The 112,319-nt window shown below is 46.8% G+C and overlaps 4 protein-coding genes and 1 non-coding gene across 9 annotated transcripts; 3 read left to right on the top strand and 2 right to left on the bottom strand.

Moving 5' to 3' along the window:
- The first annotated feature begins 794 nt into the window (after positions 1-794).
- MAPK1IP1L (mitogen-activated protein kinase 1 interacting protein 1 like) lies at positions 795-17,153 on the top strand. Of its 2 annotated transcripts, none has more exons than XM_053391181.1 (4): positions 795-921; positions 11,466-11,493; positions 13,369-14,076; positions 15,598-17,153. In XM_053391181.1, the coding sequence occupies exons 2-4, from the start codon at positions 11,470-11,472 to the stop codon at positions 15,607-15,609; spliced, it is 744 nt and encodes a 247-aa protein (XP_053247156.1). In that variant the 5' UTR covers positions 795-921; positions 11,466-11,469; the 3' UTR covers positions 15,610-17,153. The 2 variants fall into 2 exon arrangements, with proteins under 2 accessions (XP_053247156.1, XP_053247238.1); XM_053391263.1 differs by lacking the exon at positions 795-921 and adding an exon at positions 4,288-4,458.
- Positions 17,154-32,755: 15,602 nt separating this feature from the next.
- On the top strand, positions 32,756-54,946 carry LGALS3 (galectin 3). 2 transcript variants are annotated; one of them, XM_053390942.1, is made up of 6 exons: positions 32,756-32,871; positions 47,306-47,327; positions 48,281-48,703; positions 50,782-50,870; positions 52,954-53,122; positions 54,654-54,946. In XM_053390942.1, the coding sequence occupies exons 2-6, from the start codon at positions 47,310-47,312 to the stop codon at positions 54,807-54,809; spliced, it is 855 nt and encodes a 284-aa protein (XP_053246917.1). In that variant the 5' UTR covers positions 32,756-32,871; positions 47,306-47,309; the 3' UTR covers positions 54,810-54,946. The 2 variants fall into 2 exon arrangements, with proteins under 2 accessions (XP_053246917.1, XP_053246931.1); XM_053390956.1 differs by lacking the exon at positions 32,756-32,871 and adding an exon at positions 44,421-44,444.
- Positions 54,947-56,524: 1,578 nt separating this feature from the next.
- DLGAP5 (DLG associated protein 5) lies at positions 56,525-84,531 on the bottom strand. Of its 3 annotated transcripts, none has more exons than XM_053389927.1 (19): positions 84,425-84,531; positions 80,896-81,138; positions 80,106-80,326; positions 78,389-78,469; positions 71,680-71,767; positions 71,165-71,269; positions 68,627-68,700; positions 67,945-68,231; positions 67,091-67,227; positions 66,130-66,259; positions 64,597-64,682; positions 64,247-64,407; positions 63,782-63,877; positions 61,880-62,099; positions 60,951-61,152; positions 59,781-59,841; positions 59,423-59,672; positions 58,410-58,459; positions 56,525-56,752 (listed from the first exon to the last, which is right to left on the bottom strand). In XM_053389927.1, the coding sequence occupies exons 2-19, from the start codon at positions 81,125-81,127 to the stop codon at positions 56,651-56,653; spliced, it is 2,583 nt and encodes an 860-aa protein (XP_053245902.1). In that variant the 5' UTR covers positions 81,128-81,138; positions 84,425-84,531; the 3' UTR covers positions 56,525-56,650. The 3 variants fall into 3 exon arrangements, with proteins under 3 accessions (XP_053245902.1, XP_053245985.1, XP_053246080.1); XM_053390010.1 differs by having other exon boundaries at positions 84,421-84,471; XM_053390105.1 differs by lacking the exon at positions 78,389-78,469.
- On the bottom strand, positions 71,396-71,530 carry LOC128403075 (small Cajal body-specific RNA 14). The gene has a single exon (XR_008327859.1). It is a non-coding gene; the product is annotated as a small Cajal body-specific RNA 14 (non-coding RNA).
- Positions 84,532-86,669: 2,138 nt separating the features above from the next.
- IMP3 (IMP U3 small nucleolar ribonucleoprotein 3) lies at positions 86,670-100,279 on the top strand. The gene is made up of 2 exons (XM_053391395.1): positions 86,670-86,796; positions 99,514-100,279. Exon 2 carries the CDS (start codon positions 99,522-99,524, stop codon positions 100,083-100,085), a length of 564 nt encoding a protein of 187 aa, XP_053247370.1. The 5' UTR covers positions 86,670-86,796; positions 99,514-99,521; the 3' UTR covers positions 100,086-100,279.
- The last annotated feature ends 12,040 nt before the right edge of the window (positions 100,280-112,319 follow it).

Raw genomic sequence — 112,319 nt, forward strand, 5'->3', positions numbered from 1 at the left:
CAACCATCTTGTCCTCTGTCGTCCCCTTCTCCTTGTGCCCTCCATCTTTCCCAACATCAGGGTCTTTTCCAGGGAGTCTTCTCTTCTCATGAGGTGGCCAAAGTCTTGGAGCCTCAGCTTCAGGATCTGTCCTTCCAGTGAGCACTCAGGGCTGATTTCCTTCAGAATGGAGAGGTTTGATCTTCTTGCAGTCCATGGGACTCTCAAGAGTCTCCTCCAGCACCAGAATTCAAAAGCATCAATTCTTTGGCGATCAGCCTTATTTACGGTCCAGCTCTCACTTCCATACATCACTAATTTTATAATAGTGTTGTGTGTGTCTATATAATATGTGTGTGTATATCATTCTATGATATAGACACACATATTATATAGACACACACCACACTATTATATTTTAGATAGAGAGCTAGATAGACTCTCACACACATATATACAGCTTAAAAATTACCACTCAAGGTACTGAGTTAGAAACCTCCCCGGCCCACCCGAGATACGTGCAGTTCCCTCCTCCGGCCAGCAGGGGGCACCACAGAGACTCCGCCTCTTCCGGCGGCGCCGGCGCATGGGTGAGGGCGGGGCTGTTTTCCCCTGACGTCACGTGTCCCCGGCGAGGGGCGGGGGACAGACTGGGAGCGACTTCTTCGACGGAGGGGGCGGGGCCCAACTCCGCGCCTGCTCGGTGGCGAAGGCAGCGGGGCAGCGTCACGTGATCATGCCCCTCCCCCTTTCCCTCACTTGCGACGCGAGGGCGAGGCTCGTTTCCGCTTCCGGCTGGCTAAGGAGGGCATAGCGGTGGCCCGGAGAGAGCGAGGCTCATTTCCGCTTCCGGCTGCTTCAGGAAGGGCATTGAGGGAAGAGGCGGAGGAGAAGCGGCGGCGGCGGCGTTTGTGGCGGGGCTTCCTCGACGCGCGCGCCCAGGTAGGCCCCGCCATGGGGGGGGGGGAAGGGGCCCGGCTGCCCCGGCTGAGGCGAGGGGGGGCGGTGGGGTGGGGAGGGGAGGGGCGCGCCTCGTGAAGTGGAAGGGGCGGCCCTCGTGGGAAGGGAGAGCGGCCCCCGGCAGCTCCAGCCTCCCTTCGCCCCTCGGGCTCCCCGGTCCCTTTGTTTATTTGCTTCATGAAAACTGCACCCCGCCTGGTCATAGGACCGAAAGCAACCTCAAAGCGGTTCCCCAAAAAATTTAAGACCAGAACGGCGAAATATTATTATTATTATTATTATTACATCATTATCATCAGTGTTTATTACGGCAAACAGCCAGTATACTAAATCCAGAATTCGTGACAATAAAAACGATCAGCATGGGATTTAACAATCAATATGCTATTTCAGTGGAATAAATAATAATAATAATATCATCATCAATGTTTCTTACGCCAAACAGCCATCATACTAAATCCAGAATTTCAGCATAGTTCTTTACACAGACAGTAAAAACGATCAGCATGGGATTTAACAATCAATATGCTATTTAAGTGGAATAATAAATAATAATATCATCATCATCATCATCATCATCAATATTTCTTACGGCAAACAGCCAGCATACTAAAACCAGAGTTTCTGCATAGTTCTTCGTATAGACAATAAAAACGATCTGCATGGGATTTAACAATATACTAATTAAGTGGAATAAAAATAGAAACATAGCAAAACTGCACATAGAAAAGCATAATAAAACATCAGACATTAATAACTTAACAACTTCCCAATACAGAAATTGTGAAAGACCCACAGCCCCACTTTGACACAGAAAGTTAAAATGCGAAAGCAGGTTAAAGTCGCCTCAGCTTTCCGAGCACATGGGCAGGCTTGCCTAAACAGGAATGTTTTCGGTAGGAAGATTCCCTCTGAATTCCTGTTGGCAGGGAGTTCCACAGGACTGGGTCCATGGTACTGAAGGGTCTGCTTTTTGATGCTGTCAGATGAGCCTCAACGACTTGGGGGGTCAACAACACTCCTGATCTCACCTTTAGAGCTGGAGTACCGGGATTTCAGGTTTACCCATGGTCAGATTTGCTCCCCAGTCAGTTGTCTCTCTCGTTTATTATTAGTGTTACTGCTACAGCTACATACCGTCCTGGAAAAGGTTTTGAGAAGGGCAACCAAAATAATCAAGGGGACGTATATATGTAGTTCCTTTTATTTAGTCTTGTTGAAGCCATTACAAAAGACAGATCAAGGGGGTGGAGCAATGCAAACCCCCCCCCCCATTGGAAAGGTTGCTGCATTTGGTGCTTTTTTCAGTTTAGAAGAAAGGTTGGATAATGTGTGTGTGATAGGAGCATACAAGATTATGCATGGTGTGGAAAAAGCAGATAGTGTGAAGTTTTCATTTTCATGATATCAAAACTCTTTAGGACACCTGAGGAAGTGTCAGGATAAAGTAGAAGTGCTCATTCCTGCAAGAGGCAGTAATGGCTTCCAACTTCAATGGCTTTAAAAGAGAGACAATTTATTGGAAGAGAGGCCCCTTGTCAATGGCTCCTAGCCATAATGGCTATATTCTCACCCCAGTGTTAGAGGTAGTATGCCACTGAATAACATTTGCCTGGAATTGCAAGAGGGGGAGAGGTGTTGTTCCCTAAGCACCTGTTTAGCCTCTGTGAGAACAACTAGATGGACAGCTGGCTTGATCCAGCAAGATACAGTGGTACCTCGGGTTAAGAACTTTGCTTCAGGATGAGAACAGAAATCGTGCGGTGGCAGTGGGAGGCCCCATTAGCTAAAGTGGTACTTCAGGTTAAGAACAGTTTCAGGTTAAGAACGGCCCTCCAGAACCAATTAAGTTCTTAACACAAGGTACCACTGTATCTGGTTGGCGACTTTGAGAACAGGCCTCCTCCAGCAGGGTGGTCTTTTGTTCTTAAGGCTCTTGTTCTTAAAGACAGTAGGTATGGCAAGCCTCGATTCCAACACAGGTGCTGGGGAAGTAGAGTTGATAGGGGAAGAATATGTCGTTATTTTAACCACATGCAGTGAGGGGTGGCGGCTGGGAGAGTCCTGAGCTGAGGACCAGGTAGTCCCCATGTCTCCATTGTACATATGCCTCAGGTACATCACCTTAACCTGTAGTAAGGGGGGGGGGAGTTGGGGAAAGCCATGATACTTCTTTACCTTGCAGCCTTATGTAAGGATTAAGGAGGAAATACCTTTGAGCAATCTAAGCTCTGCATCAGTGGTTTATTCACTGTGTTGGTGCTGACCTTTAAAGCCCTAAACGGCCTCGGTCCAGTATACCTGAAGGAGCGTCTCCACCCCCATCATTCTGCCCGGACGCTGAGGTCCAGCGCCGAGGGCCTTCTGGCAGTTCCCTCATTGCGAGAAGCAAAGCTACAGGGAACCAGGCAGAGGGCCTTCTCGGTAGTGGCGCCCGCCCTGTGGAACGCCCTTCCAGCAGATGTCAAAGCGATAAACAACTACCTGACATTCAGAAGACATCTTAAGGCAGCCCTGTTCAGGGAAGTTTTTAACGTGTGATATTTTACTGTATTTTTGGTTTTTATGGAAGCCGCCCAGAGTGGCTGGGGAGGCCCAGCCAGATGGGCGGGGTATAAATAATAAATTATTATTATTATTATTATTATTATTATTATTATTATTATTATTATTATTAATCCATGAGTGCAGGCTGAAGTAAGCCATGGAAACCTAAGTGACCCGGCTGGGTGCTTATTGGAGTAAGGAAGAAGCCCTGCATATCCTTGGTGATAAATCCTTGATGACCTAAATATAGGTCAATGATCGCACCCCTGGAGAGGAAGTAAAGGTGCGTGGAAATTACCTGAGGCATCCCAAGCTACAGCTGACTAGTGTGTGGGAATCCCTGAATATCACCATTGACAGAAACCACAGCCCTGTCCCTGTGCTTGGAATGCCTGGCAAAGTTGCGATGAGGATGCTTGCCCTTTGTTATGAGAGCAGATTGAAGAACATTTATTTCTGGCCTGACTGTGCTGGCTGCCAATTAGTTTCTGGGCCCAATTAAAAGTGCTGTTTAGGGCCTATAAATCCTTAAACAGCTCAGGACCGCAATACAGTAAGCCCACAACTTAATGCAGATATAACTTGTGCACATTCAGCTTCACAAATTTGGCACAAAACAGAAGCAAATTAAAAGGGGACAAGCATTTGTGGAAAAAAGACTGGCAATCCCCCCCCCCCCCCCCCGCTATTGAACCCAGTATGTTTTGACTATAGACGATTTTGGCTTTAGGCACAATCCCCGAAAGATGACCCCCACATAAGTTCCGGGTTTACTGTACCTCAAGGACCACCTTTCCCCATATGAACTGATCCAGACCCTGTGATCATCATCACCTGAGGCCCTTCTTCGTGTGCCCTTTCCACAAGAGGTCTGGAGGGCGGCAACACAATAAACGGGCCTTTTCTATGGTGGCTCCCCACTTGTGGAATTCTCTCTCTGGTGAGGCTTGCCTCGCACCTTCATTACTTTAGGTACCAAATACTAACATTCCTCTTTTCCCAGGCCTTTGGCCTTTTAAACTGCTTAGTTTGTTATTATTTTATGCATTTTTGTGTTATTATACTGTAAACCATCCTGTGATCCTCGGATGAAAGGCAATATATAAATTTAATTAATTATTATTTAATTTAATTAATTATTATTAGTAGTAGTAGTTTCCATCTAGGAAAAAACCAAAGCCACTCTCATGCATCAAGACTAAAAACACTGATACAAAGTGTTGCTGGCAATTGTAAATGAGATGCTGTAGCTGTGGGGCTTGGAATTTAGCCATGTTTACTAGAAAGTAAATGCTAGTGAGTTCTGCTGCCAGAGGAGTGTGCCTAGAATTACAGCTGTGATACCATCACAGGTCTCCATGTCACTCTTCTCTCTAATACCTAAAGAATAGCTGTATTTTATGTATGAACAAATGCTTTCTCTGCTGGCACACCCTTTAGTGTTTGTGTGTATAAAGATCAGGTATGCCCTCTTGCTTTGCTGTTTGTTAACACACAAGCTTCATAAACTTCATGGAGACCCACGATCAATATTTGCAGCCCTGTGGCAATCTAGAAAGCAAGCTGTCGCCGTGCGTGTTAACGTGCACTGTATGGATTGTGAATGCCTACTGCAGCATTCAGTAGACGTCTAAAGTACCTCTCTGTTTCTGTAATGCTTTTCGTACCACAGCATTCTGCACCTCTAGGACCAAATTGGATGGAAAACGCTCCCCCCCTTCCACATCTAATCGTGTGGGGGCCTCAGGTGTCTTCTATCACTTACTGAAGGGTTTTTTTCGGGCGTAGGGCATTCTGGCACTTCCAGAAATGGCTTATTCAAAAACAGTTTGCAATTAAATGATGGTTTTTCCCTCCCTCCCGTTCTCTAGGGCTCAGTATGTTTAAGCAATAATGCAGTATGTTGGTGCATTTCCTTATTTTTTATTTGGGTTTGTGACATTTTAATAATAATTTGTCATTTATACCCCGCCCATCTGGCTGGGTTTCCCCATCATCATGGTTTCTTACGTAAATAACTGACCACAGTTTTCCATTCTGCTAGGATGATTCCTTCCACCTAAGATTTTTTTGTAGGGCAAGGTTTAATGAGGCACTTAAAAGCTGAAACTGCACCACCTCTGGAGATACTAGTTGATCACAAGTGCTGTTTTGCTTCTAGTGAAGTGGTGCCAAGTGGTTGCCAACAATGAAACAATTTAAGCTAAGCCATGAGGGAATTGAGACAATTTAGCTCTGTGTTGCCTGCTGAGATTTCAGCAGCTAGACAATTTGCAGACAAGAAGAATAACACCGGATCCCAGATACACTATCGTTCGTTCATAGGTAGGTATGATTAGCTGTTGTGAAGGGGTTGGCTAGTTGGTCCTTTGAATGCATCAGAATCACATGTTTCTCTCCCTCGGAAGCTTTTGCTTCTGTGTCTAACAAACCATGGTTTAGCATTTTGTTCTAACCCGAGCAAACTGTGGGTTGTCTTGCTGAAACAGACAAACTTCAATCCTTGCTTTATGAACCTTACTTGTTTCAGTAAACCATAGTTAAAATGAACTTCAAGGTTGGACATACCACTAAACTGTGGCCAATTGAAAACTGAGGCAAAGGCTTTTGATCCCCTTATGGTCAGGGTAGGGCAGGGGAGGAAGGTCGTGTGAGAGCCTGAGACTTGTCCAGGTTCAATCCCATAATGATAAACCATAGTTCATTATTATGTCTGAACATAGCCTCCATCAGAATTCAGATTAATCTTGACACTCTATGGGCTGAAGGATATGAGACAGTGATTCACCCAGCTCTGACCAAAGGATCACATCAGCAAAGAAGATTCTTGGAATAGCATTAAACCAGAGCAGGTCAAAACTTGGTTGGGGTTGCTTCCTGGTCTGATCAACAAGGGAGCTTAGCTTGCTGCCGTCCCCCTGTTCTCTCAGATTTCATTTGCCCCTGCCTTATTTGAGCACTTCCTCCAGCCCACTAACACGTCCCTACCAGAAAAGTGTCCAAAAGTCCTGGGGAAGTTGTGCAGCCAGGCTGAATTAGTTTCAGTCGCTTGCGTGCGCTTGTTTTATAATCCAGTTTCACTGTTGCAGAATTCCTGGCTTCCCTTGGTGGGTGCGGCTGTGTAGCTAGTACCAAGGACCTTTGCATCTCTGTCATTCTGGTCATAGCTGTGCCAATCCAAGGCTTAGTCAGCAGCCGGCTTAAAGGTCTTGCCTCTCTCCTCCATTCCCCTTCCTCATTCATGGCATGGGTGTGGCAGCACAGAGGTCATCAAAGCCAGCAATTAGTGCTGAGAAGCTGTTCTATTTTTAGGCTTTGCCCGAGTGTTGATCAGGGTGGGGAGGGAGGAATAACTCTTGGGTACCACTCCTCTGCTAGAGTAATTCAGTATGTCTGTTACTTCCCTGCTCCTCTTCTTGGAAACTAAGGGTTGCTGTAGTCCGACTAGACCCATTGGGATTAATGGACCTACCATATTTTTCGCTCTATAGGACGCACTTTTTCCCCTCCAAAAATGAAGGGAAAATGTGTGTGCGTCCTATGGAGCGAATGCAGGCTTTCGCTGAAGCCTGGAGAGCGAGAAGGGCCGGTGCGCACCGACCCCTCTCGCTCTCCAGGCTTTAGGAAGCTATCCACAAGTGTGCAGGCTTTGGGCAGCTATCCGCAAGCTTGCGGATAGCAGCCTGCAGGCCAAAGCTGTTCTAGCTTCGGGGTGGCTGCGCAAAGCCTCCGCACGGCAGCGGGGTGAAGGCACCCCACCACCCTGTGGAGGCTTGAAAGGCTGTCCCCGAAGCCAAAACAGCGAGACGGGGTGCTGCGCAGCCCTCCGTCTCACTGTTCTAGCTTTGGGATGGCTGCACAAAGCCTCCGCAGGGCAGCAGGGTGCCTCCACCCCGCTGCCCTGTGGAGGCTACAAAGGATGTCCCCGAAGCCTCAAGCCTTTGGAGTGCAGCTGCGCTCCAAAGGCTGCAGGGATCTTTGCGGTTGGCGGTGGGGGAAAACAGCTCTTCCCCCCACCGCCAGCCCCACAAGCTCGGGGGGCAGCGGCAAGGCCTGCTCTTGAACGCACCTTGTTTTTGAGGGGGAGAACAAGAAAAATTTTTTTTTCCCTGTTCTCCCCCTCCTATGGGACTCTATGGTCTGGTGCGTCCTATAGAACGAAAAATACGGTAGGTTTGCCTTGTCCACTGGCTCCAGTGGCTCTGCTTTGAGTAGGACCAACATTGGGTAAAATTCCAGAAGAAAGAAATGTTATACGCACACATGCAAGTGTGAATAAGAATGGAGCCTTCTGCCAAGAGATCTGTCCCAGCCAATATTTGTATCTTGCACAAGTGCCTCTACTGCAGTTAAGATATTAAGAGCATCAGGGACATGGGTGGCGCTGTGGTCTTAACCACTGAGCCTCCTGGGCTTGCTGATCAGAAGGTCGGCGGTTCGAATCCCTGCAACAGAGTGAGCTCTCGCTGCTCTGTCCCAGCTCCTGCCAACCTAGCAGTTTGAAAGCACGGCAGCGCAAGTAGATAAATAGGTACCACTGTGGAGGGAAGGTAAACAGCCTTTCCGTGCGCTCTGGTTTCCGTCGCGGTGTTCCATTGTGCCAGAAGAGGTTTAGTCCTGTTGGCCACATGACCCGGAAAGCTGTCTACAGACAAATGCCGGCTCCCTCGGCCTGAAAACGAGATGAGCGCCACAACCCCATAGTTGCCTTTGACTGGACGTAACTGTTAGAATTTCAGCTCCGGTCGTCCGAGCTGATATGGCTCATCTTCCTTTGAGCCCAGCAGAGCATTAAAACTACAAAGTCCACAACGGAAGGATGAGGCAGGTATGGGCTACATTGCTATACTTTATTACTAAGCTATACAGAGAGCAAAGAAAAACACATCTCCTCTCTATGAGAGCAGAGAGCAGCTGAACAAAAGAAACGAAAGAACAAAGGAAACAGGAAACCAGTAACGTCACATCCGGTCTCCCTTTCCCGTGAGAATCCAACGGTATCTGGACTCTCTGGAATGTAAACAGTCCTGTGACTGCAAGCAGCTGCTCAGTGAGAGAAACAGAAACTAACAGTAACTGTCCAGGGGTCCTTTACCTTTTTACCTATTAAGAGCATAATAATAATAATAATAATAATAATAATAATAATAATAATTTATTATTTGTACCCCGCCCATCTGGCTGGGTTTCCCCAGCCACTCTGGGCGGCTTCCAACAAAGATGAAAGATACACTAAAATTTCACATATTAAAACCTTCCCTGAACAGGGCTGCCTTCAGATGTCTTCTGCATGTCAGGTAGATGTTTATCACTTTGACATCTGATGGGAGGGCGTTCCACATGGCGGGCGCCACTACCGAGAATAGGCAAACTCTGGCCCTCCAGATGTTTGGAACTATACTCCTCATCCCTGACCACTGGTCCTGTTAGTTAGGGATGATGAGAATTGTAGTCCCAAACATCTGGAGGGCCAGAGTTTGCCTATGCCTGATCAAGAAGATTCCTGCTGCGTCAGACCAAGGGCATCCTGTTCTCACAGCAGCCAGCTGCATGCCCATGGGAAGCCCATAAGCAGGACCTGGGCACAACCACAGTCCCCCCCTACCTACATTTCCCCTGCAAGTGGTATTCCCAGGTAGACTGCCTCTGATATTATGGGTACCTGATATTGATCCTGAGACGTCTTGTGCATCAGGGGATTCAGTGGGGCTCCTCTGTGTTGCCCCATTGGGTGTGGTGTGGTGGTTTTGCCACTCCTCTCTGGATCCCTCATTACCCCAGTTATGTTAGGATGACCAGAATGGGTGGATCACATGGAAAATAGGAGTACAGTGGTGCCTCGCAAGACGAAAAGAATCCGTTCCGCGAGTCTCTTCGTCTTGCGGTTTTCCCCTTAGCGGATTAGCGCTATTAGCGGATCAGCTGATAAGCGGCTTAGCGGATCAGCTGATAAGCGGCTTAGCAGATCAGCTGTTAAGCGGCTTAGCGGATCAGCTGATAAGCGGCTTAGCGGATCAGCTGTTAAGCGGCTTAGCGGATCAGCTGATTAGCGGCTTGGGGGAAAGGGGGGGGAGGAAAAAAAACCTGCAGGAACTCGCAAGACATTTTCGTCTTGCGAAGCAAGCCCATAGGAAATTCGTTTTGCGAAGCACCTCCAAAACGGAAAACCCTTTCGTCTAGCGGGTTTTCCGTCTTGCGAGGCGTTCGTCTTGCGGGGCACCACTGTATGCTAAATTTGGGGGGAGCATCTGCTCCTGCTTTTAACTATAATTAAGGGTTCCTTAAGAACAACTACCTCCCATATGTACCCTCCTGGATCTTCTGTTCAACACAATATGTAAGGCATTGTTTTCAGGTTTGGCAATTGGGCCCAAGGCCTTAGCCTCTTCCGTTGTTCCTCTTTGGCTTGCCTTCCCCAGGGAGAGCCAAATGACCCCACTGCTATATGCCGGCTGGTGCCAGATGAAGACCCAGATCTCTAGGGAGGCTTTTGAGGGAAGCTGAGTGGATGGAGGATTGTTGTTTGTTCTTGTTTTCTTTTCTGATCTGCTGAACTTTCTGGATGCCTGTTGTGATTACTGATTCTACTGTTGAAACTTAACTGTTTAGCTCATGGTTTGATTGTGCTTGTTGTACATTTTCAACACTTTCCTCGGGAGAAGAAATATGGGATAGACTTTTCTCAAGTTATTGTGCAGCATTTAAAGGGGTGAATGGCAGTGGCAGATGCTCAGGAAGGGGGGTGGCAAAGGTTCTGAGGGTGGGAATAGTTCGTTGCAAATTGCAGGCGTGCAATTATGTGTTGCTCAATGTTAAATGGAACGCTGGCCCAATTGCTGATGTGCCGTCAGCAGATTTACTGACACCGTTGTGTCACTTGCCTTTAAAAGCAGAACTTCTTGCTAAACACGGATAGCACCGGCTACCTTGACCTGGAGAGTTTGTTCTTCTGGCGTGTTTATGTGTGTGTATTGTGATGGTTCCATTATTTTTCTTTTTCTTGCTCTTCCTGACTGGGGACTCAGTCCTTGTTCAGGGGTCTTAGTCAGAATCTTTTATCCTAGTAAAAAGGGATGGTGTCTCCTGACTCAAATGATCAGCAAGCGCTCACTTCAGCTCATCGCTTGCACTAACATGGGTCCCTTTTCATTCACAGTGATACAGGGACCTTTTTATCCAACAGAAATAGGCAGCAGCTGCTTTTATCTAGTGCAGTGATGGCTAAACTTGGCCCGCCAGCTGTTTTGGGACTACAATTCCCATCATCCCTGACCACTGGTCCTGTTAGCGAGGGATGATGGGAGTTGTAGTCCCAAAACAGCTGGAGGGCCAAGTCTGGCCATCACTGCATCTAGCAGGTCCAACCAATAAGATGATTTGTGGTTTTACAAGATGCTACCAGTGTTGGGTGGGGTTGTTTTGATTTATACAAACATTGTTGTATGTGACTTCTTTCTTTCCCTTTTATGATATTGTGTATTTGTGTTTTTAAATGTACATCTGGTAACAAGTGACTAATAAGTCCCATTAATAATAATACTGACGCTGATGGCACTGATACGGTGGCTGCGGGCAGTGACTCTCAAATACAGAGGTACCTTGGATCTCCAACTGCTTAGTTGCGGAACGTTTCGGCTGCTGAGCGATAGAAAACCGGAAGTGAGTGTTCTGGTTTTCGAATGATTTTCAGAAGCCAAACGTCCGGCAGCTCCTGAAGACAATTGGAAGTCGCGCCTTGGTTTTTGAACGGTTCCGGGAGTCGAACAGACTCCTGGAACTCATTCTTTTTGGCAACCAAGGTGCGAATGTAGTGGTTTGTAGGAACCCAGTTGATGGTGAAGGTGGATGAGCATGCAAAGGCTTAATGATGTGCAGTTCAAGAACTCTCATTTGTGCACCAGAATGTGCTTCATCTAAATTACATGCCTACTGTAGTCTGAAATTCTGTATTAAACCAATCTCATTTATTTCTTTTACAGGAAAATGTCAGCTGCTGACGACTTCTCGGTAAGTCTTCCAACTTGGCTACTTTCTAAGTTGCAACCAGAGTGGAGTTGATTTAAATCACTAGTCAGTAAGACTTGATTTAAATCATTTTTTTACAGAAATCCTCATTCTTGCTGGTATAATCTTAATATTTACAACCATACGAAGGTTTCATTTTTTGGAATAATAAATTTTCAGAGTAGTTTTAACAGTTTTATCAAAAATTACTGATTTGGTTATACTATTAGAAATACATAGACAGATAATTATGAAATTATTGTGAGGTTTAATAAGTTAACTATATTTGGACAACTTTTCTGCTGTATATTTAAATAACAATTTACTTAACTGAAACATTAACAGTATAGCATATGCATCCATGTTTGTTAACTGATGTGGTTAAACGGTTTTTTTTTATATAAAAAAACTTAAACTGAGTTTTGGGCACACATGAAAAACTTAAAACAAATCCTTATTTCCTGATGAATAGCCTTTGGACCATAATGTAACTTAAATAGAAAACTATCTTTAGAAAGATTCCCCCCCCCCAAAAAAAACAACATTTTATTTTAAAAATCCAATTTAAATTTTTAAAAATCATATTTATTATTATTATTATTATTAAAATCAATGATTTTTATCCACCCTGGTTGCAACCAATGTGTGATTGCATCGAGACCAATTCCGATGTTTGAACAGATGATGGTGTGTATTCCAATGCAAACCCAAGAGCTGAATTTTTTATGGGGAAAGAAGCGCATTAAGTTGCTATAGCTTTTTGCGCTGACCCTTGAATGTTACGGTTGAACTGCTTCACTTTGTTAATGCAGTTAACCTCCCCCATCCCACATAATGTTAGTGGTTAATCTCTGCCCACTGGGACTATAAGCTGCGTTGTCGGGCGGGAGAGTTTGAGATTGTCCATCTGACAAGCGTGTGGTTGGAGCCCTGATAAGAGGAGGCAGAAGGTTTAAGAGAAAGCTTTTCCGAAGAAGGGAAGGCAGGGCCTAAACCATGGAAACATCTTGATAAATTGCAAGGCAGAGGCGACGTCAGCGTGGAACAAACGTGGAATGGAGGGAGGGAGAGAACAGGCAGGCAACCATGGACTGGAAATGGCCTGAACAATTGTGACCCACCAGTAAGCTATGTGGGTTTGCAGAAAAATTCCCAGTGCCCCAAATCAACAGAGACCGGATTAAGTAAAATTGTCTTACTATAACAACACTTTTTAAGGTTTAATGAAAAACCCCATCCTCCCACTATATATAAGGGACTGGTGAGTTCTGTTTCAGTGTATCTGAAGAAGTGTGCATGCACACGAAAGCTTATACCAAGAACAAACTTAGGTGCTACTGGACAATTTTTATATTTCAACACTTTTAAAAAGTGGTTTGTTAAAATCTCCAAGCTGTATAAATAGTTCCCCCCCCCTTAATATCGAACAGTGTTTGAGCTGATGTGCTTACCTGGGGGAAATTTGAGAAAGGCACACTTAACCCGGCAAGTTCACATGTTAACTTGGAAGTGGTTTTACTTGGGATACTTCAGAGTTGACCATTGATCGCCTTAACCTTCTTTAAAGATCAGTAAAGCGGAGGTGCTGAAATCTTGGTGGGTCCCAGCGAGAAGCTGGCTGCCCCAGAGTCGGGTCAGGACTCACCGGCAGAGAATTTGCTGTGAAAAGGCACAGTGAGTTCCCCCATGTCTTGAATCTGGTGTCCTTCAATGGTGGGATGAGCAAGGAAGGTATCAAAACAGTCTAGAGAGAGATAAGAGCTTGTTCGTATGTGGCTGATGCCAGAGATGGTGGTGGTGGTGGTGATGATAAAATGGAGGCTCCTCTGGTGGAGTAGCAACAGTGGTGGAGTCTCACCCCGTGTTTCGTTTTCCCAGCTGGCGGATGCTCTCCCGGACACGTCTCCTGCCAAGAACGCCTCCTTGGGCAACACGAAACCTGCTCAGCAACCTGGCCAGCCCCCCCAAGCCTGGCCCGCTTCCAACCCCTGGAACAACCCGCCGAGCGCTCCCCCCGCGGCAATGTCGGGGCTGCCTCCCAGCACGTCCACCTCCAACGTTCCTTTTGGACCCCCTCCCACGGGAATGTACCCTTCCCTCCCCCCCGGAGCCCCTGCCCCCTTCCCACCTCCTGGGTCGGCTTGCCCCCCTCCCGGCACCCCTTACCCGCCCCCGGGCCCTGCCCCACCCGGCCAGTACCCTCCTCCAAACATGTCCTTCCCAGAACTCCCCAGGCCCTACGGGGGCCCAGCAGATCCGGCCGCGCCCCCTGCCGCCGCCGTCGGGCCGTGGGGGTCCATGTCTGCCGGAGGAGGGTGGGGGCCCGCCGTGGGGGGCCAGTACCCTGCGCCTAGTGTGCCGTACCCACCCCCAGGGCCGTATTCCACTCCCACCCAGGCACCGGGGGCCGCTCCTACAGTGCCGTGGGGCGCCGTCCCCCCTGGACCATGGGGGCCTTCGCCACCAGCCCCATTTCCCCCGCCTACAGGGTCCTATCCGGCTCCAGGACTGTACCCAACGCCACCGAATCCTTACCAAGTGCCACCTGCGCCCGCTGGAGCTCCGTCCATGCCGGGGGGCCTTCATGTGAGTACGACAACTGCTTCTTCTCCAAACAGTCCCTTCGTTTGCAGTTCGGCTTCAGAAATGTCCTCCCCCAATTGCTGTGCTACATCAGAGCCCACAAACCTCTTCTGAGGCAGCTGTTGAATTGCAGCTTTTAATTTGATAAGCTTTATTTTTCCTTATTCTATTTATTTGGGGTTTTTATTTATTTATTAGATTGATATACCATCCCTTCATCAAAAGATCTCGGGGGCGGTTCACAAGATAAAAATACAAGATAAAAGCGCAAATTGTTAGAACAGAAACATCAAAAGAGTAACCCTCCCTCCCTGATCTTCTAAGAGAAGCTTTTCCATGGCAGCTTGTCTTAGGAATCCCTGTGTATCACAAAGAATCTTGGGGTGTTTTCTGGAGTGCCCTATGACGCGTAGTGTCTTGTTCTGCCCTGCATCATCTTCTTGCGGTGGCCAACCGGATGCCTGTGCGAATCCTGCCAGCTGTCAGGAGCTCGTCCTACACTCGAGTAGGACCCTGGCAGAGACACATGCCCAACTGGCATGTTCTCTCCCTCCTGGTTGATCGTTCGGGAGCTTCAAAATCTTTCTTCTCCCTGAACATCACGGCAACCAATGCCAACAGACATCGGCACACTTAGGGATCCGCAGAGTCTTCGCAGCTTGCGTAACAGACCTCAGCAACTCAGCATTTTGGCTAATCTACTTTATTTACATATAAACACACACGGAGCACTGCAACATGGCTCCCTCTATCTCTAGCATCAGAAAGCAAAGAGAAAGGACAAAGGACAATAGTCCCACTTCACGGCACACAGTAGCACAAACATCCTGTCTCTGTCACTTCCCACTCTGTGGAGTCAAAACATACACCGTCATGTGAAAGACAACAATCCCATGACTGCAATCGTGGAGCAGCCCCCTCCCCACATGTGATTCCAATGCATCTGGCATCCTAGCAGCTCTCACAGGGGAGGGAGAACACCCCCATTGTAGTCAGCAATGGGCAGCAACCTGCTGTTGGGGGTGGGAAATAGCCATGGATGCATTACTAGGTGCAGATCATAGCCTCTTCTGCCCATTTCAGTGAGTCACATTTAGGGCCCTTATGCTTCAGGGAAAAAACCTATTGGTGAGTGACAGTGGTCTAAAAAACAGGGAATCTCTAGGCATGGTTCCTGCTGGTCAGAGGTTGCATTTCCGTACGCAATGCTAATCCTATCCCCTTAGCATGTTCTGTAGTCACTGCAAGAACAGCCCTGGTAGCATCATTTTTTAAAAAAGAAAAGAATCTGCTGCCTGTCTAACACTGTCCTTTCCCCCATGCAGATAATAAACTGGCCTCAGTCGCACACAATAGGCTCGGATATAGATTTAGATCTGTTGAGAGAAATGCGCGTTTAATGGCTTTGCACATTTGTCAACCCCTCAACCCTTCGCCTGGCTCCTGGAGCAAACCCTCTGTAGTTTGATCTTGGAACTGCAGAATTTGACTGACCTCTCTCTCCTTCTCTAATCTTTTCCCCAGCCTTACCGTTGAACTTGTGCCGGGCTGATGAAGTGCAGACTCCTCGCCTACAACTGCTATTTACAAGAGAAGTTAAACATTTGTTTTCTGTAACCTTTTGGAGTCTCAAAAGAGCTCGCTCACCTTCTGCCTGCTCATCTGAGGCACGGAGGAGGACTCTGCGTAAGCTGGACTCTGTTCAAATGCTGAAGTAACCTTTTTGTTTGTCAGTGAATTAGGATAAAACGTGCCCCAGCTGCCCGATCCTTGCTTGGGAGGTGAGGACCCCGCCTTGGAATATGCGGCTGTTTGCCCAGAGAGTTAGGACTGCTCCAGAATAGTCCAGGAATTTGATGGAAGGCCTGGACCCATTGCTGGACTTGTGTCTGTGTGTTCAGGTTATTCAAGTCAATTCAATAAACTCGGTGTATTCTGGAGAAATTCTTGGACAGATAGGCTAGACACATTACGAGTCACTCATCAAACTGAAAAGAAGCAAACCATGTTAATCTGGAGGCAGTTCTCAACATCACATTCAATTTATCTTAGCCATGTTCTGGGAGATAGTTGGCAGAGATTTAGATCTGACACTTGATGTCTAGCCTCCAGGCAGCTGTGAACATCGTCGCACCGCCCAATTTAGGTGTTCGGGCAGTTCGGACAGATCATTCTAAGGGGCTAGTCTGCCAGCCGAATTAGACTTCACTGTTTTCATTAAGAGAATGGATTTTCCCTCTGAGATGGTCCATATATTAAATCTAAGACTAGAACTACCATTGGGTTGACTGATGAGCCGTGATAACTTTTTGGTTGTTTTTGTCCTTCAAATGGAATTAAAATGTTTATTGTAGTGAGGAGGCAGGAATCCGACCAGAATAATCCTCTTCTTGCTTAGTGGCTCCAGAACCCATGGTCCTTGCATAACCGCTGCCCTCACTTGGGAACCGATGGTGTCTATTATCAGAACTCCACAAAGCGCAGTTACACCTTCACCTGAGTGCTGTCATCTTGTTCCCAAATCAGATGGCAGAGTCTAATATTGGATTAAATAGGAAGGTCGTTCTGCAGCGGGGGGTGTCTCCTGAAGTCTGTTCTCAGGCCGTCTTGGTTCAGCAAAGTAAATTGTGTATAGCCAACACCGGGCAGTGGTTGCAGCAGCAGTTTTAACTTGCCTGTGTGTGTACTTTCCCCTTCCATTCTGGCTTCTCAGAGTTCGTCCCTAGGCTCGAGTAAACCTCTCCTTCAAACAGCCCCTGTAGGGATGGCACCATGCGCTCATCTGGTTGCTGTTGCCGTCAGCAGTGTTGCAGGACAGGGCAGCCTTGCCAGTAAATCCACAGTTTAGTTGCCTGCAAAACCAGCTGTGTTGTCTGTTTGACAAACCTCCGCCTGCTCATCCAAAGGCAGTTCTTAACTCTTCATCGGCAAGTGACCATTTAGAAGCCATCTGCGGGAAATGGCTCCGCAGGAGGGCACCCTGTGGCTCATCGGTGTCTAACCCCTGAGAATTGCAAGGCTGGGTAGAGTAGAGATGAGGATGGAGATGTTCTTCTCTAGCGGCTGCCAAAGAAAAAATACTGGTTAATCATGGCAGGACTAGGTTTCCCTTTGGGTTCCTTCCGACTCTACGATTCTGTGCTGTGGAGTGGACATGGAACAGGGAGTTTAAACAAACAAAATAAAAAAACTGCATGTGTGGAATGGAGGGGCCTTTCCAGTCTGTGCTTGTGTAAGTTTGTGGCAAGCGTTTATTTCCCCTTGGCTGCATGTCCTCCTTCCATGTTGCACTTCTCTGATGGAGATATTGCACCCTCCCAGAAATTCAGAGCCTAGTATTTTCTTGGTTGTGGGGAGGGTAGAATGCATTCCCCCCCCCCCCCGGCTAGCACATTCATTGTTGTTGTGATTTGCTTGGTGGTATGTGACTTTGCAACACCCGCAATTATCCGATATTGTTCAGTGTGGTGATTGAGGTTAGTGATGGGTGACAATTCCCCAGCTCCACCAGTTTTGTCAAGAACTCCAAGCCTAATAAACCCTGAAGTAAAAGTCCTGCTAACCTTTCAATATAAAGAAAAGCAACCTTTGGTTTTATGTTCTAATATGGCTCTTTGAAGGCTGTGTGCTGTTCTGCTTCTGTGCTAGAAATCCCTGTCCCGCATGCACATTCAGCAAAGTTATTTGTTCTCATGTTTGGATGGGATGCCTTATTGGCGCTGAACAGGGACTTGCCAAAGTATGCAAAAGCTAAAATGAAGCGTGGGCATGCATTGACCTGTGGAAAGGCCCCAGAATCACCGTTTAGCACTTGGGAGTCGTTTACCGTAATTGCCATTCCATCAGGTTTTGGACAGGGCGGGAGTGGTTTGTTCCAGGTCCAAAGCGTGCGAGCTTCTGAGGTGTCCAGGAGAGAAATGCGAATGTACCTACCATAGACCAGCCTAAGACGACCCATGTGTATGTCTTCTGTGTGCTTTAAAAAAAATAAAAATGAACTCTTGGAAATAACGAACAGTAAAGGAGTTTTTCACAAGGCTGGAGCAGACCAGTGGTCGTGCCGAACCTCAAACTCATAGGACAGACTTTTCCAAAGATGCGTTCAGTGCCTCCACCCTGAGGCCATCCTTCTGTAGAGACTGCAGGATTTGTAGTGCCCCTGGAGAGGAAGAGGAGAGAGACCGTAGACCTGGCTAAGAGCGCATCACATCCTCTGTGAATTCAGCCATAACCCGCTTGGCTGAAGTAGGTGCTAAGATCCCACCTGAAACTGTAAGGACCTTCAAGTCTCGTCTAGCCTCCCTTCTGTGCCTATTGATCGTGCACATGCAAAAGTGTTGGGGAGGCGGTGGAGACACAAAGTGTGTGTCCCGTCCCTGCTTGCTGGCTAGCAGCCAGTGCAAACAAGCAGTGGTATCTCTCAGCCAGGACGAGGGGGCGGGTTTTGGCTACACACTGTTTTCACCTTGTGTGTTGGCTTTGGAACCTTTGCGGCTCTGCAGCACCATGCAGGTGTGCTCCGAAGTAGGCCCCACTGAACTTGATGGGAGTTACTCCCAGGTAAGTGGGTATAGGATTGCAGACACTGGACTAAGCAGCTTGGACAGAAAGGCTGGCTGGCCGCTGCTTCATCTCTTCCAAATTAAGAGGATGAAATCTGAATTCAGGGCTTTGCAGATTTATTAAACCTCTGCCCAGATGCCATGCCGAGAGAGAGCCTGGATTCTGTGCAGAAGTTTGTGCAGGGCACCACCCATAACCTTTCACTACTTTGGCATAATTCTGGGGTGCTAGGAAGTGGCAAGAGCAGAGGGCCAGGCAGGTTGCGGAAACCCCAGTCAGCGACAAACACACCCTTGGGAGATCTGCCACAGTTTCTGAAAGCTGAGATCCTGTGCCCAGATTTCCACATTCTCTTCCTTTTCTACTTCCCTCAGAAACGCTGCCTGAACACAGAAGTGACTAGATAGGAGTCAGTTGACATGCATTGCTCTGCTTCAGCCTTCCCACAGCCAGGCGCCTGTCGGATGTTTTGAACTGCCAGCTCCTGTCACCTGGGTGGGCCTGGATGTGAGTTGGCAGGCCTAAACATCTGGAAGGCTGTGGAGAAGGATGCTCTGGTGACACCATTTGGATAAAAGGGATCATGCATTGCTGGTTGGCATCTGTCTGTCTCGGGAGACAATGGAAAAGTGCACCTTCAGAGACCTATACAGGAGAGAGATGTTTTGTTGCAGCTGGGGCAGATGAGGGTGTCCGGTTGTGCAACTGCAGATGCACCATGGCGTATCTTCTCTCTGTGCTCTCTCCCAGTGTGCATATGTGGAAAATATATATATCAATCAAAGTTTCTCTTCTGGGTATATATGGAAAGCGTCACAGCAGTATATGCAAGGGAGATGGAAGTCCTGTGAATTAAAATGCATTTTGCATCTTTGTGCTTGGCTCCTCCAGGAAACTTTTTCCCAAAATAACAAATAAAAATCCAAAATGGACCAGACTTGGTTAGGGACAAAGCATCCTTCCTGGGGATTCACGAACTCTGCTTACTATCCCTTGATGTTACTTGGACCGCTCCCACCCCACCCCCCCGGTCATGAGGCTACTCTTTCTCATAAATATTGGGGGGGGGGGACACCCTATCCCGCCATCCCAGGCAATTGTTCAATGCTGTGTAGTAAAACTTTTTAATCATTCTGTCCCAAGTGTGAGCAGTTTTTAGCCCAATTGATGCTTGTTATGCAATGGAATTTGTATCAATCTGTACTTTGTGAGTTGGGGTTTTGTTTTGTTTTTTGAGGGGGGAAAACTGCTGAGAAATTAGGGGTTGGGTTTTTGTTTTTTGTTTTTTTGGCTTGTGCTTCTGGGGTGGATATTTAACTGCATTTGTTTACAATATGGAATTATTAAGCAATCACACTTCTGAAGCATAGACCATATCACCTGCTGCTGTATTATTATTATTTTTCTTTCTAGATGATAAATTTGTTGTATGATGGTAGTGAAGAGGCTTTAAATACAGGATTTGATATTTTTTGAAAATGCTGTCATTTTTTGTATACAATTGGACATTAAACGTATTTTCAAGATGACGGTGTTCAGAGTGCTTAGAAAGGCTTTTGTCTTAGGTGATGAAAGCTTCCTCCCACCTCACTGTATGACAATCCAGTACCCTATCTTAAGAACATAAGAGCCTGCAGGATCATGCCAATGGCCCATTCAGTCCAGAATTCTGCTCTCACAGCCGCCAGCAACTGGTACAGTCGTACCTTGGAAGTCAAATACCTTGCAAGACGAACGTTTTGGCTCCCGAACGCCGCAAACCCAGGAGTGTTCCAGTTTGCGAACTTTCTTTGGAACCCAAACATCCGTCGCGGCTTCCGATTGGCTGCAGGAGCTTACCGCAGCCAATCAGGAGCCGTGCCTTGGTTCCTGAATGTTTTGGAAGTCAAACAGACTTCCGGAACGGATTCTGTTAGACTTCCGAGGTGCGACTGTTTTCAGAAGTATTGCTGCCTCCAAGAGTTTTAAAGCAGTGCGTTATCTCTGGTCACTTCTGTGAACACACCACCTGACTGTCTGACTCTGTTGCATCCCATAAGCAAGGGAGGATTGGACTCTGATTAATAAAATACACACGAGACTTGACCAGCAAGACTCTGGGAGGAGGTACCAATAATAATCCTGTCCACCCCTTGGCCCAGGTCGTTTTATTCACAAAAGAACTTTTTACACAGTGTCCGTAAGAACCAATCAGATTTCCTCTGAACATTTCAAAAAAACCCACGTGGGGACAAAGTTAAAGTTAAAACTAATTTGAGCATGCATACATTCTGAGAGTAAATAAAACAAGACTGGAGGAATGCATTCAGCAAAACCCCGGGGGTCATAAACAGGAGAGGAAGGATGGCAGTATCCTTGTGAACACTCTTCCTGGCCCCTAAGATCTATCTAAAGATTAACAAATTGCATCAAAGCTACCTTCTGTCTTTATGACCCAGGATGCCTGGGGAAGCAACCAGTCTGTGTTTGAGAATGCTTATACGTGCCTGTCAGGCGTAGAGAAAGCAAATGGCAGAGATGCAGGGGCTTGTGGGAATTCGATTAGAAATGATTGTCAATGAATCAAACCCAGTCAACGCAATGCTTTCATCGCGGACACAATGGCTTGCTTCAGATTTCATAATTCCTCATAGCAATCCCACCTGACCCCAATGCTCTGGATATCTGCACCCCCAGATGCAGTCTCCAGGCACTGTAGTCGTCTGCAAGGGATTCCCACATGGCGGAGTTGAAGTCGCCCACCTTCATGTCATGCTTCCAGACATTTTTGTGACGCAAAGTTGGTCTGACAGCGGGCCTTGTGCCGGAATCCTGCTCCCCACAGAGCATGTCCTTGGGGGGGTTCTACCATTTTCCATTCTGCGGTCATAGCCAAGCCCACATAGATGCTCCAATTCCACCCGACGCTGAGCATGTGGAAGGCATCACTCTTCGGGTTGAACTTGCCCACGGTTCACTTCCATAAAGCAGCATGCTCAACAGTGAAGGGTATAGAATCATAGAGTTGGAAGAGACCACAAGGGCCATCGAGTCCAACCCCCTGCCAAGCAGGAAACACCATCAGAGCACTCCTGACATATGGTTGTCAAGCCTCTGCTTAAAGACCTCCAAAGAAGGAGACTCCACCACACTCCTTGGCAGCAAATTCCACTGTCAAACAGCTCTTACTGTCAGGAAGTTCTTCCTAATGTTTAGGTGGAATCTTCTTTCTTGTAGTTTGGATCCATTGCTCCGTGTCCGCTTCTCTGGAGCAGCAGAAAACAACCTTTCTCCCTCCTCTATATGACATCCTTTTATATATTTGAACATAGCTATCATATCACGCCTTCACCTCCTCTTCTCCAGGCTAAACATGCCCCGCTCCCTTAGCCGTTCCTCATAACGGCTTCATCTTGGTACAGTGGTACCTCGGGTTAAGTCCTTAATCCGTTCCGGAGGTCCGTTCTTAACCTGAAACTGTTCTTAACCTGAAGCACCACTTTAGCTAATGGGGCCTCCTGCTGCCGCTGCACGATTTCTGTTCTCATCCTGAAGCAAAGTTCTTAACCTAAGCACTATTTCTGGGTTAGTGGAGTCTGTAACCTGAAGCATATGTAACCTGAGGTACACGTATTGGGCATTAGCAGTTGCTAAAATTTAGCTCTTATGGTGCAGTGATCTAGTTGGTGCACTGATCTAGTTCGGTCTACGCAGATTTGGGTTGCCTCGGAAAGCTGCCCCTCTCCCCACAAACACCGGCCTCGTGTCGCATCACACACCAGAGCAAGAGAGAGTATTTGGGCCCAGAAGGCAGGGGGGCCTGTCACAGAAGAAGCAGAACTCCAGAGTAGAGCAACTGCTTTGCATATAGAAGGCCTCTGATTTAATCCCTGGCATCTCTGTGTAGCGCTGGGACTTCCCCCTGCAGGAAAACCTGGGCTGTCACTGCAGACAGAACTGAAATCAAATCTATGCTTCCAGGTGTCATAAGAAAGCTGCACAGATAGCGTAGGATAGTGCGCACCCCGGAAATGATCTCTTTCAGCTTCTGCCTTCTGGAAGAAGGTACAGGGTTATAAAGACTAGGACTAGCCGCCTGAGAAACAGTTTCTATCCAAATGCGATTTTGGTTTTAAACACAGTGTAAGGTAGTCTCTGTGGGAGTATATTGTATTTAATTTGGGGTATCAGAGTTTTTAGGGGGCTAACCAGGCTGGGATAGCTGGGATAGCAAGCTTGTTGGTTTTTCAATGTCATGTAGATTTTTTCAATTTCGTTCTGTATGGGACAATGACAATAAAGATTATCATATTGAAATAGATGGACCAAAAGCCTGAATCTCTGCAATTCACCTTCCTCACTCCCTTTTTAAATTAGCAGTTCCTTAAGAACCCCAAGGACCAGTCCACTGTTTCTCAAACTTGGGTCTCCAGCTGTTTTTGAACTACAGCTTGTCATGAAACTCTACTTAATATTGATCCAGAGCAGAACTCCCAACGTATAGTTAGCAGAGTAAAAACACGTTGCATGATTCCCGTAAGATAGACCAATTGTATTTCATCCAGCAGAGTTTGCTACTGCTGTTGTTGTTGTTTAGTCGTTTAGTCGTGTCCGCCTCTTTGTGACCCCCTGGACCAGAGCACGCCAGGCCCTCCTGTCTTCCACTGCCTCCCGCAGTTTGGTCAAACTCATGCTGGTGGCTTCAAGAACACTGTCCAACCATCTCATCCTCTGTCGTCCCCTTCTCCTTGTGCCCTCCATCTTTCCCAACATCAGGGTCTTTTCCAGGGAGTCTTCTCTTCTCATGAGGTGGCCAAAGTCTTGGAGCCTCAGCTTTAGGATCTGTCCTTCCAGTGAGCACTCAGGGCTGATTTCCTTAAGAATGGATCGGTTTGATCTTCTTGCAGTCCATGGGACTCTCCAGAGTCTCCTCCAGCACCGTAATTCAAAAGCATCAATTCTTTGGCGATCAGCCTTCTTTGTGGTCCAGCTCTCACTTCCATACATCACTACTGGGAAAACCATAGCTTTTACTATACAGACCTTTGTTGGCAAGGTGATGTCTCTGCTTTTTAGGATGCTGTCTAGATTTGTCATTGCTACTGTTACTGAAGGTAAATGAGCATAATGGTCACAAATGCAATGCATTCAGGATTGGCCCTGTCCATAAGAAATCCAGTTGCAGCAGGCTTAAACTTACAATAACTTATAATGAGACTAAAACCTCAACACTGAAGCATACTATATACAGAACACCACAACAAAAGGAAAGAAAGACAGAAAAATGAAGCCCAGACTCCATCTGGCCTTATAGTCAGCATGACCTTGACAGAAAGAGATAAGAGAACCAGTTTAAGCCAGCTGTACTCGGGTTCCCTGAAGGAATAACCCAAACATCACGAACCTTCTGCTTGTTTCTTTCGCAAAGAGAAGCTTCCAGTAGCCTCTTGAATTAATTAGAATAGGAAAGATCTCTGCACATCAGAGCAATACTTTGTGTACCAAGAAACGCAGGCTGACACAACTCCCAGCATCCCTAGCTAGCAGGACCAGTGGTCAGGGATGATGGGAATTGTAGTCCAAAAACAGCTGGAGGCCCAAGTTGGGAAAACACTTGACTGAACGATGCCTTATGAGGAACGGCTAAGGGAGCTGGGCATGTTTAGCCTGGAGAAGAGGAGGCTAAGGGGTGATATGATAGCCATGTTCAAATATATAAAAGGATGTCACATAGAGGAGGGAGAAAGGTTGTTTTCTGCTGCTCCAGAGAAGCGGACACGGAGCAATGGATCCAAACTACAAGAAAGAAGATTCCACCTAAACATTAGGAAGAACTTCCTGACAGTGAGAGCTGTTTGACAGTGGAATTTGCTGCCAAGGAGTGTGGTGGAGTCTCCTTCTTTGGAGGTCTTTAAGCAGAGGCTTGACAACCATATGTCAGGAGTGCTCTGATGGTGTTTCCTGCTTGGCAGGGGGTTGGACTCGATGGCCCTTGTGGTCTCCTCCAACTCTATGATTCTATGATTCTGTCTTGGATGTACAGTGGTACCTTGGTTCTCAAACTGAATCCGTTCCGGAAGTCCGTTCCAAAACCAAAGCATTCCAAAACCAAGGCATGCCTTCCCATAGAAAGTAATGCGAAACGGATTAACCCGTTCCAGATTTTAAAAAGCAATCCCTAAAACAGCAATTTAACGTGAATTTTACTATCTAACAAGGCCACTGATCCATAAAATGAAAACAATAAACAATGTACTGCAGTCACACAATCAATCAGTAGCTGAACCGGGTTCCACACAGTTGCAACAACAACAAAAGCTGCAAAAACAAAAATGCAAAATGAATAGCAAAAACAGACAAACCTCAGCGTAACACTCAAAACAAAAGTGTGGCACTCAAAACGGAGCGTGTTCAGCTTCTGAAAAAAGTTCGCAAACTGGAACACTTACTTCCAGGTTTGCAGTGTTTGGGTTCCAAGTTGTTTGAGTACCAAGGCATTTGAGAACCAAGGTACCACTGTAGCAGTTTAAACTGCCATGTCCTTCTGCAACCAGGAGAGGGCGCAAGGACCACTGCCTTAAGAACAGACCTGCAACCCTGGAGCCTGGCATTTTGGGAAACACTTCATTTTCTTGCAAGATGGTTACTCCTATCCTTAGGCTGGATTTGCACATGCAGCAGGAGGATAGGTAGAAGAGCCTTTACATCTATCCCAGCCAACCCCCCTGCAGTGCAGGAATCTCAGCCAAAGCATCCATGACAGATGGCCATCCAACCTCTGCTTAAAAACCCCCAAGGAAGGAGAGACCAGAACCTTCTGACAGAGTCCATTTCTGTGCCTCCACCTTCCCTGCTTGGACCTAAAGTGGAACATTGCACTCTGCTGCTGCATTTGGCTACAGTCTTATCGATAATAATAATTCATTATTTGTACCCCGTCCATCTGGCTGGGTTTCCCCAGCCACTCTGGGTGGCTTCCAACAAAATATTAAAATACAATAGTCTGTTAAACATTAAAAGCTTCCCTCAACAGGGCTTTAGATGTCTTCTAAAAGTCTACTTGCACCTGACATGCTTTTGAACTGCTAGGTGGGCAGGAGCTGGGACCGAACAATGGGAGCTCACCCCGTCGCGGGGATTCGAACTGCCGACCTTCTGGTCAGCAAGCCCTAGGCTCAGTGGTTTAGACCACAGCGCCACCCGCGTCCTGCTCGGAAACGTACTGGGAGCCAATGTAGATCTTTCAAGACCAGTGTTATGTGGTCCCAGCGGCCGCTCCCAGTCGCCAGTCTAGCTGCTGCATTCTGGAATAGTTGTAGCTTCCGGGTCACCTTCGAAGGTAGCCCCACGTAGAGCGCATTGCAGTAGTCCAAGTGGGAGATAACCAGAGCATGCACCACTCTGGAGAGACAGTCCGTGGGCAGGGAGGGTCTCATCCTGCGTACCAGAGGGAGCTGGTAGACAGCTGCCCTGGACACAGAATTGACCTGCGCCTCCATGGATAGCTGTGAGTCCAAAATGACTCCCAGGCTGCGCACCTGGTCCTTCCGAGGCACAGTTACCCCATTCAGGACCAGGGAATCCCCCACACCTGCCCGCCCCCTGTCCCCCCAAAACAGATAAGAGCTGTGTTCGGGATCTGGGTGTTTTTATTCCTCATGTGTTTCTGGGGACATTGTAGGTATGATCAGTTCCTGCTTACAGGGGCAAGAGAAGCAACATTGGCTCAAAGCACAACCAAGAATATTATACTGCAAGCAGAGCTGCTTATTTCGCGCTGTTGGAAGAACCTTCCCAACGAGAGGCCCACGGATTCACAAATGCGCTTTAAACCACTTCCAGAGCTGTTTTGTGGGGTGCAGCCAAGGAACTCTGGTGAGGGATTCCTGCGGCCTGCCTTCTAAAAACTCATTTCTGGGATCTCAGAAACATGTCTCTTGTTAACATGAATCCACGATTTGCATGCAACAAGGGGGTGTGTGTCTTGGGTGAAAAACAGATCTCTGGTTCCTTGAGGGCTATTGGGACGCAGAAATAGTAAGAGCCAACACTTCTAGAATCTAGAATGTAGAATGAATTTCCTGTATTGGTGGGGCTAGATGAGCACTGAGGTCCCCTCAGATTCTTTGAAAGCGGGGGAGGGTGGGTTCAAGAGAAGGCCTCTGTCTTCCTCTTTTGAATTTTAAGAGATTTCGGAAATAGTTAATGGAAAAAAATTCCACTGAAGTCTGCCAAATGCCTCCAGGTGATACCAGAATTACTCCATCTCAGCTCGTGGGATCGCGATCTGGGTGTCCCATTCCTCAGAGGGGAGTGAAACTGTGGCCTGAATACATATTTCACACCCTTTCTTGAAATGCTTTTGTGCATAACTGCGGCTGGGTGGCGGGTGCCTCATGACTCATTGCTTGGCATTCAAAACTGTTTTGAATGCTTGCAGAGCTAAGCTTAATAAAACAACCATCATAATAAAACGGTGATGTTTCTCCCCCCCTTTAGCAGTCCTCCTGGTATTCTGGAGTCCAAAGCGATGCAGAAAACCACTGGACCTCATTGCAGCAAAGGCACGCAAGGCATAGAAAGGGATAGTTGAGTCTGTATGTCATGAGGCTCTTCATCTGAGGGTTGTGGGTTCGAGTGCCACCTCAGGCAAAAGATTCCTGCATTGCAGGGGGTTGGACTGGATGACCCTCGGGGTCCCTTCCAGCTCTACGATTCCATTCAATCAGCCTTCCTCAACCTCGGCCCTCCAGATCTTTTGAGACTACATTTCCCACCATCCCTGGCCACTGGTCCTGCTAGCTAGGGATCATGGGAGTTGTAGGCCAAAAATATCTGGAGGGCCAAGGTTGAGGAAGTCTGCATTAAATGCTCTTCTAGCTAGGCTTGGGGTTACATGGGGGAGTGAGAAACTCAGCGAGGTGTAGCCATGTCCTACATCTGAAATGTGGAGGTTTTCAGATGAATGGGTAAATCGTCTAATGAGTTGCACATGGTTCTTCTTCTGGGTGTGGCCAAGCACATGAGCTGGCTCCTTAGCCTTGGAACACTTTGAGCCAAAATTAAGTGTTTTCTGTGTCCAGGGCAGCTGTCTACCAGCTCCATCCGGTACGCAGGCTGAGACCCTACCTGCCCGCAGACTGTCTCGCCAGAGTGGTGCATGCTCTGGTTATCTCCCACTTGGACTACTGCAATGCGCTCTACGTGGGGCTGCCTTTGAAGGTGACCCGGAAACTACAACTAATCCAGAATGCAGCAGCTAGACTGGTGACTGGGAGCAACCGCCAAGACCATATAACACCGGTCCTAAAAGACCTACATTGGCTCGCAGGACGTTTCCGAGCACAATCCAAAGTGTTGGTGCTGATCTTCAAAGCCCTAAACGGCCTTGGTCCAGTATACCTGAAGGAGCGTCTCCACCCCCATCGTTCAGCCCAGACACTGAGATCCAGCGCCGAGGGCCTTCTGGCGGTTCCCTCATTGCAAGAAGTGAGGTTACAGGGAACCAGGCATAGGGTCTTCTTGGTAGTGGCGCCCTCCCTGTGGAATGCCCTCCCTTCAGATGTCAAGGAAATAAACAACTACCTGACTTTTACAAGACATCTGAAGGCAGCCCTGTTTAGGGAAATTTTTAATGTTTTAAGTTTTATTCTGTTGAGAGCTGCCCTGAGCGGCTGGGGAAACCCAACCGGATGGGCGGGGTATGAATAATAAATTATTATTATAAATTATTACAGTGGACCCTCTGCATACGAATATAATTCCTTCCAAGGGTCCGTACGTACCCTGAAAAACTGCAAGTAGAAGCGCCGCTTTTGCGCATGTGCATGGCGTGATAGAGTGCTTCTGCGCATGCGCGGGTGGCGAAACCTTGAAGAATACACTTCTGGGTTTGCTGCAAAAGTTACCCGAAGGTAACGTAACCCGAGGGCCCACTGTATTATTATTTAATTCTGTTGAAAAGATTTACACTCAACTCTTACCCATTGTGCCTGCCTGCCTGCCTGCTTCGATTGGTGGGGTTGGCAATACTACTGCTCCCCCATAATACCCATTCCACATTTGTAAGAACTGGACCATTTAGTGTGGGAGAACCTACACTTCGGAACTCCCTGCCTCTTGATACCAAGCACTGTATTCTTTTTGGAGCCTGCTAAAACTATTCTTATGGAAGTGAGAGCTGGACCATCAAGAAGGCTGATTGCCGAAGAATGGGTGCTTTTGAATTATGGTGCTGGAGGAGACTCTTGAGAGTCCCATGGACTGCAAGAAGATCAAACGCATCCATTCTTAAGGATATCAGCCCTGAGTGCTCACTGGAAGGACAGATCCTGAAGCTGAGGCTCCAAGACTTGGGCCACCTCATGAGAAGAAAAGACTGCCTGGAAAAGACCCTGATGTTGGGAAAGATTGAGGGCACAAGGAGAAGGGGACGACAGAGGACGAGATGGTGGGACAGTGTTCTCGAAGCTACCAGCATGAGTTTGACCAAACTGCGGGAGGCAGTGGAAGACCTGAGTGCCTGGCGTGCTCTGGTCCAGGGGGTCACGAAGAGGCGGACACGACTAAATGACTAAACAACAACAACAACAACAACAAAAACTATTCTTGTTTAGACAGGCCTAGCCAGATGCTTAGAAAGTTTGTGTGAAATCCAACCTGTTTTGAAACTTTTTGTAAGTTTTAAGCTATCATTGCAAATGTTTCTTCATTTTATTTTTATCTTTTTGCAAACCACTTTGAGGTGGTTGGTTTCTTTTGCAATCAAGTGGTGCAGAAACATTAACAGAAATGAATAAAACGAAACAAATGGAAAGCAATGGGCAGATGCTTGAACCTTAAACCGTAACACCATCTCAGTTTTTGGACGTTAAATGGGACCCACATTTCCCCTGCAAACTCATAAACTTCATGATATTCTGCCTGCCCGTGAGGGACTGTGCCAGCTCGCATTTACCGTATCTCTGGGTGAATTTCAACCCCTGCCCTCTGCTCCTCCTGAACATTAGCAGAACCTCACGAAAATGCAAATCCTTGTGACCCCTTAGGGAGACGTCCACGTTGCACATGCAGATCAAGGGTGGAAAACAAGTTCTGATGAATCATCCATGTGTTTGTTTCCATAGCAATAAGATCAGCTGTTCTAATGCGCTTAACCAGTGCTTCTTTTCTTTAAAAAAAATGTTTAGGTGTACTCTCATTTTCCTTTTTTAAAAAAATACATTTTTTATTAATTTTAACATACAAATTATAAAACATACCCCACATATTATAACAAATACATTCTTTTTGGACTTCCATCAGCACCTCCGGTGATCTTCCGTCTTAATCACTTTTTATGCATTACTTAATTTTATATTGTCTTTACCTCTTTTAACCTATCATCTCCCCTTCTCCAATTTTACAATATTTCTAACAATACTCCTCACAGAACTTCTTGCAAACCTACAAACGTCGTTTGTTCATCACAAATACTTTTCATATAGATCATAAATTTACTCCAGTCTTCGGTAAATCTCTGGTCCCGTCGGTTTTGGATCCTTCCTGTTAGTTTATCTAATTCTGCATAGTCCATCAACTTCATTCTCCATTCTTCAATCATCGGCAATTCTTCTTGCTTCCATTTCTGGGCTAATAATATTCTAGCTGCTGTTACTGCATATAAAATAAGTTTACATTCTTTTCTATTTATATCACTTCCCACCATTCCCAGTAGAAATTCTTCTGGTTTCTTTGTAAATGTATATTTCAACATTTTTTTCAACTCATTATATATCATCTCCCAGAAACATTTCACCTTTTTGCATTCCCACCACATATGATAAAATGTTCCTTCTTTTTCTTTACATTTGCAACATTTGTTGCTAGTTTTATACTAAGCATTCTGTCTAAGCATTCTGCAAAATAAAATACAATAAAATACATTTATCCAGTGCTTCCCCCCCCTAAAGAAAATGTTTAGGGGTACTCTCATTTTCCTACTCATGTTGAAATACTGCCCCTCAATCAGGCCAAACTTAGATTCACGAAATGTTTAGGGGTATGCGCACCCCAGAAAAAAAGCACTGCTCTTAACTCCTACGAGGCAATGCTCTTCTCTTGCCTTCTGCTAACCTGGCACCACCCAGAGGTTTTAGGACTACGGTTCCCATCCGCTGGGGCTGTTGGGAGTTGTAGTGCAGAAACCTCTGGAGGCGCCCGGTTAGCAAAGGCTGCTTTAGTCTAATCTGAGCCAAGCCTCTGGCATATGACTGCCTGGTCAGAGCCCTTGTGACCTTCACATTGCAATTTCACCTTTGTCCTCTTGAGCTGCTCTCACCCCCTGCAATGCAGGAATATGCAGCTGTCCCGTACGGGGATCGAACCTGCAACTGTGGCATTTTCAGCACCAGGCTCTAACCAGCTGACCCCAACCCCAGCAGAGATTCAAAACTGCAAAACATGCAGAGAAGTAAAAAGTGAAACTATAGGCAGAGGGCCTTCCCGGTGGTGGCGCCTGCCCTGTGGAACGCCCTCCCACCAGATGTCGAAGAGTGACTATCTGACTTTGGAAGACATCTGAAGGCAGCCTGCTGTATAGGGAAGCTTTTAATGATTGATGTTTTATTATTTTTTAAATATTTTGTTGGGAGCAGCCCAGAGTGGCTGGGGCAACTCCGTCAGTTGGGCAGCATATAAATAAAATTATTATCATTATTATTATTATCTGCCAGGCCGTTATTATTACAATAGGTGGGTGAGGGGCCAAAATGTCACCTTATTAAGGCATCCGCGCCCTTGAAATAATCGTGGTCCCTTTTTAATGTTACGAAAGCATCCTACTGCTGGTCCATTTTCAGAACAAAAATACTAATACAATACTATTTTTAAATCAGTGCTAGTTGTTGTTGTTTAGTCATTTAGTCGTGTCCGACTCTTCGTGACCCCCTGGACCAGAGCACGCCAGGCACTCCTGTCTTCCACTGCCTCCCGCAGTTTGGTCAAACTCATGCTGGTACCTTCGAGAACACTATCCAACCATCTCGTCCTCTGTCGTCCCCTTCTCCTTGTGCCCTCCATCTTTCCCAACATCAGGGTCTTTTCCAGGGAGTCTTCTCTTCTCACGAGGTGGCCAAAGTCTTGGAGCCTCAGCTTCAGGATCTGTCCTTCCAGTGAGCACTCAGGGCTGATTTCCTTCAGAATGGAGAGGTTGGATCTTCTTGCAGTCCATGGGACTCTCAAGAGTGCTAGTAAGGTAAAGGTAAAGGTACCCCTGCCCGTTCGGGCCAGTCTTGCCAGACTCTAGGGTTGTGCGCTCATCTCACTCTATAGGCCGGGAGCCAGCGCTGTCCGCAGACACTTCCGGGTCACGTGGCCAGCGTGACGAAGCTACCCTGGCGAGGCAGAGCCGCACACGGAAACGCCGTTTACCTTCCCGCTAGTAAGCAGTCCCTATTTATCTACTTGCACCCGGGGGTGCTTTCGAACTGCTAGGTTGGCAGGCGCTGGGACTGAGCAACGGGAGCGCACCCCGCCGCGGGGATTCGAACAGCCGACCATGCGATCGGCAAGTCCTAGGAGCTGAGGTTTTACCCACAGCACCACCCGCGTCCCAAGAGTGCTAGTACTTAGTACTAAAATTCTAAGTGTTAAAGTATCTATTCTTAATACTAAAATGCTAATAAAGCAGTGTTTTTTTTAGTGCTAGTACTTAGTACTAAAATACTTAGTACTAAAGTGTTAATAGTACTAAAAGACTAATAAAAATGACACCGACCATCCGTCCATAATATACCTGGACACATTCTCTGACTATGTGCTACTCGAACAAGTGCCTTTTTTTCTCTTGTCTTAAATCTCCCTGAATGTCTACAAGCTCAAGCCTTAGGACAGAAGGAGGGGAAAAACTTTTCCCTGTACACTTTCTCCCTGCCAGGCAGATACTTGCAACCTTCCCCCCGGTCTCCTCTCTCTCGCCTTTTCTCGCCTTTTCTCCTCGTAGGGGAGTCGCGGGCATCCTGGACGGGGCGAGATGGCGAGGGGAACCCCGGCTGGGTGGGTGGGGAGCAGCCTTAGGGTGGGTGGCCCCCATGGGGGCCAGGCTGCAGAAAAAGGCGGTGCAAGGTCGTGGGCGATGGGGAGGGGCATTTCGGGGCGGGACACCCGACGGGGCGGTCCCGGGACGGGGATATGAGACGCCTGGCCGGCCCCGCCCGAGCCCGTCTCGGCTGCTGCTTTCCCCCTTCTCAGTCCGAGGCTCCGACGGGATCCTGCCAGGTAAGAAGGGCGTCGAGGATCGGGCCCAGGAGATTTTGGGGGCGCTGGGGGGGGTTGGCTGACCTTCCACCCCCCACAACGAGAATGGTGTCACTTTTGGGGGTTCATTTCTCCAGCCCCCCACCCAGCTGTCGGTGTTGAGAGACGGTTCCAAAAAGGGGAACCGTCTGGCTTTTGTTTTTGGCGGATAGGGGTCTCTGGCCCAGGAGGGTGGGATTTGCCAGCTCCAAACCCCCGCCGTCTGCGATGACCTCCTGGCGGCGGAGATTTGAGGGGTCCTCCTGCTGCCCTCGGTTTGGGCATCTGCGCCCTCGAGGGGCGTGGAGGAGTTGGCTAAAGAGACCCCCGCCAAGAGCGCATCTGGCTCACAGCTGACTTCTCCGAAGCTTGCAGAAGCAGACCAGGGTCAGCCCAGCCCAAACCGAAAAGGGGCCTTAGACAAAAAGAGCCTTTGACGTCTCCTCTCCCGCCCCCCCCCCAGCCCCTGTCAACGCCTGAATATGTGGGTTTGTCAAACTGAATCCGTAGCCTATTTCACAGCATGGAGCTCTGCCACCCTGCAAGGGTGATTCATCCCCGTCCGATATTAAATCCACACGCATGGATCTTGCAAGTTACATAAGAAGAGGGTGCAGGATCAGGCCCATAGCCCATCCATGCTCTAACCCAACTCCCAAGAGACTGTGATCTACTCACAGAGTTATAAACTGGCAGTGATCTACCCCCTTTTGGGGGGTTTGGGTCAAAGTTGTTGAGTTTTTTCAGGGAGGAGGTAAAATGTTGAGCTTTTTTTTAGGGGAGCCACAGTTGTTCAGCTTCTTTGGCTCCCCCCAGCTAGTGATCTACCAGTGATCTACCGCAGATGTCCAGTGATCTGCCGGTAAATCACAATCTACCTGTTGGACATGCCTGCTCTAACCAGCTGAGCTATCCATGGATTAGACAAAAGAGCAGGGGGACAAAACGTTGGTTCTGCTCTGCCTGCGCATTTGGAGACAGCCATGCTTTGGAGGTGCTTCGGATTGGACCTGCGACCTTATGCATGCCCAGCTTGTGCTCTAGCCACTGGGACTGCAGCGCCAGCCCCCAAAGCTGTGGGGTGCAGCAGCAGCAGGTTGCCCTTTCACATCCCGCTACAGCTGGCCGGGTCGGACTCTGTGCCTCGTGCAGAGGCAGGGCAGGGCTGGGTGTTAGGCACAGCAAGGAGAGTGGAAGCCCAGAATGCAGAATTGTAAAGTAAAATGGTCGTTTTGTGCTCAAATCTAGGCGGAATGGGGTTGGTGTGTGGTAGAAAAAAAGTACAGATTTCGGAGTGGTGCAGAAATATTGAACTGTGACTCTGGGTTTGGCTTTTGCCACATGTTGGCAAGCAGCCAAGCAGCGAAACGGCTTCTGCAGTTGTGCAGAATAGTTTAATCCTGCATGCAACAGCCTCTTCTGTCTCTTCCAGAAGTTGCTGTTTAGGTAAGGTAAAAGTAAAGGACTCCTGGATGGTTAAGTCCAGTCAAAGGCAACTATGGGGTTGCAGCACTCATCTTGCTTTCAGGCCGAGGGAGGCAGCGTTTGTCCGCAGACAGCTTTCCGGTTCATGTGGCCAGCAGGACTAAACAGCTTCTGGCGCAATAGAACATGGTTACAGAAACCTAGTTGCTGTTTGGCTTCAGTTAGGTCACATCTGCACCGATCTCCTTCCACAGAGCTATAGGTAGCAAACGTTTGCTTTTTCTACATCCAATAGAAATCCATAGCATCGATACTGAGTGCTGGGTGCGGTGACTGTGCTGTAATTGCTAATCGCAGTTCATATCCTGTGTTTATGTCCAAGATCCAAAACGGCTTACAATCCGGATTCCTGTTTAGTAACACTTGTAGAGAGTCTTCCGTCTGTATGGGCGGAGGCAGTGATGCTTCTGCAAGCCAGTTGTGTGAGACCACAGGAGGGCAGGGTTTTCAGGTCCCCCTCCCATTGAACCCTTGGCTTGGCCACTGTGGGAACTGGATGCTAGACTTGGTAGCCCACTGGCCTGATCCAGGAGGCTCCTCTTAGGACGCAACCATCATAGAACAAAGGGACATGGGTGGTGCTGTGGGTTAAACCACAGAGCCTAGGACTTGCTTATCAGAAGGTTGGCGGTTCGAATCCCCGTGACAGGGTGAGCTCCCACTGCTCAGTCCCTGCTCCTGCCAACCTAGCAGTTCAAAGCACATCAAAAGTGCAAGTAGACAAATAGGTACCGCTCCAGCAGGAAGGTAAACGGCGTTTCCGTGCGCTGCTCTGGTTGGCCAGAAGCGGCTTAGTCATGCTGGCCACATGACCCGGAAGCCGTACGCCGGCTCCCTCGGCCTGTAAAGCGAGATGAGCGCCGCAACCCCAGAGTCGGCCACGACTGGACCTAATGGTCAGGGGTCCCTTTACCTTTACCTATCATAGAACAAAACAACACCACCACAAACTGGCTTATAAGTATAAAACCAAATTTACTAGAATACCGCTAATAGCTAGAATAGAGATAGACTTGTAACCATTTAAGCAACAAACATACTAAGGTGTCATGTGCAAAACAAAGGCTGGAGATACTGTAAACATGGAGTGGATAAATGTACAACTGCATCTTAACAAGTTAAAGGTAAAGGTACCCCTGCCCGTACGGGCCAGTCTTGACAGACTCTAGGGTTGTGCGCCCATCTCACTCTAGAGGCCGGGGGCCAGCGCTGTCCGGAGACACTTCTGGGTCACGTGGCCAGCGTGACAAGCTGCATCTGGCAAGCCAGCGCAGCACACGGAAACGCCGTTTACCTTCCCGCCAGTAAGCAGTCCCTATTTATCTACTTGCACCTGGGGGTGCTTTCGAACTGCTAGGTTGGCAGGCGCTGGGACCGAACGACGGGAGCGCACCCCGCCGCAGGGATTCAAACCGCCAACCATGCGATCAGCAAGTCCTAGGCGCTGAGGTTTTACCCACAGCGCCACCCGCGTCCCATCTTAACAAGTTACACGTGCAATAAACGTTATACAGACTGGATAAATGAACCGTTCAACAAGTAGCGCAAGTCCAATCGCAGAACGGCAACCCCGTGCCGCCAAAACGGCAAGGGTAGCGCACTGGAGAATCTGAAAAAGTTTTTCAAAGCTGTTTTTCAAAGATTGAACTAGATGAGATGTTCTTCAATGGGTCTTGAGTTGGAAACACAAAGCCGGGTACATGGATCAATCATGGGAAGGCAAATCAAAGCCACCCCCCTGGTGAGAATAACGCAAGTGGGCAAAAGGAGACCTGTTCTCCGGATATATTACAGGTTTCGCTACACACTTCATCAGTCTGAAAAGCCAGTCATACAAAACGGTTTGCTCAGGATAAAGAAAGTATTCCAACTATCATAGAAACAAAGGGAGGAACTGCTTTTGGCCATTTCAAACCCACGCTGGGTGACCCATTCTTCAGCTCAGCCTACCTTTCAGGGTTGTAATGATAAAGTGGCGTTTGCTACATCCAAGCATTGATGCTGACCACACCCAAATATGCCACCCTCAGCAAAATGGAAAGAAATGGTGCAATGTGCCTAGGACCCTCGTACCTATGGGACCGCCTCTCCTGGTCTGCCCCGCAGAGGACCCTAAGGTCCATGAATAAGAATAGCTTAAAGGTCCCGGGCCCTAAGGAAGCCAGACTATCCTCCCCCAGGGCCAGGGCCTTTTCAGTGATGGCTCCAACCTGGTGGAATGCTCTGTCCCACAAGACTAGGGCCCTGCAGGACTTGATCTCCTTCCGCAGGGCCTGTAACACAGAGCTATTCCGCCTGGCCTTCAATTTGAATTAGCCTGATCCTCTATTCCCTTTTCCCTTTCCTCTTCTCTGAAGAAACCCTTTCTGGGACCCACATTTAAATTCTTCTCTGGTCTCCTCTCTGGCCCCAGTAGGACCAACTTGGCCAGTTAGCCCTGCTGATCACTTGATGTCTACTGACTGGGTTTCCCCCCCAAAAAAATGACCCCTGAATTTTTGAATTTTATTGATATTGATGCTGCATTTTATGTTGAATTTTATGCTGTTTTTAAGTTGCATTTTAATCAATGTTTTATATTTGCTGTTAGCCGCCCTGAGCCTGGTTTTTAAACTGGGAAGGGCGGGGTATAAAGAAAGAAAAAAATATTATTATTATTATTATTATTATTATTATTATTATTATGCATTTTTATGTTGCTAACTGCCCTGAGGTCTTCAGATGAAGGGCGTTAGACAAATAAAATAAATAAAATAAAGGTTGGTAATAATGATATAGTAGTGTTCATGCCTGACGTCAGCTTGTGAGTGCATTTTATTTTGCAAATTAATGCAATGCTTTTTTCCTGGAGGGACACGGGGGTGTGCATACCCCTAAACACTTTGTGAATCTTAAGTTTGGCCTCACTGAGGGGCAGTATTTCAATATGAGTAGGAAAATGAGAGTATCCCTAAACATTTTCTTTAGGGGGAAAAAGCACTGGATAAATGTATTTTATTGTATTTTCTTTTGCAGAATGCTTAGACAGCTAAATGTGAAGATATCTAAGTAGCGTATCAGAGCAGAGGGTTAAAAAAAAAGTTAACGGAAACTTTTGTGCGATTTGATTCTGGAGAGACTTCCTGGTTTACAGCTGCTCTGCCCCCCCGCCCCACCCCCTGTGACTCTCAGCTTTTTGTGCGGTGGCTTTTTCATTTTCCACAATGTCAACATCCCTCCTTTTGAAATGACAGCCGTGTGAGAATAGAAGGCCCCTTTTCTGTTCTCCCTTGCTTGGAAATGGGCGAGGCTCTGTAATCCCCTGGGCATTATTTCTGCATTGTAGGTCTGAGCCCCTCCCAGCGCTGACGCTCAGCACAGCCTGTAGCCCTTGACCGTCCAGGGTGCTCCTAGCTGGGGAGGAGCCCATACCTATGGGGCAGGGTGGCTGCTTTGGGTGCAGAAGGTCCCAGGTTCAGTCCCCAATGGCCTCTCCAGTTCTTTCTTTCTTCTTTGGCGATCACTCTTAGCTGAGTAAGATTTGTCTTCCATAAACACTGTTTTAGCAATAAGTCCGTAAGTGACTGTGGAGGCCAATTCTGGATCCACATGTCCTTCCACAGTGGAGACGTAGGTTTCCAGGCAGGAGTTGATCCCGGTGTGGATTTGCCAAGTGTGCCTTCCTCTTAGCGTGTTTCTCCCTTGCGTCCTGAATTCGAGTGTCTTCAAAGCCCATGACACCTTTGGTCAAGGCTGTTCTCCAACTGGAGCACTCGCAGGCCAGTGTTTCCCAATTGTCAGTGTCTATACTACATTTTTTTAGATTTGCCTTGAGAGTCTTTAAACCTCTTTTGTTGACCACCAACATTACACTTCCCATTTTTAAGTTTGGAATAGAGTACAGTGGTACCTCGGGTTACAGACGCTTCAGGTTCCAGACACTTCAGGTTACAGACTCCACTAACCCAGAAATAGTACCTCAGGTTAAGAACTTTGCTTCAGGATGAGAACAGAAATCGTGTGGCGGCAGTGGGAAGCCCCATTAACTAAAGTGCTGCTTCAGGTTAAGAACAGTTTCAGGGTAAGAACGGACCTCCGGAACGGATTAAGTTCTTAACCCGAGGTACCACTGTAGTTGCTTTGGCAGACTATAATCAGGCATCCGCACAACACGACCAGTCCAATGAAGTTGAAGAATCATCGCTTCGACACGGGTGATCTTTGCTTCTACACAGTAGTGGGTGACAGACGAGACCCTTGAGAGCTGCTGTAAGTCAGAGTAAGCAACACTGGGAGAGATGGGCCACTGAACGTGACTCAACAGAATATGGCTTCATCCATTCAGATCTGGTCTGAACTGACACACTCCTAATGTAGCAACTGCTTCTCTGGGTTAGAACAAAGATCTGTCTCGACACATCTTGTTCACAAGCACCTTGCCAAAGGGAGGGTATTTGCAATATAAAAGCAGAAAAATACATAACATAATAACAAATGAAAACAGTTGCACACACACCCCAGTTTAATAGGCCTGTGAGGAAAGGAATGTTTTTGCCTGGCGCCTAAAGATATGTAACAAAGGCACCAGGTGAGCCACCCTGGGGAGATCTATCCACAAATGGGGAGCCACTGCAGAAAAGGCCCCGCTCTCATGTTGCCACCCTCTGGACCTCTCATGGAGGACGGCACACAAAGAAGGGCCTCAGATGATGATCTCTCTGGGGTCACTTCAGAGATGCAGTTCTTGAGGTTTTGCGGTCCTGAGCCATTTATAGGTTGGGCCAGATTCTGCGTAATATGAGCATATGTCCCAGTAAGTAACCTGGCCACTTAATTCTGTACCAGCTGAAGTTTCTGAACCATCTTCAGAGGCAGCCCCACGTATGATGTGTGGCAGTAATATATCCTAGAGGTTACCAGAGCATAGAGGAAAGAAGTTAGGCTGGCCCGGTCCAGATGGGGGTACAGCTGGGCCACCAGCCGAAGCTGATGGATGGCACTCAGCGCTACCAAGGCTGCATGAGCAGTGCCAGATTTACGCATAAGCAAAACAAGCTATAGCTTAGGGCCCCACCCTCTTGGGGGCCCCAGAAAAATCTGAAGGGAAAAGATGTACATTTCCAAAATGTAAGATAAAAAACAAATAAAATAAAACCTACGTACAGCAACAGTGTTTTGTGTTGTGTAGGCTCCTGTGATGTAAGGCAGGGGTAGGCAAACTAAGGCCCCGGGGGCCGGATCTGGCCCAATCACCTTCTAAATCTGGCCTGCGGACGGTCTGGGAATCAGCGTGTTTTTACATGAGCGGAATGTGTCCTTTTATTTAAAAGGCATCTCTGGGTTATTTGTGGGGCCTGCCTGGTGTTTTTACATGAGTAGAATGTGTGCTTTTATTTAAAATGCCTCTCTGGGTTATTTGTGGGGCATAGGAATTCGTTAATTTTTTTTTCTTCCCAAAATATAGTCCGGCCCCCCACAAGGTCTGAGGGACAGTGGACTGGCCCCCTGCTGAAAACGTCTGCTGACCCCTGATGTAAGGTAATGGGCCCCGCCTGCTAGCCTGCTCCCTAAGGACAAAGGACAGCTGGACATATAAAGGGCCCCATTACCTTCAGTAGTTTAGGGTCTTGTCAAACTTAAATCTGGCCCAGTGCATGAGCCTCAAGCGAAATGGAGGCTGCGTTTTATTTATTTAATTCTAGCATTCCTCTCCCAGTTTTCTAGCATGGGGCAGATTTTCAAAGCGGTGAATGACATAAGGAAAGCATTAAGAACAGGCAGCAATAACAGTGAGACAGTCATGCAGAAACAAAACCATGCAACCCTTTTGATCTCGGCTGCCTGCAATTGTGTTGAAGGCAAGGGAGTTAATTGCCTGTTTGGTGCTTCAGAGGCCCAAAGAGAATGGGATTCTGTTGTCTAAATAGTTGGTGTTCCAAGAGGGCTGCCATTATCAGAGTTTTGGAGCCTCCTGATTTGTGTTTTGTAAAGGCATTCTTTGCTTCCGGGAGAGTAGCCTGGGCTTGCTTTCACCAGCATCGACTTGGTTCTTGAAAGGGCATTGTAATGGCAGGGAGAGACGGTGAGGATGGAAGAAGGAGCATATTCAGAAAGATGCAGTGTCCTTTCCATTGTTGACATTGCACATAGTCCTACAATAAGGTGCTTTAACGCATGGGGACGCGGGTGGCGCTGTGGGTTAAATCACAGAGCCTAGGGCTTGCCGATCAGAAGCTCGGCGGTTCGAATCCCCGCAATAGGGTGAGCTCCCGTTGCTCGGTCCCTGCTCCTGCCAACCTAGCAGTTCAAAAGCATGTCAAAGTGCAAGTAGATAAGTAGGGACCGCTCCAGGGGGAAGGTAAACGGTGTTTCCGTGCGCTGCTCTGGTTCGCCAGAAGCGGCTTAGTCATGCTGGCCACATGACCCGGAAGCTGTCTGTGGACAAACGCCGGCTCCCTCGGCCTATAGGGCAAGATGAGCGCGCAACCCCAGAGTCGGTCACAACTGGACCTAATGGTCAGGGGTCCCTTTACCTTTACCTTAGGCAAACTAAGGCCCGGGGGCCAGATCCGGCCCAATCGCCTTCTAAATCCGGCCTGTGGATGGTCCGGGAATCAGCGTGTTTTTACATGAGTAGAATGTGTCCTTATATTTAAAAATGCATCTCTGGGTTATTTGTGAGGCCTGCCTGGTGTTTTTACATGAGCAGAATGTGTGCTTTTATTTAAAATGTATCTCTGAGTTATTTGTGGGGCATAGGAATTCGTTCATTCCCCCCCAAAAAAATATAGTCTGGCCCCCCACAAGGTCTGAGGGACAGTGGACTGGCCCCCACTGGAAAAGTTTGCTGACCCCTGCTTTAAGGCATCCCTGATAGGGATATGCCTGACATCTGTCTGCAAATAATTCTGTTGTATTCCTGGGCAGAATTGCTCAGCTCTACAAATCTATGATTCTATGAACTTGTGCTTTAAATAGACTTGTATTAAGTTTTCTTGATCACCTCTGGTGAGTCACAGTTGTCTCCAGGTGACCAAGTGGGAAAGTTTGTTGGTATTATTATTATTACTACTACTACTACTGTTGTTGTTGTTGTTGTTGTTGTTTAGTCGTTTAGTCGTGTCCGACTCTTCGTGACCCCCTGGACCAGAGCACGCCAGGCACCTCTGTCCTCCACTGCCTCCTGCAGTTTGGTCAAACTCATGCTGGTAACCTCGAAAACACTATCCAACCATCTCGTCCTCTGTCATTCCCTTCTCCTTGTGTCCTCCATCTTTCCCAACATCAGGGTCTTTTCCAGGGAGTCTTCTCTTCTCATGAGGTGGCCAAAGTACTGGAGCCTCAGCTTCAAGAGCTGTCCTTCCAGTGAGCACTCAGGGCTGATTTCCTTCAGAATGGAGAGGTTTGATCTTCTTGCAGTCCATGGGACTCTCAAGAGTCTCCTCCAGCACCATAATTCAAAAACTACTACAGACCATCAATATGCTAGAAAATGCTCACGCAGGTATGAGTAGACAAGGGGCAAGTACCTTTCTCTCTGAGCTAATCTTGCAAATAAGTACACAACTTTGTGAACTTGGAGGAAGAATAAAAGCATGCTCAGAGTTAAATTCCTTGTGGTTAGGGCCAGGATGATACATGCTAGATTTTCAGTAAGCGTACTTTAGCTAAACTTGCATTTGTTGCTAAACTTTGCAACAAAGCTCAGGGAGAAAACAAAAGCAAAGTCACCCAGTCCCGTTGGGCTGGTTTAGAGCTGGCTATCAAACAACCTCTACCTATCCTAATTTTATTGCCTAATTGGGCTGGAATGTTTGGCATGAAGGCTCTCTGTTTCGCTGTAGCAGTTAAACAGGGTGGTTGCTCAGCCTCGCAGCCTTCAGGTCTGATTCCTTTTCTCAGTGACGCTTGCCTAAAACTCTGATCATCTTAAATTTCATTGCTGCAAAACCTAGATTCTGTAGCTCGAATAAATTGCACAGGAATTTCTTCCTCAGTTGATGGCTGGTTTGCAGGCAAATCTGAGTCTTGAAGTCTGTTTCGTATTGTAGATGAAGGTCTTGATAAACTTCCTCTTTGCGTACCAAATACCGTAACTGGCATGTTTACTTCCAATGCGCCTGTAGTGTAAGTCCACCTTCAGGTATCAGGTAGAGGTGAGTCACTAAAGATAAGCAGGAATCCACATGCCTGGGATTTAGTTTCTGCCTCTTGAAGGCCCCATTCTGTCTGATCCTCACTATCCCATCCAGGATGAAAGAAACTATACACACAAGATAGACTTGGGCCTGCCTGCCTGATGGGAAAATCAGACTGATTTAAGAGCTGCAGAAATTAAGTAATATGCAAATAGGGTAGAGAATAGGGATGTCAGGAGCATCCCAGATCATAAGATTTCAGGGCTCAAAGCTGAGAACTAAGGTAATGTCATTGGGGAGGGGGCAGACACTGATGATGTCACAGAGATGATGTCGTGGGAATGCCACTAAGCACGACACATCAAGCATTAACCTGAAAGACCTACATTGGCTCCCAGGTTGTTTCCGAGCACAATTCAAAGTGTTGCTGACCTTTAAAGCCCTAAACAGCTTCAGCTCAGTAGACCTGAAGGAGCGTCTCCACCCCCATCGTTCTGCCCAGATACTGAGGTCCAGCGCCGAGGGCCTTCTGGCAGTTCCCTCATTGCGAGAAGCCAAGTTACAGGGAACCAGGCAGAGGGCCTTTTTGGTGGTGGCGCCCGCCCTGTGGAACGCCCCCCCTTCAGATGTCAAGGAAATAAACAACTACCAGACTTTTAGAAGACATCTGAAGGCAGCCCTGTTCAGGGAAGCTTTTAATGTTTAACAGGCTATTGTATTTTAATATTTTGTTGGAAGCTGCCCAGAGTGGCTGGGGAAACCCAACCAGATGGATGGAGTATAAATGTTGTTGTTGTTGTTGTTGTTAACTGCAATCACTATGACCTTTTGCAGAGATGGAGTCACTGAGTTACGGTTTTTCAGAGATCCCCTTGAAAAGGGGTTGACTATTAAACTGCTTTAGGAATCGTATCTCTGCAAAGAGAATAGGGGTCTCCTGAAAACGTTCAGCACCCCTTAACAAATGGCAGCTCACAGAATTATTTGGCGTTCGCCATGTCTCTTTAAAGTGGCCGTGGCTCTTGGGGCTTCAGGTTTCCCAGCCCTACGAAGATGCCATTGGGGGGATTGAACCCAGAACCTTTTGCATGTCTGGACAGGATCTCCCTTAGCCGAAGAAGCTGAGCTTGTGCAGACAGCTTGCCAGCTCCTAATAGGACAGAAACTGGGTAAAAACAAAAAATTTTTTCCCTTCCAGTAGCACCTTAAAGACCAACTAAGTTAGTTCTTGGTATGAGCTTTCGTGTGCATGCACACTTCTTCAGATACACTTGAAACAGAAGTTGCCAGATCCTTCTATATAGTGAGAAGGTGGGGAGGGGTATTACTCAGAAGGGTGGTGGGAATGGGTGATTGGCAGACCAAAAAATTACTACAAAGGAATTTCAGAAATAGACTGGAAAGAGAAGCTGCTGAATTGCAACTCATTACCAAACTTAAAACCATGGAGAGACCTGGTCTGAACAAAGACATTGGATTCTTATCTCATTATACATGACAAAGCCATTTTTCACCTTCTCACCCCTTGCTTTTTCCTGTAAGACCTATTGCAGTCGTTAAGAGTCGTCAACAGGCTCATCACAGCTATCTGCCAATCACCCATTCCCACCACCCTTCTGAGTAATACCCCTCCCCACCTTCTCACTATATAGAGGGATCTGGCAACTTCTGTTTCAAGTGTATCTGAAGAAGTGTGCATGCACACGAAAGCTCATACCAAGAACTAACTTAGTTGGTCTTTAAGGTGCTACTGGAAGGAATTTTTTGTTTTGTTTTGACTATGGCAGACCAACACGGCTACCTTTCTGTAACAGAAACTGGGTAGTGCAATATCTTGGAATTGGATGGAGTGGGGAGTGACCTGAATTCTGACCCTCCTTCATCTTGCTAGGTGACCTTGAACTGACTCTTATCCCCACAACGACCCTGCGAGCTGTGCCAGGCAAGCCCCAGGTACATGCCTCTGCTGAGGCCAATGATAATTCTCATCTATTACCTATATCCCACCCATCTGACTAGGTTGCCGCAGCCATTCTTTTCTTTTTCTTTTTAAACAAAATGTTTATTACAAAAGGAAAGGTCCTCAGGCCACATATATGAACATAACCAGGTGTCTGGGGATTGGAAAATTCATCAGCCAGCTCTATGAATAGCAAGAAGCCTTGCACTTTCCTTCATCGGGGTACTGAATACTCGTGGCGCAAAAATGATTCGAACAGCAGGCAGCTGCTAAGAAGATGCTATTGACTAAAGCCATCAGCGGACCAAAACAGTCTCTTGGTGATTACCCTAAAGAAAAGCTCTTTGCCGGACTAGGCTCTCAAGCACCTACAGCCTGCTGACAGCCTGTTATTTGCCAGCGATTAGGGGGTTCCTCAAGGGACACGGGTGGCGCTGTGGGTTAAACCACAGAGTCTAGGGCTTGCCGATCAGAAGGTCGGCGGTTTGAATCCCCGCGACGGGGTGAGCACCTGTTGCTCGGTCCCTGCTCCTGCCAACCTAGCAGTTCGAAAGCACATCAAAGTGCAAGTAGATAAATAGGTGCCACTCCGGCGGGAAGGTAAATGGCGTTTCCGTGCCAGAAGTGGCTTAGTCATGCTGGCCACATGACCCAGAAGCTGTACGCCGGCTCCCTCGGCCAGTAAAGCGAGATGAGCGCCACAATCCCAGAGTCAGTCATGACTGGACCTAATGGTCAGGGGTCCCTTTACCTTTAAGGTAGTCTCTGTGGGAGTATATTGTATTTAAAAATGTGGTATCAAAGTTTTTAGGGGGCTAAACAGGTTGGGATAGCTGGGATAGCAGGCATGTTGGTTTTGGAATGTCTGATGTAGATTTTTTCAATTTTGTTGTTCTGTATGGGACACCGACAATAAAGATTATCGTATCATAATTGATATTCAGAAGCATTGCTGCCTCCAGCTGTGAAGGCAGAGCCATTGTGGCTAGTAGATATGAGAGTCATCTTCAAATATCTCAAGGGCTGTCACATGGAAGAGGGAACCAGCTTGTTTTCTCCAGCTCTGGAGGGCAGGACTCGAACCCATGGCTTCAAGGAGATTCTGAGTAAACATCAGGAAGAACTTTCTGACAGGAAGAGCTGTTGGACAGTGGAATGGTCTCCCTCAAGAGGTTGTTGACTCTCCTTGAAGGTTTTTTCAGCAGAGGTTGGATAGACATCTGTCAGGGATACTTTAGCCGAGATTCCTGCATTGCAGGGAGTTGGACTAGATGACCCTTGGGATCCCTTCCAACTCTACCATGCTATGATTCCATGGTGAAAAGGTAAAAGACCCATGGGTGGTTAAGTCCAGTTAAAGGCGACTATGGGGTTACGGAGCTCATCTCGCTTTCAGGCCAAGGGAGCTGGTGTTTGTCCGCAGACAGCTTTCTGGATCATGTGGCCAGCAGGACAAAACTGCTTCTGGCTCAATGGAACCCTGTGATGGAAACCAGAGCGCACGGAAACACCGTTTACCTTTCCGCCACAGTGGTACCTATTTATCTACTTGCACTGGTGTGCTTTCGAACTGCTAGGTTGGCAGGAGCTGGGACAGAGCAACGGGAGCTCACCCCGTCGTGGGGATTCTGTGATAGCCCTCTCCTCCATGAATCTATCCTTATCGTTAATGGCACAGAAGGATAAACTGTAGAAAGAGCGTACTTTTAAACAAATCAATCATGGGTGGGGTGAAGTGATGAGTCACCGTTTCGTAGCGTGAGCTGTTGCCACAAACCTCGCAGGACTGTGGCTTCAGCAGGGCAGTGCTTGTCGTGCCAATGCGCCGTTGGTGCATTGTAAGTAAACTGTGTGGGGCAAATACACTTTCTTAACATGAATGGGGAGCATTTGATTTGAGTCATGGGCGTGTCGAGGCCTGAGTGAGTCATATTTGCACAGAGCTTTTGCCCGAAGCCACAGACAACGGCTGTGTGTTTTCCCAAAGTGGATGCTATGGCAATTTCCCTGAATATCTCTTTGAAAGGGCGTGTTCATGCGTGTTTTGTAGGCTTTCTATGAAGTTTGTGGGTCTCTCTCTTTTCTTACTTGGCCAGTTTTCAGGGGAGTGTACCCTCTCCGAAAGACAGCTCTGTTTGTGTTAAGAAGTGTGTGTGGGGGGGAACCTGAAATATGTTCCTGGGCGGTCTTCGCTGCTTGTTCCAAGATGAGTCAACATCATGTGTATACTCAGAACACAGACGGAAATGAATTGGTAGCAGATCTGGATGGCTCACTGCTAGGAAGCAGAGAGAAATTCCATTCGGTTTGCATTTAAAGGCAAACCTACCTAATTCTCACTTTTCGAAACAACACAAGCTCTGAAAAACTAGAGAACCGAAAAACACCCGTCCTTTGAAACTGGCACAATTCTGGATTTTGCAATGACCTTCTGCAGCCAAGTAATGTGCAGGTGCTGCAGTAAAGTATTTATGAAGATGCACACAGTGAAAAGAAAACGCGAACATGCTTTATATTAGGCAAAATGGCAAGTAAACATTTAAAGAAGTTTGCACTCCAATGCTGGTGAATTTACATGAGCGCTTGAAAGCAACATCTGGATTCTGAGCTGTTTCTTTGCCCAAAAATAAGTAAATCCCAGCCTTTATCAAGCTGGTGCTTCTCCAGATGTTTGGGGCTACAACTTCCATCAGCCACAGCCAGCAAACATCTGGGAGGGGCACCAGGTTGGCTAAACTTGCTCTATCCATTGTACCACAAAGCCTCCCTTGGCTCTGCCAAGATTTGCATTTGGCCAGTGGAATCTATGGATGCACCTTGCACTCACCTGTTCTCTTTTTCTGTTTTGTTTCAGGAAGATGTCTGACGGCTTTTCAGTAAGTATCTGCTCTCCTGATGCAGTAGTGCTTTTGATGCCAGTTTTAAAAAGGATTACTGTGTTGTTGCTGTGACCTGAGACCTCACGTGGTCGTGGCCTGAGAAAGCAGGGCGCTTTCTGTATCATCAAGAAAGCACCAGGCACGGTTTCAGCTGAGACATTTAATTGCACGTTTAGTCAAAACCCAGTTAAAACTATATATCGGGGTTTTTTTCCATCTATAAGATGCCCCCATGTATAAGATGGCCCCTATTTGGGAAGCAACAACCAATCGCCAGTCCACACTCGGCACTATCCGTGTATAAGATGCCCATTGATTTTTGACATTACAGTGGTACCTCTAGTTACGGACTCGATCCATTCCGGGGTGTCATTCGCACCCCAAAAAGTCTGCAACTAGAGCGCTGCTTCTGTGCATGCACGCAGCATGACAGAGCGCTTCTGCGCTAGTAGCATCCGTGCAGCTATCGTTGCAAAATTAAAAGTCTGCTCCTTTGGAATATCTGCACCTATCTTTCCTAATAAAAAAGCCTCTGGGTTTTATTTTTACAAAAGTTAATTTGAATTTCCCCCCCATCTCATTATACAGTGGGCGCTCGGGTTGCGAACGTGATCCATGCAGGATGCACGTTCGCAACCTGCCACGTCTGCGCATGCGCGGGTTGTGATTCGGCGCTTTTGCACATGCACAAAGTGCGATTTAGCACTTCTGTGCAGGCGCGACCCCCGAAACCTGGACGTAACCCATTCTGGTACTTCTGGGTTTCGGCGGGTCTGTAACCCATAAAAACGCAACCTGAAGCATCTGTAACCCGAGTATGACTGTTTATCATTTCCCAGAAAGATTTTATTACCTTACAAGGCCACCGTATATGATTTTTCTTTACATTTCCAGCAAATATTTGGACCTCTTATACATTTTTGCTAACTGTTGCTTTGTTCTCTCCACAGCTGTCTGATGCCCTATCCGGGGGGGCCAACAACCCGAATGCCAACCCAAATGCCCAGCCAAACCCGTGGGGAAATCAGCCCGGCACTTTCCCAGGATATCCCGGAGCGTTCCCCGGCCCATATCCTGGAGCACCCGGCGCATACCCAGGAGCCCCTGGCGCATATCCAGGGGCCCCTGGCGCATATCCAGGGGCACCCGGCGCATACCCTGGGGCCCCACAAGCAGGTGGCGGCTACCCTGGAGGCCCACCCCAGCCAGGCGGATTTCCCAGCGCACCTGGAATGGTTCCACCAGGTGCCTCCGGCATGTATCCTGGCCCCGGACAGCCCCCAAGTGGCGGAGGAGCACAGCCGACCGCACCGCAGGGTGGACCCGGATTCCCACCGTCCGTTCCGTCCGGAGGAGCACCTTCCGGCCCATTGGTGAGAAACTTGCTTGTTTGTGTGTGCCTCTAGGCTAGGAAATCTCTCTCTCTGATCTGTCTTATTTTAGAAAATGTATACACTGCATTGATGGTAAGCAATAACATCAAAAGCGGCTTGCAAGATTTAGGGTTCTGTGTCTTTTTAAAAAAGGAAACGAATACCCTTTGTTCACAGAACGAAAAGTTACTCCTGGATGAAGCTGTGAATAGGATCAGTTTGCAATATTCCCCATAGATAGGTTTTTCTGCTGGACACCAATTGCCCACTCAAAACTCCATTCCAGAGAATGATGTATTATTTTACTGTTGTTAGCCGCTCTGAGCCCGGCTTCGGCTCGGGAGGGCGGGATATAAATCATCATCATCATCATTACATGAGTTCCGCAGCTTAAGGCAAAGATCTGAGGGTTGGCAGAATTAAATTAAACTAGCCAGAGTCATTTCGTTATTATTAATTTGTACCCCACTTTTATATACTGATTTGTATACCGCTTCTATGCCCAAATGTTTTCTATTCCTCTCTGGTACCACAGAACAGAGAAACATCTGACCAAAATTGCTGTGGAAATAATATTTTTTGATGATTGCACCAAGGTTTTTTTCCTCTCTAACTTATTAAAGGTAAAGGTAAAGGTACCCCTGCCCGTAGGGGCCAGTCTTGCCAGACTCTGGGGTTGTGCGCCCATCTCACTCAAGAGGCCGGGGGCCAGCGCTGTCCGAAGACACTTCCGGGTCACGTGGCCAGCGTGACATCGCTGCTCTGGCGAGCCAGAGCCGCACACGGAAACGCCGTTTACCTTCCCGCTAGAAAGCGGTCCCTATTTATCTACTTGCATCCGGGGGTGCTTTCGAACTGCTAGGTTGGCAGGCGCTGGGACCGAGCAACGGGAGCGCACCCCGCCGTGGGGATTCAAACCGCCGACCTTTCGATCGGCAAGCCCTAGGCGCTGAGGCTTTTACCCACAGCGCCACCCGTGTCCCTCTCTAACTTATTAACTTATTAACTTCTCTAACTTATTAGTTGTGGCTTTAAACAGTTATTCTATTTTACCTATATTTTGGTGATTTGTTTATATTTTATATATCATGAGCTGCTTTGAGGTTGTCTCCCAGGTCCTAGACCAGTGGTTCTGAAGCTTTTTTCTTCTTTGGGCCACACTTTCAGAAGAAAAATTTGCTCACACCACACCAAATTTCCTCTTGATAAGGAATACATTGGGAGGGGACTATTCCTAAAGGTAAAGGGGGTGGCGGTGTGGGTTAAACCACAAAGCCTAGGACTTGCTGATCAGAAGGTCGGCGGTTCGAATCCCCGCGACGGGGTGAGCTCCCGTTGCTCATTCCCGGCTCCTGCCAACCTAGCAGTTCGAAAGCACGTCAAAGTGCAAGTAGATAAATAGGTACCGCTCTGGCTGGAAGGTAAACGGCGTTTCCGTGCGCTGCTCTGGTTCACCAGAAGCGGCTTAGTCATGCTGGCCACATGACCCAGAAGCTGTACGCCGGCTCCCTCGGCCAATAAAGTGAGATGAGCACCGCAACCCCAGAGGCGGACCTAATGGTCAGTAGCAGCGCTTAATTTATAACATAGAACACAACTATGATCATGAGATGTCCAGAAAGTACAAAACAATGCAACTACATAAGAACATGTAATATTCCCAAAATAATTATAAATGAGCCCCTTACATATGTACCTTAAGTATGTATACAAACTCAGCGAGAGGTGTGTGCTTGCTTTTGCTGGGTAATCTCACTTATATTAGGTCTAATTTGAGGCAAACAAACCAACACAAAGAAGCCTTTCTCTTTTCTGATCTTGAAAATCCCTGATCTCAACAATATGCTGTGCAGAACTATAGCCAATGGGTTGCTGATGCTCTTGCTCTGAGTTTGGAAAGATAACTAGCCGCTATTCTGCAAATAAATAAATAAATATTTTGATACCATACACTGAAATGTTCACATGTTCCTGTGATTGTCCTTGAATCTTCCTGCCACTTGCCATCCTTTCTTGCCACACCCTTTGAGACTCACTGCCCTCGACCAAAACTCTGAACGTTATACCATCTTTTGCAGAAAGTTCCTTGTGACATCCCACTGCCGGCAGGACTCCAGCCTCGCACTTTGTTGACCATTGTCGGGACGGTGAATCAAAGGGCAAGCTGGTAAAGATGGAATATAATAATAATAATAATAATAATAATAATAATAATAATAATAATAATTATTTATACCCGCCCATCTGGCTGAGTTTCCCCAGCCACTCTGGGCGGCTGGAAAAGGGATTGGGGGGGGGTGCGGGGGTGTTCCAGTTTTCTGTAGGAGGGGATTGCATGTTTGGGGCCGAATTGTCTCCCTCTTACCCATGGGTAGGCAAACTAAGGCCTGGGGGCCAGATCCGGCCCAATCGCCTTCTAAATCTGGTCCATGGACGGTCCGGGAATCAGCATGTTTTTACAAGAGTAGAATGTGTCCTTTTATTTAAAATATATCTCTGGATTATTTGTGGGGCCTGCCTGGTGTTTTTACATGAGTAGAATGTGTCCTTTTATTTAAAATATATCTCTGGGTTCTTTCTGCCTGGTGTTTTTACAGGAGTAGAATGTGTGCTTTTATTTAAAATGCATCTCTGGGTTATTTGTGGGGCATAGGAATTCATTCATTTCCTCCCCCCAAAAATATAGTCTGGCCTCCCACAAAGTCTGTGGACAGTGGACCAGCCCCCTGCTGAAAAAGTTTGCTGACCCCTGCTCTTCCCTGTCCCTTCTCCCTAGGCTCACAATTCAGAACTAGGAACCCACAGATAAGGGTGGAGATGTGCTATTTTGAGTCAGCCAGGGGGAAGCGCATGAATGAGCTGGCTAACCATGCTCTAGACCGGGCTGCTATCCCACATATCCTCCAGGCAAATCGTCATCTCTGAGCGGCTTTTCACAAAGCTTACGCAGTCGTTAGGATCAGTGGTTCCCAAATCGTTTTGGGCCCACAGCTGCTTGTTTCCATAAACCCATCCCTGGTGCCTCCCTAGCCGAGCCTATAAAGAGCATTATCCAGAATAGCGGTTTGCACAACCCACTAAGATAAGTAAAGGTAAAGGCAAAGGGACCCCTGACCATTAGGTCCAGTTGTGGCCGACTCTGGAGTTGCGGTGCTCATCTCGCTTTACTGGCTGAGGGAGCCGGAGTACAGCTTCCGGGTCATGTGGCCAGCATGACTAAGCCGCTTCTGGCAAACCAGAGCAGAGCACGGAAATGCTGTTTACCTTCCCACCGGAGTGGTACCTATTTATCTACTTGCACTTTGACGTGCTTTCAAACTGCTAGGTTGGCAGGAGCAGGGACCAAGCAGCAGGAGCACACTCCGTCGTGGAGATTCAAACCGCCGACCTTCTGATCGGCAAGTCCTAGGCACTGTGGTTTAACCCACAGCGCCACCCACGTCCCTAAGGAAGATAATAATACAGTAAAATTCGGAACAGCAACAATTAATGGTGTATTTATTCAAAATCCAGTTAAAAAGTTAATTAAGTCAACACAATTGACGAAATTGATCCCTGTGATACCAACTTTTCAGATAGTCATTTACACCTCTAGTGCCCCCTGCTCCTCCTTCTCTTTGCTCCCCCCCCATGTAATCTGACCCCCCAGGGGGCAGGACCACCCACTTAGTTAGATGTCACCCTGTCTTTATTGAGCTTTCTTTATTGTCTTAATTTGCCGTCTTCACTGAGCTTAATTTGCTTAGGGTGCATATAATTTCCCCCATCCTTCATCTCACACTTTTAAATGCATTTCCTCATCACATTCCTTACTGCAAAACTGTTTATTATTATTATTTGAAAAGCCATCCAGGAACTCTGTGACAGTCAAATTCTCAGCTGAAAAAGAGCTACAAATTGCACACCCATCAGCCAAATTTGCTCTGGCAGCTAAGAAGTTCTGTTCCAGCTCTGTTAATGCTTTCTAATTTTAAATTTTTATGCTGTACATTTTTTATGCTGAAAACGTTTATAGGTTAGGTTGTGCAATTTCAGAGGAAAGCCTTGCTCTTGTCCTCTGCTGTACATTGTAAGGACCTTTGGCTGTATGCAATAAATGGATTGTTCTTTAAGGGGATTTGTTGGAGTCTGGGAGAACACTGTGACTCTGATAACAGCGGTCTTAATTCCTGGCTCCCACTGTGTGATTTATGATCAAATGTTGAGACATTCCTCAGGAGACGGTTACAGTTTGTGTCTCCCTGTTGCAGCATTAAAGTGGATTTGAAGAAGGGCAATGACATCGCCCTCCACTTCAACCCCCGCTTCAATGAAGATGGCAGGAAAGTTATTGTTTGCAACACCATGCTGCATAACACCTGGGGGAAGGAAGACCGGACGGCCCCCAGGTTCCCTTTCGAGGCTGGCAAACCTTTCAAGGTAAAGGGGGGCACAGGGAAATGGGGTTCTCTCTCGCAGAAGTGAGATGAATGAGTTAAACGTTTGTGCTGTACAGTGGACGCTCAGGTTGCAAACGTGATCCATGCGGGATGCACGTTCACAACCTGCAGCGTCGCATGTGCACATGTGCAGGTTGCGCTTCAGCACTTATGCGCATGCACAAAGCGCGATTTAGCGCTTCTGTGCATGCACAACCGCCGAAACCTGGAAGTAACACATTCCAGTACTTCTGTGTTTCGGCGGGTTTACGTAACCCGAAAAAACACAACCTGAAGCATCTGTAACCTGAGGTATGACTGTATAATGAAAGCACTGGCTGAAATTGATGTTTTAATGATGGGCAGCTTATTTTACCATGAAAATTAATTGCCGCATTTCCACAAAGAGCTGTGCCTAAAGCAGTGAACGACAACTTCCATCAGCCCTACAGCGCACAGCCACGGGAGTTGCAGGTCCCCACACCTGATCTAAATCCACAAAAATTACATCTGCTTCTGTACCACTCTGTTTCATTACACTGTAAGCCTGCCACCGTATTTCTGCATCGCCTCTAGTAAACACCCACCATTCAGTTAGCAACATATGCATTTCAGCAGCAGTCTTGCTTAGTGGTTATAGCAGTAAGAACAGAAGATGACCGTAACCTGGATTGGACGAAAGGTTCCAGCCTCCTGACCAGATGTTGTTGGCAAGACCACAAGCATCCAGTATTTAACATTTACACTTTTTTTTTTAAAAAAAGTGTTCATAGAATGCAGGTGTGTGGCCTCTATCAACTCTAGTCTTGCTTTCCATTTATTTGCTGACATAACAATCATCAAATATTAAGGGTAAGGGGTTTGCAAACTCCTGCCGTGTGAGCTGTGTCATCTTCAAAACTACAGCTCGGACTTCAAATTAGGGGTAGTGAGCTGTACATTTAGTAAAACCACCATTTACCCCATCCTGTACCAGAACCAGGATTCCACATGACTTGACTGTACAAAATTGTATCAGCAGCTAACCGTGTGATGACTCTTCCGCACAGGAAAACAGCTTTTTTATATATATAAAAAAGGCATTTATAGACTGCTTAATCAGCATTTCTAAGAGGGGTACATAAAACAAACCATACAAAGGATAGAACAATTAAAAATCACCATAAAATTAATTACCAGCATATAACACCTGCTGGAAGAAGAAAGTCTTTGCTGTGTGCAGCAAGGAGGTTGCCTACCTAATCCCAAGTGGGAGGGAGTTCCACAGGCATAGACCTGCAGCAGTGGTTTACTGACTTGACTGAAGGGTAGAGGCACTGAAATTAATGCAAGTTAAGTTAGTCATGGCCGTTAATTTCAATGAGTTTACTCTTAGTAAACGTTAGTTGAATATAGCCCTAAGCCTTGATTGCCAGAGTGCTAGGAAGCCACACTGTGTTCAAAGAATTTGGAACTTAAGTTAATCTCTGCTCACAGCCTCTGCCAATCTGCTTTCCTGGTTCTTAATGTTTTGAACACCTCTCCTTTTCCAGATTCAGATTCTGTGTGAAGCGGATCACCTGAAGATAGCAGTCAACGATGCTCATTTGATGCAGTATAACCACCGCATCAAGGAGCTAAACCAGATCAACAAGCTGTGCATCAGTGGCGACATCACCCTCACCAGTGTCACACCGACAACCATCTAACCTAAGGCTGCAGCAACCCAATACGCCAACTCTGCGTGCATTAAAACAGCAGCTTTTGTTTTTCTAAAAAGATGTCCGGCTGGCTTCGCTTTGTAGGGCAAAGTTTAATAAAAATATATATACGCAGGACCAGTCAAGGAGAGGCTGAGTGTCATATGTAAGTCCTCACAAGCAGGTTTCTAGTCCTTATGGGCACCAGAGGGTTAGAAAGGGTGTTGGCAATGGACGGAGGGTGGAGTGGGGATGCAGCTGAGCAGGACTGCTAGGAGTGAAGGTTTCTGATTTTTATTAAAGGTAAAGGTAAAGGTACCCCTGCCCGTACGGGCCAGTCTTGACAGACTCTGGGGTTGTGCGCCCATCTCACTTAAGAGGCCAGGGGCCAGCGCTGTCCGCAGACAATTCCGGGTCACGTGGCCAGCGTGACAAAGCTGCATCTGGCGAGCCAGCGCAGCATACGGAAACGCCGTTTACCTTCCCGCCAGTAAGCGGTCCCTATTTATCTACTTGCGCCTGGGGGTGCTTTCGAACTGCTAGGTTGGCAGGCGCTGGGACCGAGCAACGGGAGCGCACCCCGCCGCGGGGATTCGAACCGCCGACCTTTCGATCGGCAAGCCCTAGGCGCTGAGGCTTTTACCCACAGCGCCTTTTTAAAAGCTAAACGTCCGTCAGATATTCAAGCAAAGGGGGAAGGGGGTGGGAGAAACATTTCAAAACTTATCAGTATAGGAGTACTGGCATCTTCAGAAATCCTAAGGTCCAACATTGATGAATAACCGTACCAATTCAATTTGGACTTGTGGGTGACCATACCCAAACAGTTGGGAACCAGGGGCCTTGAAGTGGTGCTCACCAAACTTAACATTATCATGCTTATTCAATTTGTGTTCAGCCTTTCATCTGTAGAATCCCAGGGCAGTTCATAACATATCGTATTTTTTGCTCTACAAGACTCACTTTTTCCCTCCTAAAAAGTAAGGGGAAATGTGTGTGCGTCTTATGGAGCGAATGCAGGCTGCGCAGCTATCCCACAAGCCACAACAGCAAGAGGGATTGCTGCTTTCACTGCGCAGCAATCCCTCTTGCTGTTCTGGCTTCTGAGATTCAGAATATTTTTTTTCTTGTTTTCCTCCTCCAAAAACTAGGTGCGTCTTGTGGTCTGGTGCGTCTTATAGAGCGAAAAATACGGTGATCGCCTCGCCCCAACAGCGTTCAGTCTTTTCGTGGACCCCAGGTGTATGTGTACCAAACTTTGGGAAACTGGCCCGGAGGATGGGCAGGGTTCGTTTTACAACCTCTTGTGGTTCTGTAAGAGGAAGTTATCTTCCTCCCTAGAAGTGGAGGTGAAAGGCAGAGGAAGGCATAATCCTGTGAACAGAATGAATCTGGCAAATTACAGCATAAACTAGGTTAAAAAACAACCCACAGAGCTTTCTTATTGACATGAATGGTGCAGGTCGCAGCACTCACATTTTCCTGGCCCAGATTAGCCAGAGGCATTTTCTGTTATTCTTTTCCCACCGCTGCATACAGCACAGAATACACCCCGCCCAGCTTGTTACAATACAGGACAGGTCTGAGCTGAAACAGAAATTGATCCAGAACTGTTTTGGGGGAAATCTTAGTTGATTTTGGGAGGGAAGAGGGATTATGGATGAGGAAAGATGTTAAAGAACCCACACAGATGATACTGAAAGGCAACTCAGAAGACACAGACCAAACTTTAATAAACATTTAATAGGAGTACTTAAAAACAGAAAAAACCACAGTAAATTTCCTTTTACCCACTCCCCCCACCCACCCCGGTTTGTAAATAAAAATCAATCTTATTCTGCCCCTTCTGATTAAGTAAGTGGAGAGAAAACAATGAGGTCGTTGCTTGGGTTGGCCACAAATTTCTCCGCCTGGTTCCTCGGAGTGACGAAAAGGCTTTCATCCAGGCTGGGCTGTGGGGAACAAATAAGGAAGGTTATATAATATAGACAGGAAAGCAGTAAATAAATCATGTCCATGGAAATCAGGTGCATGTTGTACACTGCTGAAAAATTCAAACTTTTGGAAGGAGGCTAGAAATCTGCTCTCCTGCTTTAGGAAGAAACTTTATGGCAGCAAAAGCAGGTTGACAGCATAATGGACTCTCTCAGAAAGTGATGGGCTCTCCATCATTCAAAGTTTTTAAGCAGAGGCTGGATGGTCACCTGATTCTTTAACTGTGATTCCTGCACTGCAAGGGGTTAACTCCTTTCGGTCCCTTTCCAACTCTACAATTCTATGACCTGCACTTCCCCTCTTATTTCAAGAGAGAATATACATTCATCTGCCTCCTCTCAATAATAGCCAAGTGATAAAAGACTGACAAGTGCTTTCACAAACAGCATCCAAGCTCTTTTCATTGCTGCGTGCCTTACACCCACTTCACACTTGCATGCATGCATGCAATGAACGGCTTCCTTAGCAGAAGTGACTCAGAGGCTTCTGGCTTAACAGCAACTGCCTCCAGGGCTTTCAAAAAAGTGACCTAACCGGTTGGCGCAGCAAACAGCCTAAAAGGGAGATCAAGGATCCTCCCACCAAATTTAGAGATACCATCTGACAGATAGATAGTTATCATAAACGGTGGCGTTACAGTTGCTTGTCATAAGCAGAAGTAGTCCCCTTGTGGATTAGAAGAACGTAATACGCTGAATTGCCTCATTGCCCAGCCTTAAGAGAAGTTAGTTACCCTAACTTTCCCCCTAGGTTTTTGATCTGCCAAAGTAATGAAGGTGACAAATAAGGCTGAGCAATATATCATTGTATTGTCCAAAACTGGTTTGAAGTCCAGATTGTGATATCGGTCTCATAACTTTTGACCTGGCAATATATTGTGAATGGTGTGTGCATGCACGCGCTATGCAAAAATCACAATGCGGGGAAAACTGTGAAACTGCATTTCCTTAACATTCCCCATCCCACCCCTCATCCCCTATTGTTGAATTTAGATTGTAGGCTGCTTTGGGGCAGGGACCTGGCCATTTGTCTTCATGAAGCTGTCAAGTGCTTTTCAAATAAAGAGTCAAGAAGCTGGATAGAATGCCATCCAGAGAAATTTTCACTCTGAGAAAAGGATCCGGTGAGGAGATGTGTTCATGCTCAGTTGCTCTGACAAGCCCACGGCTGCACTTTCCTAATAATCTATGTCCATTTGTTACTGATTTCTAAGGAGTTGGGGGTTTTTTTTGGGGGGGGGGGTGAAAGAGAAAGGGCTTCTTGACATAAGCCTGACTTCATTGCACCAGACAGCTGGAGTCCTTTGCAACTCGATGCAGCCTCCTTATGGCACATCATAATCTGCATTATGCATAATCTCCAAGTATGAGACTAGAGTTTTTTTAACTCTAAAATAATGTTTTAAAATGGGGGTCGTCTTATATGGGGGTCATCTTCCCCCATTTTCATAAATTTAAGTCCCCCAAAATAAGGGGTGTTATACACAGAAAAATATGGTATATATATTTAACAGGAAACCATGGCATCAGATTTGTCGCAGTAATTGGAGAAATGTTAGTTGCTAGTCTTTAGAAGTCCACCCAACCCAATTAGCTCCTTTTCAAACAAACATACCTGGAGTTCAAGCACTGCAGCATCGCTGGAGAAGTCACCGAGAAGAGAACCTGGAAAATAAGGATATATTTCCAGTGGGCTTTTTAACGTAGCTTAGGTCTGGTTCAATAATATGTAGGGAGAGGGTTTCTAGTGGGCTGTGTCAACAAGGTTTGAGGATACACATCTTATTACCAAGTACCTATGGTTCATGAATGACAACAAGGACTCACCGCTGTCCCATCTCAAAACCAGCACAGGCAGTGACTGTTGGGGACATGTCTGATGTGTGCGCAACTGCAGATGTGCACACAGTGCTGAACCCAGAGGTGATGCGAAAACGTCACCAAAGGGGGCAGAACACAGTGTTTGGAGGCTTTTTCAACGGGTGTTCTGATTCTATGCAATTTCATGCAAGCGCATAATGACTCAGAATGCAACCCCTGCACAAATGGGGAGTTGCCTCTAACAAATAGGAAATATCTTCATTTCAAGATATAGTAGTCAAACACAAGGAACTGACAGCAGGGTGAGAATATAGGAGCAACGAGACACCCACCCCCAATGCTTCACATGTGAACTTGGAAGTCTGCCACACTGTTCACAATGAGACTTCCTTTTCCTGAAAAACAAGCCTGAGGTGGCAGACTAAAGGTTCTGGGCCAGATTTGACAAACCCTGTTAGCCCTTGCAAGGTCTAGAGCGACTGGGGTTCCCCCTCGTCTCCCACGGGCCCCCATATTGGCTCAGTGGGGTTAGGAGAGCCTCCAAACAGCATTTGTTACAGCCCTGTGCTGAATTCCTCCTTCCATCTACAGCTTAAAGCAGCTGATCACGCAGGCTGTAACCTCCATAGAAGATTATGCCACAATGCATTTGTTAGTCTTTAAAGTGCACCAAAAACACAATGTGGTGAGTGAGATACAAGCAGCTCCTTGAATTCACATTCCGAACTGTTCATGTAATCACAGAATAATACATGGACCTCAGCCAGATGTTCTTCCCGCTGCCTAAAAAGCCCCATGGAAATCTACCTGTTTGACATTCTGGAGTGGGCAGTTCTTCAGCCTGGGAGCAGGTTCCTTCAGGCTGGGAATCCTCCTTGGGACTCCATGAAAGAACATCCTGTTCGCCCAGATCTGCAATCATCTGTTTCACCTCTTCTGTAGCTTCTGGAACTTCTATTTTATCAATGGAACCTTCCAGGCCCTGAGAATCGGTAGAAATCAAGTCATCTATATCACACAAGGGTGATCGGCAGTCACAAGTGGCTGTTTGTACATCCTAAGAGTTCCGGAAGGAAGAGAGAGAGATTTCAAGGAGCGAAATGAGATGGGGGCCGTTCTGAACTTTCAGGACAGGCACACATTCAACACAGACGATACAACTTACAGCAGCTTCTTTCGCCATGTCTTCTGCTGTAGCACAGGGTTCCTCCACAGCTTGGATGTCACTGGGGGGAGACCACATGTGTTCATCATCAGTCAGAAACTTGCATGTTAAGTTTTTAAAACGTTCATTTTGGGGGAAGGTGGGCATGGGTGTGAATGACAGCTGACAAGGGCGGCCCAAATTCTCCCTCTCAGTTTACATCCAAGATACTGGACGAACAATTACAAGGGCAAAGTTTACAGCGTGAATTAGCACAGAGAAGCACTTGTCTGAAATGAACAGCTGCTTCTCCCAGGCAAATATGCCAGCAGCAGGATCCCACCCCCTGCCCCAGCCGCATCTTTCCTACAGCTGGAAACAAAATATCACGATGCTGTGTTCAGCACTGGAAGAGACCGAGGTGACAGAGCTGTACTTGGGGCCAACAAAAATTGGGTTGTGCATTTTTGCCGGAGGGAACTGAGATGGGAGAGGAAGGCAGCGAGTTTTTAGGTTGTGCTCTCCGCAAGGGCATTTTCAGCACGAGTTAAAATGAACAGCTTCCAATGACAATTCAACTCCAAGCCATACAACCAATCATCTGGCACAGGGAAAAGAAGGCAGAGGTCTTGAGCAGAGCGCTGTGGTGCAGGAAGAGAGCAGGTATTGGTTGTGCCCCAAGAGGTGGCAAAAGCAAATGAGGGTTTCAGCTTTTGAGTTCCAATCCTCTAGCTCAGGGTGGATCCAACCCAGCAGCTGCAACTAACCTGCTCAACAGCACCAGCCTACATAAACCTTGGGGGCTGAATGGAGCCTCTATTCACCAAGACAGAATAACTGTGGTGGGGACAAATATAAAGCGGACCTGTTTCATGCTTTGTGTGTGAACACCCAAAATAATTTTTGCTGTTTACTATGCAAAACACTGTGTTTTCCTTGTGCAGGGAAGGGGGAGGCTGTGGCCAGATGATGCTGGACTACAGTTCCCATCATCCCTGACTGTTGATCACACTGGTGGGAGCTGTAGGCCAGCCATATCTGGAGGTCCACAGATTCCTCACCCCGGAAAAGATGGACTTTCAGTTCGATCTGGAAATAGCCACTGACGAGGCGATTCATCTGGATCTCACTAACACAGACAGTCATTTCTGCACCAGCCAAAAAGGGCTCACATTCAGGCCCACTGCGTACCATTGTTCAGAAATGCAGCAGAGGTCAGTTCTGGCAGGTTCCAACACTGCACTTGGATCCGAAGGAGGAGGAATGGCGTTGGACGCGGTTGGCGTGCCTAGCCTTACAACACAGGTATCTGCACAGCTCTGAAGCAGGGCTCTGTTGGCAGATCTTGGAGTCATCCGCCTGGAAGTCCTGCTTGTAGATTGAGGAGTCCTGCCTGTGCAGTGGAGAGAGGAGGAATAAATCAATGGATATTCTATTAGGATGTCATGCATGTCAATAGAAAATCTGAATTCTTCAGAATTGCCCCATGTCCTGAAACATATAGAAACTGCTTAAATCTGACATAGGGGATGGCGGAAGATTGGCTCCAGTCTCTCTTCCTGTTTGGACTGGTATGCCAGCTGTGTCCACTCAGAAAACTAGGAGATGGCTTCCACCATTCATACCCTGAAAACTTCTCAATGGGATTGCTGAAGAATATCCTTTGTATGTAAATGCCCTGGAAAATGAGCTAGGAACTTGAAAAAGTGAGAGTGAAATCCTCACTGGCTACGAGGCCCAATTAAAGGAGAGGTCTTAAACCAAGGAACTGAGTCTTCTCACTTTTGGAGTTGTTTCAATAAACCTTTGTGCTGTGTGGTGGGTGTGTATGTCTATGGAGAACAGGAAGAACACACACTGCCTCTTAGCTCACAGTATGTATAACCAAAACATTTGGTCTGGGGTAGGGGCTGGGGAGATAAATTCATGGTTCCCCTACCTACTATTCCTTTTCTAAAGAGAGACCTGCTTCACCATCACCTCCAGGCTCCTCATTCCCAGTAACTCAGTAAGGCATGCTCACTAGAAGCGCACTAGACTTCCAGAGGTGCCCCCTGCAGCAAAGAAGCTTCCCCTTCACGCCCAAATTCACTCACAGAAGGAACTGCTCCAACACTGACCTGGGAAGGGCCTGGGTGATTCAATTTTGAAAAACCCTCCATCGAACGTCACTTTCTCCACTTCCTTTGGGGTTTCTTGACCTGCAGCCTCCACCATCAGCCCTTCTGCTTTCATCTTGTTCTTCACGGCTGCCTTTATCGCTGCAAGGCGCTTTCGGGCTGCTCTCCTTTCAACCGAGCCACCCCCTGCTTTGGTTGCCCTTTGAGGGGCTGCCTTCTTCTGAAAGACAAAAGGCAGGACAGCATTTTCTCCCCTCTCTCCGACACCTTCTAAGAGCTCAGACAGAAAACTGGCACAGTGCAGGACCCTTCAGCCTTCTGGATGTTGATAAATTACCAGCATCCCTGCCCATGCTCGCTGGGGCTAGTGGGAGATGAATTTAAGCAACACCTGGAGGACTAAAGGTTCCCCACGCCTCCCACAGCAGCCAGGGAAGCGCTGGAGTGGTACCTATTTATCTACTTGCACTTAGACGTGCTTTTGAACTGCTAGGTTGGCAGGAGCAGGGACCGAGCAATGGGAGCTCACCCCGTCGCGGGGATTTGAACAGCCGACCTTCTGATCGGCTAGTCCTAGGCTCTGTGGTTTAACCCACAGCGCCACCCGTGTCCTACAGTAACTTTAGGGCTAGCCAAATACAGCTTGCCTATTATCCTGTGAGACCAACCTTCACCAACCTGAGGACCTCCAAATGTTTCGGATGACAACTCCCATTAGCCTGTGCCAGCCCAGCTGTGCTGACAGGGGCTGATGGGAGTTGTAGTTCCAAAACATTTGCAGGGCCCCCAGGTTGACAAAAGTTCAGAGTATAGAGCCCTCTAGTGGTGAACTATAGAATGACATGGACTCCACTCACTACGGAAACCGCAAAATCACTGGTTAGATTAACAGAATTATTGGAAGGGACCCCAAGTGTCATCTAGTCCAACCCTCTGCAATGCAGGAATTTCAGCTAAAAGTGTGCAGATGGAACCCTGATTTTTCCTGCTAAAGGCACTCTTTGATTTACTTCTCTAGAACACATTTCAAGCAATCAGTGTACTTCACATTATCTCCGATACCCCTGAAAGGTTGACCGGTGTTATTACCACCACCGCATACTGAGAGCAGGGAGCTTGACCTGGAGGTTGCAAGTCTTACAGCTCACTCTTAGCAAGCATCTCTCTCTGGCACCTTCTATTATTTGAACTGCGTGTTTGCACAAATTCAAAGAACCGCACAGGGCTCCCTCTCCCGACTCTGGTCAGAGTGCCCAGTCTCCCACCCTGCCCTGTCGGTCAGCAAGAGGATGATGGGTGAGGATGGGGGATGGCATGGGCCACTTTTTGGTTGGACGAAACAAAAACATGATCCCCAGTGAGCTTACAAACCAAAATACAGCACAAAGGATACCTGGGTCAGCAATGAAGAAGAAGAAGAAGAAGAGGAGGAGTTTGGATTTGATATCCCGCCTTTCACTCCCCTTCAGGAGTCTCAAAGCGGCTAACAATCTCCTTTCCCTTCCTCCCCCACAACAAACACTCTGTGAGGTGAGTGGGGCTGAGAGACTTCAGAGAAGTGTGACTGGCCCAAGTTCACCCAGAGCTGCATGTGGAGGAGCGGAGACGCGAACCCGGTTCCCCAGATTATGTGACTACCGCTCTTAACCACTACACCACACTGGCTCTCAGTGGTGTGAGTGCAGTCTGTGATTGTTTCAGTCGCAGCTGCTGATGCTAAGTGACAGTTACCCTAGAGAGAAAAGGTTGGTTTCCTGCCTAGAGGCCTACTGAAGATCTACTCCAAAAAGTGAGAGAAGTATTTGTGGGGTTTTTTTTTAAGCAACCTCCTGGAGTTGCTTTGGGAAAGTCTGTCCTGTTAGATTGACAACCCAAGAGCAGAATTACGGAAGCCTCTTATACCTTGAGGGGTCTCTTGGCCTGGACATTGTCTGCCATTTGCCATCCATTCTCCTGGAGTTTCCTCAAGTTCTCAAATTTTTTCTTTACGTCTTCTACCTATATTCAGAAAACCAAAAGCAATGAGAAAGAAACAACGATGGCAGGACTAACCAGCTCAATTAGCCGTATTTATTAAACTGATTAATGTTGCTTGTTACTTAAAAGGTCCCCAAGTGACTTAAATTTAAAGCTTCATTTGGCTGCATTCTTTGAAAAACAAGACAAAGAGCCCTTAATGCTCAAGAAATTTACAGGGTAAAAAGCAAACGGCTAAACCTGCAGAAATCATGAAACAGCTTCCCAAAGCTAATTTGCATACAATGCTAGTGGGAAGGATAAATGTCCTGTATTGAAGTTGTGGGATGACAATGTGCTCTTGAAGAACCACCTGAATATGAGACAAGCTTTAAAATATAGAGATCTTACTTGGAAGTTCACCATATCCCAGAATCCATCCAGATCATCACAGGTTGTTTCCTTTTCTCCGCGTCTGAACTCACAGTTATCTACCAGCCCTTCAAACTGCTTGAATCTCTCGGCTATCAGCAGCCTGGTTTGCCCAACAGTGGTACGGACAAGATCTTTGGCTGTGGAAATGAATATTTCATTATGTATAATAATGTTTTTGATGAGACATTTAAGAAGCCTAATTCGTACAAATCTCGCTTGTGTAGCTTGGGAGTGTCAAAGCCAAAGCCACTCGGGCAACAGACTTGAGCAAACTGTTCCATCCAGGACAGCAATTTTGCAACTCCTCCTTCAGCTTCTTCACTTACCATCCTCTGGAATATCCGCCTCAGCTGCTCCGTCCCACTCAAGGCAATGTGATGCCAGTCTCTCTGCCTCACACCGAAGGAGGTTTCTTTAAAAAAGGACACAGACAGAATGAGTACAGTCATAGGTAAAGGGACCCCTGACCATTAGGTCCAGTTATGACCGACTCTGGGGTTGCGCGCTCATCTCGCTCTATAGGCCGAGGGAGCCGGCGTTTGTCCGCAGACAGCTTCCGGGTTATGTGGCCAGCATGACTAAGCCGCTTCTGGCAAACCAGAGCAGCACAAAGAAATGCCGTTTACCTTCCCGCCGGAGTGGTACCTACTTGCACTTTGACGTGCTTTCGAACTGCTAGGTTGGCAGGAGCAGGGACCAAGCAACGGGAGCTCACCCCGTCACGGGGATTTGAACCGCTGACCTTCTGATCGGCAAATCCTAGGCTCTGTGGTTTAACCCACAGCGCCACCCACGTCCCTGAGTACAGTCATACCTCGGGTTAAATGTGCTTCAGGCTGAGCGTTTTCAAGTTATGCTCCGCGGTGACCAAGTAACGGAGCGCTCAAAATGACGTCATGCGCATGCGCGGAAGCGGCAAAACGTGACCCACCCTCCAGAACGGATCCTATTTGCATCCAGAGGTACCACTGTACTTGGCAATACTGGAGACAGGGTGGGCTTCACACGAACCTTGCTCCAATTCCCAGCCCTTTAAAATAATTTGCATTTGCATTCCAACCTTCAGCAGTAGAGCTTCAGGTGGCATCTCTAAGGGTTCCCCGCTTCTTCCCCACAACGTGCCCTGTTTTGGAGGTTTCACCGAAAGAGGGTGACTGCCTTGAAGTCACCCCGGGAGATGTGTGTCCAGGTAAGGATCTGAGCCCAGTCTTGCCAGGCCCTGGCCCATCCAACCATCCCCTACATCACACATGACCTTGGTCTCTCAGCCTAACCAACCTTACATGGTTGTTGTGAGGATAAAATGGTCCGCAAAAACCTATTTACCATTTGAGGCCCCGTTAGTATGATGATGCATTTAATTCAGTTATAGATATTGCTGCATATATTGAATATTGTACTAACGATCCACAGCATAAAATGGTTTTAGAGAAATGATAATGATAAATCTGGGAGAGAGGTAAACTCCTTGGATGATTAATAAGTTCTCATGCTGTTCTACTAAGTCGCAAGACATCTGTGGAGGGCTTTCCCAGTGCCAACGGAGCCAACCCCTCCATTTAAGAGTTCAGATGTGTTTGAGGTGTCAATGGGCTCTGAGCTGAGTGAGAGGGAAAGTGTGCCAGATGAACGGGCTAAAAAGGAGCTTTAGAGACAGTGCAGCTCAAAGGGAAGAGGGCAGCTAACTAAAGTGCCTTTTACTGGGTCAAGCATTTTGCTCTGCAGTTACTTTGATGGCAAAGTGAATCTCATACAAAGCAGAAGGACTGCCCATCAAGAGAGTGTTCCATCAGCCAGTGTTCTCTTCAGTCACGCTCCCAAGTGTATCAGTCTGGACCCCTCTGCCCTTTTGTACAAACCTGAAATAGGGCACATTGTGTGGTGGCTCTCCTGCTGGGTCAGATGAATCGCTGGCTGGCAGATCCACTTTCTGTGCATTGATCTGCTTTTCAAAGGGAGTCGCATCCATTGTTTCTTCAGTTACACATTCTGAAAGATGAAGGATATTTTTACAGAGAAGACTGTAAAAAGTACAGGAAAAAAATCATGCCACAATATAACTCTGTCAGTCCGCTTGGTTGAATGAATTGCCTGCCTTTTGATGACTTATCAAGTTTAAACTTATACTGTATATCCATAAAACTGTAATACAGTGGTACCTTGGGTTAAGAACTTAATTCATTCCGGAGGTCCGTTCTTAACCTGAAACTGTTCTTAACCTGAGGTACCACTTTAGCTAATGGCAGCTGTTGCGCCGCTGCCACACAATTTCTGTTCTTATCCTGGGGCAAAGTTCTTAACCTGAGGTACTATTTCTGGGTTAGCGGAGTCTATAACCTGAAGTGTCTGTAACCTGAATAGGTGCTATTGGAGGATACAGGAAGTTGCAACAGCTTACAGTTCAAGACTGTATCACTTTCCAGTCTCAGCTGCAATGATAAATCAACTTGAGCTTCAGTCCACTAAATGGCACAATCTTAAAAATAGGTTTAGCATTTTAATTGTGTTTTACAATGTTTGAAGTATTTCGGGTGGACATCACACGAACAGCATGCAATTCCTGTTCCTAAATTTGAAACTTTCATTAGCTGCTATGAAAGCCTTGTGGTGCTATGAAGCAGGATACATATTCCATATGAACAGATCGATAGCTTAGGAAAGCCTTACAACAAAACTATAAGGCAGGTTGGCAATGCAGGTGAAGGGGCTGGGAGAAGGGCAACTTGACTAGGACCTGTTGTGAGTTCAAAGTGGAATATGGGACTTTTGGCTGAAAGTTAGCAACTATGCTACAAAAGCGCTCTCCCCCCTCCGACACACCTCTGTTAGCATCTGGAAATTCAAGTACAGATGGATGTTCCTCAAGATCTGCCTTTGTCATTCCTGGGCTAGAGACCTTCTGTTTAAGCCCACAGTCCTGTGGCAAAGCTTCCAGAGCACCTTCTCCAGGGACTTTGCTAGGAAAAATAATAATTTACTTGGCATTATGTTTTACATGTATGTTTTAATGTATTTTTAATCTTTTGTTGGAAGCCACCTAGAGCGGCTGGGGAAACCCGGCCAGGTGGGCAGGGTAAATAAATTTATTATTATTATTAGGCAAGCATCTGAATAGACAGAACATTAAAGCATTTAGGCAGTTCCATTAAGTTCTATTAATGACATAGCACAGAAACTCTCCTGCAAGGAAAGGAATGGCGGGGGGGGGCTGCTTCTTTTACATGGCATTTTGACTGGGTCAAGGCAGTGCACTCATTTGCCACAGCTACTTCAAAATAAACAGCAGGCAGCTTTCCACTGATATTTTTTAATATCTTGCAAATATTCAGCTCACTCAGGAAATCTGAACACTGGATCTGAGCCTTCAGCTTGCAAATATTCAGCTTGCAAATATTCAGCTCACTCAGGAAATCTGAACACTGGATCTGAGCCTTCATAATATTGGCCTGAGTCAAGGTGTCAACTCTAAAGGACTTCCCAGATCTCATGGGTCTATCAATTGATGCACATCAAGAGTGGCTAAAGTCCACAGCAATTCATAGTAAAACCTTCGGAGCTGGAAGTGCCAATTTTTAATTTCTAAAAAGGACAATTTTTGCAGAAGTCAGAGAGATGTTACAAAAACATTTGGGCAACTCCTTATCTCATCAGAGGACCCTATGGTAGCCCATTACCTGGCGGTCTCTGCAGGGCTCCAGCAAAGATTGGGCGACAGAAATACATCTGCCTTGGAAGGGGACATTGGCTTGACTTTGTAGGCGGTCAAACCCTCCAGAGGCTTGAACACAAAATTCTGAGGGGCAAATGAGCGCTCTCTCCTTTGTGGTGCAGGAGCCAGGATGATAGGGGCTGGAAGGTTTTCTTTCTCCACGTTTTCTTTCTTCAGCTTTGCGGCTGTAGCCAAAGGGATTTGGGTGATCAGAGGCTCCACTGAATGATTCTCTTTCACGCCACTCAACACCTGTAACAGGACATAAAGGTTTTTTTTTCCTTGAATTATATGGACTTTTCTCAGCCAGTAAGGAGCAGACAACATGTCACCCTAAATGCATTATAAGGGTGATACACACACACACACACACACACACACACACACACGTTTCCATCATTCTTACCCTTCTAGAAATATGCATGCAGATAGGACAACTAGAAAAGCAGATAACACTGGAAATGTTGGCTGATGGGAAGCGAAGTCCATTGACGTATGGAGGGCCACCCGGTCCCCGAATCCTGCTCATGATTCTTAATCTTTTCCCCGCTACATGTTGATAACAGCAATCTAATAAACAGGGCTGTAGAGATTATTGATATGAAGGTTGCAGTGTGCGAAACACTAGGAAAAGCCAAGACACTTACTGTTGCCTTTGCATTTCTGACCCCTCTCTGCTGCTGCTTGCTGTTACTTGCTTCCCTTTTCTGCGGCGGAAAACCTAAAACAAGAAAAGCTGCAAGGTTCTGAAAAGCTCATCAAAACAAGGAAGGACAAGTCAAAGAAGTTTCTCAAAAGCTTTCTATGGAGATACACCCCAGATATTTGGGAAGGGCAGTTGTAGTGAAGAAGCAAAGCATTGTGGGGAGACCAAAAAGGCCAAAGGATTTATGGGGAATGCGTTCTTGTTGCTTTAAGTGGAGACTTGCTGTCTCTGGGAGTGAGAATCCTTATCGTGGGCATCTGCAAAAAGAAACTCTCCAAGTGATTAGTGGTATTCTAGCACCTGGTACTTAACAAAGCTGTCTGGGTGTGAATGAGTTATCAACCCTAATCACTCTGAGAATGGGTTTCTGGTGAGTCTCTGAAAATAAGGAGGAACCTTTTGATCCAAGTTCCTGAGAATTAACAAGCTCAGCTGTCCCAAGTTAAGCTATTAGTCAATTAGCTGACCATTGGTGAATTTAAACATCATCAAGAATTTTGATTGGATCGGAGTTCCGTGAGTTTTAGAAATAAAGACTCTGAGAATGTAGCCGGGGTGCCTCTGCAATCCACAATTCGCCCATCTGTCAGCTTACCACCTTGCTGACAGTCGTCCTGCCTGTGAAGATATTTTCTGTCTTTGAGATGCAGATTCCATTGTGGACTTTGAAATTCTACTAACTTTGCCTTTGTTCTCATTTGTAAGTATGTTAGCTAGCTATACTTTACCACGTTATTGTTTTCTGTTTGAAATGTATAAGAGAATGTGCCTACTTTTTAAAGTATGTTTAAACCTGTTTTTTTAAAATAAATTTTAAAAAGAGAACTTTTCTTGTCCTGTGTGCCATTCTGGGGGGAAGTCTGAGTCCAGAAGCCTGACCAATCAGTTACACACTACCTGTGGAATTTCTGCCTGCATTTTTGTGAAAGTAACTTGTAGGGCAGGGCAGCCGGTAACTAGGAAGCATAACTTTCTCCCTTGAGTTACGTTTTCTGGTGCCCTGGCACAAGGGAGTGGTGGCAGCAACTACCCTTTTGATGCATTTTGTCCTATAAAAAGTATATGCTGCTGGCCGCCATTTCTCTGAACCTGACCCAGCTGGATGGTAAGGACAGATGAGGGAGGGGCGCGTGGCCGGAGCATTACTACAGCAGTAATATTTGAGAAGGACTCAGTGGTAGAGCATCTGCTTTGAACGCCGAAAGTCTAAGGTTTAATCCCTGGCATTTCCAGTTAGGACTGGGATAGAACCTTGTCTAAAGAAAGCTTAGAGCGCTGCTTCCAGTCAGTGTACAGAATATTGAGCTAGATGGACCAATGGCTGACTCAGTATGAGGCAGCTTCCTATGTGTGATAGGAATTTTATGGTCTTAGATATATGGTAATGCTCATAACCGCACATACATAGATCAGCACAGGAAGACCAACCTGGAACCATTTTGATTTCTGTGATGTATCTGAGGGGTGGTCTTAGGTTACACCCCTTCTGTGATGTATGGATAATGTTTCTGGGGGTGGTCTGGATCTAGAGGATGGGAATTTCAAAAGTCTTTATAAGTCCTTGCACAGCATTTTTGGGGGTCCTCCTCCTCCTTTCCGGCGAGTGAGGGGAGCACCATGTTGCAACAGATCAATAAAGATCAAGCTTACTAGCTGCTTTGCTTCTCAATATTCTCTGGTTGGCCTCTGTTATTCTCTCCTACCAATAGGGAACCTACGTAAGGACTCTATATGGGCTCTTGGATACCCCATAAGGGAAAAGGGCATATTTTTATTTACAAAAATGGTAAGGACAGGTGAGGGAGGGGCGCGTGGCCGGAGCATTAAAGGTACCCCTGCCCGTGCGGGCCAGTCTTGACAGACTCTAGGGTTGTGCGCTCATCTCACTCTATAGGCCGGGAGCCAGCGCTGTCCGCAGACACTTCCGGGTCACGTGGCCAGCGTGACGGAGCTACCCTGGCGAGGCAGAGCCGCACACGGAAACACCGTTTACCTTCCCGCTAGTAAGCGGTCCCTATTTATCTACTTGCACCCGGGGGTGCTTTCGAACTGCTAGGTTGGCAGGTGCTGGGACCGAGCAACGGGAGCGCACCCCGCCGCGGGGATTCGAACCGCCGACCATGCGATCGGCAAGTCCTAGGAGCTGAGGTTTTACCCACAGCGCCACCTGCGTCCCGGCCGGAGCATTACTACAGCATTAATATTTGAGAAGGGCTCAGTGGTAGAGCATCTGCTTTGCACACCGAAAGTCCAAGGTTTAATCCCTGGCATTTCCAGTTAGGGCTGGGATAGAACCTTGTCTAAAGAAATCTTAGAGTGCTGCTTCCAGTCAGTGTACAGAATATTGAGCTAGATGGACCAATGGCTGACTCAGTATGAGGCAGCTCAATTTGGGCCAAGAAGAAAATGCAGAGTTGTCGCTATATGCATTGCTTGACATTTCACTCCCCAATCCACAGCTATTTACTACCTCACTCACCTGCACTCACAGCGGGCCGAGATATCTGTGGTATTTTTGTCACGGCAGCAGCGGTGGCCCTTGTAGCTCTTCTAGCAGCAGTTGCGGAAGTTGAAGGCTGTATCCCTGAAGGTGGGGGAGAGAGAGAGAGAGAGGATGATGTGTACTCCTTAAAACATTTCACATTCTGGGTGCAAGACGTCGACAGCACAACCTACTCAGAATCAAGTCCTACTGCGTTTTAGCAGAGGCTGTACGTGGCATTAATTCACAGAAGACCTGATAACTGGACAGGACCTGCCGTGGGAGCCAATAGATTTCTGTACGTGGCTGTTGGGAGTCACACTCATACGATTAACAAATGCAACCAATTCCAACTGCAGCCACATTGCTTTGCATGCCCAGTAGTTCAATGGAAGACTTGAACTCAGAGCTCCAGGAGCAGTGCTTTAGCACTACGCTATCCAGAAACTCACGCGTATAGTAGCCCCAAAAGGTTTGGGGCAATCCTGCAGTGTTTGGATGACGATGCTTACCTTTCCTCTCTTTGGGGGGTTTGTCGACGTAGATCTGCCTCTGGTTATGCTGAGCTGTTTGCAGAGTGGAACCCTTGCTAGGTACCATCTATAGAGAGAAATAGAGTCAGGGTTTCATAAATACATAACTGTTACTGTGAGACACACACAGTTTACCAATAGACAATTGCCTCAGTTATATGAACCTTACATCTATTCTTGCAAATAAGCCCACTTGCAAATATTCTGGCCGAACATATATAGGTAGGTTAGGATTTACTTTGCTACGGACTTCCGGAGGCGGCGCAAAACCGTGATGGCGGACCTCTTCGAGCTCTGAAGAGGGGCACCGCAGAAAAGGGTTGCTCGCGACGGCGCAGCGGCAACCCATTAAGATAAACCACGGGCAGAGTGAGTCCGTGGCCGTGGGACCCGGCGGGCACCTGGAGCGACCCCGAAATCACAAAAGGAACCCCGTAAGGGGCTCCGGAGTGAAGGAGGGGGAGCGGTGCTGTGGGTTCATCGCTCTTTCTGCGGAGGCGAAGCCGCGCGGCTGTCACGGATGAGCGCTGACCTTTCTTCCAAGAAACATCGGGCTGAAACATCAAACCCGTGAGTAAGGACCTAAGATTTTACAAATTAAATCGGAAAATTTGGCTAAAAACGGGAGACGAGAAAGAGGAAGTCCGTCTTCCGACACTGCTTTCAAGATCAAAGCAGACGGTCTAAAGAGCGGAAAGCGCTGTGAACAGGGAAGCTTTGAAGCTTTAAATCGGGACTTTCGTGCACATTTGAATTTTACTGTTAAAGAATAAATACAGCATAAAATTGACCTGGAGCGGACACCCCAAGGGCAAGGGAAGACTCTAACCCCAAATTCCCGGGTGGCCGGGTAAAGTTGTTTAAACTGCGGAACTGTTGCAAGCTTCCAGATACTTTTGCAACTTTTGAGCTCATCTAGCTGAAGTGGATACAATTGCAGGCACCTTGCTGGAACTTTGTTATATATTGAAAAGGGCTCTGCAGGACTTTTCTTTTAGCATGCTGGAACTAATTTGCTTTTAAAATTGTTTTTAAAGTTGGAACAAAGAGACTTTAATTGTGGAAAGTTACCTTCTTCTTACTAAAACTTTGGTGGCACTCCCCCTAGAGGACATTGGGAATACAGAGGCCTGGGAAAGTTTTTTTTTGTTTACCTTCTCTCAATAGACTGTTTTTAATTCTGGACTTGCCTTTCCCATGGGATTACAACACTTGACCTTGAACGTTGACTGATGAGTGGCACAGGAAAGACAAGAGCAGCCAAAGCTAAGGAAGCTAAGGAGAAAGAGAAAGCAAAAAAGCAAGCACAGCTTTTGCAAACAACTTTAACTCAGGGACGTAGATTATCAGTTTCAGCTGTGCTTGCGACACAAAAAGTAGAAACCGAAAAGCCTGAAAAATCTGAAGAGGAAGATATGGCAGCAGGAGGAGCTGAGGCAGTACTGAAACAAGTTTTGGAACAACTGTCAGCAATAAATCAAAAAATTGATAACCAATCAACAAAAATTGACCAAGCAACATCCTCGATTCAGAAATTGACAGATCAGGTTTCCCAACATACTCAAGCAATTGAAAAATTGCAAGGAGCAACAGAAGAGAATCGTAAATTGGCAGGGGAAGCCGTTCAAATTGCAACATCAGCTAAAAAAGAAGTCGAGGAAGTTAAAGCGGAAGTCAAGCCTCTTCATAAACAGATAGGGGACCAACAAACCTATCTCTCGTTGGTGGAATTGAAAAATCGCGAGACCAACCTTAGACTAAGGGCAGTCCCAGAAATTGAACAAGAAGATTTGAAAGGACTTTTGACAACAGAGTTTACAAAGTTCTGGGACTTAAAAGAAGAAATTGATTTTAAAATTGTATCGGCTTTTCGGTTGGGAAGATTAGTAAGAAAAGATAGATCCAGAGACTGCTTAATAGCTTTGAGATCAAGGGAGGAGAGAGACAAAATACTAGGCCTACACTTCAAAAACTCAATTGTGATACAAGAGAAAAGGGTGGAAATTTATCGAGATATTCCTAAACAGTTATTGGACTTGAGAGCCACCTACTCAGATTTGGCTAAGTTACTGAGACTCAACACAATTCCTTATAGGTGGGAGTTCCCACAAGGGCTATCATTCACTTACAAACAGAAGAAGGTTAAAATAAGATCACCAGAGGACTTACAAAAGTTCCAGCACGACCACGGAGAAGACCTCCAAAAAGAAGCAGCAGCTAATTGGCCTATACCCAACCCAGGTGGAGCAATACCTGCACCTTCGGAACCAGAGGAGAAAGAAGATACACCGCTCTAGGTGTAGCAGAATAGTTCAGGATGTCTCTGCGGCTATTCAGTTGGAATATAAATGGCGGAAATTCCCCGGAGAAAAGAAGGAGGTTATTTCACATATTGAAGAAAGAACAATTGGATATTATTTGCCTACAAGAAACCCATGTGACCAGGCTCCACAGGAAGGTTTTGGTAAATAAAAGATTAGGCCAAGAATTTATTTCGTCTGACAAAGTAAAGAAAAGAGGAGTGGTGATCTATGCTAAGGAGAGCCTGATACCCAAATTTCTATTTAAGGATGAACAAGGAAGAATTTTGGCAATTGAAATTCAAACCCAAGGAGAAAAAATATTGATATTAGGAATTTATGCCCCAAATGACGGGAAATCAGAATTTTTCAAGAAGCTGCATGAGACGTTGCTGGACTATCTGGACTATGCTAACATCATAATGATGGGAGATATGAATGGAGTGGTGTCTACACATATGGATAAGTCTCACAACCAAAACTTAACATCTGATGGCAGACTGCCCAAAACTTTTTTCGAACTGACTGACAATCTGGATTTGATCGACATATGGAGGACAAAGAACCCCCTAGGTAAAGAAGGAACTTTTTTCTCTGAGGCCCACCTGTCTTGGTCAAGGATCGACCAAATCTGGACCTCCAGGGGGCTGGCACCCAAGACTAAAAAGGTGGAAATCTGCCCAAAAACATGCTCCGACCACAACGCCTTGAAAATAGAACTTAGATTAACTCAACCCGGTTCCTTCAGATGGAGAATGAATGACACACTACTAAGAGATCAAGAGATTGTGAAAAAGGCCCAAAAAACATTAAAGGACTATTTTGAGATAAATCTGAATACTACAGTTGAAAAAAGAACGATCTGGGACGCAAGTAAAGCTGTTATGAGAGGGTTTCTGATACAACAGAATTCAATCAAGAAAAAACTCTGGAACGGAAAGAAGGACAAAATATTGGAGAAAATACACCAAGGAGAAAAAAAACTGAGAACCAAACCAAAGTCCAAGGAGGTGCTGAGAGAAATTAAATTCCACCAAGCAGAATACTCAAAATTGATCAATCAGGAGATTGAATGGAAAATAAAACAGATGAAGCAAAGATCTTTTGAATCAGCAAATAAATGTGGAAAGCTGCTAGCTTGGCAGCTGAAAAAAAGACAAAAGCTAAACACGATAACAAATTTAGAGATTGATGGAAGGACCGTACAGAAACCAGAAGAAATTAGGAGGTGCTTCCACAGATACTTCAAAGAACTGTATGCACAGGGGCCCCAGAAAGAATCAGAGATAGATCAATTTTTAAAGACAAATGGACTATCAAAAATAACTCAAGATAAAAGATCAATCTTGAACTCTATAATAACCACACAGGAAATTGAAGGTGCCATTCAGAATATGCAACTAGGCAAATCCCCAGGCCCGGATGGACTTACCTCCAAATATTACAAGGTTCTGAAGGACTATTTGATACAACCTTTGTTGGAGGTATGTAACCAGATTATGGATGGGAAGAGGGCACCAGAAACGTGGAAAGAAGCCTTCATCACATTGATACCTAAGTCAGAATCTGAAAAGACTCAGCTTAAAAACTACCGTCCCATCTCACTCCTAAATGTGGATTACAAAATATTTGCAGACATTTTGGCAAATAGACTTAAAAAAGTCTTAAATGAAGTAATTCATAAAGACCAAGCTGGCTTTCTCCCTGGTAGACATTTATATGAGAACACTAGAAACATCATTGACATTTTAGAACTTTTGCAGATTAACAGGAACACAAGGGCGGTGTTAATCTTTATTGATGCGGAGAAAGCATTTGACAATATATCTTGGATGTTTATGAAGAAGAACTTGGAGGGGATGGGAGTGGGACGGGGGTTTGAGAATGGATTACATGCAATCTATTCAGAACAAAAAGCTAAATTAATAGTGAACAATGTGGTGACGGAGGAATTTAAAATTGAAAAAGGGACACGACAAGGGTGCCCTCTATCCCCTCTGTTATTTATTTCAGTCCTGGAGGTGCTATTGAATATGATCAGAGAGGACCGGTTGGTACAAGGGATAGAGGTCGGAGTGAAACAATATAAACTGAAAGCTTTTGCAGATGACCTAGTTTTGACACTGCAGGAGCCAGAATCCAGTACAAAAAGAGTTCTCGAACTTATATCTGAATTTGGTCGGGTGGCGGGATTTAGGTTGAATAAACAAAAAACTAAGGTTCTGACCAAAAATTTAACAATTACAGAAACAGAGGGGTTTCAGAGAGAAACAGAACTGAATGTGGTTAAAAAAGTGAAATACCTTGGGATCTATTTGTCCTCCAAGAATTTGAATTTATTTAAGGATAATTATGAGAAATGTTGGTTGGAAGTTAAAAAGGATTTAGAAATTTGGTCAAGATTGAAACTTTCCTTGTTGGGAAGAATTGCAGCTATAAAAATGAATGTGTTGCCGAAAATGTTATTTTTGTTTCAAACCTTACAGATCGTGGACAGAGTGGATTGCTTTGGAAAATGGCAGAAGGATATATCTAGATTTATCTGGCAGGGCAAAAAGCCCCGAATAAAGTTTAAAATATTAACAGATTCGAAAGAAAGAGGGGGGTTTGCCCTGCCGGACTTGAGGTTGTATTATGAAGCTGCAGCCTTCTGCTGGCTGAAAGATTGGTTTTTGTTGGAAAACACCGATGTCCTAGATCTGGAAGGTTTTAATAATGCTTTTGGATGGCACGCATACCTATGGTACGACAAGGTTAAAGCACATAAATTGTTTAAAAGCCACATTGTCAGAAAAGCAATTTTTGCAGTCTGGATGAAATATAAAGACTTACTAGAGAGTAAAACTCCGAGGTGGCTATCACCAGTGGAGGCCAAGGCCCGAAAAAGACCCAATATGGAGGCCTATTGGCCGAAATATTGGGAATTGACTGAAAAAATTGGAGACAATTGGAAGTTGCAGAGCCAGGACAAACTAAAAAATAAGGTGCGAGACTGGCTACATTATGCTCAAATTCAAGAGGTTTTCAAAATGGACAAAAAAGTTGGTTTCCAGGTGGAAAAGTCGAAACTAGAGACAGAATTGTTAGAACCAAAGACAAAGCTGCTATCTAGAATGTATAACTTGCTGCTTATGTGGAATTTACAGGATGAGACAGTTAAATCTGCTATGATTAAATGGGCACAGGATGTTGGACACAACATTATGTTTGAAGACTGGGAAAGGTTATGGAACACCGGAATGAAATTCACGGCCAGTACGGCCTTGAAGGAAAACATTATGAAAATGATATACCGGTGGTACATGACCCCAGTCAAGTTAGCTAAGATACATCACCTGTCTGACAATAAATGTTGGAAGTGTAAGGAAGCAGAGGGGACTTTCTTTCACCTCTGGTGGACATGCCCAAAGGTTAAGGCTTTCTGGGAAATGATTTACAATGAGTTGAAAAAGGTATTTAGGTATACCTTTCCCAAGAAACCAGAGGCCTTCCTGTTGGGCATGGTAGACCAGAAAGTGTTAAAGAAGGACAGAACTTTGTTTATGTATGCTAGTACAGCAGCAAGAATACTCATCGCAAAGAACTGGAAGACACAAGATTTACCCACGCTGGAGGAATGGCAGACGCAGTTGATGGACTACATGGAGATAGCTGAACTGACCGGCAGAATCCGAGATTTGGATGTAGAAACAATTGAGGTGGACTGGAAAAAGTTTAAAGACTACTTGCAAAAGTATTACAAACTGTATGAATTTTAAGACGGTGCATGATTTGAAAATGATACGCTTTAGCAATTATGATTAAGTAAATAGTAAACTAAGTGATAAAAGAGAAAAGGAGATAATATGAAATTGAACATGTTACGTTTATTTTAAAGGTATAAAAATTCTGATATAATACATTGAATATAGATACATAACATGCAAAAGTTACAATAAGGTATGACATAAGGTAACAAATTGCTGACATTGTTAATATAAAGAACGCAGAATCGGAAGGGGTGGGGAAGTCCAATTTGGGATTTTTGTTAAAAAAAAAAAATGGTTTCTTGTAAACTCCTTGTTTGTAATGTATAAAATTTGGAAAGAAACGTAATAAAAAATATTATAAAAAAAAAAAAAAGGATTTACTTTGCTACTATTAAATTTTTATAAGGGCTCAAATTAACATAAAACATTTGCAAAGCTACAAACTTTTTGAGTTGGCTATAACCCTTAATTTCAAGCTGCAAACACATAACACACAAACCTAACCCCATATGCAGAAATAAATAAATAACAGCAACAATAAAGACTACCTACCCCTGGTTTATTACCAAGCTGCGATAGTTCTAGCAGCTCATTTTTCTGTACAAACCACATGTAAAAGAATAAAAATGTAAGACAAACCACGGATTGCGGTGGTCTAGCTGGTGGTCTGATTGATTCTTGCAGTTGGTTCTTCACCTTTGACCTTGTTAACCGCGTTTCCTAGGAATACCCAACAGAAAGAGTTAGCACACATCACCCCCAGAAACACACATTTCCTATTAAATTTTTAACCAATAAACAATTTTTTTTAAAAAAGAACACCCCTGTATTTGCACCTCCTAACCAGAGTAGCCAACCATATGAAAGGATGGCCAGGCTGTCCAAAATCCGTGACCATAATCAGGTATCCTGACAGACATGAAAAAAGCAACACTCTCAAATTTTTGTGACAGACCACCGCCTTCTATGATGTATGCATGATGCTTTTAGGGTGGTCTCTACTGAAGGGGTTGGACAATTTCAAATGTCTTTAAAGGTTCCTGCACACTTTATTCTTGGTCTCTCTTACCTCCTTACCAGGAGGGGTGGGAACTTTGTTGGAACAGAAAAATAAAGACTTGCCTTGCTTTCACTGCATCTTGCCTCCATCCATTTGTCTCTGATGGATTATGGACTTAGGGGACTCAGCACCTTGGGGAGTTGGGCAGCAAAAGTCACCCCCCCCCCATTTTTCTATAACATACCTATCAGCATACCTCTGTGACCAGCAAACCCCAGGGCAAACCCCATGCTCAAATTTGTTCTTACAAGGTACATTTATCTACTTTGAGGTGAAAACCTGTGTACATAGTACCGTTTACCCTACACCCAGTGCGCTCAAACTGCCGGTTTGGGAAGTGGTATACACACAATGTTAGCTACACTCCAGATCTATCCTGTCATTTCCTTTGAAATATTGTGCTTTGATGCATTCCCCCTCCCCCTAAAAAAACACCAGTTTTCAAACTGAAAGAATGGCCTAGTTGTGCTTAAAGCCAGTAATGTGTGCACAGCCTAGTTGTGCTTAAAGCCAGTAATGTGTGCACAAGTAACATTAGAAGGTTGCATGCATATCTTATTCTTCCCCTGATGGAAGTGCTTGAGTGGTTGAAATGAGAACTTATGTACTTCCCTTATCCTGCTTCAGGGGACAATCTTATTCAAAACAAGCTACCCTGCTCTGAAGGCCCTTGACTTTAATAATGGAATTGTCAGCACCACAATTACACATAAAAAGGTAAAGGTACCCCTGCCCGTACGGGCTAGTCTTGCCAGACTCTAGGGTTGTGCACTCATCTCACTCTATAGGCCGGGAGCCAGCGCTGTCCACAGACACTTCCAGGTCACGTGGCCAGCGTGACAAGCTGCATCTGGCGAGCCAGCGCAGCACACGGAACGCCGTTTACCTTCCCGCTGGTAAGCAGTCCCTATTTATCTACTTGCACTTAGGGGTGCTTTCGAACTGCTAGGTTGGCAGGCGCTGGGACCAAACGACGGGAGCGCACCCCGCCGCGGGGATTCGAACCGCCGACCATGTGATCGGCAAGTCCTAGGCGCTGAGGTTTTACCCACAGCGCCACCCGCGTCAACAATTACACATAACAGACATCAATTATTGGAGTGCCCATTGTGAATCAAGCTGATTCCTTCCTTCCTTAACCACTACCCACCAATCCTGTTTTTCTGGTCCACATAAGGCATACCGCCCCTCCAAAATCAGAACCTATTTCAAACCATAATATTCAACTCTGGTTTGGACAAACTAGGACAACCCAACAACATGGAAAAGAAAGACAGGAGAGTTAAGTACACGTACCACACTTGCTGCTTTTGTTACAGTCTCCCTTGGCTTGCTGAGCACCGGTATACTTGATGGTTTTGAAAGGAAGCCAGGTGCCTCTGGTTTGAATTGCCCACATTTAAATATGGGCTTTCTCTGCTCTTTTAACTTCCGTAGTTCTTTCTCAGCTTTGTAACGCTGTAGCATTTCCAAACGCTCCTGTTCGCGAGACTTAGCTGAAACACTTGATTTCTGGCCTACATGGGAAGCAAAAATAACTTTAGATCCCATCAGAATAACTTCAGAGGAATTAACAGTCTAATCACATCTGTGTTTACATCAAAACATCTCACAGATTTCAATATGATTTACTTCCAAAAGGGACCTAAATTGGAGACAGCCATACTCATCTACCTATCCACTATTACCCCGAGGTCTCATTCCTGGTCATTCGTTGTCATTTCAGTCCAGAGGATTAAATATGCAAAATTATCTGCCACTACATGAATCACTTTACACTTGTTTACATTGAATTGCACCTGCCATTTTACTGCCTGTTCGCCCACTTTCAAGAGATCTTTTTGGAGCTCTTCACAATCTTTTTCTTTTAACCACTCTGATAAATAATCTACTATCATCAGCAAATGAGCCTCTCCCACTTCACCTCAACATCTTAACATTTGGGTGCCTTAGGAATTCTGGGGTGGGTGACGTCTGAACTTGGTCATTTATCAGTTTTTTGTTTTGTTAATAAGGCCTCTGTAGCACATTAACTTTGTAGACAGAGTCTAAAAATGTCAAACACGAGTTGCAAGTCTTTACTTACTTGGCTTTGTGCTGCTCCTTAGGAAGTATCCTTCACCTGACTCCTCCAGCAGTGAAGGCTCACCATTTCTTGATGCCTGTGTGTTGACATCAATGAGTCCAAACTGCCTGCCTTTATTAAATTCCTTGTGTCTGCTCTCCTTTTGGGAAATGGACTTTCGGTGGGCAAGTTTTGTCTTCAAGGCCTCCGTACTTAGGTCCTTTTTGTACCGAGCAGCAAAAGTGGCAGCCATCTTGCTGTTTTCTAGATGCAAAGTGAGAAAGATTATAGGCTATGGATGCCTGCCCTTTTGTGGCACCCTACTTGCACAACAGTAGTGATGTATGGAAGTGAGAGGGCTGAAGAAGGCTGATCGCCGAAGAATTGATACTTTTGAATTCTGGTGCTGGAGGAGACTCATGAGAGTCCCATGGACTGCAAGAAGATCAAACCTCTCCATTCTGAAGGAAATCAGCCCTGAGTGCTCACTGGAAGGACAGATCCTGAAGCTGAGGCTCCAAGACTTTGGCCACCTCATGAGAAGAGAAGACTCCCTGGAAAAGACCCTGACATTGGGAAAGATGGAGGGCACAAGGAGAAGGGGATGACAGAGGACGAGATGGTTGGACAGTGTTCTTGAACCTACCAGCATGAGTTTGACCAAACTGCGGAAGGCAGGGGAAGACAGGAGTGCCTGGCGTGCTCTGGTCCATGGGGTCACAAAGAGTCGGACACGACTAAACAACAACAACATATATAGGGTGCCTACATTCTGCATGGTTGCATGGCGATTACTTTGATAAAATACATATTTTGTTATGTGCAAATGGCTTGAGACACCTATTAGGTCCATAAGTTACCATATAGCATATATTCAACACAAAAACAGGGATAATTTGTTGTTGACAAAGGACAGCTGGAGATATAAAGGGCCCCATTACCTTCAGTAGCTTAGGGCCCTAATCCAGCCCTGCCCCAGACATCCCATTAACAGTGGGGTTTTTAATTTTTACTAATTTAAAAGCTGATATCATCAAGTAAAGATTCCAAGTAATATCAGGAATAACTTGAAGATAGTAGGAGCTGTTTGACTGGAAAAGAGGTGGTGGACTCCCCTTCTTTGGAGGTTTTTAAGCAGAGGTTGGGTGGCCACACTTGCACAACAGACTTCTGCCTATGCAAACAGGACCTCCCATGTGCAGATACACACTTCCCAGGTGTCTCCAAGATCTGCTTGGCAGGCAGAGTTGGAAGACCCTCTGGAGAAGTTTGGGGTGGGATGCTCATGGGGCTGGCAGGGAGAAGACAGGAAAGCAAAGTCTGTCACATCTGCTGCCAGGACAAAGATCTTGCCCTAGAGGTTTTTTGGACTGCCTTCCAGTTCACTTACATTGACAAGCTACTTGCTTTGATGCGAACATAGGTAAATGGTATTGCAACAAAACACTGTTTAAAAGTACTATAGGACCTACCCACATGAGGCTGACCCAAACGTACACTAACACTATGCAGTAGAACCAAAGAACATTAGCCCATCTCTCTCCCCTCCCTTTTCCTCCAACTACATGATGTCTATGACAACAGTGCCTCATACTGAACGAACTGTGAAAAAGACCACAGATTGAAAATGAACACGCAAAGTGTACATGTTTGTTACTTTCCATGAAAGATTTTCTTCTGTTACAAAGGAAACTTCAAAAAATGAAGCTGAGTCAGACATTTCCCCCCCCCCCCCGCCCTGTTAGTTTAATGTACTGCCTGCTTTAGGATATCAGCCCTGAGTGCTCACTGGAAGGACAGATCCTGAAGCTGAGGCTCCAAGACTTTGGCCACCTCATGAGAAGAGAAGACTCCCTGGAAAAGACCCTGATGTTGGGAAAGATGGAGGGCACAAGGAGAAGGGGACGACAGAGGACAAGATGGTTGGACAGTGTTCTCGAAGCTACCAGCATGAGTTTGACCTCGAAGCTGCGGGAGGCAGTGGAAGAGAGGAGTGCCCGGCGTGCTCTGGTCCATGGGGTCACGAAGAGTCGGACATGACTAAACAACAACAACAACTGCCTGCTTTGCCTGCAATAGGAGTCTTGTATAGCTCAATATACAAGAAGAGCCTAGTCCAGCATCCAGTTCTCACAGGGGACAATGAGGTGCCCCAATGGAGAACCCTTAAGCAGGATTTGAGCGCAACAGCACCTTTCCCCACTTGCAATTCCTTGTAAATCGACCAGACAGAAAAAACTACAACATCCCTGCACGCAGAGGAAGTGGCTACTTGAGGATGTGCAATCAGGAAGAATGTAATGCTACGAAACAGCATCTTGATGCAGGGGTCAGCAAACTTTTCCAGCAGGGGGCTGGTCCACTGTCCCTCAGACCTTGTGGGGTGCCAGAGTATAGTTTGAAAAAAAGATGAACGAATTCCTATGCCCCACAAATAACCCAGAGATACATTTTAAATAAAAGGACACATTCTACTCATGTAAAAACACGCTGATTCCTGGACTGTCCGCGGGCCGGATTTAGAAGGCGACTGGGCCAGATCTGGCCCCTAGTTTGTCTAACCATTTCCTGAGATATCTGGATGAGGGGTGGTTTGCAAATTTAACACATAGTAGTACGTTCCCTATGTATGAAGCTGGACCATAAAGAAGGCTGATCGCCAAAGAATGGATGCTTTTGAATTCTGGTGCTGGAGGAGACCCTTGAGAGTCCCACGGACTGCAAGAAGATCAAACCTCTCCATTCTGAAGGAAATCAGCCCTGAGTGCTCACTGGAAGGACAGATCCTGAAGCTGAGGCTCCAAGACTTTGGCCACCTCATGAGAAGAGAAGACTCCCTGGAAAAGACCCTGATGTTGGGAAAGATGGAGGGCACAAGGAGAAGGGGACGACAGAGGACGAGATGGTTGGACAGTGTTCTTGAAGATACCAACATGAGTCTGACCAAACTGCGGGAGGCAGTGGAAGACAGGAGGGCCTGGCGTGCTCTGGTCCAGGGGGTCACGAAGAGTTGGACACGACTAAACAACAACAAGTTCCCTGCTGCAGGATCAGGCCAAAGGGGGCCCAGCATCCAGGTCTCACAGTGGCCGACCAGGTACCCCAGCTGGGAATCCCATTTGTGGTTCCCAGCAACCGGCACCCAGAAGCATTTGCTGCCTCCCAGCTGCGGAGGCAGAGCAGAACCCTTCATGGCCATTGACTCCAATGGGTCTACTCCGAGAAGGACTGGCATCGCAGGCCACCTAATATCCCGGAATTATTCAGAGGACAGCGCGCTCGTTGGAGAGCAGCCGCGATTGATGCCTCCGCGAATCTTCCCAATCCTCACTGTGAAAGCCGTCCACAAGCGGCTATCTTGTGGCAGGGAGTTCCGCAGACCCGCTCCGCGAAGGAGGACTAGCGTTCGGCCGAAGTTTCCCCCACTCATAAGACGACGAACGAACCGCCGAGCGACCGGTCCTCCACCCCCTCAGCCCCTTCTTTCACCCGCACCCCCCCCCCAATTTATGGGGCCTTCTCCTTCCCCACGGCCGCCCGCTCAACTCACCAAACGCGGCCTCCCCGCTCCAGCGTCGACCCCCCAACCGCCTCTCGGCTCTCCTCAGATTCAAATATTATAGTCCCCGCCGCTGATTGGTCGTCGGCGTCGGAATGCAGGTTGCCCATTGGCTGCTTTGCTCACCAATTGGAGGCTCGCTTGCTCAAGCGCGCTTTGGTGGGGGTGGAAACAACAGCGTCGGCCCCGCCTTCTTCTTTCGGGCCGCGTCTCTCTTTTCCACGCCCTCCGCCGCACTTCAAGGCCACTGATTGGCCCGAAGTGGAGAATTCCGTCACTCGCTCTTTCATTGGCTCCGAAGCGGATAATTCAGTCACTCGTTCTTTCATTGGCTGGCTTCTTCCTTTCAGAGAGCCGCTGGCATAGAGGTAGGTAAATTACAGAGGCGCACGCCTATTAGGTACTGGCGGGACTCGATGCTCCTCTTGGAAACTACAGGAATTCGATTTTTTATTTTTTTAAACGTAGCTTTTACTGCAACCGGCAAGCAAGCAACAGAATTTCTGTTATGTGTTGTTGTTTTTTCCAAACCAGGTCTTATTTATTTAATGTGAAAAGAGACAAACATTGGTTCTATTTTTTAAAGAATTTTAAATTGTAGAATAATAGAACTGTAGAACCGGAATGGGCACCAAGGGTCATCTAGTCCAACCCCGTGCAATAAGAACCCATGCAGGAATCAGATGTGACAAATGGCCACCCAACCTCTGCTTAAAAACCTCCAAGGAAGGAGAGTCCACCACCTCTTTTCCAGCTCTTACTATAATCAAGTTATTCCTGATATTACTTGGAATCTTTACTTGATATCAGCTTTTAAATTATTCAGTAAAAATTAAAAACCCCACTGTAAATGGGATGTCTGGGGCAGGGCCAGATTTAGGCCCTAAGCTACTGAAGGTAATGGGGCCCTTTATATCTCCAGCTGTCCTTTGTCAACAACAAATTGTCATCATTTTCTGTGTTGAATATATGCTATATGGTAATTTATCGACCTAATAGGTATCTCAAGCCATTTGCACATGTTGCCAGGCAACCAGTCCATGCAGAATGTGGGCACCCTATACAGTCATACCTTGAGTTACAGCTGCTTCAGGTTGTGTTTTTTCGGGTTGCGGACTGCCGAAATCTAGAAGTACCGGAACAGGTTACTTCTGAGTTTCGGCAGTTGCGCATGCGCAGAAGTGCTAAATCACAGTTTGCGCATGCGCAGAAGCGCCGAATCGCAACCCGCGTCTGCACAGACACGGGTTGCAAACACTGCGGGTTGCGAAAGTGCATCCCGCACGGATCGCGTTCGCAACCCGAGCGTCCACTGTATATAGAAATGAGCAAACCAGTGATAGTTCAGGGAGCAGGCTAGCAGGCGGGGCCCATGACTTACATCATAGGAGCCTGCACAACACTAAACACCCTTGCTGTATGTAGGTTTTATTTTATTGGTTTTTTATCTTATATTTTGGAAATGTACATCCGGTTTTGTTTTCCTTTAAATTTTTTGAGGGCTCCCAAGAGAGTGGGGCCCTAAGCTATATCTTGTTTAGTTTATACGTAAATCCGGCACTGGCCTGGGTGTTAGTGGAAGGCTGGGGGGGCACATCACATTCCTGCTGGGACAGTTTGTGCACCCTTGATCCCCTGCACCCTGAACTCAGCTGTCACCTAGTAGCTGTCCACATGAAACAGCAGCTACATTTCGTTTGGGCTTCCCTTTTGCAACCCCTTCCCTGAGACTGCACCCAACCCAAATAAATATGTCTAGGATACATTGCTTTTAAAATCTACTGCTTTCATTGGGGGGGGGGACTATTCTCTATTTGCTACTGTCGGAGAGTGAAATAGAGTCGCAAAGTGATTTCATGCTCTTTATTCAGCTCATAGTGGTGAGGAGGAATGAATGAATGTCCCCTCAAAGTATCTGCTTTATATACATTATTTACACAATGGGCTGCACATGATTGGCTAATTCCGGAATTCTACTGTAAGCCAATCAGGTTGTGGATTCACTTCTATCTGGAGCATGATTGGGTAGTTCCTGCCAACCAATCATACTGCTGCATTGTTCTAGGACCAATCAGACTGCTGCCTTTTGGATCCTATTGTTCTAGGACCAATCAGACTGCTGCCTTTTGGATCCTATTCAACTCAGTACATAACAGAGAGGAATGTTCCAAGGGAACCGGGAAGATGTGCAGTGCACATCTATATATTTATTATGTCTATGTTCAACAAGAAGAGGAAGTGGGCGGAGCTCAGGGACCGGAAAAGGAAGTTCCGCTGCCCTTTCTCCACGTTGTTGATTCTGGGGCTGGTTTCCCCAGGACTTTTGCAGAGCTTCGTTTTTGCTGCCTGTGAAGCCGCTGCAGGTCAGTTGATGGTTGGGGTGTTTCTTTGGGGGGCAAATATTTCTTTCCTCTGGCTTTCCTGTCTCCTTTGGTTATATTTGTTAGATCCAGCCCCCACTTAAAAAAAATAAAAAATTATTGAGTTTTCCACTTAAATCATATTCACATTTTGTTACATAATTCTATGACTTAATATATTACTCTGTAAGAGCACCGACCTCCTTCCCTCCCTCTTTCTGACTTCCACATAACTTTCCATATTCTTCGCATTTCTATAAGCACTTATTTGTTGTTGTTTAGTCGTGCCCGACTCTTTGTGACCCCCTGGACCAGAGCAGTTTGGTCAAACTCATGCTGGTAGCTTCAAGAACACTGTCCCACCATCTCGTCCTCTGTCGTCCCCTTCTCCTTGTGCCCTCCATCTTTCCCAACATCAGGGTCTTTTCCAGGGAGTCTTCTCTTCTCATGAGGTGGCCAAAGTCTTGGAGCCTCAGCTTCAGGATCTGTCCTTCCAGTGAGCACTCAGGGCTGATTTCCTTCAGAATGGAGAGGTTTGATCTTCTTGCAGTCCATGGGACTCTCCAGAGTCTCCTCCAGCACCATAATTCAAAAACATCAATTCTTCGGCGATCAGCCTTCTTGATGGTCCAGCTCTCACTTCCATACATCACTACTGGGAAAACCATAGCTTTTACTATACGGACCTTTGTTGGCAAGGTGATGTCTCTGCTTTTTAAGATGCTGTCCAGGTTTGTCATTGCTTTTCTCCCAAGAAGCAGGGGTCTTTTAATTTCGTGGCTGCTGTCACCATCTGCAGTGAGAGCACTTATTTACCCTTTGTCAAATTATAATACTTCACCTTATTATCGGTAAATCAGTTCCTTATATTTACCTTATAAACATTTCAATTCAAGCCTACAAACGTTTTCAAATGTTTACAGTTTTCTTTCATATAAAATATAAATTGGTTCCAGTCCTTTTGAAACAGTTCGTCGCGCTGATTCCGAGATCCAGCCCCCACTTTTCACATTGAAGAAATGCACGTAGTTTTGTTGCAAGGCGGTCAGCCTGTGGAACTCGCTGCCACAAGGCATAGTGACAACCGCGAAGTTGGATGGCTTTGAAAGGGGATTGGGCAAATACATGGAGGAGGGGGCTGTCGATGGTTGGAAGGCACGAGGGCTATATATTAGTTCCAAGGAATCGCATGTGGGGATAATGTTGACCTACTCTGTTCCTACTTGTATACATTGGCCTTTGGTCGGCCAATGTAAGACGAGGAAGCTGGCGTCTTTGCTTGATCCAGCTGGGCTCTTCTTCCTTGATCACATACCAAAGAGCTGTCTGTACTTTTCAATGAAATCAAGATATTTCGCTGAGCCTAGTTAATAATAATAATAATAATAATAATAATAATAATAATAATTTGTACCCCACCCCGTCCATCTGGCTGGGTTTCCCCAGCCACTCTGGGCGGCTTCCAACAGAGATTAAAAATACATTAAAACATCAATCATTAAAAATTGGCTGCCTTCAGATGTCTTCTGAAGTCAGATAGTTGTTTATCTCTTTGACATCTGGTGGGAGAGCGTTCCACAGGGTGGGCACCACTACTGAGAAGGCCCTCTGCCTGGTTCCCTGCAACTTCGCTTCTTGCAGGGAGGGAACTGCCAGAAGACCCTCAGAGCTGGACCCCAGTGCCCGGGCTGAATGATGGGGGTGGAGACACTCCTTCAGGTATAATGCTTATAATATTTGTAGTGGTAATACCCCATGAAAACTTTTTATGATCTTCCTTTGTGTGTCAGGTATAGAGATAGGGATATATAGCAAGAGCTAAAGAGACACGGTAAACAGTTTTAAAAAATACCTATTTTTGTTGCATCATATGGTATTACAGTGGTGCCTCGCAAGACGAACGCCTCGCAAAACGAAAAACTCACAAGACGAAAGAGTTTTCCGTTTTTGAGTCGTTCCGCAAGACGAATTTCCCTATGGGCTTGCTTCGCAAGAAGAAAGCCCATAGGGAAATCTCCGGGGACCTCTTTTAAATGCTGGCGGTGGGGAGCAAAGCCTTTCGCCCCCCTCCGGCCTTCAGAAGAGGTCCAGGAAGGCCGGCGGGGGCCGAAAGGCTTTGCTCCCCACCGCCAGCATTTTAAAAGCGGTCCGGGATAGCAGGGAAGCGCACTGCGCTTTCCCGCTATCCCGGACCGCTTTTAAAATGCTGGCCATCGGGAGCAAAGACTTTCGCCCACCGCCGGCCTTCAGAAGAGGTCCTGGACCTCTTCTGAAGGCCGGCGGGGGGCAAAAGTCTTTGCTCCCCCCCCCGCCTGCCTTCCCGGGACAGCGGAGACTTCTCCGCTGTCCCGGGGGCTTTTAAAATGCTGGCGGTCGGCAGCGAAGCCCTCCTGTCCCCGGAGCTTGCGGGGTGGGAGGTGGGGAGAAGGGCTTTTCTTCCCACCGCCAGCCTTCAGAACAGCCTTCTGAAGGCTGGCGGTGGAAAGAAAAGCCCTTGTCGTCCCCCCCCACCAGTCTTCAGAAGAGATCGGGGGACAGACTGTCCCCGGACCTGGTCTGAAGGCGGTTTCCATAGGAACGCATTGTTTGCTTTTCAGTGCATTCCTATGGGAAACCGTGCTTCGCAAGACGAAAAACTTGCAAGAAGAAAAAACTTGCGGAACGAATTAATTTCGTCTTGCGAGGCACCACTGTATATTAAAAGCCAGGTTTATGCCAGGGCGAGGTGTATGACCTCAGTTAATACTGTCAATATTTTCTGTGCAGTAGATTTCCAGCAGATGTTTGTGTCCCCTTACCTAATCCTTCTAAGTAGAGCAGCAATTGCAGCTGGGGTGTTTTCCATGGGCCCAGCCTTTACACTCCCATAAACTGACATAATGCTAATGATAATAATTTTATTATTTTTACCCCACCCGTGTGGGTTGCAGCAGCCACTCTGGCCAGTTGCCAACACTCCTAAAAACATAATAAAACATTCAACATTTAAAAACTTCCCTGAAAAGGGCTGCCTTCAGATGTCTTCTGAAGGTTGTATAGTTACTTATCTCCTTGTCATCTGATGGAAGGGTGTTCCACAACTTGCACACCTTGGCAGAAAGTATGCTATATATCCATTTAACTCTTCTATCCTGCCAATTAGCTGCATAGGATTATCTTCTCATCCGTTTCCCCCTTATTGCTAGTGGTGTTGTCAAATATTGGGCAGGGCACAATGCATGGTTTGGCAGGGTCTGCATTTTCCTTCTTGGGTCACAAGTTGTCTGGACCACATATTCTGCAAAGTCACTGGCTGAACTGCTTACTCCTCCTCCCCAACTTTCCCCCCCAACCTGGCCACAGTGATCCATGTGATGGTCACTTCCAGGCTTGACTACTGTAATTCACTCTACGTGGGGCTGCCCTTGAAGCTGTCCCAGAAACTCCAGCGGGTACAGAATGCTGCAGCAAGGCTCCTCACGGGGTCTCTGCCATGGGAGCATATTCACCCAGTGCTTTTCAAGCTGCACTGGCTCCCGGTGGAGTACAGGGTCAGATTTAAGGTGCTGGTTTTGACCTTTAAAGCCCTTCACGGCCTAGGACCCTCATACCTACGGGACCGCCTCTCCTGGTATGCCCCACGGAGGACCTTAAGGTCCATAAATAGCAACATCCTAGTGGTCCCGGGCCCTAAGGAAGTTAGATTAGCTTCAACCAGAGCCAGGGCCTTTTCAACACTGGCCCCGGCCTGGTGGAACGCTCTGCCTCATGAGACCAGGCCCTGCGGGATCTGATTTCTTTCCGCAGGGCCTGTAAGACAGAGTTGTTCCGCCTGGCCTTTGGCGTGGAGCCAATTTGATTCCCTCCCCCTCTTTCTTTCTCCTTTTTCCTTTCTCCTCCTGTGATGAGGCTGCATTTTAATGTTTCAATATTTTAATGTTGTATTTTAATCTTGTTTTTAAGTTGTATTCATTCAACTTGTATTTATTATTGCTTGTTAGCCACCCTGAGCCCAGCCTTGGTGGGGGAGGGCGGGGTATAAATAAAAATTATTATTATTATTATTATTATTTGAAACGAAGACTGCAGTCTTGGGGTATATCTGCTGACATTAATCCTGCATTCAGCCAGCTTCTTCTCTTCCCCCTTCTTGCCTTCTCCGTGGTCTCTTTTTGCTTATAGGATTTCACTGCCTTATACTTAGTACTCAGATAGATGGACCAATGGTATGACTGCCTGTACTGGGAGTCGCTCTCGAAGCAGGAATCTGCTGCTGTCAGAGATTGAACCTGGGATGCTCTGCATGCAAGACAGATTCTCTACCACTGAACCACACCTCTTCAGAACTACCTTATATTTTTAGTATCTGCATTGTGCGTGGGAAGCTTGCGATGCTTCCTAAGCGTTTAAGGACAATCGTGATGCTGATTATTTATTAAATTGTATACTGCCCTTTACCCGCAGGTCTCAGGGGGGTTACGACCTGTAATCACAATACAGTGGTACCTCGGGTTACATACGCTTCAGGTTACAGACTCTGCTAAGCCAGAAATAGTGCTTCAGGTTAAGAACTTTGCTTCAGGATAAGAACAGAAATCGTGCTCCAGCGGCGCGGCGGCAGCAGGAGGCCCCATTGGCTAAAGTGGTGCTTCAGGTTAAGAACAGTTTCAGGTTAAGTATGGACCTCTGGAACGAATTAAGTACTTAACCCGAGGTACCACTGTATAAAAACACAAGACACATAATAAAAATAAAAGCAAAAACAACCCAATAACCACCACCCCACCCCATTTTAAAAGGGCAGCCTGTGAAGAAATGGCCCGTTCTCGTGTTGCTAACCTCCGGACCTCTCGTGGAGGAGGCACATGAAGAAGGGCCTCAGAAGATGATCCTAGGGTTTGGGGAGGTTCATTTGGGAAGAGGTATTGTGGTCCTGGACGTGGGTGGCGCTGTGGGTTAAACCACAGAGCCTAGGACTTGCCGATCAGAAGGTCGGTGGTTCGACTCCCCGCGACGGGGTGAGCTCCCGTTGCTCAGTCCCTGCTCCTGCCAACCTATCAGTTCGAAAGCACGCCAAAGTGCAAGTAGATAAATAGGTACCGCTCCAGCGGGAAGGTAAACGGTGTTTTGGTGCCCTGCTCTGGTTCGCCAGAAGTGGCTTAGTCATGCTGGCCACATGACCCGGAAGCTGTACGCCGGCTCCCTCGGCCAATAAAGCAAGATGAGCGCTGCAACCCCAGAGTCGTACGTGACTGGACCTAATGGTCAGGGGTCCCTTTACCTTTACTATTGTGGTCCTGAGCCGTGTAAGGTTTTATTGGTCTAAATCAGCACTTTGAATTGGGCCCGGAACCTAACTGGTTTATAATTGATTATCATGTGTTTAACTAAGCCTCTCTCTGACCTGTCAGGAGTAAGCATGGACCAATGGTACCAAATAGTATTGAAGGCTGAAGCCTTATCCTTGCCAGGGAATCGTTTGCCTGCGTCCCCAGGGCCGAAGAGAGAGCAAAAAGCACCAGGAAAGATTCTTCTTTGGAGAAAAAAGTTTTATTGAAATCTGTGCACAGAGGTGGCCAGTGGGATCGTTCCCAAAAGACTGGCCCATAGATACAAATAAACAAGCATCTTTATACCTGAGAGTCTGCCCATCTCTTCCCACCTCTTCAAATTCTCCAATCAGCTGGCAAGGTTAAGCTTATTTCCTTATATGGCATATGGCTACTCTGCTAGCTAAGCCCCCCTCCTTCCCTTGTTTGTGTGTTCCTCTCTTGCGTTACTGCAGCAAAGAGCATGCGCAGAGAGCAGTTCCTGGTGTGCAGAGCTCAAGCAATTGCAAAGAGGAAGTAGCTCCCAGCTTGCAATTGCGGTTTTTTGCTAGCTGCTTAACCACAACTGCAGAAGTTAGCTTAGGTGCAGATAGTATTGAGATTAACCCTTTCAATTCCCTCCTCTTCTTTTGGACAACCTATCTCCTAGGTTCGTCCTGGTCTCTTGGGTTTATAATCCTGGGGGAGAACAATAAGGGCCATGATATTTTATTTTTTTGCATCACACCTTGTAAGCATTGCACCAAGCAGGGTATACAGAGGCAAAGAAGCAAAAGGATTAATAGCGGCCCTGCTAATAATACCACAATATGCCTGAGCCAACTGCCATGAGGCAGCCAGAAATATAACCAACCCCATAGATCACCTCCTGTAGTTTTCAGCAGGTTCCTGGCTATCATTGTTTCCATGTGATCAATGGTGGCTGAAATGCTGACATTATTATCTGGGACATATCTATTTTATTGCTGAAGGGCCCACTGATACTCGTGCTCTATCAGCTGCCTTGCTTCTTGGGAGGTTGTGTCCCACCTCTCTGAGGAGGAGCCTATTATCTTAACCAATTTTCCCACCTGTCCTTGTGGATGCTTAATACTCTCATGATTTCTTCCCAACACACTGTATCCGAAAGGGGCTTCTCCCTCTACATATATTAACATATACCCACAGGAATATATATCCACCCTTGCAGAGGCCTGACACACGGCTGGCCCCAATATCAAAAGTCCTGGCGGTGCCTTAAAATTTGCTGGGAAAAAAGTCTCTACGTTGGGGACGCTGCCCGCGGGCGTCCCTCCCATCCACTTGTCCAGCAGGGCGCTCTTCTGGAGATGGTTAGCTTCAGAGGATCATCAGGATTTGGTGTAACTGTCCAATCTAAAATAGCCTTCTTCACTTAAGTGTGGTGGACCCAAGGGGTGAGGTCAGGAACTTTAACAGCAGTGGGCCTGGGTCCACCTGTTAAGAAAGAGAAAAAATCTCGGGAGAATTACTGCACATAATTATCAAACTGCACATTTTGACTAGCATGGGGGGTTATTGCAAAACTGAGTGGACAAAGGCTGGTCCATTGTCAGATCCTATTGACCTAGGTAGTCCATAGCGGGGAATGATCTTCTATAACAGGCACCTGGTTACCTCGGACGCCCCCTCAGTTCTGGTAGGCCAAGCTTCAACCCATCCTGTATACGTGCAGACCACCACAAGCAGGTAGCGGTATAGTCCACAGCGGGGCAATTCAGTGAAATCCACAACAAGGTCTTCCATGGGTGCAGTTCCACTATGCTGAATCCCCGGGGGAGCCAAGGGTCCGGTTCTGGGATTATTCTTTTGACATAGCGGGCACTTCCTGGAAATCTGGGCTGCCAGTTGATAAAGGTGGGCTATGTAGAAGCACTGCTTCAGCTGTCTGGTTGTGGCATCTGGTCCCATGTGGGTGGACTCATGGTATCTCTGAGTAATCTGCCGAGAAAGGGACTCTGGAATCCATATTCTGTCATCATGAGTAAGGTACCATCCTTCTTTGGACATGGTCAGCCCCTGGGCATCTGCAGTGTCCCTCTCCTTTTGGTGTATATTGGCTTATCAGCGGTGTTCAAGATCCTTCCAGGGACCAGTGCTCCAATAACTGACGCGGGAGCTGGTTCCCGGGCTGCTTCCTTGGCCACTCTGTCTGCTAGTCGGTTTCCTCTGGCCACTTCTCCTAGTCCAGTTTTGTGTCCATAACAATGGATAACTGCCACTGCCTTGGGCTCCCATACAGCATCCAGAAGGTTCAATAAGGCTTGTGGGTGGGCCACCTGGTTTCCTCTGGAGGTAAGCAAACCTCTTTCCTTCCATAAGGCTCCATGGGCATGTAAAGTCAGAAAGGCATACTTAGAGTATAAATGTTTATCTTCTGTCCCTTTGCTAGGGTCAGGGCTCTGGTGAGCGCTGTTATTTATGCCAGCCGGGCCGACGTTCCAGGCGGGAGTGGCTGCACTTCGATCACTTGGTCTTCCAAGGCTACCACTGCATAGCCTGCTTTTCGTTGTCCAGCCTCAACAAAGCTGCTTCCATCCACAAACCATGAAGGCCAGTGGGGGTTTGCTTCATCTTTGAGGTCAGGCCTGCTAAAATATTCTTCATCCATTACTTCAATGCAATCGTGCATCTGCTCCTCACCTTCTCCTACTGGCAACAGGGTAGCTGGGTTGAGGGCGGTGGTAACCTGAAACTTCAAACGCGGATGCAGCAGTAACATCTGGCACTTTCTCATCTTCGCTTGGGAGAGAAAATAGGTACCCTTCATGTCAAGCAGAGCTGGGACTGCATGCGGGGTCACACAAACAGTGTCTTGGCCAAAAATAAATTTGTCTGCTTTGTTCAGTAGGGTGGCTACTGCCACAACTGCTCTCATGCATGGCGGTAAGCCTTGTTCTGTAGGCGTCAGGCGCTCAGATAGGTATGCCACTGGCTGTTGCCAGCTTCCCAATTTTTGGCACAAAACCCCTTTCGCTGTCCCTTGGTCCTCATCCACGAATAGAGTAAAGGGTTTCTCAGGGTTTGGGATGCCAAGCGCTGGGGCTTGCTGTAGTGCCCTCTTCAAATCCACGAAGGCTTGCTGTTGTTCTGTGCCTCAAACAAAGGGGTCTCTCTCAGTTCCTCTGGTTGACTCATGTAGAGGCTTGGCAATGATGCTGTAATTAAATATCCATATCCTACAAAATCCTGCAGACCCCAGAAAGCCACGGAGTTCTTTGGTTCTGGTATCAGGATAATAGCCTGCTTCCTTTCTTCACTGGTAACAAAAGGGTGTTCCACTATGATTGGCATTGCCTCAAGATCCTATGTTGGAGCAGTCGCTCTAGATGCACCCACACTCCTTCAGTCACCCTTCGTGGGATGGGATACTTATTTACTGCAACAGGATTGACAAATGGCTTGGGCTTCACGATTATTGGTGGGATATTCTTTGCCATTCCTAGGGGGTTCACTTGTTCCAGAATACTGGCGGGGATGGGTCCCTCCTCTTCTTTTACCATCATGAGGCGCCAGTACTCCCTCAGGGGTGCCTCCACAACCAGTTCCCCAAGTGACATAATGGACATTGTGGCTTCTCCCGATGGCTTTAAAAATAATTTGGGCTTGCAACTTTACCAACAAATCTCTTCCTAATAATAGAATAGGGCATTCTCTCTTCCAGTGCCCTTCCTGTCGGCAGATGGCGCACTGATTCCTCCCCAGACGGCTTCGCCCTCCTCCCCGGGCACTTCCTCTTTCCTGAGGGGTGGGTGTGGTAGCCTGTAATGCCGTCAACTTCCTTGTTTGATACTTCTCCTTTTTTCTCTGGGCCTCCTCATCTCTCTAATTGTAAGTGGTTTGAGCTATTTCCAACATCTATTCCAGCCCATGGCCGATGAACCTCTTATGCTTCTGGATTTTTTTCTTTTGGCGAATATTGGACGCTGCCTGAGCTACAAAGGCAGCCTTTATAATGGGGCGTTGGCAATATCATCTGGGTTCTCCTCAAAGGTAGGGTTCTAATTTCTCCAATTGCACACATCAGCACTTGAAAAAGGCACATGTTGGACTGTATAAGTGCATGGTGGTGCTTCCCCACCCTGTCCTGGGGGGCTGGTGGGTCATACACTCTGCATAGAGGCATCATTGCAGTCCCACCCTTTTTCTGTGCCTTATGGGACTTATGGAGGGACGCCCTGGTTGCTGCTTCTATCCATTCCTTCTGCCATTTCTTCCCTTGTGTTGGGGAACCTCCTGCTGCTGCCAACAAATGGGAACTAACATCCACTTCTTTCGCATAGGGTTGTACATACTGTTGCAATCTCAATGTCTGATACTGTGTCCACATTTTTCCTTTCTTTGCTAACTCAATTAGTCCCTTCATAAACTCCTCATCATCCTCTTCCTCTTTGCTCTCTAATTCATCAACCTTGGAGGGTTCAGGCTGAGGGCCGGCTCCTCCCTGGTCCTGGGGCCCTGGGCCTCGGGGATTCGCTAGAGGGGCAGTTGGTGGAGCATAGGGTGGCGGCGGTTTAATGACTTCCCCCTCTTCTCCTTCCGGTTCTGGTATCACCGGGGGGGCCTTTCTGACTTCCCTGCCGGTCGGACTGCACATATTGTATTTTGTGGGGCGTCGCCTCGGCAGGCTTTCAGCCACGGTGGATTCTTTTCTACATTGGTTTTCCAGGTAGAAATATAAGGGATCTGGTCTGGGTGGACGTTCAAGATATTTTGATATAGTGGGTTGATTAGTTGCAAATTAAATCTGCCCTCCGAGGGCCAATTAGTTCCTTGGGTGGGCCAATCAACCTCACATAATGTCCTCATCCTCTCTCTTCTCAATTTGAACCCAATCATCATGCTTCGTAGCTGCTTTCCAGTTGGTTAAAAAGCATTTCAGAGGACTACGTTAGCTTGCCCCAGACCCCTTTTTTTTTTTCAGATACTCCGCTCCTAACCGGGCTTAAGATCCTTTCACACACCAACCACTACAGGCTGTGACTTGGCGAACTCTCGTTGCCAAGAAATGCACAGCCCTGCAATCGCTCGGCCAAGGGGACGCTAAGCCCCGGCCCACACTTGACAATTCAGCCACTGGAGTATCTGACATGCAACATACAAAACACACCCCAATATAATTCCAACATGCAACACACAAAACACACCAAAATAATTCCAACATGCAACACACAAAACACACCAAAATAATTTTCCCTCTGTTTCCCCTTTCCCCAACCTTACTGGCGGCACTCTACTGCCACCTCTGTTTCCCCTTTTCCCTTTTCCCGTCCCTGTCTGGCGGGGCGGCACCTTATTGCCACGGCCAGTTCCCTTGTTCCTTTTCTGGCGGCACTCTACTGCTCACAGCCAGACCCTTTATCCCTTTTCTGGCGGCACTCCACTGCTCACAGCCAGGTGAAGCTGTCCAGGCTTCCTACCACGCCCTTTCCCTTAGGGTTACCTGTTCCGCTGCGGACCCCTCCTTCGGCCGTCCTCTTTTCTCCCTCGACCAGGTGTCTCACTCCGGAGCGGTGTGGCCGGCTCCCCCCACGAACAGGCAGGGGTGCGCACTTGGAGCCGCGAACGCCGGTCCGGGGCTGTTCACCGAGGTCGGGCCTGGCCCTCCCCGGCCCCCTGGGGTGGGGCGTTTCCCGGCCAACGCACCAAAATGAAGGCTGAAGCCTTATCCTTGCCAGGGAATCGTTTGCCTGCGTCCCCAGGGCCGAAGAGAGAGCAAAAAGCACCAGGAAAGATTCTTCTTTGGAGAAAAAAGTTTTATTGAAATCTGTGCACAGAGGTGGCCAGTGGGATCGTTCCCAAAAGACTGGCCCATAGATACAAATAAACAAGCATCTTTATACCTGAGAGTCTGCCCATCTCTTCCCACCTCTTCAAATTCTCCAATCAGCTGGCAAGGTTAAGCTTATTTCCTTATATGGCATATGGCTACTCTGCTAGCTAAGCCCCCCTCCTTCCCTTGTTTGTGTGTTCCTCTCTTGCGTTACTGCAGCAAAGAGCATGCGCAGAGAGCAGTTCCTGGTTTGCAGAGCTCAAGCAATTGCAAAGAGGAAGTAGCTCCCAGCTTGCAATTGCGGTTTTTTGCTAGCTGCTTAACCACAACTGCAGAAGTTAGCTTAGGTGCAGATAGTATTGAGATTAACCCTTTCAGTATGGGAAACAGCCCTACTAGAAAAATTAACCAATAAACTGAAACTGACACGGGGACAAACAGAAGAAGACACCTTTACCCCGGTATGGCTCCCCTTTATCAAGTACACAGCCCAACAAGACAACGACAATAATCCACCAACAGCATACGGATCAATATGGTTAACCTGATCCAAAACACACACACACACCCCACTCACGCATGAAAACGAAGACCACCACAGCCAACCACAAATGAATAACCTCACCCTAGGCCAACCCCAACCTCTCTCACCACCAAAGGAACACAAGTGAACAGCAAAGAACCTGCACAAGCAACATTGACACCAAACCCTACATATCGTAAGTAAAATAGAAACATCGCCACCTGACTCCCCCCATCTTCCCCACCCCACCTCTTTCCCCCTTTTCTTCCTAATGTCCCAAATGAAACTGATTTGTAAAAATGTTACATGGGGAAAATAATAATAATAATAATAATAATAATAATAATAATAATTTTATTTATACCCCGCCCTCCCCAGCCAAGACCGGGCTCAGGGCGGCTAACAAGCAATAATAAAAACAAGTTGATTAAAATACAATTTAAAAGATTAAGGTACAACATTAAAAGATTAGGGTGCAATCTCTTCATAGGAGGAGAAAGGAGAAAGAAAGAGAGGGAGGGAATCAAATTGGCTCCAAGCCAAAGGCCAGGCGGAACAACTCTGTCTTACAGGCCCTGCGGAAAGAAATCAGATCCTGCAGGGCCCTGGTCTCATGAGACAGAGCATTCCACCAGGCGGGAGCCAGTGTTGAAAAGGCCCTGGCTCTGGTTGAGGCTAATCTGACTTCCTTAGGGCCCGGGACCTCTAGGGTGTTGCTATTTATGGACCTTAAGGCTCTCCGTGGGGCATACCAGGAGAGGCGGTCCCATAGGTACGAGGGTCCTAGGCCGTGAAGGGCTTTAAAGGTCAAAACCAGCACCTTAAATCTGACCCTGTACTCCACCGGGAGCCAGTGCAGCTGGAAAAGCACTGGGTGAATGTGCTCCCATGGCAGAGACCCCGTGAGGAGCCTCGCTGCAGCATTCTGCACCCGCTGGAGTTTCTGGGACAGCTTCAAGGGCAGCCCCGCGTAGAGCGAATTACAGTAGTCAAGATATACAAGAGAGAGACATTGCACACACTTTTGTAAATCAAGAAAACCTTTAATAATAATAATATATAAAACTAAGCTTCTATCTCTGGCTGTTTACGTCTAGGAGGAAAGATGGTGCGCAAGTTGAAGTTCCACGAGCAGAAGCTCCTCAAAAAGCTGGACCTGGTGAACTGGGAGGCTGCCTCCGGGAACCTTGCTGAGCTGCGAGTGCTCCGTCGCTTCCGCTTGCAGCGCAGGGAGGACTACACCCGCTACAACCAGCTGAGCCGCGCGGTTCGGGAGCTGGCCCGCCGCATCCGGGACCTCGGCGAAGCGCCGGAGTCGGCAGCTTTCCGGGCTCGGAGCACTGCCGCTCTACTAGAGAAGCTGTATGCCATGGGTTTGGTGGCCTCCAAAAGCTCCCTGGAGCTGTGCGACCGCGTCTCGGCCTCCTCCTTCTGCCGCCGCCGCCTGCCTTGCCTGCTCCTGAAGCTCCGTATGGCCCAGAACCTGAAATCAGCTGTCACCTTTGTGGAGCAGGGCCACGTGAGGGTTGGGCCCGAGGTCGTGACGGACCCAGCCTTCTTGGTGACTCGGGCGATGGAGGACTTCATCACCTGGACCGACTCCTCGCGCATCCGCCAGCATGTACTCAACTACAACCAGGAACGGGATGATTTTGATTTGGCTTGCTAATTATATATATATATATTTTAAAGTGGGGGCACCTTTTCCCAATTTGTTAACCTGACTTACCGTATTTTTCGCTCTGTAAAACGCACCCGACCATAAGATGCTACTAGTTTTTAGAGGAGGAAAACAGGAAAAAAATATTCTGAATCAAATGTTGTATGAACTACCGTATTTAATAAACAACCGGTATATCAGAATCATATTACAGCCATATAAAGTGAACAGCAGTCAACAGTGGCATTAAGAACCATCATCACTGTCATTAACAAATGAAGAGAGACTTTAAGGTTTGAGTACTCTTCTAGTCTTCTGTGATCCCCAAGAACTCATCACTGCTAGAGTCAGAATTTATGAAGCTCAGTTGCTCACGATCACTGACATCACTTTCTTCGCTATCTTGATGTAAAATACCATCTTCGCGTGCAAGCCTCCTTTTCCAGCCTCCTCCTCTCCATCCCTTTCACCCAAACTCCTCAGGTGACGTCTGCAATTTCTCCCCTTCACAGAGCCAGTGTGGTGTAGTGGTTAAGAGCAGTAGTCTCGTAATCTGGGGAACCGGGTTCGCGTCTCCGCTCCTCCACATACAGCTGCTGGGTGACCTTGGGCCAGTCACACTTCTCTGAAGTCTCTCAGCCCCACTCACCTCACAGAGTGTTTGTTGTGGGGGAGGAAGGGAAAGGAGAATGTTAGCCGCTTTGAGACTCCTGAAGGGGAGTGAAAGGCGGGATATGAAATCCAAACTCTTCTTCTTCTTCCTCCCTCTCCTTTGCCCTCTACCATGACTCTCTACTCACGGCAACCTACGGTACCTCCTCTCCCTTCACCCAGCTTCTTGGTCCCCCTCCTCTCCATCCTCTTCCTGCCCTCTCTCAGTGAACAGCCTGCCCGCTGCTCCAAAGCTTGGGGGGAAAGGGCAGGCTGCTGGCAGAGCAGCACCCCCACCCCCATTCAGCAGCCCAGCAGCGCAGGGCATGGGCACACAGCCTGCCCACTGCTCCAAAGCTTCCCAGGGCCGCAGGGGGAAGCCAAGGCTGCCGGCAGAGCAACGCGGCTCCCCACCACCACCAAAGAGCAGCCCAAGAGCGTGCCGCACTCCGGCAATTTGGCTCCAGGGACCACACATTCGCTCCATAAGATGCACAGACATTTCCCCTTACTTTTTAAGAGGAAAAAAATGCGTCTTATGGAGCGAAAAATACAGTACTTATTAAATTTGTTTTTTAAAAAAATATATATTTATTGAAATTTTCAAAAAATAAAAAAGAAAGACAAAGAAGAGAGAGAAAAAAGAAAAAGAAAAAACAACAATTGAAAAAGTTTACATTACTTACTTTCCATAACCAATTTCCTTGACTTCCCCACACCTGCCCTTCTTGTATTCCAATTCCAATTTTTAGCTCAGCAAATTCTTGTCCCCACACTTTACCTTATTTTCTCTAATTCATTTTAATTAACCAATTTTAACTTATAAACCTCAATCTTTATATATCAGTACTTATTCTTAAAATACTTTTCCTAAATTCGCCCTATCAATTTAATTAACCCATTTTAACTTAAAAACCTCAATCTTTATACGTCAACACCTATTCTTAACAATCTTATTCTAAGGTCGGCCCCAGATCCCTTCCCCAAAATCCCCATTTTTATGTTAGTGGCTAAAAATACGGTACTTATTAAATTTGTACGCTGCCCTTCATCCGAAGATCACAGGGCGGTCTATAACATAAGAATGCCAAATTCATACAGAATAAAACAAAAGCATCCATCTCTTGTGCGATCCTTGTGGACCACACGGGTAGGTAGGCCTGGAATGCTTAGCCCAGATAATCTCCAAGGGCCCCAACATTTCCCCCACTTGGCAGTTAATGTCCTGATTAATGTGGATACTCTTGATATTTTGGAGGGTAACTGTTTAACCGCTGCTTACAATAGTGACTCTGCTGTCTGGGTTGTGTGTGTAGATCCTAACGATGCCTGTATCTTATATTCATTTTTTTAAATAATATCATTTTGTCCAACATTAATCTAAGTAAGATAAAAACATGACATAAACAAAAAAAAAAAAGAAAGGGAGGTAAGTAAAAAGAGACAGAAAAGCGTTTCAAGAGGAAATAAAAAAGATAGTGTTCAGAGATTAAAGAACTTCCAATTCTTCATCTGTCTGCTATATATAAACAATGTGGCTGGGGAAGCCCAGCCAGATGGGCGGGGTATAAATAATAAATTCTTATTAATCACTTCATACATGCCAATGTAACACCTAACAAAGCCACTTTCTATAAACATTATCTTCCATCCCCAAATCCAAATGTCATTATTTCATTTTTTCATCACTTCATTTTCTTATATTCTTTTATATTCCGATGGCAAAGGCTGAACTGCAATGGCACCTTCTCTTTACTTTAGGAAAAAACAAAATGACAGGCTTGGGACTTGGATAACACAGAGAGAGAGAGACAGTCTCCACCAGAGGGAGGTGGTGGACTAAAAGTTGTCGGCGGATGCTTGGGAAAGCAAATGCACTGGCTGGCAAAACAACACTCCATAAAAATACTCTATATCAAACATTCTCTGTGTCATAGATGTCTTACAGGAGCACACCAGAAGTTAAATAACGGATTTTATTTGACTGCTCCCTAGCAAACAACCCCAAATCTTGATCCATCTTTAATTAAAAAGCCAACAACCAGTATCATTCACTTCTGATCGCGGACTGGATGGCTGCCCACAAGTAATCCACACAGCTATTCTTTTCAAGAAGCTCCCCCCTCCCCTGGCACCTCGGCAAAATAATTTCCTCTCTGTCTCTATGGTAACACGTTCCTTGATAGTACAGCAGAAGTCATTCTGCCGCTGAATTTCTTGGCTGGTACCTCAGTCTTTGAATCAATGCTTAGTGTTTTTTGCATTTCTCTCTCACTGCTCTGCTCTGCTGGCCCCAGTTGCGAGGAAGAAAACTCCCCCCCCCCTCAATATTTCTCACTTTGACAGTAGCTTTGCCACCATAATGTGTTTTGAGATGACTTGGGGGGAGCGAGATTAGCGTTCTGTGTGTTTCACTGTCACTTAATATGTTTAGAACTTTTACCGTCTTTTTGTAAAATTGACCTTGGCTTTTGCCAGGTTGAAAACAGAACCATGCACCTATCAATTGCTTCTGAAAACAACAACAACAACAATTTTATTTATACCCTGCCCTTCCCGGTTCAGAAAACTGGGCTCAGGGCGGCTCACAACAAATTTAAAACACTTAATTGATGCAACAAAAAACAGCATAAAATACAGTATAAAACGTGAATAGCAATAAATTCTGAATTCAAAAATCAATTTAGGATGAAAATCCATCTAATAAACGTTAGATGATCACCAGGTCTAGCTGGCTAAGTTAGTCCAATTTGGGCCAGCGAGGAGACCAGGGGGCAATTAACTGTGGGATCCCAGAGCGGGTAATCTTCATAAAAAGGGGAGGGGGAGGGAAGGAAGGGGAATAAAAGATCAGGCTAAGTTCAAATTGAAAGCCAGGTGGAATAGCTCTGTCTTACAGGCCCTGCGGAAGGAAGTTAAATCCTGCAGGGCCCTGGTCTCATGGGACAGAGCATTCCACCAGGTCGGAGCCATCACTGAGAAGGCCCTGGCCCTACATAACAACATGTAGCCACGGAATATGATTCTTTGGCTACCCATTATTTCCTTACTGCATTTATATGCCACCACTCCTCCAGGGAGCTCAAGGTGGTGTATTTAGTACTCATTTTTCCCATTTTATCCTTGCTGCAACCCTGCAAGGTAAGAGGCTGAGAGTGGGTGACTGAACCAAGGTCACTTGGGGAGCTATGTGGCCGAGTGGGGAATCGAACCCTGGTCTCCCAGGGCCTAGTCAGATGCTAACAACTATGCCATACCAGGCAAGGCAATTTATGATCCATTCCGTGGCGTTCTAAAACGCTTGTTAACTTTCAATGGGTTTTGAGCGTGTTTGAATGCTTAGACTGAAGTTCTGTATACAATTTAGGGTTGAATCCAGTGCGGAATACACCCCTTGAAGTTAATATACATGACTAACCTAAATTTTGGGACGCGGGTGGCGCTGTGGGTTAAACCACAGAGCCTAGGACTTGCCGATCAGAAGGTCGGCAGTTCGAATCCCTGCGACGGGGTGAGCTCCCGTTGCTCAGTCCCTGCTCCTGCCAACCTAGCAGTTCAAAAGCATGTCAAAGTGCAAGTAGATAAATAGGTACCACTCCGGCGGGAAGGTAAACGGCGTTTCTGTGCGCTGCTCTGGTTCACCAGAAGTGGTTTAGTCATGCTAGCCACATGACCCGGAAGCTGTACGCCGGCCCCCTCGACCAGTAAAGTGAGATGAGCGCCGCAACCCCAGAGTCGGCCATGACTGGACCTAATGGTCAGGGGTCCCTTTACCTTTCACCTAAATTTCAGTGGGTCTGCTCTGAATTGGTTGCAATCCCTATTAACAAAATTGTGTTGGGCAAGCTTGGAATTTATTCTGAATAAGCATGGAGTGGGCTATAAGAGGTTTTTGAACAGGTCGCTTGCTACTGCTTGCAGCAAGTAAAATAAAATTGCTTTGCACCTGACACACACATGCGCAAATGTGCAAGGGTTAAGTTACCTTTCTGTCAGCTGTTGTAGAAATGGGAAACCTGAGATATGCCCTTCAGGTGGTTATCGGGCTCTAACCCCCATCAGCCTCTGCCACTATGACAAGTGATCAGGGCTGGTAAGAGCTGTAGTTCAGAAACATCTGGAGGGCCACAGCCTCTGCATTCCTGTCATTTGTTGTTGTTGTTTAGTCGTTTAGTCGTGTCCGACTCTTCGTGACCCCCTGGGCCAGAGCACGCCAGGCACTCCTGTCTTCCGCTGCCTCCCACAGTTTGGTCAAACTCATGCTGGTAGCTTCGAGAACACTGTCCCACCATCTCGTCCTCTGTCGTCCCCTTCTCCTTGTGCCCTCCATCTTTCCCAACATCAGGGTCTTTTCCAGGGAGTCTTCTCTTCTCATGAGGTGGCCAAAGACTTGGAGCCTCAGCTTCAGGATCTGTCCTTCCAGTGAGCACTCAGGGCTGATTTCCTTCAGAATGGAGAGGTTGGATCTTCTTGCAGTCCATGGGACTCTCAAGAGTCTCCTCCAGCACCAGAATTCAAAAGTGTCAATTCTTCGGCGATCAGCCTTCTTTATGGTCCAGCTCTCACTTCCATACATCACTACTGGGAAAACCATGGCTTTAACTAGACGGACCTTTGTCGGCAAGGTGAGGTCTCTGCTTTTTAAGATGCTGTCTAGGTTTGTCACTGCTTTTCTCCCAAGAAGCAGGGTTTAGTCTGTAAACGAAAAATGAAAAACAAACGTGGCACTTGTAGACAAAAATATCTGTGTGACGCAGGCATTGTTGATACTTCATCAGAAGAATGAAGCAAGCTATCATTTGTGACCGTAGGAACAGCCAAACTCCAATTCCCATCGGCCCCAGTTGGCATCGCCGATGGTCAGGGAGTTGGTAGTCCCCCAAAGCACTGTGCGGGCACAAAGTTGCCTCGCCTTGATTTATAGCCTAATGAACCTGTTATTTTACACCCTACTGCGTCCCTAAGAAAATGTTCAGAATGTTTGTCCTTTCCTAGCCTGAAACATTTGCATCTGCAACCAACTTCACCCAAAGTGCACCCAAATCACAGCTCATACTTTTATGGGCAAGAGGCTGTATCGTCTTTAATGACTGCCTACGAGACAGAAGCGGGACGCGGGTGGTGCTATGGGTTAAACCACAGAGCCTCAGACTTGCCGATCAGAAGGTCGGCGGTTCGAATCCCCGCGACGGGGTGAGCTCCCGTTGTTCAGTCCCTGCTCCTGCCAACCTAGCAGTTCGAAAGCACGTCAAAGTGCAAGTAGATAAATAGGTACCGCTCTGGCGGGAAGGTAAACTGCATTTCCGTGCGCTGCTCTGGTTCGCCAGAAGCGGCTTAGTCATGCTGGCCACATGACCTGGAAGCTGTATACCAGCTCCCTCGACCAATAAAGCGAGATGAACGCCGCAACCCCAGAGTCGGCCACAACTGGACCTCATGGTCAGGGGTCCCTTTACCTTTACGAGACAGAAACCAGCGGGTACAATGTTTTCCTGGCCTGCAGATACACAGAGGAAGAAAACGGCACCTACTGATACCTGCCTGTCGTGGAGCTCTGCAAAAGTCGCACCTGTTCAGTGCGCAGGTGCTAGGCAAGTTGCTGCTGCCTTTTTGCAATCTCTTTCCAAGGCTTTGTGTTCACTGCGTAATTGGCACTCTGAATCTGTGGCTGCGCATAGCTGCAACCGGTGCATAATGAAGGTGGCTTTCTCTGACACGACGCAGCAGCAGCAGCAGCAGCCGCCCACGTGAGGCAAGCCCTTTCTGCAACGCTGCCTGGCAACTGAGAGCTCCTTATGCTAGTCATTTGCTATCATGTTCCGAGTGCAGAGGCTTATGCCAACATTCCCGTTTCTGTGGTGGCTAAAGTACAAGTGGGATAGTACATGTGAACCTTGCTCGGTCCAGCTTTCTCCAACTCCACTAACTGATCACCTTTCACCTGTGTAAGCCTTTCCATATCAGTACAGTGGACACTCAGGTTGTGAACGTGATCCGTGCGGGATGCACGTTCACAACCCGCAGTGTTCGCAACCCGCGTCTGTGCATGCGCGGGTTGTGATTAGGTGCTTATGCGCAAAGCACGATTTAGCACTTCTGCGCATGAGCAACTGCCAAAACCCGGAAGTAACCCGTTCTGGTACTTCCGTGTTTCAGTGGTCCGCAACCTGAAAAAATGCAACCTGAAGCGTCTGTAACCTGAGGTATGACTCTAATGGACTGTGTCAGGAGGAGGTCGCCTTTGGCAATCACTTCTAGCCGAGTAATATTGTCTTCCATGAACACGGTCTTAACAGTGAGTCCATAAGTGACTGTGGAGGCCAGTTCTGGATCCACACGTCCTTCCACAGTGGGGACAGATGTTTCCAGGTGGGAGTTGATCATGGTGAAGTTTTGCCAAAGTGCCTTCCTCTTAGCACTTTTCGCCCTGAGTTTGAATATCTTCAAAGTCCATGTTACAGGTAAGTAGCCGTGTTGTTCTGTCGTAGTCAAAACAAACTAAAAAAATTTCTTCCAGTAGCACCTTAGAGACCTTAGGTATCTGAAGAAGTGTGCATGCACACGAAAGCTCATACCAATAACAAACTTACTTGGTCTCTAAGGTGCTACTGGAAGGAATTTTATTTTGTTTCAAAGTCTACGACACCTTTGGTAAAGGCTGTTCTCCAACCGGAGCTCTTGCAGGCCAGCGTTTACCAACTGTTGGTGTTTATACTTGGGTTTTTTTTAATATTTGCCTTGAGAGAGACTTATAAACGTCACCTCCAACTCCTCAAAAGATTCCATCAATGGTGTCTCCCAAAATTTTTATACACATCACTTGGGAAGACAGGCAAACTAATGCCAGTGTACTGGAAGAAGCAAAGGTCACCAGTGTCAAAGCAATGATTCTTCAACATCAACTTCATTGGACTGGTCATGTTGTGCAGATGCACGATTATCGTCTTCCAATGCAACTACTCTATTCCGAACATAAGAATGGAAAGTGTAATGCTGGTGGTCAACAAAAGAGGCAGAAGTTAAGGTCCTTTAACAGTTTTTATAGGGTGGCCAGGAAACGAGAATAAAGTTGGTGCATCTTGTATACCTTCTTCATCTGTTTTTCTTTGCCTTGCGGTTGTCACATTCTCACGGCTGCCTCCTGTTGCCGCTATCACACCTCCTTTGCTTCCTCCCAGCTCTTCCACCTGTTTTTCTCTAGTATACAATAATATGAATATACTTTGGCCTGCTAAAGTTGCCCGTGTTCTTATATTAGAACCATACCTTGGTTAAGCCTCCCCCCCCAGCTCCAAAAAAATGCATGCACGCTCTCACACACACAGAGTTCTTAGCATTAGATCAGATCAAAAACATTCTGCAGGATGGCTCAGCTCTTCAGCAAGGCTTGAAAGGCATCGACATTTTGCCACATTCATCGCAATAATGATTCCAACCTGATGTGGTAGAAAACGAATGGTCTTCATTCACAGAGGTTGGACTGTAAACATTCCGATAGCTTTTTGCTCCCCGAGTGGTTGGAATGTTGTTGAACGTTCTGTGCCATCCCACTAGCCCAGGTGATAGATATCATAGGCTGTACCACCACAGGAACAATACAATACGGACTAGGGTGCAAGACACCTTTCCATTTCCAGAATGGTTCAGGAGTCACAGGTCCCCTGAATAGCCAACGATTTATTTTATCTACTTCTTAATTAAATTAATAAACTTAATAATTTATCTGTGATCATAATATGAGACTCTTCTTCATCTGCCTCCGTCATGAGAGGTCTGGAGGGTGGCAACACGAGAAAGGGCCTATTCTGCAGTGGCTCCCTGTCTGTGGAATGCTGTCCCCAGGGAGGCTTGCCTGGTACCTTCATCATACACCTTTAAAGGTAAAGGTAAAGGGACCCCTGACCATTAGGTCCAGTCGTGGCTGACTCTGTGGTTGTGGCGCTCATCTCGCTTTACTGGCCGAGGGAGCCGGTGTACAGCTTCCGGGTCATGTGGCCAGCATGACTAAGCCGCTTTTGGCGAACCAGAGCAGCACATGGAAACGCCGTTTACCTTTCCACCGGAGCGGTACCTATTTATCTACTTGCACTGGCATGCTTTCGAACTGCTAGGCTGCCAGGAGCAGGGACTGAACAACGGGAGCTCGCCCCGTCACGGCGATTCGAACCGCCGACCTTCTGATCGGCAAGTCCTAGGCTCTGTGGTTTAACCCACAGCGCCACCCGTGTCCCTACTCATACACCTTTAGGAGCCAGGTAAAAACATTTCTTTTCAACCAGGCCTTGGGCTGATTAATATTCAGTGGCCTGTTAAATTTGTTAGGGGGTTATTTTTATTTTTAAAAACAAAAACCTTTTTTTTTATTACTTCTATCATGCATTTTTATCTTGTGAACCATCCTGAGATCTTTGAAGGGAGGCATATCAATTTTTAAAATAATAATAATATACATTTTTGTACCACCCTTCATCCGAGGATCACAGGGCAGTTTACAATATAGCAACACAGAAGCACATAACGTAGTAACAAAAACAGTCACACACATACAGAGTTTAAAAAGCCATAGATTGTTTAATTAGCCAAAGGCCTGGGAGAGGAGGAACGCTTTTCCTGGCGCCTAAAGATATGTAATGAAGGGGCCAGGCGAGTCTCCTTGAAGAGAGCATCCCATAAGCGGGAGAATTCCACAAACTTCCCTGTGGACCTCTGTGGATAAAGCCTTGAGGTATTGTAGCCCTGAGCTGTTTAAGGCTTTGTAAGTCAGAACGCAGGTGGGACGCGGGTGGCGCTGTGGGTAAAACCTCAGCGCCTAGGACTTGCTGATCGCATGGTCAGCGGTTTGAATCCCCGCAGCGGGGTGCGCTCCCGCTGCTCGGTCCCAGCGCCTGCCAACCTAGCAGTTCGAAAGCACCCCGGGTGCAAGTAGATAAATAGGGACCGCTTACTAGCGGGAAGGTAAACGGCGTTTCCGTGTGTGCTGCGCTGGCTCGCCAGAGCAGCTTTGTCACGCTGGCCACGTGACCTGGAAGTGTCTGCGGACAGCGCTGGCTCCCGGCCTCTAGAGTGAGATGAGCGCACAACCCTAGAGTCTGTCAAGACTGGCCCGTACGGGCAGGGGTACGTTTACCTTTACCTTTAAGTCAAAACCAGCACTTTGAATTGGGCTCGAAAACTAACTGGCAGCCAGTGCAGTCAGGTCAGAATTGGTGTAATATGCTCAAACTGTCAGGCACATCCATTGCCTTGCCTGCAGATGTAAAGGAGAAGGGCTGTGTATTAGCCATGACAATGGAACAGTATACCACGATACCAGCTACTGGGGAAGACTGCAGCCTTCATGTCCTGCTTTCAGACCCTCCAAGTGTCCCTATTTCCCAGGGACGTCCCTGATTTAGAGAAGCCGTCCCGGTTTCTGATTTGATCCTGAAATGTCCCACTTTTCCTTAGGATATCCCTATTTTCATTGGAGAAATGTTGGAGGGTATGGAGTTATCTGCCCCTATCTCCAAGCCGTCTGAAGGCAATCCTGTAGAGGGAAGTTTTTTAAATGTTTTATTGTGTTTTTACATATGTTGGAAGCTGCCCAAAGTGGCTGGGGCAACTCAGTAAGATGTGTGTGTGTGGGGGGGGTATAAATAGTAAAATTATCATTATGGAATGGGACGTCCCTATTTTCATCAGAGAAATGTTGGAGGGCATGTGCTTTTCTGGGTGGCCGCTGTTGACGACAGAGTGCGGGATGAGACATATTTTGGGTCCCGCTCAGTCTCCTTAAGGTTTCCTTTAACCATTGTCAAAACGGGACCACACGGGAGCAGCTGCAAAGGCATCTAAGCCCAGAGGTCAGCAAACTTTTTCAGCCGTGGGTCGGTCGACCGTCCCTCAGACCTTGTGGGGGGCAGGACTATATTTTTTTTGGGGGGGGGAAATAAAATGAAGAAATTCCTATGCTCCACAAATAACCCAGAGATGCAATTGAAATAAAAGCACACACTCTACTCATGTAAAAACACCAGGCAGGCCCCACAAATAACCCAGAGATGCATTTTAAATAAGAGGACACATTCTACTCATGTAAAAACATGGATTCCTGGACCGTCTGCGAGCCGGATTTAGGTGATTGGGTCGGATCCAGCCCCTAGGCCTTAGTTTTACCTACCCATGTGCAAAGGCATCTAAGCACCTTTCCACCCCTTGAGGAAAATGTCTCCACTGACATGCAGCTCTCAGCCTATCTTGAGCAAAAAATGGGGAGCTGTGCACAGTGTCTGCAGGCAATTGTTTTCACGGTTAAAGCAAACAGCAGTGATAAGGTGGTATACGCCCATGAAAAGCCCTGATAAGTGCAATAATTAAATAATCCACTGCCCACACACCAGAGCTGCGGAGGTTTGGCTGATCCCCTAATTACTCTGACAGAATCCCAACTTCTTCCTTTGACCATGATAAGATAGGGCTGTAATTTTATCTCTTGTTTTCTTCATGCCTGGGAAAGGCTGTAATGCCGAGAGGCTAAGTGTCTCGGGGAAAGTTATACAATATGCAGACCATCCTTTAGCAGAAGATTGTCAGAGCTTTGCATTGTGGGGGTGGCTGGTATCAGGCTGCCTGTAAGATTAGCACCACATGTTAAAAACAAAAAGCCCACCAAACCAAATAAACTTTAAAAAACTGGCACCAGGCCACGTTAAGGTTAGCACTTTCCGGGGGAGGGGGGCGGGGGAGAGAGAAAAGTTGGTATTAAACTAAGGTTACCAGATTATTTTTTTCAATGAATCCGGGGGCACTTTTCAACTTCAGTAGGAATGGTAGGATTTGTTCAGGGGACTGATTTGTAGATCCAGGGACCACCCCCAGGAAACAGGAACACCTGGTAACCTTATATTAAACTGTGTTTAACAGTTAGTAACAGGCTTTTTGGGACGCGGGTAAAACCACAGAGCCTAGGACTTGCTGATCAGAAGGTTGGCGGTTCGAATCCCCGCGATGGGCTGAGCTCCCGTTGCTCAGTCCCTGCTCCTGCCAACCTAGCAGTTCGAAAGCACATCAAAAGTGCAAGTAGATCAATAGGTACCGCCCCGGCGGGAAGGTAAACGGCGTTTCCGTGCGCTGCTCTGGTTCGCCAGAAGCGGCTTAGTCATGCTGGCTACATGACCTGGAAGCTGTACGCCGGCTCCCTCGGCCAGTAAAGCGAGATGAGCGCCGCAACCCCAGAGGTGGCCACAACTGGACCTAATGGTCAGGGGTCCCTTTACCTTTAACCTGAAAAGAAAAAAAACAACCAGAAGCATCTGTAACCTGAGGTATGACTGTATAGAAATGTAAATAATAAATAATATTAATAATAAAGCTAGCCCCGCAACCTGGCACTACTAAAGCGGCCACCCTCTTACGTTTGAGCATTTAACACATAGATTTTTGTGCTTTTATACTACAAAACGTTCTGTGATCTTCGGAGGAAGGTACAGTGGACGCTTGGGTTGCGAACGTGATCCATGCGGGATGCACATTCGCAACCCGCAGCTGCACATGTGCGGGTTGCGATTTGGCACTTCTGTGCATGCGCAAAGAGCAATTTAGCGCTTCTGTGCA

This window comes from Podarcis raffonei, chromosome 1, assembly GCF_027172205.1.
Source record: "Podarcis raffonei isolate rPodRaf1 chromosome 1, rPodRaf1.pri, whole genome shotgun sequence".
Taxonomy (NCBI): domain Eukaryota; kingdom Metazoa; phylum Chordata; class Lepidosauria; order Squamata; family Lacertidae; genus Podarcis; species Podarcis raffonei.

What these genes read in the sequence shown, in the direction of transcription:
- MAPK1IP1L (XM_053391181.1), top strand. Translation starts at nt 11,470, where the DNA reads ATGTCAGCTGCTGACGACTTCTCG. An exon ending in CAGCTGCTGACGACTTCTCG is followed by an intron (nt 11,494 to 13,368) that starts GTAAGTCTTCCA and finishes TCGTTTTCCCAG; the next exon opens with CTGGCGGATGCTCTCCCGGA.
- LGALS3 (XM_053390942.1), top strand. An exon ending in GAGCACCTTCCGGCCCATTG is followed by an intron (nt 48,704 to 50,781) that starts GTGAGAAACTTG and finishes CATCTTTTGCAG; the next exon opens with AAAGTTCCTTGTGACATCCC. An exon ending in GTGAATCAAAGGGCAAGCTG is followed by an intron (nt 50,871 to 52,953) that starts GTAAAGATGGAA and finishes TCCCTGTTGCAG; the next exon opens with CATTAAAGTGGATTTGAAGA.
- DLGAP5 (XM_053389927.1), bottom strand. Translation starts at nt 81,127, where the DNA reads ATGGCTGCCACTTTTGCTGCTCGGTACAAAAAGGACCTAAGTACGGAG. An exon ending in TCGGCCCGCTGTGAGTGCAG is followed by an intron (nt 68,701 to 71,164) that starts GTGAGTGAGGTA and finishes TTCTTGTTTTAG; the next exon opens with GTTTTCCGCCGCAGAAAAGG. An exon ending in AGGCCAAGAGACCCCTCAAG is followed by an intron (nt 62,100 to 63,781) that starts GTATAAGAGGCT and finishes TTTGTCTTTCAG; the next exon opens with AAGAAGGCAGCCCCTCAAAG.
- IMP3 (XM_053391395.1), top strand. Translation starts at nt 99,522, where the DNA reads ATGGTGCGCAAGTTGAAGTTCCACGAGCAGAAGCTCCTCAAAAAGCTG.